Raw genomic sequence first — 139,080 nt, 5'->3', positions numbered from 1 at the left:
TCTTTCCTCGTCTCACACGTGGTCTTTCCTCGTCTCACGCGGTGGTCTTTCCTCGTCTCACACGTGGTCTTTCCTCGTCTCACGCGGTGGTCTTTCCTCGTCTCACGCGGTGGTCTTTCCTCGTCTCACGCGTGGTCTTTCCTCGTCTCAAGCGGTGGTCTTTCCTCGTCTCACGCGGTGGTCTTTCCTGTTCTCACAAGTGATCTTTCCTCGTCTCACACGTGGTGTTTCCTCGTCTCACGCGGTGGTCTTTCCTCGTCTCACGCGGTGGTCTTTTCTCCTCTCACACGTGGTCTTTCCTCGTCTCACGCGGTGGTCTTTCCTCGTCTCACGCGGTCTTTCCTCGTCTCACACGTGGTCTTTCCTCTTCTCACGCGGTGGTCTTTCCTCGTCTCACGCGGTCTTTCCTCGTCTCACACGTGGTCTTTCCTCGTCTCACGCGGTGGTCTTTCCTCGTCTCACACGTGGTCTTTCCTCGTCTCACACGTGGTCTTTTCTCGTCTCACACGTTGGTCTGTCATCGTCTCACGCGGTGGTCTTTCCTCCTCTCACACGTGGTCTTTCCTCGTCTCACATGTGGTCTTTCCTCGTCTCACACGTGGTCTTTCCTCGTCTCACGCGGTGGTCTTTCCTCGTCTCACGCGGTGGTCTTTCCTCGTCTCACACGTGGTCTTTCTTCGTCTCACGCGGTGGCCTTTCCTCATCTCACGCGGTGGTCTTTCCTCGTCTCACACGTGGTCTTTCCTCGTCTCACACGTGGTCTTTCCTCGTCTCACACGTGGTCTTTCTTCGTCTCACACGTTGTCTTTCCTCGTCTCACACGTGGTCTTTCCTCGTCTCACACGTGGTCTTTCCTCGTCTCACACGTGGTCTTTCCTCGGCTCACACGTGGTCATTCCTCGTCTCACACGTGGTCTTTCCTCGTCTCACACGTGGTCTTTCCTCGTCTCACGCGGTGGTCTTTCCTCGTCTCACACGTGGTCTTTCCTCGTCTCACGCGGTGGTCTTTCCTCGTCTCACGCGGTGGTCTTTCCTCGTCTCACGCGGCGGTCTTTCCTCGTCTCACACGTGGTCTTTCCTCGTCTCACGCGGTGGTCTTTCCTCGTCTCACACGTGGTCTTTCCTCGTCTCACACGTGTTCTTTCCTCGTCTCACGTGGTGGTCTTTCCTCGTCTCACACGTGGTCTTTCCTTGTCTCACGTGGTGGTCTTTCCTCGTCTCAAACGTGGTCTTTCCTCGTCTCACACGTGGTCTTTTCTCGTCTCACACGTGGTCTTTCCTCGTCTCACACGTGGTCTTTCCTCGTCTCACGCGGTGGTCTTTCCTCGTCTCACACGTGGTCTTTCCTCGTCTCACGCGGTGGTCTTTCCTCGTCTCACGCGGTGGTCTTTCCTCGTCTCACGCGGCGGTCTTTCCTCGTCTCACACGTGGTCTTTCCTCGTCTCACGCGGTGGTCTTTCCTCGTCTCACACGTGGTCTTTCCTCGTCTCACACGTGGTCTTTCCTCATCTCACGTGGTGGTCTTTCCTCGTCTCACACGTGGTCTTTCCTCTTCTCACGCCGTGGTCTTTCCTCGTCTCACGCGGTCTTTCCTCGTCTCACACGTGGTCTTTCCTCGTCTCACTCGGTGGTCTTTCCTCGTCTCACACGTGGTCTTTCCTCGTCTCACACGTGGTCTTTTCTCGTCTCACACGTTGGTCTGTCATCGTCTCACGCGGTGGTCTTTCCTCGTCTCACACGTGGTCTTTCCTCGTCTCACATGTGGTCTTTCCTCGTCTCACACGTGGTCTTTCCTCGTCTCACGCGGTGGTCTTTCCTCATCTCACGCGGTGGTCTTTCCTCGTCTCACACGTGGTCTTTCCTCGTCTCACACGTGGTCTTTCCTCGTCTCACACGTTGTCTTTCCTCGTCTCACACGTGGTCTTTCCTCGTCTCACACGTGGTCTTTCCTCGTCTCACACGTGGTCTTTCCTCGGCTCACACGTGGTCATTCCTCGTCTCACACGTGGTCTTTCCTCGTCTCACACGTGGTCTTTCCTCGTCTCACGCGGTGGTCTTTCCTCGTCTCACACGTGGTCTTTCCTCGTCTCACGCGGTGGTCTTTCCTCGTCTCACGCGGTGGTCTTTCCTCGTCTCACGCGGCGGTCTTTCCTCGTCTCACACGTGGTCTTTCCTCGTCTCACGCGGTGGTCTTTCCTCGTCTCACACGTGGTCTTTCCTCGTCTCACACGTGTTCTTTCCTCGTCTCACACGTGTTCTTTCCTCGTCTCACGTGGTGGTCTTTCCTCGTCTCACACGTGGTCTTTCCTTGTCTCACGTGGTGGTCTTTCCTCGTCTCACACGTGGTCTTTCCTCGTCTCACACGTGGTCTTTTCTCGTCTCACACGTGGTCTTTCCTCGTCTCACACGTGGTCTTTCCTCGTCTCACGCGGTGGTCTTTCCTCGTCTCACACGTGGTCTTTCCTCGTCTCACGCGGTGGTCTTTCCTCGTCTCACGCGGTGGTCTTTCCTCGTCTCACGCGGCGGTCTTTCCTCGTCTCACACGTGGTCTTTCCTCGTCTCACGCGGTGGTCTTTCCTCGTCTCACACGTGGTCTTTCCTCGTCTCACACGTGTTCTTTCCTCATCTCACGTGGTGGTCTTTCCTCGTCTCACACGTGGTCTTTCCTTGTCTCACACGTGGTCTTTCCTCGTCTCACGCGGTGGTCTTTCCTCGTCTCACGCGGTGGTCTTTCCTCGTCTCACACGTGGTCTTTCCTCGTCTCACGCGGTGGTCTTTCCTCGTCTCACGCGGTCTTTCCTCGTCTCACACGTGGTCTTTCCTCGTCTCACGCGGTGGTCTGTCATCGTCTCACGCGGTGGTCTTTCCTCGTCTCACGCGGTGGTCTTTCCTCGTCTCACGCGGTGGTCTTTCCTCGTCTCACGCGGTGGTCTTTCCTCGTCTCACGCGTGGTCTTTCCTCGTCTCACACGTGGTCTTTTCTCGTCTCACACGTGGTCTTTCCTCGTCTCACACGTGGTCTTTCCTCGTCTCACGCGGTGGTCTTTCCTCGTCTCACGCGGCGGTCTTTCCTCGTCTCACACGTGGTCTTTCCTCGTCTCACGCGGTGGTCTTTCCTCGTCTCACACGTGGTCTTTCCTCGTCTCACATGTGGTCTTTCCTCGTCTCACACGTTGTCTTTCCTCGTCTCACGCGGTGGTCTTTCCTCGTCTCACGCGGTGGTCTTTCCTCGTCTCACGCGGCGGTCTTTCCTCGTCTCACACGTGGTCTTTCCTCGTCTCACGCGGTGGTCTTTCCTCATCTCACACGTGGTCTTTCCTCGTCTCACACGTGTTCTTTCCTCGTCTCACGTGGTGGTCTTTCCTCGTCTCACACGTGGTCTTTCCTCGTCTCACGTGGTGGTCTTTCCTCGTCTCACACGTGGTCTTTCCTCGTCTCACACGTGGTCTTTTCTCGTCTCACACGTGGTCTTTCCTCGTCTCACACGTGGTCTTTCCTCGTCTCACGCGGTGGTCTTTCCTCGTCTCACACGTGGTCTTTCCTCGTCTCACGCGGTGGTCTTTCCTCGTCTCACGCGGCGGTCTTTCCTCGTCTCACACGTGGTCTTTCCTCGTCTCACGCGGTGGTCTTTCCTCGTCTCACACGTGGTCTTTCCTCGTCTCACACGTGGTCTTTCCTCGTCTCACGTGGTGGTCTTTCCTCGTCTCACACGTGGTCTTTCCTCGTCTCACGTGGTGGTCTTTCCTCGTCTCACACGTGGTCTTTCCTCGTCTCACACGTGGTCTTTTCTCGTCTCATGCGGTGGTCTTTCCTCGTCTCACGCGGTGGTCTTTCCTCGTCTCACACGTGGTCTTTCCTCGTCTCACGCGGTGGTCTTTCCTCGTCTCACACGTGGTCTTTCCTCGTCTCACGCGGTGGTCTTTCCTCGTCTCACGCGGCGGTCTTTCCTCGTCTCACACGTGGTCTTTCCTCGTCTCACGCGGTGGTCTTTCCTCGTCTCACACGTGGTCTTTCCTCGTCTCACACGTGGTCTTTCCTCGTCTCACGTGGTGGTCTTTCCTCGTCTCACACGTGGTCTTTCCTCGTCTCACGTGGTGGTCTTTCCTCGTCTCACACGTGGTCTTTTCTCGTCTCACGCGGTGGTCTTTCCTCGTCTCACGCGGTGGTCTTTCCTCGTCTCACACGTGGTCTTTCCTCGTCTCACGCGGTGGTCTTTCCTCGTCTCACGCGGTCTTTCCTCGTCTCACACGTGGTCTTTCCTCGTCTCACGCGGTGGTCTGTCATCGTCTCACGCGGTGGTCTTTCCTCGTCTCACGCGGTGGTCTTTCCTCGTCTCACGCGGTGGTCTTTCCTCGTCTCACGCGGTGGTCTTTCCTCGTCTCACACGTGGTCTTTCCTCGTCTCACACGTGGTCTTTTTTCGTCTCACACGTGGTCTTTCCTCGTCTCACACGTGGTCTTTCCTCGTCTCACGCGGTGGTCTGTCATCGTCTCACGCGGTGGTCTTTCCTCGTCTCACGCGGTGGTCTTTCCTCGTCTCACGCGGTGGTCTTTCCTCGTCTCCCGCGGTGGTCTTTCCTCGTCTCACACGTGGTCTTTCCTCGTCTCACACGTGGTCTTTTCTCGTCTCACACGTGGTCTTTCCTCGTCTCACACGTGGTCTTTCCTCGTCTCACGTGGTGGTCTTTCCTCGTCTCACACGTGGTCTTTCCTCGTCTCACGTGGTGGTCTTTCCTCGTCTCACACGTGGTCTTTCCTCGTCTCACACGTGGTCTTTTCTCGTCTCACGCGGTGGTCTTTCCTCGTCTCACGCGGTGGTCTTTCCTCGTCTCACACGTGGTCTTTCCTCGTCTCACGCGGTGGTCTTTCCTCGTCTCACGCGGTCTTTCCTCGTCTCACACGTGGTCTTTCCTCGTCTCACGTGGTGGTCTTTCCTCGTCTCACACGTGGTCTTTCCTCGTCTCACGTGGTGGTCTTTCCTCGTCTCACACGTGGTCTTTCCTCGTCTCACACGTGGTCTTTCCTCGTCTCACACGTGGTCTTTTCTCGTCTCACACGTGGTCTTTCCTCGTCTCACACGTGGTCTTTTCTCGTCTCACGCGGTGGTCTTTCCTCGTCTCACGCGGTGGTCTTTCCTCGTCTCACACGTGGTCTTTCCTCGTCTCACGCGGTGGTCTTTCCTCGTCTCACGCGGTCTTTCCTCGTCTCACACGTGGTCTTTCCTCGTCTCACGCGGTGGTCTGTCATCGTCTCACGCGGTGGTCTTTCCTCGTCTCACGCGGTGGTCTTTCCTCGTCTCACGCGGTGGTCTTTCCTCGTCTCCCGCGGTGGTCTTTCCTCGTCTCACACGTGGTCTTTCCTCGTCTCACACGTGGTCTTTTCTCGTCTCACACGTGGTCTTTCCTCGTCTCACACGTGGTCTTTACTCGTCTCACATGTGGTCTTTCCTCATCTCACACGTGGTCTTTCCTCGTCTCACGCTGTGGTCTTTCCTCGTCTCACACGTGGTCTTTCCTCGTCTCACGTGGTGGTCTTTCCTCGTCTCACACGTGGTCTTTCCTCGTCTCACGTGGTGGTCTTTCCTCGTCTCACACGTGGTCTTTCCTCGTCTCACGCGTGGTCTTTTCTCGTCTCACGCGGTGGTCTTTCCTCGTCTCACGCGGTGGTCTTTCCTCGTCTCACACGTGGTCTTTCCTCGTCTCACGCGGTGGTCTTTCCTCGTCTCACGCGGTCTTTCCTCGTCTCACACGTGGTCTTTCCTCGTCTCACGCGGTGGTCTGTCATCGTCTCACGCGGTGGTCTTTCCTCGTCTCACGCGGTGGTCTTTCCTCGTCTCACACGTAGTCTTTCCTCGTCTCACACGTGGTCTTTCCTCGTCTCACACGTTGTCTTTCCTCGTCTCACGCGGTGGTCTTTCCTCGTCTCACACGTGGTCTTTCCTCGTCTCACGCGGTGGTCTTTCCTAGTCTCACGCGGTGGTCTTTCCTCGTCTCACGCGGTGGTCTTTCCTCCTCTCACGCGGTGGTCTTTTCTCGTCTCAAACGTGGTCTTTCCTCGTCTCACGCGGTGGTCTTTTCTCGTCTCACACGTGGTCTTTCCTCGTCTCACGCGGTGGTCTTTCCTCGTCTCACGCGGTGGTCTTTCCTCATCTCACATGTGTTCTTTCCTCGTCTTACACGTGGTCTTTCCTCGTCTCACAAGTGGTCTTTCGTTGTCTCACACGTGGTCTTTCCTCGTCTCACGCGGTGGTCTTTCCTCGTCTCACACGTGGTCTTTCCTCGTCTCACGCGGTGGTCTTTCCTCGTCTCACGCGGTGGTCTTTCCTCGTCTCACGCGGTGGTCTTTCCTCGTCTCACGCGATGGTCTTTCCTCGTCTCACACGTGGTCTTTCCTCGTCTCACGTGTTGATCTTTCCTCGTCTCACACGTGGTCTTTCCTCGTCTCACATGTGGTCTTTCCTCGTCTCACGCGGTGGTCTTTCCTCGTCTCACACGTTGTCTTTCCTCGTCTCACACGTGGTCTTTCCTCGTCTCACACGTGGTCTTTCCTCGTCTAACGCGGTGGTCTTTCCTCGTCTCACACGTGGTCTTTCCTCGTCTAACGCGGTGGTCTTTCCTCGTCTCACACGTGGTCTTTCCTCCTCTCACGTGGTGGTCTTTCCTCGTCTCACACGTGGTCTTTCTTCGTCTCACACGTGGTCTTTCCTCGTCTCACACGTGGTCTTTCCTCGTCTCACGCGGTGGTCTTTCCTTTTCTCACGCGGTGGTCTGTCCTTGTCTCACGCGGTGGTCTTTCCTCGTCTCACACGTGGTCTTTTCTCGTCTCACACGTGGTCTTTCCTCGTCTCACGCGGTGGTCTTTCCTCGTCTCACGCGGTGGTCTTTCCTCGTCTCACGCGTGGTCTTTCCTCGTCTCAAGCGGTGGTCTTTCCTCGTCTCACGCGGTGGTCTTTCCTGTTCTCACAAGTGATCTTTCCTCGTCTCACACGTGGTGTTTCCTCGTCTCACGCGGTGGTCTTTCCTCGTCTCACGCGGTGGTCTTTTCTCCTCTCACACGTGGTCTTTCCTCGTCTCACGCGGTGGTCTTTCCTCGTCTCACGCGGTCTTTCCTCGTCTCACACGTGGTCTTTCCTCTTCTCACGCGGTGGTCTTTCCTCGTCTCACGCGGTCTTTCCTCGTCTCACACGTGGTCTTTCCTCGTCTCAAGCGGTGGTCTTTCCTCGTCTCACACGTGGTCTTTCCTCGTCTCACACGTGGTCTTTTCTCGTCTCACACGTTGGTCTGTCATCGTCTCACGCGGTGGTCTTTCCTCGTCTCACACGTGGTCTTTCCTCGTCTCACATGTGGTCTTTCCTCGTCTCACACGTGGTCTTTCCTCGTCTCACGCGGTGGTCTTTCCTCGTCTCACGCGGTGGTCTTTCCTCGTCTCACACGTGGTCTTTCCTCGTCTCACGCGGTGGTCTTTTCTCCTCTCACACGTGGTCTTTCCTCGTCTCACGCGGTGGTCTTTCCTCGTCTCACGCGGTCTTTCCTCGTCTCACACGTGGTCTTTCCTCTTCTCACGCGGTGGTCTTTCCTCGTCTCACGCGGTCTTTCCTCGTCTCACACGTGGTCTTTCCTCGTCTCAAGCGGTGGTCTTTCCTCGTCTCACACGTGGTCTTTCCTCGTCTCACACGTGGTCTTTTCTCGTCTCACACGTTGGTCTGTCATCGTCTCACGCGGTGGTCTTTCCTCGTCTCACACGTGGTCTTTCCTCGTCTCACATGTGGTCTTTCCTCGTCTCACACGTGGTCTTTCCTCGTCTCACGCGGTGGTCTTTCCTCGTCTCACGCGGTGGTCTTTCCTCGTCTCACACGTGGTCTTTCTTCGTCTCACGCGGTGGTCTTTCCTCATCTCACGCGGTGGTCTTTCCTCGTCTCACACGTGGTCTTTCCTCGTCTCACACGTGGTCTTTCCTCGTCTCACACGTGGTCTTTCCTCGTCTCACACGTTGTCTTTCCTCGTCTCACACGTGGTCTTTCCTCGTCTCACACGTGGTCTTTCCTCGTCTCACACGTGGTCTTTCCTCGGCTCACACGTGGTCTTTCCTCGTCTCACACGTGGTCTTTCCTCGTCTCACACGTGGTCTTTCCTCGTCTCACGCGGTGGTCTTTCCTCGTCTCACACGTGGTCTTTCCTCGTCTCACGCGGTGGTCTTTCCTCGTCTCACGCGGTGGTCTTTCCTCGTCTCACGCGGCGGTCTTTCCTCGTCTCACACGTGGTCTTTCCTCGTCTCACACGTGGTCTTTCCTCGTCTCACGCGGTGGTCTTTCTTCGTCTCACGCGGTGGTCTTTCACGCGGTGGTCTTTCCTCGTCTCACACGTGGTCTTTCCTCGTCTCACGCGGTGGTCTTTCTTCGTCTCACGCGGTGGTCTTTCCTCGTCCCACGCGGTGGTCTTTCCTCGTCTCACACGTGGTCTTTCCTCGTCTCACACGTGGTCTTTACTCGTCTCACACGTGGTCTTTCCTCGTCTCACGCGGTGGTCTTTCCTCGTCTCACGCGGTGGTCTTTCCTGGTCTCACGCGGTGGTCTTTCCTCGTCTCACGCGGTGGTCTTTCCTCGTCTCACGCGGTGGTCTTTCCTCGTCTCACGCGGTGGTCTTTCCTCGTCTCACGCGATGGTCTTTCCTCGTCTCACACGTGGTCTTTCCTCGTCTCACGTGTTGATCTTTCCTCGTCTCACACGTGGTCTTTCCTCGTCTCACATGTGGTCTTTCCTCGTCTCACGCGGTGGTCTTTCCTCGTCTCACACGTTGTCTTTCCTCGTCTCACACGTGGTCTTTCCTCGTCTCACACGTGGTCTTTCCTCGTCTAACGCGGTGGTCTTTCCTCGTCTCACACGTGGTCTTTCCTCGTCTAACGCGGTGGTCTTTCCTCGTCTCACACGTGGTCTTTCCTCCTCTCATGTGGTGGTCTTTCCTCGTCTCACGCGGTGGTCTTTTCTCCTCTCACACGTGGTCTTTCCTCGTCTCACGCGGTGGTCTTTCCTCGTCTCACGCGGTCTTTCCTCGTCTCACACGTGGTCTTTCCTCTTCTCACGCGGTGGTCTTTCCTCGTCTCACGCGGTCTTTCCTCGTCTCACACGTGGTCTTTCCTCGTCTCACGCGGTGGTCTTTCCTCGTCTCACACGTGGTCTTTCCTCGTCTCACACGTGGTCTTTTCTCGTCTCAAACGTTGGTCTGTCCTCGTCTCACACGTGGTCTTTCCTCGTCTCACACGTGGTCTTTCCTCGTCTCACGCGGTGGTCTTTCCTCGTCTCACACGTGGTCTTTCCTCGTCTCACGCGGTGGTCTTTCCTCGTCTCACGCGGTGGTCTTTCCTCGTCTCACGCGGCGGTCTTTCCTCGTCTCACACGTGGTCTTTCCTCGTCTCACACGTGGTCTTTCCTCGTCTCACGCGGTGGTCTTTCTTCGTCTCACGCGGTGGTCTTTCACGCGGTGGTCTTTCCTCGTCTCACACGTGGTCTTTCCTCGTCTCACGCGGTGGTCTTTCTTCGTCTCACGCGGTGGTCTTTCCTCGTCCCACGCGGTGGTCTTTCCTCGTCTCACACGTGGTCTTTCCTCGTCTCACACGTGGTCTTTACTCGTCTCACACGTGGTCTTTCCTCGTCTCACGCGGTGGTCTTTCCTCGTCTCACGCGGTGGTCTTTCCTGGTCTCACGCGGTGGTCTTTCCTCGTCTCACGCGGTGGTCTTTCCTCGTCTCACGCGGTGGTCTTTCCTCGTCTCACGCGGTGGTCTTTCCTCGTCTCACGCGATGGTCTTTCCTCGTCTCACACGTGGTCTTTCCTCGTCTCACGTGTTGATCTTTCCTCGTCTCACACGTGGTCTTTCCTCGTCTCACATGTGGTCTTTCCTCGTCTCACGCGGTGGTCTTTCCTCGTCTCACACGTTGTCTTTCCTCGTCTCACACGTGGTCTTTCCTCGTCTCACACGTGGTCTTTCCTCGTCTAACGCGGTGGTCTTTCCTCGTCTCACACGTGGTCTTTCCTCGTCTAACGCGGTGGTCTTTCCTCGTCTCACACGTGGTCTTTCCTCCTCTCATGTGGTGGTCTTTCCTCGTCTCACGCGGTGGTCTTTTCTCCTCTCACACGTGGTCTTTCCTCGTCTCACGCGGTGGTCTTTCCTCGTCTCACGCGGTCTTTCCTCGTCTCACACGTGGTCTTTCCTCTTCTCACGCGGTGGTCTTTCCTCGTCTCACGCGGTCTTTCCTCGTCTCACACGTGGTCTTTCCTCGTCTCACGCGGTGGTCTTTCCTCGTCTCACACGTGGTCTTTCCTCGTCTCACACGTGGTCTTTTCTCGTCTCAAACGTTGGTCTGTCATCGTCTCACGCGGTGGTCTTTCCTCGTCTCACACGTGGTCTTTCCTCGTCTCACATGTGGTCTTTCCTCGTCTCACACGTGGTCTTTCCTCGTCTCACGCGGTGGTCTTTCCTCGTCTCACGCGGTGGTCTTTCCTCGTCTCACACGTGGTCTTTCTTCGTCTCACGCGGTGGTCTTTCTTCGTCTCACGCGGTGGTCTTTCCTCATCTCACGCGGTGGTCTTTCCTCGTCTCACACGTGGTCTTTCCTAGTCTCACACGTGGTCTTTCCTCGTCTCACACGTGGTCTTTCCTCGTCTCACACGTTGTCTTTCCTCGTCTCACACGTGGTCTTTCCTCGTCTCACACTTGGTCTTTCCTCGTCTCACACGTGGTCTTTCCTCGTCTCACACGTGGTCTTTCCTCGGCTCACACGTGGTCATTCCTCGTCTCACACGTGGTCTTTCCTCGTCTCACACGTGGTCTTTCCTCGTCTCACGCGGTGGTCTTTCCTCGTCTCACACGTGGTCTTTCCTCGTCTCACGCGGTGGTCTTTCCTCGTCTCACGCGGTGGTCTTTCCTCGTCTCACGCGGCGGTCTTTCCTCGTCTCACACGTGGTCTTTCCTCGTCTCACGCGGTGGTCTTTCCTCGTCTCACGCGGTGGTCTTTCCTCCTCTCACGCGGTGGTCTTTTCTCGTCTCACACGTGGTCTTTCCTCGTCTCACGCGGTGGTCTTTTCTCGTCTCACACGTGGTCTTTCCTCGTCTCACGCGGTGGTCTTTCCTCGTCTCACGCGGTGGTCTTTCCTCGTCTCACACGTGGTCTTTCCTCGTCTCACGCGGTGGTCTTTCCTCGTCTCACGCGGCGGTCTTTCCTCGTCTCACACGTGGTCTTTCCTCGTCTCACGCGGTGGTCTTTCCTCGTCTCACACGTGGTCTTTCCTCGTCTCACACGTGGTCTTTCCTCGTCTCACGTGGTGGTCTTTCCTCGTCTCACACGTGGTCTTTCCTCGTCTCACGTGGTGGTCTTTCCTCGTCTCACACGTGGTCTTTCCTCGTCTCACACGTGGTCTTTTCTCGTCTCATGCGGTGGTCTTTCCTCGTCTCACGCGGTGGTCTTTCCTCGTCTCACACGTGGTCTTTCCTCGTCTCACGCGGTGGTCTTTCCTCGTCTCACACGTGGTCTTTCCTCGTCTCACGCGGTGGTCTTTCCTCGTCTCACGCGGCGGTCTTTCCTCGTCTCACACGTGGTCTTTCCTCGTCTCACGCGGTGGTCTTTCCTCGTCTCACACGTGGTCTTTCCTCGTCTCACACGTGGTCTTTCCTCGTCTCACGTGGTGGTCTTTCCTCGTCTCACACGTGGTCTTTCCTCGTCTCACGTGGTGGTCTTTCCTCGTCTCACACGTGGTCTTTTCTCGTCTCACGCGGTGGTCTTTCCTCGTCTCACGCGGTGGTCTTTCCTCGTCTCACACGTGGTCTTTCCTCGTCTCACGCGGTGGTCTTTCCTCGTCTCACGCGGTCTTTCCTCGTCTCACACGTGGTCTTTCCTCGTCTCACGCGGTGGTCTGTCATCGTCTCACGCGGTGGTCTTTCCTCGTCTCACGCGGTGGTCTTTCCTCGTCTCACGCGGTGGTCTTTCCTCGTCTCACGCGGTGGTCTTTCCTCGTCTCACACGTGGTCTTTCCTCGTCTCACACGTGGTCTTTTTTCGTCTCACACGTGGTCTTTCCTCGTCTCACACGTGGTCTTTCCTCGTCTCACGCGGTGGTCTGTCATCGTCTCACGCGGTGGTCTTTCCTCGTCTCACGCGGTGGTCTTTCCTCGTCTCACGCGGTGGTCTTTCCTCGTCTCCCGCGGTGGTCTTTCCTCGTCTCACACGTGGTCTTTCCTCGTCTCACACGTGGTCTTTTCTCGTCTCACACGTGGTCTTTCCTCGTCTCACACGTGGTCTTTCCTCGTCTCACGTGGTGGTCTTTCCTCGTCTCACACGTGGTCTTTCCTCGTCTCACGTGGTGGTCTTTCCTCGTCTCACACGTGGTCTTTCCTCGTCTCACACGTGGTCTTTTCTCGTCTCACGCGGTGGTCTTTCCTCGTCTCACGCGGTGGTCTTTCCTCGTCTCACACGTGGTCTTTCCTCGTCTCACGCGGTGGTCTTTCCTCGTCTCACGCGGTCTTTCCTCGTCTCACACGTGGTCTTTCCTCGTCTCACGTGGTGGTCTTTCCTCGTCTCACACGTGGTCTTTCCTCGTCTCACGTGGTGGTCTTTCCTCGTCTCACACGTGGTCTTTCCTCGTCTCACACGTGGTCTTTCCTCGTCTCACACGTGGTCTTTTCTCGTCTCACACGTGGTCTTTCCTCGTCTCACACGTGGTCTTTTCTCGTCTCACGCGGTGGTCTTTCCTCGTCTCACGCGGTGGTCTTTCCTCGTCTCACACGTGGTCTTTCCTCGTCTCACGCGGTGGTCTTTCCTCGTCTCACGCGGTCTTTCCTCGTCTCACACGTGGTCTTTCCTCGTCTCACGCGGTGGTCTGTCATCGTCTCACGCGGTGGTCTTTCCTCGTCTCACGCGGTGGTCTTTCCTCGTCTCACGCGGTGGTCTTTCCTCGTCTCCCGCGGTGGTCTTTCCTCGTCTCACACGTGGTCTTTCCTCGTCTCACACGTGGTCTTTTCTCGTCTCACACGTGGTCTTTCCTCGTCTCACACGTGGTCTTTACTCGTCTCACATGTGGTCTTTCCTCATCTCACACGTGGTCTTTCCTCGTCTCACGCTGTGGTCTTTCCTCGTCTCACACGTGGTCTTTCCTCGTCTCACGTGGTGGTCTTTCCTCGTCTCACACGTGGTCTTTCCTCGTCTCACGTGGTGGTCTTTCCTCGTCTCACACGTGGTCTTTCCTCGTCTCACGCGTGGTCTTTTCTCGTCTCACGCGGTGGTCTTTCCTCGTCTCACGCGGTGGTCTTTCCTCGTCTCACACGTGGTCTTTCCTCGTCTCACGCGGTGGTCTTTCCTCGTCTCACGCGGTCTTTCCTCGTCTCACACGTGGTCTTTCCTCGTCTCACGCGGTGGTCTGTCATCGTCTCACGCGGTGGTCTTTCCTCGTCTCACGCGGTGGTCTTTCCTCGTCTCACACGTAGTCTTTCCTCGTCTCACACGTGGTCTTTCCTCGTCTCACACGTTGTCTTTCCTCGTCTCACGCGGTGGTCTTTCCTCGTCTCACACGTGGTCTTTCCTCGTCTCACGCGGTGGTCTTTCCTAGTCTCACGCGGTGGTCTTTCCTCGTCTCACGCGGTGGTCTTTCCTCCTCTCACGCGGTGGTCTTTTCTCGTCTCAAACGTGGTCTTTCCTCGTCTCACGCGGTGGTCTTTTCTCGTCTCACACGTGGTCTTTCCTCGTCTCACGCGGTGGTCTTTCCTCGTCTCACGCGGTGGTCTTTCCTCATCTCACATGTGGTCTTTCCTCGTCTTACACGTGGTCTTTCCTCGTCTCACACGTGGTCTTTCCTTGTCTCACACGTGGTCTTTCCTCGTCTCACGCGGTGGTCTTTCCTCGTCTCACACGTGGTCTTTCCTCGTCTCACGCGGTGGTCTTTCCTCGTCTCACGCGGTGGTCTTTCCTCGTCTCACGCGGTGGTCTTTCCTCGTCTCACGCGATGGTCTTTCCTCGTCTCACACGTGGTCTTTCCTCGTCTCACGTGTTGATCTTTCCTCGTCTCACACGTGGTCTTTCCTCGTCTCACATGTGGTCTTTCCTCGTCTCACGCGGTGGTCTTTCCTCGTCTCACACGTTGTCTTTCCTCGTCTCACACGTGGTCTTTCCTCGTCTCACACGTGGTCTTTCCTCGTCTAACGCGGTGGTCTTTCCTCGTCTCACACGTGGTCTTTCCTCGTCTAACGCGGTGGTCTTTCCTCGTCTCACACGTGGTCTTTCCTCCTCTCACGTGGTGGTCTTTCCTCGTCTCACACGTGGTCTTTCTTCGTCTCACACGTGGTCTTTCCTCGTCTCACACGTGGTCTTTCCTCGTCTCACGCGGTGGTCTTTCCTTTTCTCACGCGGTGGTCTGTCCTTGTCTCACGCGGTGGTCTTTCCTCGTCTCACACGTGGTCTTTTCTCGTCTCACACGTGGTCTTTCCTCGTCTCACGCGGTGGTCTTTCCTCGTCTCACGCGGTGGTCTTTCCTCGTCTCACGCGTGGTCTTTCCTCGTCTCAAGCGGTGGTCTTTCCTCGTCTCACGCGGTGGTCTTTCCTGTTCTCACAAGTGATCTTTCCTCGTCTCACACGTGGTGTTTCCTCGTCTCACGCGGTGGTCTTTCCTCGTCTCACGCGGTGGTCTTTTCTCCTCTCACACGTGGTCTTTCCTCGTCTCACGCGGTGGTCTTTCCTCGTCTCACGCGGTCTTTCCTCGTCTCACACGTGGTCTTTCCTCTTCTCACGCGGTGGTCTTTCCTCGTCTCACGCGGTCTTTCCTCGTCTCACACGTGGTCTTTCCTCGTCTCAAGCGGTGGTCTTTCCTCGTCTCACACGTGGTCTTTCCTCGTCTCACACGTGGTCTTTTCTCGTCTCACACGTTGGTCTGTCATCGTCTCACGCGGTGGTCTTTCCTCGTCTCACACGTGGTCTTTCCTCGTCTCACATGTGGTCTTTCCTCGTCTCACACGTGGTCTTTCCTCGTCTCACGCGGTGGTCTTTCCTCGTCTCACGCGGTGGTCTTTCCTCGTCTCACACGTGGTCTTTCTTCGTCTCACGCGGTGGTCTTTCCTCATCTCACGCGGTGGTCTTTCCTCGTCTCACACGTGGTCTTTCCTCGTCTCACACGTGGTCTTTCCTCGTCTCACACGTGGTCTTTCCTCGTCTCACACGTTGTCTTTCCTCGTCTCACACGCGGTCTTTCCTCGTCTCACACGTGGTCTTTCCTCTTCTCACGCGGTGGTCTTTCCTCGTCTCACGCGGTCTTTCCTCGTCTCACACGTGGTCTTTCCTCGTCTCACGCGGTGGTCTTTCCTCGTCTCACACGTGGTCTTTCCTCGTCTCACACGTGGTCTTTTCTCGTCTCAAACGTTGGTCTGTCATCGTCTCACGCGGTGGTCTTTCCTCGTCTCACACGTGGTCTTTCCTCGTCTCACATGTGGTCTTTCCTCGTCTCACACGTGGTCTTTCCTCGTCTCACGCGGTGGTCTTTCCTCGTCTCACGCGGTGGTCTTTCCTCGTCTCACACGTGGTCTTTCTTCGTCTCACGCGGTGGTCTTTCTTCGTCTCACGCGGTGGTCTTTCCTCATCTCACGCGGTGGTCTTTCCTCGTCTCACACGTGGTCTTTCCTAGTCCCACACGTGGTCTTTCCTCGTCTCACACGTGGTCTTTCCTCGTCTCACACGTTGTCTTTCCTCGTCTCACACGTGGTCTTTCCTCGTCTCACACTTGGTCTTTCCTCGTCTCACACGTGGTCTTTCCTCGTCTCACACGTGGTCTTTCCTCGGCTCACACGTGGTCATTCCTCGTCTCACACGTGGTCTTTCCTCGTCTCACACGTGGTCTTTCCTCGTCTCACGCGGTGGTCTTTCCTCGTCTCACACGTGGTCTTTCCTCGTCTCACGCGGTGGTCTTTCCTCGTCTCACGCGGTGGTCTTTCCTCGTCTCACGCGGCGGTCTTTCCTCGTCTCACACGTGGTCTTTCCTCGTCTCACGCGGTGGTCTTTCCTCGTCTCACGCGGTGGTCTTTCCTCCTCTCACGCGGTGGTCTTTTCTCGTCTCACACGTGGTCTTTCCTCGTCTCACGCGGTGGTCTTTTCTCGTCTCACACGTGGTCTTTCCTCGTCTCACGCGGTGGTCTTTCCTCGTCTCACGCGGTGGTCTTTCCTCATCTCACATGTGGTCTTTCCTCGTCTTACACGTGGTCTTTCCTCGTCTCACATGTGGTCTTTCCTTGTCTCACACGTGGTCTTTCCTCGTCTCACGCGGTGGTCTTTCCTCGTCTCACACGTGGTCTTTCCTCGTCTCACGCGGTGGTCTTTCCTCGTCTCACGCGGTGGTCTTTCCTCGTCTCACGCGGTGGTCTTTCCTCGTCTCACGCGGTGGTCTTTCCTCGTCTCACGCGGTGGTCTTTCCTCGTCTCACGCGATGGTCTTTCCTCGTCTCACACGTGGTCTTTCCTCGTCTCACGTGTTGATCTTTCCTCGTCTCACACGTGGTCTTTCCTCGTCTCACATGTGGTCTTTCCTCGTCTCACGCGGTGGTCTTTCCTCGTCTCACACGTTGTCTTTCCTCGTCTCAAACGTGGTCTTTCCTCGTCTCACACGTGGTCTTTCCTCGTCTAACGCGGTGGTCTTTCCTCGTCTCACACGTGGTCTTTCCTCTTCTCACGCGGTGGTCTTTCCTCGTCTCACGCGGTCTTTCCTCGTCTCACACGTGGTCTTTCCTCGTCTCACGCGGTGGTCTTTCCTCGTCTCACACGTGGTCTTTCCTCCTCTCACGTGGTGGTCTTTCCTCGTCTCACACGTGGTCTTTCTTCGTCTCACACGTGGTCTTTCCTCGTCTCACACGTGGTCTTTCCTCGTCTCACGCGGTGGTCTTTCCTTTTCTCACGCGGTGGTCTTTCCTTGTCTCACGCGGTGGTCTTTCCTCGTCTCACACGTGGTCTTTTTTCGTCTCACACGTGGTCTTTCCTCGTCTCACGCGGTGGTCTTTCCTCGTCTCACGCGGTGGTCTTTCCTCGTCTCACGCGTGGTCTTTCCTCGTCTCAAGCGGTGGTCTTTCCTCGTCTCACGCGGTGGTCTTTCCTGTTCTCACAAGTGATCTTTCCTCGTCTCACACGTGGTGTTTCCTCGTCTCACGCGGTGGTCTTTCCTCGTCTCACGCGGTGGTCTTTTCTCCTCTCACACGTGGTCTTTCCTCGTCTCACGCGGTGGTCTTTCCTCGTCTCACGCGGTCTTTCCTCGTCTCACACGTGGTCTTTCCTCGTCTCACGCGGTGGTCTTTCCTCGTCTCACACGTGGTCTTTCCTCGTCTCACACGTGGTCTTTTCTCGTCTCACACGTTGGTCTGTCATCGTCTCACGCGGTGGTCTTTCCTCGTCTCACACGTGGTCTTTCCTCGTCTCACATGTGGTCTTTCCTCGTCTCACACGTGGTCTTTCCTCGTCTCACGCGGTGGTCTTTCCTCGTCTCACGCGGTGGTCTTTCCTCGTCTCACACGTGGTCTTTCTTCGTCTCACGCGGTGGTCTTTCCTCATCTCACGCGGTGGTCTTTCCTCGTCTCACACGTGGTCTTTCCTCGTCTCACACGTGGTCTTTCCTCGTCTCACACGTGGTCTTTCCTCGTCTCACACGTTGTCTTTCCTCGTCTCACACGTGGTCTTTCCTCGTCTCACACTTGGTCTTTCCTCGTCTCACACGTGGTCTTTCCTCGTCTCACACGTGGTCTTTCCTCGGCTCACACGTGGTCATTCCTCGTCTCACACGTGGTCTTTCCTCGTCTCACACGTGGTCTTTCCTCGTCTCACGCGGTGGTCTTTCCTCGTCTCACACGTGGTCTTTCCTCGTCTCACGCGGTGGTCTTTCCTCGTCTCACGCGGTGGTCTTTCCTCGTCTCACGCGGCGGTCTTTCCTCGTCTCACACGTGGTCTTTCCTCGTCTCACGCGGTGGTCTTTCCTCGTCTCACGCGGTGGTCTTTCCTCCTCTCACGCGGTGGTCTTTTCTCGTCTCACACGTGGTCTTTCCTCGTCTCACGCGGTGGTCTTTTCTCGTCTCACACGTGGTCTTTCCTCGTCTCACGCGGTGGTCTTTCCTCGTCTCACGCGGTGGTCTTTCCTCGTCTCACGCGGTGGTCTTTCCTCGTCTCACGCGATGGTCTTTCCTTGTCTCACACGTGGTCTTTCCTCGTCTCACGCGGTGGTCTTTCCTCGTCTCACACGTGGTCTTTCCTCGTCTCACGCGGTGGTCTTTCCTCGTCTCACGCGGTGGTCTTTCCTCGTCTCACGCGGTGGTCTTTCCTCGTCTCACGCGATGGTCTTTCCTCGTCTCACACGTGGTCTTTCCTCGTCTCACGTGTTGATCTTTCCTCGTCTCACACGTGGTCTTTCCTTGTCTCACATGTTGTCTTTCCTCGTCTCACGCGGTGGTCTTTCCTCGTCTCACACGTTGTCTTTCCTCGTCTCACACGTGGTCTTTCCTCGTCTCACACGTGGTCTTTCCTCGTCTAACGCGGTGGTCTTTCCTCGTCTCACACGTGGTCTTTCCTCGTCTAACGCGGTGGTCTTTCCTCGTCTCACACGTGGTCTTTCCTCCTCTCACGTGGTGGTCTTTCCTCGTCTCACACGTGGTCTTTCTTCGTCTCACACGTGGTCTTTCCTCGTCTCACACGTGGTCTTTCCTCGTCTCACGCGGTGGTCTTTCCTTTTCTCACGCGGTGGTCTTTCCTTGTCTCACGCGGTGGTCTTTCCTCGTCTCACACGTGGTCTTTTCTCGTCTCACACGTGGTCTTTCCTCGTCTCACGCGGTGGTCTTTCCTCGTCTCACGCGGTGGTCTTTCCTCGTCTCACGCGTAATCTTTCCTCGTCTCAAGCGGTGGTCTTTCCTCGTCTCACGCGGTGGTCTTTCCTGTTCTCACAAGTGATCTTTCCTCGTCTCACACGTGGTGTTTCCTCGTCTCACGCGGTGGTCTTTCCTCGTCTCACGCGGTGGTCTTTTCTCCTCTCACACGTGGTCTTTCCTCGTCTCACGCGGTGGTCTTTCCTCGTCTCACGCGGTCTTTCCTCGTCTCACACGTGGTCTTTCCTCTTCTCACGCGGTGGTCTTTCCTCGTCTCACGCGGTCTTTCCTCGTCTCACACGTGGTCTTTCCTCGTCTCAAGCGGTGGTCTTTCCTCGTCTCACACGTGGTCTTTCCTCGTCTCACACGTGGTCTTTTCTCGTCTCACACGTTGGTCTGTCATCGTCTCACGCGGTGGTCTTTCCTCGTCTAGCACGTGGTCTTTCCTCGTCTCACATGTGGTCTTTCCTCGTCTCACACGTGGTCTTTCCTCGTCTCACGCGGTGGTCTTTCCTCGTCTCACGCGGTGGTCTTTCCTCGTCTCACACGTGGTCTTTCTTCGTCTCACGCGGTGGTCTTTCCTCATCTCACGCGGTGGTCTTTCCTCGTCTCACACGTGGTCTTTCCTCGTCTCACACGTGGTCTTTCCTCGTCTCACACGTGGTCTTTCCTCGTCTCACACGTTGTCTTTCCTCGTCTCACACGTGGTCTTTCCTCGTCTCACACGTGGTCTTTCCTCGTCTCACACGTGGTCTTTCCTCGTCTCACACGTGGTCTTTCCTCGGCTCACACGTGGTCTTTCCTCGTCTCACACGTGGTCTTTCCTCGTCTCACACGTGGTCTTTCCTCGTCTCACGCGGTGGTCTTTCCTCGTCTCACACGTGGTCTTTCCTCGTCTCACGCGGTGGTCTTTCCTCGTCTCACGCGGTGGTCTTTCCTCGTCTCACGCGGCGGTCTTTCCTCGTCTCACACGTGGTCTTTCCTCGTCTCACACGTGGTCTTTCCTCGTCTCACGCGGTGGTCTTTCTTCGTCTCACGCGGTGGTCTTTCACGCGGTGGTCTTTCCTCGTCTCACACGTGGTCTTTCCTCGTCTCACGCGGTGGTCTTTCTTCGTCTCACGCGGTGGTCTTTCCTCGTCTCACGCGGTGGTCTTTCCTCGTCTCACACGTGGTCTTTCCTCGTCTCACACGTGGTCTTTCCTCGTCTCACACGTGGTCTTTCCTCGTCTCACGCGGTGGTCTTTCCTTTTCTCACGCGGTGGTCTTTCCTTGTCTCACGCGGTGGTCTTTCCTCGTCTCACACGTGGTCTTTTTTCGTCTCACACGTGGTCTTTCCTCGTCTCACGCGGTGGTCTTTCCTCGTCTCACGCGGTGGTCTTTCCTCGTCTCACGCGTGGTCTTTCCTCGTCTCAAGCGGTGGTCTTTCCTCGTCTCACGCGGTGGTCTTTCCTGTTCTCACAAGTGATCTTTCCTCGTCTCACACGTGGTGTTTCCTCGTCTCACGCGGTGGTCTTTCCTCGTCTCACGCGGTGGTCTTTTCTCCTCTCACACGTGGTCTTTCCTCGTCTCACGCGGTGGTCTTTCCTCGTCTCACGCGGTCTTTCCTCGTCTCACACGTGGTCTTTCCTCGTCTCACGCGGTGGTCTTTCCTCGTCTCACACGTGGTCTTTCCTCGTCTCACACGTGGTCTTTTCTCGTCCCACACGTTGGTCTGTCATCGTCTCACGCGGTGGTCTTTCCTCGTCTCACACGTGGTCTTTCCTCGTCTCACATGTGGTCTTTCCTCGTCTCACACGTGGTCTTTCCTCGTCTCACGCGGTGGTCTTTCCTCGTCTCACGCGGTGGTCTTTCCTCGTCTCACACGTGGTCTTTCTTCGTCTCACGCGGTGGTCTTTCCTCATCTCACGCGGTGGTCTGTCCTCGTCTCACACGTGGTCTTTCCTCGTCTCACACGTGGTCTTTCCTCGTCTCACACGTGGTCTTTCCTCGTCTCACACGTTGTCTTTCCTCGTCTCACACGTGGTCTTTCCTCGTCTCACACTTGGTCTTTCCTCGTCTCACACGTGGTCTTTCCTCGTCTCACACGTGGTCTTTCCTCGGCTCACACGTGGTCATTCCTCGTCTCACACGTGGTCTTTCCTCGTCTCACACGTGGTCTTTCCTCGTCTCACGCGGTGGTCTTTCCTCGTCTCACACGTGGTCTTTCCTCGTCTCACGCGGTGGTCTTTCCTCGTCTCACGCGGTGGTCTTTCCTCGTCTCACGCGGCGGTCTTTCCTCGTCTCACACGTGGTCTTTCCTCGTCTCACGCGGTGGTCTTTCCTCGTCTCACGCGGTGGTCTTTCCTCCTCTCACGCGGTGGTCTTTTCTCGTCTCACACGTGGTCTTTCCTCGTCTCACGCGGTGGTCTTTTCTCGTCTCACACGTGGTCTTTCCTCGTCTCACGCGGTGGTCTTTCCTCGTCTCACGCGGTGGTCTTTCCTCGTCTCACGCGGTGGTCTTTCCTCGTCTCACGCGATGGTCTTTCCTTGTCTCACACGTGGTCTTTCCTCATCTCACGCGGTGGTCTTTCCTCGTCTCACACGTGGTCTTTCCTCGTCTCACGCGGTGGTCTTTCCTCGTCTCACGCGGTGGTCTTTCCTCGTCTCACGCGGTGGTCTTTCCTCGTCTCACGCGATGGTCTTTCCTCGTCTCACACGTGGTCTTTCCTCGTCTCACGTGTTGATCTTTCCTCGTCTCACACGTGGTCTTTCCTTGTCTCACATGTGGTCTTTCCTCGTCTCACGCGGTGGTCTTTCCTCGTCTCACACGTTGTCTTTCCTCGTCTCACACGTGGTCTTTCCTCGTCTCACACGTGGTCTTTCCTCGTCTAACGCGGTGGTCTTTCCTCGTCTCACACGTGGTCTTTCCTCGTCTAACGCGGTGGTCTTTCCTCGTCTCACACGTGGTCTTTCCTCCTCTCACGTGGTGGTCTTTCCTCGTCTCACACGTGGTCTTTCTTCGTCTCACACGTGGTTTTTCCTCGTCTCACACGTGGTCTTTCCTCGTCTCACGCGGTGGTCTTTCCTTTTCTCACGCGGTGGTCTTTCCTTGTCTCACGCGGTGGTCTTTCCTCGTCTCACACGTGGTCTTTTCTCGTCTCACACGTGGTCTTTCCTCGTCTCACGCGGTGGTCTTTCCTCGTCTCACGCGGTGGTCTTTCCTCGTCTCACGCGTGGTCTTTCCTCGTCTCAAGCGGTGGTCTTTCCTCGTCTCACGCGGTGGTCTTTCCTGTTCTCACAAGTGATCTTTCCTCGTCTCACACGTGGTGTTTCCTCGTCTCACGCGGTGGTCTTTCCTCGTCTCACGCGGTGGTCTTTTCTCCTCTCACACGTGGTCTTTCCTCGTCTCACGCGGTGGTCTTTCCTCGTCTCACGCGGTCTTTCCTCGTCTCACACGTGGTCTTTCCTCTTCTCACGCGGTGGTCTTTCCTCGTCTCACGCGGTCTTTCCTCGTCTCACACGTGGTCTTTCCTCGTCTCAAGCGGTGGTCTTTCCTCGTCTCACACGTGGTCTTTCCTCGTCTCACACGTGGTCTTTTCTCGTCTCACACGTTGGTCTGTCATCGTCTCACGCGGTGGTCTTTCCTCGTCTAGCACGTGGTCTTTCCTCGTCTCACATGTGGTCTTTCCTCGTCTCACACGTGGTCTTTCCTCGTCTCACGCGGTGGTCTTTCCTCGTCTCACGCGGTGGTCTTTCCTCGTCTCACACGTGGTCTTTCTTCGTCTCACGCGGTGGTCTTTCCTCATCTCACGCGGTGGTCTTTCCTCGTCTCACACGTGGTCTTTCCTCGTCTCACACGTGGTCTTTCCTCGTCTCACACGTTGTCTTTCCTCGTCTCACACGTGGTCTTTCCTCGTCTCACACGTGGTCTTTCCTCGTCTCACACGTGGTCTTTCCTCGTCTCACACGTGGTCTTTCCTCGGCTCACACGTGGTCTTTCCTCGTCTCACACGTGGTCTTTCCTCGTCTCACACTTGGTCTTTCCTCGTCTCACGCGGTGGTCTTTCCTCGTCTCACACGTGGTCTTTCCTCGTCTCACGCGGTGGTCTTTCCTCGTCTCACGCGGTGGTCTTTCCTCGTCTCACGCGGCGGTCTTTCCTCGTCTCACACGTGGTCTTTCCTCGTCTCACACGTGGTCTTTCCTCGTCTCACGCGGTGGTCTTTCTTCGTCTCACGCGGTGGTCTTTCACGCGGTGGTCTTTCCTCGTCTCACACGTGGTCTTTCCTCGTCTCACGCGGTGGTCTTTCTTCGTCTCACGCGGTGGTCTTTCCTCGTCTCACGCGGTGGTCTTTCCTCGTCTCACACGTGGTCTTTCCTCGTCTCACACGTGGTCTTTCCTCGTCTCACGCGTGGTCTTTCCTCGTCTCACGCGGTGGTCTTTCCTCGTCTCACGCGGTGGTCTTTCCTGGTCTCACGCGGTGGTCTTTCCTCTTCTCACGCGGTGGTCTTTCCTCGTCTCACACATGGTCTTTCCTCGTCTCACGCGGTGGTCTTTCCTCGTCTCACGCGGTGGTCTTTCCTCGTCTCACGCGAATGTCTTTCCTCCTCTCACGCGGTGGTCTTTCCTCGTCTCACACGTGGTCTTTCCTCGTCTCACACGTGGTCTTTCCTCGTCTCACACGTGGTCTTTCCTCGTCTCACACGTGGTCTTTCCTCGTCTCACACGGTGGTCTTTCCTCGTCTCACACGTGGTCTTTCCTCGTCTCACGCGGTGGTCTTTCCTCGTCTCACGCGGTGGTCTTTCCTCGTCTCACGCGGTGGTCTTTCCTCCTCTCACATGTGGTCTTTCCTCGTCTCACACGTGGTCTTTCCTCGTCTCACGCGGTGGTCTTTTCTCGTCTCACACGTGGTCTTTCCTCGTCTCACGCGGTGGTCTTTCCTCGTCTCACGCGGTGGTCTTTCCTCATCTCACATGTGGTCTTTCCTCGTCTTACACGTGGTCTTTCCTCGTCTCACACGTGGTCTTTCCTTGTCTCACACGTGGTCTTTCCTCGTCTCACGCGGTGGTCTTTCCTCGTCTCACACGTGGTCTTTCCTCGTCTCACGCGGTGGTCTTTCCTCGTCTCACGCGGTGGTCTTTCCTCGTCTCACGCGGTGGTCTTTCCTCGTCTCACGCGATGGTCTTTCCTCGTCTCACACGTGGTCTTTCCTCGTCTCACGTGTTGATCTTTCCTCGTCTCACACGTGGTCTTTCCTCGTCTCACATGTGGTCTTTCCTCGTCTCACGCGGTGGTCTTTCCTCGTCTCACACGTTGTCTTTCCTCGTCTCACACGTGGTCTTTCCTCGTCTCACACGTGGTCTTTCCTCGTCTAACGCGGTGGTCTTTCCTCGTCTCACACGTGGTCTTTCCTCGTCTAACGCGGTGGTCTTTCCTCGTCTCACACGTGGTCTTTCCTCCTCTCACGTGGTGGTCTTTCCTCGTCTCACACGTGGTCTTTCTTCGTCTCACACGTGGTCTTTCCTCGTCTCACACGTGGTCTTTCCTCGTCTCACGCGGTGGTCTTTCCTTTTCTCACGCGGTGGTCTTTCCTTGTCTCACGCGGTGGTCTTTCCTGGTCTCACGCGGTGGTCTTTCCTCTTCTCACGCGGTGGTCTTTCCTCGTCTCACACATGGTCTTTCCTCGTCTCACGCGGTGGTCTTTCCTCGTCTCACGCGGTGGTCTTTCCTCGTCTCACGCGGATGTCTTTCCTCCTCTCACGCGGTGGTCTTTCCTCGTCTCACGCGTGGTCTTTCCTCGTCTCACACGTGGTCTTTCCTCGTCTCACACGTGGTCTTTCCTCGTCTCACACGTGGTCTTTCCTCGTCTCACACGGTGGTCTTTCCTCGTCTCACACGTGGTCTTTCCTCGTCTCACGCGGTGGTCTTTCCTCGTCTCACGCGGTGGTCTTTCCTCGTCTCACGCGGTGGTCTTTCCTCCTCTCACATGTGGTCTTTCCTCGTCTCACACGTGGTCTTTCCTCGTCTCACGCGGTGGTCTTTTCTCGTCTCACACGTGGTCTTTCCTCGTCTCACGCGGTGGTCTTTCCTTGTCTCACGCGGTGGTCTTTCCTCATCTCACATGTGGTCTTTCCTCGTCTTACACGTGGTCTTTCCTCGTCTCACGCGGTGGTCTTTCCTTTTCTCACGCGGTGGTCTTTCCTCGTCTCACACGTGGTCTTTCCTCGTCTCACGCGGTGGTCTTTTCTCGTCTCACACGTGGTCTTTCCTCGTCTCACGCGGTGGTCTTTCCTTGTCTCACGCGGTGGTCTTTCCTCATCTCACATGTGGTCTTTCCTCGTCTTACACGTGGTCTTTCCTCGTCTCACGCGGTGGTCTTTCCTTTTCTCACGCGGTGGTCTTTCCTTGTCTCACGCGGTGGTCTTTCCTGGTCTCACGCGGTGGTCTTTCCTCTTCTCACGCGGTGGTCTTTCCTCGTCTCACACATGGTCTTTCCTCGTCTCACACGTGGTCTTTCCTCGTCTCACACGTGGTCTTTCCTCGTCTCACACGTGGTCTTTCCTCGTCTCACGCGGTGGTCTTTCCTCGTCTCACGCGGTGGTCTTTCCTCGTCTCACGCGGTGGTCTTTCCTCCTCTCACATGTGGTCTTTCCTCGTCTCACACGTGGTCTTTCCTCGTCTCACGCGGTGGTCTTTTCTCGTCTCACACGTGGTCTTTCCTCGTCTCACGCGGTGGTCTTTCCTCGTCTCACGCGGTGGTCTTTCCTCATCTCACATGTGGTCTTTCCTCGTCTTACACGTGGTCTTTCCTCGTCTCACACGTGGTCTTTCCTTGTCTCACACGTGGTCTTTCCTCGTCTCACGCGGTGGTCTTTCCTCGTCTCACACGTGGTCTTTCCTCGTCTCACGCGGTGGTCTTTCCTCGTCTCACGCGGTGGTCTTTCCTCGTCTCACGCGGTGGTCTTTCCTCGTCTCACGCGATGGTCTTTCCTCGTCTCACACGTGGTCTTTCCTCGTCTCACGTGTTGATCTTTCCTCGTCTCACACGTGGTCTTTCCTCGTCTCACATGTGGTCTTTCCTCGTCTCACGCGGTGGTCTTTCCTCGTCTCACACGTTGTCTTTCCTCGTCTCACACGTGGTCTTTCCTCGTCTCACACGTGGTCTTTCCTCGTCTAACGCGGTGGTCTTTCCTCGTCTCACACGTGGTCTTTCCTCGTCTAACGCGGTGGTCTTTCCTCATCTCACACGTGGTCTTTCCTCCTCTCACGTGGTGGTCTTTCCTCGTCTCACACGTGGTCTTTCTTCGTCTCACACGTGGTCTTTCCTCGTCTCACACGTGGTCTTTCCTCGTCTCACGCGGTGGTCTTTCCTTTTCTCACGCGGTGGTCTTTCCTTGTCTCACGCGGTGGTCTTTCCTCGTCTCACACGTGGTCTTTTCTCGTCTCACACGTGGTCTTTCCTCGTCTCACGCGGTGGTCTTTCCTCGTCTCACGCGGTGGTCTTTCCTCGTCTCACGCGTGGTCTTTCCTCGTCTCAAGCGGTGGTCTTTCCTCGTCTCACGCGGTGGTCTTTCCTGTTCTCACAAGTGATCTTTCCTCGTCTCACACGTGGTGTTTCCTCGTCTCACGCGGTGGTCTTTCCTCGTCTCACGCGGTGGTCTTTTCTCCTCTCACACGTGGTCTTTCCTCGTCTCACGCGGTGGTCTTTCCTCGTCTCACGCGGTCTTTCCTCGTCTCACACGTGGTCTTTCCTCTTCTCACGCGGTGGTCTTTCCTCGTCTCACGCGGTCTTTCCTCGTCTCACACGTGGTCTTTCCTCGTCTCACGCGGTGGTCTTTCCTCGTCTCACACGTGGTCTTTCCTCGTCTCACACGTGGTCTTTTCTCGTCTCACACGTTGGTCTGTCATCGTCTCACGCGGTGGTCTTTCCTCGTCTCACACGTGGTCTTTCCTCGTCTCACATGTGGTCTTTCCTCGTCTCACACGTGGTCTTTCCTCGTCTCACGCGGTGGTCTTTCCTCGTCTCACGCGGTGGTCTTTCCTCGTCTCACACGTGGTCTTTCTTCGTCTCACGCGGTGGTCTTTCCTCATCTCACGCGGTGGTCTTTCCTCGTCTCACACGTGGTCTTTCCTCGTCTCACACGTGGTCTTTCCTCGTCTCACACGTGGTCTTTCCTCGTCCCACACGTTGTCTTTCCTCGTCTCACACGTGGTCTTTCCTCGTCTCACACGTGGTCTTTCCTCGTCTCACACGTGGTCTTTCCTCGTCTCACACGTGGTCTTTCCTCGGCTCACACGTGGTCATTCCTCGTCTCACACGTGGTCTTTCCTCGTCTCACACGTGGTCTTTCCTCGTCTCACGCGGTGGTCTTTCCTCGTCTCACACGTGGTCTTTCCTCGTCTCACGCGGTGGTCTTTCCTCGTCTCACGCGGTGGTCTTTCCTCGTCTCACGCGGCGGTCTTTCCTCGTCTCACACGTGGTCTTTCCTCGTCTCACACGTGGTCTTTCCTCGTCTAACGCGGTGGTCTTTCCTCGTCTCACACGTGGTCTTTCCTCGTCTAACGCGGTGGTCTTTCCTCGTCTCACACGTGGTCTTTCCTCCTCTCACGTGGTGGTCTTTCCTCGTCTCACACGTGGTCTTTCTTCGTCTCACACGTGGTCTTTCCTCGTCTCACACGTGGTCTTTCCTCGTCTCACGCGGTGGTCTTTCCTTTTCTCACGCGGTGGTCTTTCCTTGTCTCACGCGGTGGTCTTTCCTGGTCTCACGCGGTGGTCTTTCCTCTTCTCACGCGGTGGTCTTTCCTCGTCTCACACATGGTCTTTCCTCGTCTCACGCGGTGGTCTTTCCTCGTCTCACGCGGTGGTCTTTCCTCGTCTCACGCGGATGTCTTTCCTCCTCTCACGCGGTGGTCTTTCCTCGTCTCACGCGTGGTCTTTCCTCGTCTCACACGTGGTCTTTCCTCGTCTCACACGTGGTCTTTCCTCGTCTCACACGTGGTCTTTCCTCGTCTCACACGGTGGTCTTTCCTCGTCTCACACGTGGTCTTTCCTCGTCTCACGCGGTGGTCTTTCCTCGTCTCACGCGGTGGTCTTTCCTCGTCTCACGCGGTGGTCTTTCCTCCTCTCACATGTGGTCTTTCCTCGTCTCACAAGTGGTCTTTCCTCGTCTCACGCGGTGGTCTTTTCTCGTCTCACACGTGGTCTTTCCTCGTCTCACGCGGTGGTCTTTCCTTGTCTCACGCGGTGGTCTTTCCTCATCTCACATGTGGTCTTTCCTCGTCTTACACGTGGTCTTTCCTCGTCTCACGCGGTGGTCTTTCCTTTTCTCACGCGGTGGTCTTTCCTTGTCTCACGCGGTGGTCTTTCCTGGTCTCACGCGGTGGTCTTTCCTCTTCTCACGCGGTGGTCTTTCCTCGTCTCACACATGGTCTTTCCTCGTCTCACGCGGTGGTCTTTCCTCGTCTCACGCGGTGGTCTTTCCTCGTCTCACGCGGATGTCTTTCCTCCTCTCACGCGGTGGTCTTTCCTCGTCTCACGCGTGGTCTTTCCTCGTCTCACACGTGGTCTTTCCTCGTCTCACACGTGGTCTTTCCTCGTCTCACACGTGGTCTTTCCTCGTCTCACACGGTGGTCTTTCCTCGTCTCACACGTGGTCTTTCCTCGTCTCACGCGGTGGTCTTTCCTCGTCTCACGCGGTGGTCTTTCCTCGTCTCACGCGGTGGTCTTTCCTCCTCTCACATGTGGTCTTTCCTCGTCTCACACGTGGTCTTTCCTCGTCTCACGCGGTGGTCTTTTCTCGTCTCACACGTGGTCTTTCCTCGTCTCACGCGGTGGTCTTTCCTCGTCAAACGCGGTGGTCTTTCCTCATCTCACATGTGGTCTTTCCTCGTCTTACACGTGGTCTTTCCTCGTCTCACACGTGGTCTTTCCTTGTCTCACACGTGGTCTTTCCTCGTCTCACGCGGTGGTCTTTCCTCGTCTCACACGTGGTCTTTCCTCGTCTCACGCGGTGGTCTTTCCTCGTCTCACGCGGTGGTCTTTCCTCGTCTCACGCGGTGGTCTTTCCTCGTCTCACGCGATGGTCTTTCCTCGTCTCACACGTGGTCTTTCCTCGTCTCACGTGTTGATCTTTCCTCGTCTCACACGTGGTCTTTCCTCGTCTCACATGTGGTCTTTCCTCGTCTCACGCGGTGGTCTTTCCTCGTCTCACACGTTGTCTTTCCTCGTCTCACACGTGGTCTTTCCTCGTCTCACACGTGGTCTTTCCTCGTCTAACGCGGTGGTCTTTCCTCGTCTCACACGTGGTCTTTCCTCGTCTAACGCGGTGGTCTTTCCTCGTCTCACACGTGGTCTTTCCTCCTCTCACGTGGTGGTCTTTCCTCGTCTCACACGTGGTCTTTCTTCGTCTCACACGTGGTCTTTCCTCGTCTCACACGTGGTCTTTCCTCGTCTCACGCGGTGGTCTTTCCTTTTCTCACGCGGTGGTCTTTCCTTGTCTCACGCGGTGGTCTTTCCTCGTCTCACACGTGGTCTTTTCTCGTCTCACACGTGGTCTTTCCTCGTCTCACGCGGTGGTCTTTCCTCGTCTCACACGTGGTCTTTCCTCGTCTCACGCGGTGGTCTTTCCTTGTCTCACGCGGTGGTCTTTCCTCATCTCACATGTGGTCTTTCCTCGTCTTACACGTGGTCTTTCCTCGTCTCACGCGGTGGTCTTTCCTTTTCTCACGCGGTGGTCTTTCCTTGTCTCACGCGGTGGTCTTTCCTGGTCTCACGCGGTGGTCTTTCCTCTTCTCACGCGGTGGTCTTTCCTCGTCTCACACATGGTCTTTCCTCGTCTCACGCGGTGGTCTTTCCTCGTCTCACGCGGTGGTCTTTCCTCGTCTCACGCGGATGTCTTTCCTCCTCTCACGCGGTGGTCTTTCCTCGTCTCACGCGTGGTCTTTCCTCGTCTCACACGTGGTCTTTCCTCGTCTCACACGTGGTCTTTCCTCGTCTCACACGTGGTCTTTCCTCGTCTCACACGGTGGTCTTTCCTCGTCTCACACGTGGTCTTTCCTCGTCTCACGCGGTGGTCTTTCCTCGTCTCACGCGGTGGTCTTTCCTCGTCTCACGCGGTGGTCTTTCCTCCTCTCACATGTGGTCTTTCCTCGTCTCACACGTGGTCTTTCCTCGTCTCACGCGGTGGTCTTTTCTCGTCTCACACGTGGTCTTTCCTCGTCTCACGCGGTGGTCTTTCCTCGTCTCACGCGGTGGTCTTTCCTCGTCTCACGCGGTGGTCTTTCCTCGTCTCACGCGGTGGTCTTTCCTCGTCTCACGCGATGGTCTTTCCTCGTCTCACACGTGGTCTTTCCTCGTCTCACGTGTTGATCTTTCCTCGTCTCACACGTGGTCTTTCCTCGTCTCACATGTGGTCTTTCCTCGTCTCACGCGGTGGTCTTTCCTCGTCTCACACGTTGTCTTTCCTCGTCTCACACGTGGTCTTTCCTCGTCTCACACGTGGTCTTTCCTCGTCTAACGCGGTGGTCTTTCCTCGTCTCACACGTGGTCTTTCCTCGTCTAACGCGGTGGTCTTTCCTCGTCTCACACGTGGTCTTTCCTCCTCTCACGTGGTGGTCTTTCCTCGTCTCACACGTGGTCTTTCTTCGTCTCACACGTGGTCTTTCCTCGTCTCACACGTGGTCTTTCCTCGTCTCACGCGGTGGTCTTTCCTTTTCTCACGCGGTGGTCTTTCCTTGTCTCACGCGGTGGTCTTTCCTCGTCTCACACGTGGTCTTTTCTCGTCTCACACGTGGTCTTTCCTCGTCTCACGCGGTGGTCTTTCCTCGTCTCACACGTGGTCTTTCCTCGTCTCACGCGGTGGTCTTTCCTTGTCTCACGCGGTGGTCTTTCCTCATCTCACATGTGGTCTTTCCTCGTCTTACACGTGGTCTTTCCTCGTCTCACGCGGTGGTCTTTCCTTTTCTCACGCGGTGGTCTTTCCTTGTCTCACGCGGTGGTCTTTCCTGGTCTCACGCGGTGGTCTTTCCTCTTCTCACGCGGTGGTCTTTCCTCGTCTCACACATGGTCTTTCCTCGTCTCACGCGGTGGTCTTTCCTCGTCTCACGCGGTGGTCTTTCCTCGTCTCACGCGGATGTCTTTCCTCCTCTCACGCGGTGGTCTTTCCTCGTCTCACGCGTGGTCTTTCCTCGTCTCACACGTGGTCTTTCCTCGTCTCACACGTGGTCTTTCCTCGTCTCACACGTGGTCTTTCCTCGTCTCACACGGTGGTCTTTCCTCGTCTCACACGTGGTCTTTCCTCGTCTCACGCGGTGGTCTTTCCTCGTCTCACGCGGTGGTCTTTCCTCGTCTCACGCGGTGGTCTTTCCTCCTCTCACATGTGGTCTTTCCTCGTCTCACACGTGGTCTTTCCTCGTCTCACGCGGTGGTCTTTTCTCGTCTCACACGTGGTCTTTCCTCGTCTCACGCGGTGGTCTTTCCTCGTCTCACGCGGTGGTCTTTCCTCATCTCACATGTGGTCTTTCCTCGTCTTACACGTGGTCTTTCCTCGTCTCACACGTGGTCTTTCCTTGTCTCACACGTGGTCTTTCCTCGTCTCACGCGGTGGTCTTTCCTCGTCTCACACGTGGTCTTTCCTCGTCTCACGCGGTGGTCTTTCCTCGTCTCACGCGGTGGTCTTTCCTCGTCTCACGCGGTGGTCTTTCCTCGTCTCACGCGATGGTCTTTCCTCGTCTCACACGTGGTCTTTCCTCGTCTCACGTGTTGATCTTTCCTCGTCTCACACGTGGTCTTTCCTCGTCTCACGTGGTGGTCTTTCCTCGTCTCACGCGGTGGTCTTTCCTCGTCTCACACGTTGTCTTTCCTCGTCTCACACGTGGTCTTTCCTCGTCTCACACGTGGTCTTTCCTCGTCTAACGCGGTGGTCTTTCCTCGTCTCACACGTGGTCTTTCCTCGTCTAACGCGGTGGTCTTTCCTCGTCTCACACGTGGTCTTTCCTCCTCTCACGTGGTGGTCTTTCCTCGTCTCACACGTGGTCTTTCTTCGTCTCACACGTGGTCTTTCCTCGTCTCACACGTGGTCTTTCCTCGTCTCACGCGGTGGTCTTTCCTTTTCTCACGCGGTGGTCTTTCCTTGTCTCACGCGGTGGTCTTTCCTCGTCTCACACGTGGTCTTTTCTCGTCTCACACGTGGTCTTTCCTCGTCTCACGCGGTGGTCTTTCCTCGTCTCACGCGGTGGTCTTTCCTCGTCTCACGCTTGGTCTTTCCTCGTCTCAAGCGGTGGTCTTTCCTCGTCTCACGCGGTGGTCTTTCCTGTTCTCACAAGTGATCTTTCCTCGTCTCACACGTGGTGTTTCCTCGTCTCACGCGGTGGTCTTTCCTCGTCTCACGCGGTGGTCTTTTCTCCTCTCACACGTGGTCTTTCCTCGTCTCACGCGGTGGTCTTTCCTCGTCTCACGCGGTCTTTCCTCGTCTCACACGTGGTCTTTCCTCTTCTCACGCGGTGGTCTTTCCTCGTCTCACGCGGTCTTTCCTCGTCTCACACGTGGTCTTTCCTCGTCTCACGCGGTGGTCTTTCCTCGTCTCACACGTGGTCTTTCCTCGTCTCACACGTGGTCTTTTCTCGTCTCACACGTTGGTCTGTCATCGTCTCACGCGGTGGTCTTTCCTCGTCTCACACGTGGTCTTTCCTCGTCTCACATGTGGTCTTTCCTCGTCTCACACGTGGTCTTTCCTCGTCTCACGCGGTGGTCTTTCCTCGTCTCACGCGGTGGTCTTTCCTCGTCTCACACGTGGTCTTTCTTCGTCTCACGCGGTGGTCTTTCCTCATCTCACGCGGTGGTCTTTCCTCGTCTCACACGTGGTCTTTCCTCGTCTCACACGTGGTCTTTCCTCGTCTCACACGTGGTCTTTCCTCGTCCCACACGTTGTCTTTCCTCGTCTCACACGTGGTCTTTCCTCGTCTCACACGTGGTCTTTCCTCGTCTCACACGTGGTCTTTCCTCGTCTCACACGTGGTCTTTCCTCGGCTCACACGTGGTCATTCCTCGTCTCACACGTGGTCTTTCCTCGTCTCACACGTGGTCTTTCCTCGTCTCACGCGGTGGTCTTTCCTCGTCTCACACGTGGTCTTTCCTCGTCTCACGCGGTGGTCTTTCCTCGTCTCACGCGGTGGTCTTTCCTCGTCTCACGCGGCGGTCTTTCCTCGTCTCACACGTGGTCTTTCCTCGTCTCACGCGGTGGTCTTTCCTCGTCTCACACGTGGTCTTTCCTCGTCTCACACGTGTTCTTTCCTCGTCTCACGTGGTGGTCTTTCCTCGTCTCACACGTGGTCTTTCCTTGTCTCACGTGGTGGTCTTTCCTCGTCTCACACGTGGTCTTTCCTCGTCTCACACGTGGTCTTTTCTCGTCTCACACGTGGTCTTTCCTCGTCTCACACGTGGTCTTTCCTCGTCTCACGCGGTGGTCTTTCCTCGTCTCACACGTGGTCTTTCCTCGTCTCACGCGGTGGTCTTTCCTCGTCTCACGCGGTGGTCTTTCCTCGTCTCACGCGGCGGTCTTTCCTCGTCTCACACGTGGTCTTTCCTCGTCTCACGCGGTGGTCTTTCCTCGTCTCACACGTGGTCTTTCCTCGTCTCACACGTGGTCTTTCCTCATCTCACGTGGTGGTCTTTCCTCGTCTCACACGTGGTCTTTCCTCGTCTCATACGTGGTCTTTTCTCGTCTCACGCGGTGGTCTTTCCTCGTCTCACACGTGGTCTTTCCTCGTCTCACACGTGGTCTTTCCTCGTCTCACGCGGTGGTCTGTCATCGTCTCATGCGGTGGTCTTTCCTCGTCTCACGCGGTGGTCTTTCCTCGTCTCACGCGGTGGTCTTTCCTCGTCTCACGCGGTGGTCTTTCCTCGTCTCACACGTGGTCTTTCCTCGTCTCACACGTGGTCTTTTCTCGTCCCACACGTGGTCTTTCCTCGTCTCACACGTGGTCTTTCCTCGTCTCACGCGGTGGTCTTTCCTCGTCTCACGCGGCGGTCTTTCCTCGTCTCACACGTGGTCTTTCCTCGTCTCACGCGGTGGTCTTTCCTCGTCTCACACGTGGTCTTTCCTCGTCTCACATGTGGTCTTTCCTCGTCTCACACGTGGTCTTTCCTCGTCTCACGCGGTGGTCTTTCCTCGTCTCACGCGGTGGTCTTTCCTCGTCTCACGCGGCGGTCTTTCCTCGTCTCACACGTGGTCTTTCCTCGTCTCACGCGGTGGTCTTTCCTCATCTCACACGTGGTCTTTCCTCGTCTCACACGTGTTCTTTCCTCGTCTCACGTGGTGGTCTTTCCTCGTCTCACACGTGGTCTTTCCTCGTCTCACGTGGTGGTCTTTCCTCGTCTCACACGTGGTCTTTCCTCGTCTCACACGTGGTCTTTTCTCGTCTCACACGTGGTCTTTCCTCGTCTCACACGTGGTCTTTCCTCGTCTCACGCGGTGGTCTTTCCTCGTCTCACACGTGGTCTTTCCTCGTCTCACGCGGTGGTCTTTCCTCGTCTCACGCGGTGGTCTTTCCTCGTCTCACGCGGCGGTCTTTCCTCGTCTCACACGTGGTCTTTCCTCGTCTCACGCGGTGGTCTTTCCTCGTCTCACACGTGGTCTTTCCTCGTCTCACACGTGGTCTTTCCTCGTCTCACGTGGTGGTCTTTCCTCGTCTCACACGTGGTCTTTCCTCGTCTCACGTGGTGGTCTTTCCTCGTCTCACACGTGGTCTTTCCTCGTCTCACACGTGGTCTTTTCTCGTCTCACGCGGTGGTCTTTCCTCGTCTCACGCGGTGGTCTTTCCTCGTCTCACACGTGGTCTTTCCTCGTCTCACGCGGTGGTCTTTCCTCGTCTCACGCGGTCTTTCCTCGTCTCACACGTGGTCTTTCCTCGTCTCACGCGGTGGTCTGTCATCGTCTCACGCGGTGGTCTTTCCTCGTCTCACGCGGTGGTCTTTCCTCGTCTCACGCGGTGGTCTTTCCTCGTCTCACGCGGTGGTCATTCCTCGTCTCACACGTGGTCTTTCCTCGTCTCACACGTGGTCTTTTTTCGTCTCACACGTGGTCTTTCCTCGTCTCACACGTGGTCTTTCCTCGTCTCACGCGGTGGTCTTTCCTCGTCTCACGCGGCGGTCTTTCCTCGTCTCACACGTGGTCTTTCCTCGTCTCACGCGGTGGTCTTTCCTCGTCTCACACGTGGTCTTTTCTCGTCTCACATGTGGTCTTTCCTCGTCTCACGCGTGGTCTTTCCTCGTCTCACGCGGTGGTCTTTCCTCGTCTCACGCGGTTGTCTTTCCTCGTCTCACGCGGCGGTCTTTCCTCGTCTCACACGTGGTCTTTCCTCGTCTCACGCGGTGGTCTTTCCTCGTCTCACACGTGGTCTTTCCTCGTCTCACACGTGTTCTTTCCTCGTCTCACGTGGTGGTCTTTCCTCGTCTCACACGTGGTCTTTCCTCGTCTCACGTGGTGGTCTTTCCTCGTCTCACACGTGTTCTTTCCTCGTCTCACACGTGGTCTTTTCTCGTCTCACACGTGGTCTTTCCTCGTCTCACACGTGGTCTTTCCTCGTCTCACGCGGTGGTCTTTCCTCGTCTCACGCGGTGGTCTTTCCTCGTCTCACGCGGCGGTCTTTCCTCGTCTCACAAGTGGTCTTTCCTCGTCTCACGCGGTGGTCTTTCCTCGTCTCACACGTGGTCTTTCCTCGTCTCACACGTGGTCTTTCCTCGTCTCACGTGGTGGTCTTTCCTCGTCTCACACGTGGTCTTTCCTCGTCTCACGTGGTGGTCTTTCCTCGTCTCACACGTGGTCTTTCCTCGTCTCACACGTGTTCTTTCCTCGTCTCACACGTGGTCTTTTCTCGTCTCACACGTGGTCTTTCCTCGTCTCACACGTGGTCTTTCCTCGTCTCACGTGGTGGTCTTTCCTCGTCTCACACGTGGTCTTTCCTCGTCTCACGTGGTGGTCTTTCCTCGTCTCACACGTGGTCTTTCCTCGTCTCACACGTGGTCTTTTCTCCACTCACGCGGTGGTCTTTCCTCGTCTCACGCGGTGGTCTTTCCTCGTCTCACACGTGGTCTTTCCTCGTCTCACGCGGTCTTTCCTCGTCTCACACGTGGTCTTTCCTCGTCTCACGCGGTGGTCTGTCATCGTCTCACGCGGTGGTCTTTCCTCGTCTCACGCGGTGGTCTTTCCTCGTCTCACACGTGGTCTTTCCTCGTCTCACGCGGTGGTCTTTCCTCGTCTCACACGTGGTCTTTCCTCCTCTCACGTGGTGGTCTTTCCTCGTCTCACACGTGGTCTTTCCTCGTCTCACACGTGGTCTTTCCTCGTCTCACACGGTGGTCTTTCCTTTTCTCACGCGGTGGTCTTTCCTTGTCTCACGCGGTGGTCTTTCCTCGTCTCACACGTGGTCTTTTCTCGTCTCACACGTGGTCTTTCCTCGTCTCACGCGGTGGTCTTTCCTCGTCTCACGCGGTGGTCTTTCCTCGTCTCACGCGTGGTCTTTCCTCGTCTCAAGCGGTGGTCTTTCCTCGTCTCACGCGGTGGTCTTTCCTGTTCTCACAAGTGATCTTTCCTCGTCTCACACGTGGTGTTTCCTCGTCTCACGCGGTGGTCTTTCCTCGTCTCACGCGGTGGTCTTTTCTCCTCTCACACGTGGTCTTTCCTCGTCTCACGCGGTGGTCTTTCCTCGTCTCACGCGGTCTTTCCTCGTCTCACACGTGGTCTTTCCTCTTCTCACGCGGTGGTCTTTCCTCGTCTCACGCGGTCTTTCCTCGTCTCACACGTGGTCTTTCCTCGTCTCACGCGGTGGTCTTTCCTCGTCTCACACGTGGTCTTTCCTCGTCTCACACGTGGTCTTTTCTCGTCTCACACGTTGGTCTGTCATCGTCTCACGCGGTGGTCTTTCCTCGTCTCACACGTGGTCTTTCCTCGTCTCACATGTGGTCTTTCCTCGTCTCACACGTGGTCTTTCCTCGTCTCACGCGGTGGTCTTTCCTCGTCTCACGCGGTGGTCTTTCCTCGTCTCACACGTGGTCTTTCTTCGTCTCACGCGGTGGTCTTTCCTCATCTCACGCGGTGGTCTTTCCTCGTCTCACACGTGGTCTTTCCTCGTCTCACACGTGGTCTTTCCTCGTCTCACACGTGGTCTTTCCTCGTCTCACACGTTGTCTTTCCTCGTCTCACACGTGGTCTTTCCTCGTCTCACACTTGGTCTTTCCTCGTCTCACACGTGGTCTTTCCTCGTCTCACACGTGGTCTTTCCTCGGCTCACACGTGGTCATTCCTCGTCTCACACGTGGTCTTTCCTCGTCTCACACGTGGTCTTTCCTCGTCTCACGCGGTGGTCTTTCCTCGTCTCACACGTGGTCTTTCCTCGTCTCACGCGGTGGTCTTTCCTCGTCTCACGCGGTGGTCTTTCCTCGTCTCACGCGGCGGTCTTTCCTCGTCTCACACGTGGTCTTTCCTCGTCTCACGCGGTGGTCTTTCCTCGTCTCACGCGGTGGTCTTTCCTCCTCTCACGCGGTGGTCTTTTCTCGTCTCACACGTGGTGTTTCCTCGTCTCACGCGGTGGTCTTTCCTCGTCTCACGCGGTGGTCTTTTCTCCTCTCACACGTGGTCTTTCCTCGTCTCACGCGGTGGTCTTTCCTCGTCTCACGCGGTCTTTCCTCGTCTCACACGTGGTCTTTCCTCTTCTCACGCGGTGGTCTTTCCTCGTCTCACGCGGTCTTTCCTCGTCTCACACGTGGTCTTTCCTCGTCTCAAGCGGTGGTCTTTCCTCGTCTCACACGTGGTCTTTCCTCGTCTCACACGTGGTCTTTTCTCGTCTCACACGTTGGTCTGTCATCGTCTCACGCGGTGGTCTTTCCTCGTCTCACACGTGGTCTTTCCTCGTCTCACAAGTGGTCTTTCCTCGTCTCACACGTGGTCTTTCCTCGTCTCACGCGGTGGTCTTTCCTCGTCTCACGCGGTGGTCTTTCCTCGTCTCACACGTGGTCTTTCTTCGTCTCACGTGGTGGTCTTTCCTCATCTCACGCGGTGGTCTTTCCTCGTCTCACACGTTGTCTTTCCTCGTCTCACACGTGGTCTTTCCTCGTCTCACACGTGGTCTTTCCTCGTCTCACACGTGGTCTTTCCTCGTCTCACACGTGGTCTTTCCTCGGCTCACACGTGGTCTTTCCTCGTCTCACACGTGGTCTTTCCTCGTCTCACACGTGGTCTTTCCTCGTCTCACGCGGTGGTCTTTCCTCGTCTCACACGTGGTCTTTCCTCGTCTCACGCGGTGGTCTTTCCTCGTCTCACGCGGTGGTCTTTCCTCGTCTCACGCGGCGGTCTTTCCTCGTCTCACACGTGGTCTTTCCTCGTCTCACACGTGGTCTTTCCTCGTCTCACGCGGTGGTCTTTCTTCGTCTCACGCGGTGGTCTTTCACGCGGTGGTCTTTCCTCGTCTCACACGTGGTCTTTCCTCGTCTCACGCGGTGGTCTTTCTTCGTCTCACGCGGTGGTCTTTCCTCGTCTCACGCGGTGGTCTTTCCTCGTCTCACACGTGGTCTTTCCTCGTCTCACACGTGGTCTTTCCTCGTCTCACACGTGGTCTTTCCTCGTCTCACGCGGTGGTCTTTCCTCGTCTCACGCGGTGGTCTTTCCTGGTCTCACGCGGTGGTCTTTCCTCTTCTCACGCGGTGGTCTTTCCTCGTCTCACACATGGTCTTTCCTCGTCTCACGCGGTGGTCTTTCCTCGTCTCACGCGGTGGTCTTTCCTCGTCTCACGCGGATGTCTTTCCTCCTCTCACGCGGTGGTCTTTCCTCGTCTCACACGTGGTCTTTCCTCGTCTCACACGTGGTCTTTCCTCGTCTCACACGTGGTCTTTCCTCGTCTCACACGTGGTCTTTCCTCGTCTCACACGGTGGTCTTTCCTCGTCTCACACGTGGTCTTTCCTCGTCTCACGCGGTGGTCTTTCCTCGTCTCACGCGGTGGTCTTTCCTCCTCTCACATGTGGTCTTTCCTCGTCTCACACGTGGTCTTTCCTCGTCTCACGCGGTGGTCTTTTCTCGTCTCACACGTGGTCTTTCCTCGTCTCACCCGGTGGTCTTTCCTCGTCTCACGCGGTGGTCTTTCCTCATCTCACATGTGGTCTTTCCTCGTCTTACACGTGGTCTTTCCTCGTCTCACACGTGGTCTTTCCTTGTCTCACACGTGGTCTTTCCTCGTCTCACGCGGTGGTCTTTCCTCGTCTCACACGTGGTCTTTCCTCGTCTCACGCGGTGGTCTTTCCTCGTCTCACGCGGTGGTCTTTCCTCGTCTCACGCGGTGGTCTTTCCTCGTCTCACGCGATGGTCTTTCCTCGTCTCACACGTGGTCTTTCCTCGTCTCACGTGTTGATCTTTCCTCGTCTCACACGTGGTCTTTCCTCGTCTCACATGTGGTCTTTCCTCGTCTCACGCGGTGGTCTTTCCTCGTCTCACACGTTGTCTTTCCTCGTCTCACACGTGGTCTTTCCTCGTCTCACACGTGGTCTTTCCTCGTCTAACGCGGTGGTCTTTCCTCGTCTCACACGTGGTCTTTCCTCGTCTAACGCGGTGGTCTTTCCTCGTCTCACACGTGGTCTTTCCTCCTCTCACGTGGTGGTCTTTCCTCGTCTCACACGTGGTCTTTCTTCGTCTCACACGTGGTCTTTCCTCGTCTCACACGTGGTCTTTCCTCGTCTCACGCGGTGGTCTTTCCTTTTCTCACGCGGTGGTCTTTCCTTGTCTCACGCGGTGGTCTTTCCTCGTCTCACACGTGGTCTTTTCTCGTCTCACACGTGGTCTTTCCTCGTCTCACGCGGTGGTCTTTCCTCGTCTCACGCGGTGGTCTTTCCTCGTCTCACGCGTGGTCTTTCCTCGTCTCAAGCGGTGGTCTTTCCTCGTCTCACGCGGTGGTCTTTCCTGTTCTCACAAGTGATCTTTCCTCGTCTCACACGTGGTGTTTCCTTGTCTCACGCGGTGGTCTTTCCTCGTCTCACGCGGTGGTCTTTTCTCCTCTCACACGTGGTCTTTCCTCGTCTCACGCGGTGGTCTTTCCTCGTCTCACGCGGTCTTTCCTCGTCTCACACGTGGTCTTTCCTCTTCTCACGCGGTGGTCTTTCCTCGTCTCACGCGGTCTTTCCTCGTCTCACACGTGGTCTTTCCTCGTCTCACGCGGTGGTCTTTCCTCGTCTCACACGTGGTCTTTCCTCGTCTCACACGTGGTCTTTTCTCGTCTCACACGTTGGTCTGTCATCGTCTCACGCGGTGGTCTTTCCTCGTCTCACACGTGGTCTTTCCTCGTCTCACATGTGGTCTTTCCTCGTCTCACACGTGGTCTTTCCTCGTCTCACGCGGTGGTCTTTCCTCGTCTCACGCGGTGGTCTTTCCTCGTCTCACACGTGGTCTTTCTTCGTCTCACGCGGTGGTCTTTCCTCGTCTCACACGTGGTCTTTCCTCGTCTCACACGTGGTCTTTCCTCGTCTCACACGTGGTCTTTCCTCGTCCCACACGTTGTCTTTCCTCGTCTCACACGTGGTCTTTCCTCGTCTCACACGTGGTCTTTCCTCGTCTCACACGTGGTCTTTCCTCGTCTCACACGTGGTCTTTCCTCGGCTCACACGTGGTCATTCCTCGTCTCACACGTGGTCTTTCCTCGTCTCACACGTGGTCTTTCCTCGTCTCACGCGGTGGTCTTTCCTCGTCTCACACGTGGTCTTTCCTCGTCTCACGCGGTGGTCTTTCCTCGTCTCACGCGGTGGTCTTTCCTCGTCTCACGCGGCGGTCTTTCCTCGTCTCACACGTGGTCTTTCCTCGTCTCACGCGGTGGTCTTTCCTCGTCTCACACGTGGTCTTTCCTCGTCTCACACGTGTTCTTTCCTCGTCTCACGTGGTGGTCTTTCCTCGTCTCACACGTGGTCTTTCCTTGTCTCACGTGGTGGTCTTTCCTCGTCTCACACGTGGTCTTTCCTCGTCTCACACGTGGTCTTTTCTCGTCTCACACGTGGTCTTTCCTCGTCTCACACGTGGTCTTTCCTCGTCTCACGCGGTGGTCTTTCCTCATCTCACACGTGGTCTTTCCTCGTCTCACGCGGTGGTCTTTCCTCGTCTCACGCGGTGGTCTTTCCTCGTCTCACGCGGCGGTCTTTCCTCGTCTCACACGTGGTCTTTCCTCGTCTCACGCGGTGGTCTTTCCTCGTCTCACACGTGGTCTTTCCTCGTCTCACACGTGGTCTTTCCTCATCTCACGTGGTGGTCTTTCCTCGTCTCACACGTGGTCTTTCCTCGTCTCATACGTGGTCTTTTCTCGTCTCACGCGGTGGTCTTTCCTCGTCTCACACGTGGTCTTTCCTCGTCTCACACGTGGTCTTTCCTCGTCTCACGCGGTGGTCTGTCATCGTCTCATGCGGTGGTCTTTCCTCGTCTCACGCGGTGGTCTTTCCTCGTCTCACGCGGTGGTCTTTCCTCGTCTCACGCGGTGGTCTTTCCTCATCTCACATGTGGTCTTTCCTCGTCTTACACGTGGTCTTTCCTCGTCTCACACGTGGTCTTTCCTTGTCTCACACGTGGTCTTTCCTCGTCTCACGCGGTGGTCTTTCCTCGTCTCACACGTGGTCTTTCCTCGTCTCACGCGGTGGTCTTTCCTCGTCTCACGCGGTGGTCTTTCCTCGTCTCACGCGGTGGTCTTTCCTCGTCTCACGCGATGGTCTTTCCTCGTCTCACACGTGGTCTTTCCTCGTCTCACGTGTTGATCTTTCCTCGTCTCACACGTGGTCTTTCCTCGTCTCACATGTGGTCTTTCCTCGTCTCACGCGGTGGTCTTTCCTCGTCTCACACGTTGTCTTTCCTCGTCTCACACGTGGTCTTTCCTCGTCTCACACGTGGTCTTTCCTCGTCTAACGCGGTGGTCTTTCCTCGTCTCACACGTGGTCTTTCCTCGTCTAACGCGGTGGTCTTTCCTCGTCTCACACGTGGTCTTTCCTCCTCTCACGTGGTGGTCTTTCCTCGTCTCACACGTGGTCTTTCTTCGTCTCACACGTGGTCTTTCCTCGTCTCACACGTGGTCTTTCCTCGTCTCACGCGGTGGTCTTTCCTTTTCTCACGCGGTGGTCTTTCCTTGTCTCACGCGGTGGTCTTTCCTCGTCTCACACGTGGTCTTTTCTCGTCTCACACGTGGTCTTTCCTCGTCTCACGCGGTGGTCTTTCCTCGTCTCACGCGGTGGTCTTTCCTCGTCTCACGCGTGGTCTTTCCTCGTCTCAAGCGGTGGTCTTTCCTCGTCTCACGCGGTGGTCTTTCCTGTTCTCACAAGTGATCTTTCCTCGTCTCACACGTGGTGTTTCCTCGTCTCACGCGGTGGTCTTTCCTCGTCTCACGCGGTGGTCTTTTCTCCTCTCACACGTGGTCTTTCCTCGTCTCACGCGGTGGTCTTTCCTCGTCTCACGCGGTCTTTCCTCGTCTCACACGTGGTCTTTCCTCTTCTCACGCGGTGGTCTTTCCTCGTCTCACGCGGTCTTTCCTCGTCTCACACGTGGTCTTTCCTCGTCTCACGCGGTGGTCTTTCCTCGTCTCACACGTGGTCTTTCCTCGTCTCACACGTGGTCTTTTCTCGTCTCACGCGTTGGTCTGTCATCGTCTCACGCGGTGGTCTTTCCTCGTCTCACACGTGGTCTTTCCTCGTCTCACATGTGGTCTTTCCTCGTCTCACACGTGGTCTTTCCTCGTCTCACGCGGTGGTCTTTCCTCGTCTCACGCGGTGGTCTTTCCTCGTCTCACACGTGGTCTTTCTTCGTCTCACGCGGTGGTCTTTCCTCATCTCACGCGGTGGTCTTTCCTCGTCTCACACGTGGTCTTTCCTCGTCTCACACGTGGTCTTTCCTCGTCTCACACGTGGTCTTTCCTCGTCTCACACGTTGTCTTTCCTCGTCTCACACGTGGTCTTTCCTCGTCTCACACTTGGTCTTTCCTCGTCTCACACGTGGTCTTTCCTCGTCTCACACGTGGTCTTTCCTCGGCTCACACGTGGTCATACCTCGTCTCACACGTGGTCTTTCCTCGTCTCACACGTGGTCTTTCCTCGTCTCACGCGGTGGTCTTTCCTCGTCTCACACGTGGTCTTTCCTCGTCTCACGCGGTGGTCTTTCCTCGTCTCACGCGGTGGTCTTTCCTCGTCTCACGCGGCGGTCTTTCCTCGTCTCACACGTGGTCTTTCCTCGTCTCACGCGGTGGTCTTTCCTCGTCTCACGCGGTGGTCTTTCCTCCTCTCACGCGGTGGTCTTTTCTCGTCTCACACGTGGTCTTTCCTCGTCTCACGCGGTGGTCTTTTCTCGTCTCACACGTGGTCTTTCCTCGTCTCACGCGGTGGTCTTTCCTCGTCTCACGCGGTGGTCTTTCCTCATCTCACATGTGGTCTTTCCTCGTCTTACACGTGGTCTTTCCTCGTCTCACACGTGGTCTTTCCTTGTCTCACACGTGGTCTTTCCTCGTCTCACGCGGTGGTCTTTCCTCGTCTCACACGTGGTCTTTCCTCGTCTCACGCGGTGGTCTTTCCTCGTCTCACGCGGTGGTCTTTCCTCGTCTCACGCGGTGGTCTTTCCTCGTCTCACGCGATTATCTTTCCTCGTCTCACACGTGGTCTTTCCTCGTCTCACGTGTTGATCTTTCCTCGTCTCACACGTGGTCTTTCCTCGTCTCACATGTGGTCTTTCCTCGTCTCACGCGGTGGTCTTTCCTCGTCTCACACGTTGTCTTTCCTCGTCTCACACGTGGTCTTTCCTCGTCTCACACGTGGTCTTTCCTCGTCTAACGCGGTGGTCTTTCCTCGTCTCACACGTGGTCTTTCCTCGTCTAACGCGGTGGTCTTTCCTCGTCTCACACGTGGTCTTTCCTCCTCTCACGTGGTGGTCTTTCCTCGTCTCACACGTGGTCTTTCTTCGTCTCACACGTGGTCTTTCCTCGTCTCACGCGGTGGTCTTTCCTTTTCTCACGCGGTGGTCTTTCCTTGTCTCACGCGGTGGTCTTTCCTCGTCTCACACGTGGTCTTTCCTCGTCTCACACGTGGTCTTTTCTCGTCTCACACGTGGTCTTTCCTCGTCTCACGCGGTGGTCTTTCCTCGTCTCACGCGGTGGTCTTTCCTCGTCTCACGCGGTGGTCTTTCCTGTTCTCACAAGTGATCTTTCCTCGTCTCACACGTGGCGTTTCCTCGTCTCACGCGGTGGTCTTTCCTCGTCTCACGCGGTGGTCTTTTCTCCTCTCACACGTGGTCTTTCCTCGTCTCACGCGGTGGTCTTTCCTCGTCTCACGCGGTCGTTCCTCGTCTCACACGTGGTCTTTCCTCTTCTCACGCGGTGGTCTTTCCTCGTCTCACGCGGTCTTTCCTCGTCTCACACGTGGTCTTTCCTCGTCTCAAGCGGTGGTCTTTCCTCGTCTCACACGTGGTCTTTCCTCGTCTCACACGTGGTCTTTTCTCGTCTCACACGTTGGTCTGTCATCGTCTCACGCGGTGGTCTTTCCTCGTCTCACACGTGGTCTTTCCTCGTCTCACATGTGGTCTTTCCTCGTCTCACACGTGGTCTTTCCTCGTCTCACGCGGTGGTCTTTCCTCGTCTCACGCGGTGGTCTTTCCTCGTCTCACACGTGGTCTTTCTTCGTCTCACGCGGTGGTCTTTCCTCGTCTCACGCGGTGGTCTTTCCTCGTCTCACACGTGGTCTTTCCTCATCTCACGCGGTGGTCTTTCCTCGTCTCACACGTGGTCTTTCCTCGTCTCACACGTGGTCTTTCCTCGTCTCACACGTGGTCTTTCCTCGTCTCACACGTTGTCTTTCCTCGTCTCACACGTGGTCTTTCCTCGTCTCACACGTGGTCTTTCCTCGTCTCACACGTGGTCTTTCCTCGTCTCACACGTGGTCTTTCCTCGGCTCACACGTGGTCTTTCCTCGTCTCACACGTGGTCTTTCCTCGTCTCACACGTGGTCTTTCTTCGTCTCACACGTGGTCTTTCCTCGTCTCACACGTGGTCTTTCCTCGTCTCACGCGGTGGTCTTTCCTTTTCTCACGCGGTGGTCTTTCCTTGTCTCACGCGGTGGTCTTTCCTCGTCTCACACGTGGTCTTTTCTCGTCTCACACGTGGTCTTTCCTCGTCTCACGCGGTGGTCTTTCCTCGTCTCACGCGGTGGTCTTTCCTCGTCTCACGCGTGGTCTTTCCTCGTCTCAAGCGGTGGTCTTTCCTCGTCTCACGCGGTGGTCTTTCCTGTTCTCACAAGTGATCTTTCCTCGTCTCACACGTGGCGTTTCCTCGTCTCACGCGGTGGTCTTTCCTCGTCTCACGCGGTGGTCTTTTCTCCTCTCACACGTGGTCTTTCCTCGTCTCACGCGGTGGTCTTTCCTCGTCTCACGCGGTCGTTCCTCGTCTCACACGTGGTCTTTCCTCTTCTCACGCGGTGGTCTTTCCTCGTCTCACGCGGTCTTTCCTCGTCTCACACGTGGTCTTTCCTCGTCTCAAGCGGTGGTCTTTCCTCGTCTCACACGTGGTCTTTCCTCGTCTCACACGTGGTCTTTTCTCGTCTCACACGTTGGTCTGTCATCGTCTCACGCGGTGGTCTTTCCTCGTCTCACACGTGGTCTTTCCTCGTCTCACATGTGGTCTTTCCTCGTCTCACACGTGGTCTTTCCTCGTCTCACGCGGTGGTCTTTCCTCGTCTCACGCGGTGGTCTTTCCTCGTCTCACACGTGGTCTTTCTTCGTCTCACGCGGTGGTCTTTCCTCGTCTCACGCGGTGGTCTTTCCTCGTCTCACACGTGGTCTTTCCTCATCTCACGCGGTGGTCTTTCCTCGTCTCACACGTGGTCTTTCCTCGTCTCACACGTGGTCTTTCCTCGTCTCACACGTGGTCTTTCCTCGTCTCACACGTTGTCTTTCCTCGTCTCACACGTGGTCTTTCCTCGTCTCACACGTGGTCTTTCCTCGTCTCACACGTGGTCTTTCCTCGTCTCACACGTGGTCTTTCCTCGGCTCACACGTGGTCTTTCCTCGTCTCACACGTGGTCTTTCCTCGTCTCACATGTGGTCTTTCCTCGTCTCACGCGGTGGTCTTTCCTCGTCTCACACGTTGTCTTTCCTCGTCTCACACGTGGTCTTTCCTCGTCTCACACGTGGTCTTTCCTCGTCTAACGCGGTGGTCTTTCCTCGTCTCACACGTTGTCTTTCCTCGTCTAACGCGGTGGTCTTTCCTCGTCTCACACGTGGTCTTTCCTCCTCTCAAGTGGTGGTCTTTCCTCGTCTCACACGTGGTCTTTCTTCGTCTCACACGTGGTCTTTCCTCGTCTCACACGTGGTCTTTCCTCGTCTCACGCGGTGGTCTTTCCTTTTCTCACGCGGTGGTCTTTCCTTGTCTCACGCGGTGGTCTTTCCTCGTCTCACACGTGGTCTTTTCTCGTCTCACACGTGGTCTTTCCTCGTCTCACGCGGTGGTCTTTCCTCGTCTCACGCGGTGGTCTTTCCTCGTCTCACGCGTGGTCTTTCCTCGTCTCAAGCGGTGGTCTTTCCTCGTCTCACGCGGTGGTCTTTCCTGTTCTCACAAGTGATCTTTCCTCGTCTCACACGTGGTGTTTCCTCGTCTCACGCGGTGGTCTTTCCTCGTCTCACGCGGTGGTCTTTTCTCCTCTCACACGTGGTCTTTCCTCGTCTCACGCGGTGGTCTTTCCTCGTCTCACGCGGTCTTTCCTCGTCTCACACGTGGTCTTTCCTCTTCTCACGCGGTGGTCTTTCCTAGTCTCACGCGGTCTTTCCTCGTCTCACACGTGGTCTTTCCTCGTCTCACGCGGTGGTCTTTCCTCGTCTCACACGTGGTCTTTCCTCGTCTCACACGTGGTCTTTTCTCGTCTCACGCGTTGGTCTGTCATCGTCTCACGCGGTGGTCTTTCCTCGTCTCACACGTGGTCTTTCCTCGTCTCACATGTGGTCTTTCCTCGTCTCACACGTGGTCTTTCCTCGTCTCACGCGGTGGTCTTTCCTCGTCTCACGCGGTGGTCTTTCCTCGTCTCACACGTGGTCTTTCTTCGTCTCACGCGGTGGTCTTTCCTCATCTCACGCGGTGGTCTTTCCTCGTCTCACACGTGGTCTTTCCTCGTCTCACACGTGGTCTTTCCTCGTCTCACACGTGGTCTTTCCTCGTCTCACACGTTGTCTTTCCTCGTCTCACACGTGGTCTTTCCTCGTCTCACACTTGGTCTTTCCTCGTCTCACACGTGGTCTTTCCTCGGCTCACACGTGGTCATTCCTCGTCTCACACGTGGTCTTTCCTCGTCTCACACGTGGTCTTTCCTCGTCTCACGCGGTGGTCTTTCCTCGTCTCACACGTGGTCTTTCCTCGTCTCACGCGGTGGTCTTTCCTCGTCTCACGCGGTGGTCTTTCCTCGTTTCACGCGGCGGTCTTTCCTCGTCTCACACGTGGTCTTTCCTCGTCTCACGCGGTGGTCTTTCCTCGTCTCACGCGGTGGTCTTTCCTCCTCTCACGCGGTGGTCTTTTCTCGTCTCACACGTGGTCTTTCCTCGTCTCACGCGGTGGTCTTTTCTCGTCTCACACGTGGTCTTTCCTCGTCTCACGCGGTGGTCTTTCCTCGTCTCACGCGTTGGTCTTTCCTCATCTCACATGTGGTCTTTCCTCGTCTTACACGTGGTCTTTCCTCGTCTCACACGTGGTCTTTCCTTGTCTCACACGTGGTCTTTCCTCGTCTCACACGTGGTCTTTCTTCGTCTCACGCGGTGGTCTTTCCTCATCTCACGCGGTGGTCTTTCCTCGTCTCACACGTGGTCTTTCCTCGTCTCACACGTGGTCTTTCCTCGTCTCACACGTGGTCTTTCCTCGTCTCACACGTTGTCTTTCCTCGTCTCACACGTGGTCTTTCCTCGTCTCACACTTGGTCTTTCCTCGTCTCACACGTGGTCTTTCCTCGTCTCACACGTGGTCTTTCCTCGTCTCACACGTGGTCTTTCCTCGTCTCACGCGGTGGTCTTTCCTCGTCTCACACGTGGTCTTTCCTCGTCTCACGCGGTGGTCTTTCCTCGTCTCACGCGGTGGTCTTTCCTCGTCTCACGCGGCGGTCTTTCCTCGTCTCACACGTGGTCTTTCCTCGTCTCACGCGGTGGTCTTTCCTCGTCTCACGCGGTGGTCTTTCCTCCTCTCACGCGGTGGTCTTTTCTCGTCTCACACGTGGTCTTTCCTCGTCTCACGCGGTGGTCTTTTCTCGTCTCACACGTGGTCTTTCCTCGTCTCACGCGGTGGTCTTTCCTCGTCTCACGCGTTGGTCTTTCCTCATCTCACATGTGGTCTTTCCTCGTCTTACACGTGGTCTTTCCTCGTCTCACACGTGGTCTTTCCTTGTCTCACACGTGGTCTTTCCTCGTCTCACGCGGTGGTCTTTCCTCGTCTCACACGTGGTCTTTCCTCGTCTCACGCGGTGGTCTTTCCTCGTCTCACGCGGTGGTCTTTCCTCGTCTCACGCGGTGGTCTTTCCTCGTCTCACGCGATGGTCTTTCCTCGTCTCACACGTGGTCTTTCCTCGTCTCACGTGTTGATCTTTCCTCGTCTCACACGTGGTCTTTCCTCGTCTCACATGTGGTCTTTCCTCGTCTCACGCGGTGGTCTTTCCTCGTCTCACACGTTGTCTTTCCTCGTCTCACACGTGGTCTTTCCTCGTCTCACACGTGGTCTTTCCTCGTCTAACGCGGTGGTCTTTCCTCGTCTCACACGTGGTCTTTCCTCGTCTAACGCGGTGGTCTTTCCTCGTCTCACACGTGGTCTTTCCTCCTCTCACGTGGTGGTCTTTCCTCGTCTCACACGTGGTCTTTCTTCGTCTCACACGTGGTCTTTCCTCGTCTCACACGTGGTCTTTCCTCATCTCACGCGGTGGTCTTTCCTTTTCTCACGCGGTGGTCTTTCCTGGTCTCACGCGGTGGTCTTTCCTCGTCTCACACGTGGTCTTTTCTCGTCTCACACGTGGTCTTTCCTCGTCTCACGCGGTGGTCTTTCCTCGTCTCACGCGGTGGTCTTTCCTCGTCTCACGCGTGGTCTTTCCTCGTCTCAAGCGGTGGTCTTTCCTCGTCTCACGCGGTGGTCTTTCCTGTTCTCACAAGTGATCTTTCCTCGTCTCACACGTGGTGTTTCCTCGTCTCACGCGGTGGTCTTTCCTCGTCTCACGCGGTGGGCTTTTCTCCTCTCACACGTGGTCTTTCCTCGTCTCACGCGGTGGTCTTTCCTCGTCTCACGCGGTCTTTCCTCGTCTCACACGTGGTCTTTCCTCTTCTCACGCGGTGGTCTTTCCTCGTCTCACGCGGTCTTTCCTCGTCTCACACGTGGTCTTTCCTCGTCTCAAGCGGTGGTCTTTCCTCGTCTCACACGTGGTCTTTCCTCGTCTCACACGTGGTCTTTCCTCGTCTCACACGTGGTCTTTCCTCGTCTCACACGTGGTCTTTCCTCGTCTCACGCGGTGGTCTGTCATCGTCTCATGCGGTGGTCTTTCCTCGTCTCACGCGGTGGTCTTTCCTCGTCTCACGCGGTGGTCTTTCCTCGTCTCACGCGGTGGTCTTTCCTCATCTCACATGTGGTCTTTCCTCGTCTTACACGTGGTCTTTCCTCGTCTCACACGTGGTCTTTCCTTGTCTCACACGTGGTCTTTCCTCGTCTCACGCGGTGGTCTTTCCTCGTCTCACACGTGGTCTTTCCTCGTCTCACGCGGTGGTCTTTCCTCGTCTCACGCGGTGGTCTTTCCTCGTCTCACGCGGTGGTCTTTCCTCGTCTCACGCGATGGTCTTTCCTCGTCTCACCCGTGGTCTTTCCTCGTCTCACGTGTTGATCTTTCCTCGTCTCACACGTGGTCTTTCCTCGTCTCACATGTGGTCTTTCCTCGTCTCACGCGGTGGTCTTTCCTCGTCTCACACGTTGTCTTTCCTCGTCTCACACGTGGTCTTTCCTCGTCTCACACGTGGTCTTTCCTCGTCTAACGCGGTGGTCTTTCCTCGTCTCACACGTGGTCTTTCCTCGTCTAACGCGGTGGTCTTTCCTCGTCTCACACGTGGTCTTTCCTCCTCTCACGTGGTGGTCTTTCCTCGTCTCACACGTGGTCTTTCTTCGTCTCACACGTGGTCTTTCCTCGTCTCACACGTGGTCTTTCCTCGTCTCACGCGGTGGTCTTTCCTTTTCTCACGCGGTGGTCTTTCCTTGTCTCACGCGGTGGTCTTTCCTCGTCTCACACGTGGTCTTTTCTCGTCTCACACGTGGTCTTTCCTCGTCTCACGCGGTGGTCTTTCCTCGTCTCACGCGGTGGTCTTTCCTCGTCTCACGCGTGGTCTTTCCTCGTCTCAAGCGGTGGTCTTTCCTCGTCTCACGCGGTGGTCTTTCCTGTTCTCACAAGTGATCTTTCCTCGTCTCACACGAGGTGTTTCCTCGTCTCACGCGGTGGTCTTTCCTCGTCTCACGCGGTGGTCTTTTCTCCTCTCACACGTGGTCTTTCCTCGTCTCACGCGGTGGTCTTTCCTCGTCTCACGCGGTCTTTCCTCGTCTCACACGTGGTCTTTCCTCTTCTCACGCGGTGGTCTTTCCTCGTCTCACGCGGTCTTTCCTCGTCTCACACGTGGTCTTTCCTCGTCTCACGCGGTGGTCTTTCCTCGTCTCACACGTGGTCTTTCCTCGTCTCACACGTGGTCTTTTCTCGTCTCACGCGTTGGTCTGTCATCGTCTCACGCGGTGGTCTTTCCTCGTCTCACACGTGGTCTTTCCTCGTCTCACATGTGGTCTTTCCTCGTCTCACACGTGGTCTTTCCTCGTCTCACGCGGTGGTCTTTCCTCGTCTCACGCGGTGGTCTTTCCTCGTCTCACACGTGGTCTTTCTTCGTCTCACGCGGTGGTCTTTCCTCATCTCACGCGGTGGTCTTTCCTCGTCTCACACGTGGTCTTTCCTCGTCTCACACGTGGTCTTTCCTCGTCTCACACGTGGTCTTTCCTCGTCTCACACGTTGTCTTTCCTCGTCTCACACGTGGTCTTTCCTCGTCTCACACTTGGTCTTTCCTCGTCTCACACGTGGTCTTTCCTCGTCTCACACCTGGTCTTTCCTCGGCTCACACGTGGTCATTCCTCGTCTCACACGTGGTCTTTCCTCGTCTCACACGTGGTCTTTCCTCGTCTCACGCGGTGGTCTTTCCTCGTCTCACACGTGGTCTTTCCTCGTCTCACGCGGTGGTCTTTCCTCGTCTCACGCGGTGGTCTTTCCTCGTCTCACGCGGCGGTCTTTCCTCGTCTCACACGTGGTCTTTCCTCGTCTCACGCGGTGGTCTTTCCTCGTCTCACGCGGTGGTCTTTCCTCATCTCACATGTGGTCTTTCCTCGTCTTACACGTGGTCTTTCCTCGTCTCACACGTGGTCTTTCCTTGTCTCACACGTGGTCTTTCCTCGTCTCACGCGGTGGTCTTTCCTCGTCTCACACGTGGTCTTTCCTCGTCTCACGCGGTGGTCTTTCCTCGTCTCACGCGGTGGTCTTTCCTCGTCTCACGCGGTGGTCTTTCCTCGTCTCACGCGATGGTCTTTCCTCGTCTCACACGTGGTCTTTCCTCGTCTCACGTGTTGATCTTTCCTCGTCTCACACGTGGTCTTTCCTCGTCTCACATGTGGTCTTTCCTCGTCTCACGCGGTGGTCTTTCCTCGTCTCACACGTTGTCTTTCCTCGTCTCACACGTTGTCTTTCCTCGTCTCACACGTGGTCTTTCCTCGTCTAACGCGGTGGTCTTTCCTCGTCTCACACGTGGTCTTTCCTCGTCTAACGCGGTGGTCTTTCCTCGTCTCACACGTGGTCTTTCCTCCTCTCACGTGGTGGTCTTTCCTCGTCTCACACGTGGTCTTTCTTCGTCTCACACGTGGTCTTTCCTCGTCTCACACGTGGTCTTTCCTCGTCTCACGCGGTGGTCTTTCCTTTTCTCACGCGGTGGTCTTTCCTTGTCTCACGCGGTGGTCTTTCCTCGTCTCACACGTGGTCTTTTCTCGTCTCACACGTGGTCTTTCCTCGTCTCACGCGGTGGTCTTTCCTCGTCTCACGCGGCGGTCTTTCCTCGTCTCACGCGTGGTCTTTCCTCGTCTCAAGCGGTGGTCTTTCCTCGTCTCACGCGGTGGTCTTTCCTGTTCTCACAAGTGATCTTTCCTCGTCTCACACGTGGTGTTTCCTCGTCTCACGCGGTGGTCTTTCCTCGTCTCACGCGGTGGTCTTTTCTCCTCTCACACGTGGTCTTTCCTCGTCTCACGCGGTGGTCTTTCCTCGTCTCACGCGGTCTTTCCTCGTCTCACACGTGGTCTTTCCTCTTCTCACGCGGTGGTCTTTCCTCGTCTCACGCGGTCTTTCCTCGTCTCACACGTGGTCTTTCCTCGTCTCAAGCGGTGGTCTTTCCTCGTCTCACACGTGGTCTTTCCTCGTCTCACACGTGGTCTTTTCTCGTCTCACACGTTGGTCTGTCATCGTCTCACGCGGTGGTCTTTCCTCGTCTCACACGTGGTCTTTCCTCGTCTCACATGTGGTCTTTCCTCGTCTCACACGTGGTCTTTCCTCGTCTCACGCGGTGGTCTTTCCTCGTCTCACGCGGTGGTCTTTCCTCGTCTCACACGTGGTCTTTCTTCGTCTCACGCGGTGGTCTTTCCTCGTCTCACGCGGTGGTCTTTCCTCGTCTCACACGTGGTCTTTCCTCATCTCACGCGGTGGTCTTTCCTCGTCTCACACGTGGTCTTTCCTCGTCTCACACGTGGTCTTTCCTCGTCTCACACGTGGTCTTTCCTCGTCTCACACGTTGTCTTTCCTCGTCTCACACGTGGTCTTTCCTCGTCTCACACGTGGTCTTTTCTCGTCTCACACGTGGTCTTTCCTCGTCTCACACGTGGTCTTTCCTCGGCTCACACGTGGTCTTTCCTCGTCTCACACGTGGTCTTTCCTCGTCTCACATGTGGTCTTTCCTCGTCTCACGCGGTGGTCTTTCCTCGTCTCACACGTTGTCTTTCCTCGTCTCACACGTGGTCTTTCCTCGTCTCACACGTGGTCTTTCCTCGTCTAACGCGGTGGTCTTTCCTCGTCTCACACGTTGTCTTTCCTCGTCTAACGCGGTGGTCTTTCCTCGTCTCACACGTGGTCTTTCCTCCTCTCACGTGGTGGTCTTTCCTCGTCTCACACGTGGTCTTTCTTCGTCTCACACGTGGTCTTTCCTCGTCTCACACGTGGTCTTTCCTCGTCTCACGCGGTGGTCTTTCCTTTTCTCACGCGGTGGTCTTTCCTTGTCTCACGCGGTGGTCTTTCCTCGTCTCACACGTGGTCTTTTCTCGTCTCACACGTGGTCTTTCCTCGTCTCACGCGGTGGTCTTTCCTCGTCTCACGCGGTGGTCTTTCCTCGTCTCACGCGTGGTCTTTCCTCGTCTCAAGCGGTGGTCTTTCCTCGTCTCACGCGGTGGTCTTTCCTGTTCTCACAAGTGATCTTTCCTCGTCTCACACGTGGTGTTTCCTCGTCTCACGCGGTGGTCTTTCCTCGTCTCACGCGGTGGTCTTTTCTCCTCTCACACGTGGTCTTTCCTCGTCTCACGCGGTGGTCTTTCCTCGTCTCACGCGGTCTTTCCTCGTCTCACACGTGGTCTTTCCTCTTCTCACGCGGTGGTCTTTCCTAGTCTCACGCGGTCTTTCCTCGTCTCACACGTGGTCTTTCCTCGTCTCACGCGGTGGTCTTTCCTCGTCTCACACGTGGTCTTTCCTCGTCTCACACGTGGTCTTTTCTCGTCTCACGCGTTGGTCTGTCATCGTCTCACGCGGTGGTCTTTCCTCGTCTCACACGTGGTCTTTCCTCGTCTCACATGTGGTCTTTCCTCGTCTCACACGTGGTCTTTCCTCGTCTCACGCGGTGGTCTTTCCTCGTCTCACGCGGTGGTCTTTCCTCGTCTCACACGTGGTCTTTCTTCGTCTCACGCGGTGGTCTTTCCTCATCTCACGCGGTGGTCTTTCCTCGTCTCACACGTGGTCTTTCCTCGTCTCACACGTGGTCTTTCCTCGTCTCACACGTGGTCTTTCCTCGTCTCACACGTTGTCTTTCCTCGTCTCACACGTGGTCTTTCCTCGTCTCACACTTGGTCTTTCCTCGTCTCACACGTGGTCTTTCCTCGGCTCACACGTGGTCATTCCTCGTCTCACACGTGGTCTTTCCTCGTCTCACACGTGGTCTTTCCTCGTCTCACGCGGTGGTCTTTCCTCGTCTCACACGTGGTCTTTCCTCGTCTCACGCGGTGGTCTTTCCTCGTCTCACGCGGTGGTCTTTCCTCGTCTCACGCGGCGGTCTTTCCTCGTCTCACACGTGGTCTTTCCTCGTCTCACGCGGTGGTCTTTCCTCGTCTCACGCGGTGGTCTTTCCTCCTCTCACGCGGTGGTCTTTTCTCGTCTCACACGTGGTCTTTCCTCGTCTCACGCGGTGGTCTTTTCTCGTCTCACACGTGGTCTTTCCTCGTCTCACGCGGTGGTCTTTCCTCGTCTCACGCGTTGGTCTTTCCTCATCTCACATGTGGTCTTTCCTCGTCTTACACGTGGTCTTTCCTCGTCTCACACGTGGTCTTTCCTTGTCTCACACGTGGTCTTTCCTCGTCTCACGCGGTGGTCTTTCCTCGTCTCACACGTGGTCTTTCCTCGTCTCACGCGGTGGTCTTTCCTCGTCTCACGCGGTGGTCTTTCCTCGTCTCACGCGGTGGTCTTTCCTCGTCTCACGCGATGGTCTTTCCTCGTCTCACACGTGGTCTTTCCTCGTCTCACGTGTTGATCTTTCCTCGTCTCACACGTGGTCTTTCCTCGTCTCACATGTGGTCTTTCCTCGTCTCACGCGGTGGTCTTTCCTCGTCTCACACGTTGTCTTTCCTCGTCTCACACGTGGTCTTTCCTCGTCTCACACGTGGTCTTTCCTCGTCTAACGCGGTGGTCTTTCCTCGTCTCACACGTGGTCTTTCCTCGTCTAACGCGGTGGTCTTTCCTCGTCTCACACGTGGTCTTTCCTCCTCTCACGTGGTGGTCTTTCCTCGTCTCACACGTGGTCTTTCTTCGTCTCACACGTGGTCTTTCCTCGTCTCACACGTGGTCTTTCCTCATCTCACGCGGTGGTCTTTCCTTTTCTCACGCGGTGGTCTTTCCTGGTCTCACGCGGTGGTCTTTCCTCGTCTCACACGTGGTCTTTTCTCGTCTCACACGTGGTCTTTCCTCGTCTCACGCGGTGGTCTTTCCTCGTCTCACGCGGTGGTCTTTCCTCGTCTCACGCGTGGTCTTTCCTCGTCTCAAGCGGTGGTCTTTCCTCGTCTCACGCGGTGGTCTTTCCTGTTCTCACAAGTGATCTTTCCTCGTCTCACACGTGGTGTTTCCTCGTCTCACGCGGTGGTCTTTCCTCGTCTCACGCGGTGGGCTTTTCTCCTCTCACACGTGGTCTTTCCTCGTCTCACGCGGTGGTCTTTCCTCGTCTCACGCGGTCTTTCCTCGTCTCACACGTGGTCTTTCCTCTTCTCACGCGGTGGTTTTTCCTCGTCTCACGCGGTCTTTCCTCGTCTCACACGTGGTCTTTCCTCGTCTCAAGCGGTGGTCTTTCCTCGTCTCACACGTGGTCTTTCCTCGTCTCACACGTGGTCTTTTCTCGTCTCACACGTTGGTCTGTCATCGTCTCACGCGGTGGTCTTTCCTCGTCTCACACGTGGTCTTTCCTCGTCTCACATGTGGTCTTTCCTCGTCTCACACGTGGTCTTTCCTCGTCTCACGCGGTGGTCTTTCCTCGTCTCACGCGGTGGTCTTTCCTCGTCTCACATGTGGTCTTTCCTAGTCTCACGCGGTCTTTCCTCGTCTCACACGTGGTCTTTCCTCGTCTCACGCGGTGGTCTTTCCTCGTCTCACACGTGGTCTTTCCTCGTCTCACACGTGGTCTTTTCTCGTCTCACGCGTTGGTCTGTCATCGTCTCACGCGGTGGTCTTTCCTCGTCTCACACGTGGTCTTTCCTCGTCTCACATGTGGTCTTTCCTCGTCTCACACGTGGTCTTTCCTCGTCTCACGCGGTGGTCTTTCCTCGTCTCACGCGGTGGTCTTTCCTCGTCTCACACGTGGTCTTTCTTCGTCTCACGCGGTGGTCTTTCCTCATCTCACGCGGTGGTCTTTCCTCGTCTCACACGTGGTCTTTCCTCGTCTCACACGTGGTCTTTCCTCGTCTCACACGTGGTCTTTCCTCGTCTCACACGTTGTCTTTCCTCGTCTCACACGTGGTCTTTCCTCGTCTCACACTTGGTCTTTCCTCGTCTCACACGTGGTCTTTCCTCGGCTCACACGTGGTCATTCCTCGTCTCACACGTGGTCTTTCCTCGTCTCACACGTGGTCTTTCCTCGTCTCACGCGGTGGTCTTTCCTCGTCTCACACGTGGTCTTTCCTCGTCTCACGCGGTGGTCTTTCCTCGTCTCACGCGGTGGTCTTTCCTCGTTTCACGCGGCGGTCTTTCCTCGTCTCACACGTGGTCTTTCCTCGTCTCACGCGGTGGTCTTTCCTCGTCTCACGCGGTGGTCTTTCCTCCTCTCACGCGGTGGTCTTTTCTCGTCTCACACGTGGTCTTTCCTCGTCTCACGCGGTGGTCTTTTCTCGTCTCACACGTGGTCTTTCCTCGTCTCACGCGGTGGTCTTTCCTCGTCTCACGCTTTGGTCTTTCCTCATCTCACATGTGGTCTTTCCTCGTCTTACACGTGGTCTTTCCTCGTCTCACACGTGGTCTTTCCTTGTCTCACACGTGGTCTTTCCTCGTCTCACACGTGGTCTTTCTTCGTCTCACGCGGTGGTCTTTCCTCATCTCACGCGGTGGTCTTTCCTCGTCTCACACGTGGTCTTTCCTCGTCTCACACGTGGTCTTTCCTCGTCTCACACGTGGTCTTTCCTCGTCTCACACGTTGTCTTTCCTCGTCTCACACGTGGTCTTTCCTCGTCTCACACTTGGTCTTTCCTCGTCTCACACGTGGTCTTTCCTCGTCTCACACGTGGTCTTTCCTCGTCTCACACGTGGTCTTTCCTCGTCTCACGCGGTGGTCTTTCCTCGTCTCACACGTGGTCTTTCCTCGTCTCACGCGGTGGTCTTTCCTCGTCTCACGCGGTGGTCTTTCCTCGTCTCACGCGGCGGTCTTTCCTCGTCTCACACGTGGTCTTTCCTCGTCTCACGCGGTGGTCTTTCCTCGTCTCACGCGGTGGTCTTTCCTCCTCTCACGCGGTGGTCTTTTCTCGTCTCACACGTGGTCTTTCCTCGTCTCACGCGGTGGTCTTTTCTCGTCTCACACGTGGTCTTTCCTCGTCTCACGCAGTGGTCTTTCCTCGTCTCACGCGTTGGTCTTTCCTCATCTCACATGTGGTCTTTCCTCGTCTTACACGTGGTCTTTCCTCGTCTCACACGTGGTCTTTCCTTGTCTCACACGTGGTCTTTCCTCGTCTCACGCGGTGGTCTTTCCTCGTCTCACACGTGGTCTTTCCTCGTCTCACGCGGTGGTCTTTCCTCGTCTCACGCGGTGGTCTTTCCTCGTCTCACGCGGTGGTCTTTCCTCGTCTCACGCGATGGTCTTTCCTCGTCTCACACGTGGTCTTTCCTCGTCTCACGTGTTGATCTTTCCTCGTCTCACACGTGGTCTTTCCTCGTCTCACATGTGGTCTTTCCTCGTCTCACGCGGTGGTCTTTCCTCGTCTCACACGTTGTCTTTCCTCGTCTCACACGTGGTCTTTCCTCGTCTCACACGTGGTCTTTCCTCGTCTAACGCGGTGGTCTTTCCTCGTCTCACACGTGGTCTTTCCTCGTCTAACGCGGTGGTCTTTCCTCGTCTCACACGTGGTCTTTCCTCCTCTCACGTGGTGGTCTTTCCTCGTCTCACACGTGGTCTTTCTTCGTCTCACACGTGGTCTTTCCTCGTCTCACACGTGGTCTTTCCTCATCTCACGCGGTGGTCTTTCCTTTTCTCACGCGGTGGTCTTTCCTGGTCTCACGCGGTGGTCTTTCCTCGTCTCACACGTGGTCTTTTCTCGTCTCACACGTGGTCTTTCCTCGTCTCACGCGGTGGTCTTTCCTCGTCTCACGCGGTGGTCTTTCCTCGTCTCACGCGTGGTCTTTCCTCGTCTCAAGCGGTGGTCTTTCCTCGTCTCACGCGGTGGTCTTTCCTGTTCTCACAAGTGATCTTTCCTCGTCTCACACGTGGTGTTTCCTCGTCTCACGCGGTGGTCTTTCCTCGTCTCACGCGGTGGGCTTTTCTCCTCTCACACGTGGTCTTTCCTCGTCTCACGCGGTGGTCTTTCCTCGTCTCACGCGGTCTTTCCTCGTCTCACACGTGGTCTTTCCTCTTCTCACGCGGTGGTCTTTCCTCGTCTCACGCGGTCTTTCCTCGTCTCACACGTGGTCTTTCCTCGTCTCAAGCGGTGGTCTTTCCTCGTCTCACACGTGGTCTTTCCTCGTCTCACACGTGGTCTTTCCTCGTCTCACACGTGGTCTTTCCTCGTCTCACACGTGGTCTTTCCTCGTCTCACGCGGTGGTCTGTCATCGTCTCATGCGGTGGTCTTTCCTCGTCTCACGCGGTGGTCTTTCCTCGTCTCACGCGGTGGTCTTTCCTCGTCTCACGCGGTGGTCTTTCCTCATCTCACATGTGGTCTTTCCTCGTCTTACACGTGGTCTTTCCTCGTCTCACACGTGGTCTTTCCTTGTCTCACACGTGGTCTTTCCTCGTCTCACGCGGTGGTCTTTCCTCGTCTCACACGTGGTCTTTCCTCGTCTCACGCGGTGGTCTTTCCTCGTCTCACGCGGTGGTCTTTCCTCGTCTCACGCGGTGGTCTTTCCTCGTCTCACGCGATGGTCTTTCCTCGTCTCACCCGTGGTCTTTCCTCGTCTCACGTGTTGATCTTTCCTCGTCTCACACGTGGTCTTTCCTCGTCTCACATGTGGTCTTTCCTCGTCTCACGCGGTGGTCTTTCCTCGTCTCACACGTTGTCTTTCCTCGTCTCACACGTGGTCTTTCCTCGTCTCACACGTGGTCTTTCCTCGTCTAACGCGGTGGTCTTTCCTCGTCTCACACGTGGTCTTTCCTCGTCTAACGCGGTGGTCTTTCCTCGTCTCACACGTGGTCTTTCCTCCTCTCACGTGGTGGTCTTTCCTCGTCTCACACGTGGTCTTTCTTCGTCTCACACGTGGTCTTTCCTCGTCTCACGCGGTGGTCTTTCCTTTTCTCACGCGGTGGTCTTTCCTTGTCTCACGCGGTGGTCTTTCCTCGTCTCACACGTGGTCTTTTCTCGTCTCACACGTGGTCTTTCCTCGTCTCACGCGGTGGTCTTTCCTCGTCTCACGCGGTGGTCTTTCCTCGTCTCACGCGTGGTCTTTCCTCGTCTCAAGCGGTGGTCTTTCCTCGTCTCACGCGGTGGTCTTTCCTGTTCTCACAAGTGATCTTTCCTCGTCTCACACGAGGTGTTTCCTCGTCTCACGCGGTGGTCTTTCCTCGTCTCACGCGGTGGTCTTTTCTCCTCTCACACGTGGTCTTTCCTCGTCTCACGCGGTGGTCTTTCCTCGTCTCACGCGGTCTTTCCTCGTCTCACACGTGGTCTTTCCTCTTCTCACGCGGTGGTCTTTCCTCGTCTCACGCGGTCTTTCCTCGTCTCACACGTGGTCTTTCCTCGTCTCACGCGGTGGTCTTTCCTCGTCTCACACGTGGTCTTTCCTCGTCTCACACGTGGTCTTTTCTCGTCTCACGCGTTGGTCTGTCATCGTCTCACGCGGTGGTCTTTCCTCGTCTCACACGTGGTCTTTCCTCGTCTCACATGTGGTCTTTCCTCGTCTCACACGTGGTCTTTCCTCGTCTCACGCGGTGGTCTTTCCTCGTCTCACGCGGTGGTCTTTCCTCGTCTCACACGTGGTCTTTCTTCGTCTCACGCGGTGGTCTTTCCTCATCTCACGCGGTGGTCTTTCCTCGTCTCACACGTGGTCTTTCCTCGTCTCACACGTGGTCTTTCCTCGTCTCACACGTGGTCTTTCCTCGTCTCACACGTTGTCTTTCCTCGTCTCACACGTGGTCTTTCCTCGTCTCACACTTGGTCTTTCCTCGTCTCACACGTGGTCTTTCCTCGTCTCACACCTGGTCTTTCCTCGGCTCACACGTGGTCATTCCTCGTCTCACACGTGGTCTTTCCTCGTCTCACACGTGGTCTTTCCTCGTCTCACGCGGTGGTCTTTCCTCGTCTCACACGTGGTCTTTCCTCGTCTCACGCGGTGGTCTTTCCTCGTCTCACGCGGTGGTCTTTCCTCGTCTCACGCGGCGGTCTTTCCTCGTCTCACACGTGGTCTTTCCTCGTCTCACGCGGTGGTCTTTCCTCGTCTCACGCGGTGGTCTTTCCTCATCTCACATGTGGTCTTTCCTCGTCTTACACGTGGTCTTTCCTCGTCTCACACGTGGTCTTTCCTTGTCTCACACGTGGTCTTTCCTCGTCTCACGCGGTGGTCTTTCCTCGTCTCACACGTGGTCTTTCCTCGTCTCACGCGGTGGTCTTTCCTCGTCTCACGCGGTGGTCTTTCCTCGTCTCACGCGGTGGTCTTTCCTCGTCTCACGCGATGGTCTTTCCTCGTCTCACACGTGGTCTTTCCTCGTCTCACGTGTTGATCTTTCCTCGTCTCACACGTGGTCTTTCCTCGTCTCACATGTGGTCTTTCCTCGTCTCACGCGGTGGTCTTTCCTCGTCTCACACGTTGTCTTTCCTCGTCTCACACGTTGTCTTTCCTCGTCTCACACGTGGTCTTTCCTCGTCTAACGCGGTGGTCTTTCCTCGTCTCACACGTGGTCTTTCCTCGTCTAACGCGGTGGTCTTTCCTCGTCTCACACGTGGTCTTTCCTCCTCTCACGTGGTGGTCTTTCCTCGTCTCACACGTGGTCTTTCTTCGTCTCACACGTGGTCTTTCCTCGTCTCACACGTGGTCTTTCCTCGTCTCACGCGGTGGTCTTTCCTTTTCTCACGCGGTGGTCTTTCCTTGTCTCACGCGGTGGTCTTTCCTCGTCTCACACGTGGTCTTTTCTCGTCTCACACGTGGTCTTTCCTCGTCTCACGCGGTGGTCTTTCCTCGTCTCACGCGGCGGTCTTTCCTCGTCTCACGCGTGGTCTTTCCTCGTCTCAAGCGGTGGTCTTTCCTCGTCTCACGCGGTGGTCTTTCCTGTTCTCACAAGTGATCTTTCCTCGTCTCACACGTGGTGTTTCCTCGTCTCACGCGGTGGTCTTTCCTCGTCTCACGCGGTGGTCTTTTCTCCTCTCACACGTGGTCTTTCCTCGTCTCACGCGGTGGTCTTTCCTCGTCTCACGCGGTCTTTCCTCGTCTCACACGTGGTCTTTCCTCTTCTCACGCGGTGGTCTTTCCTCGTCTCACGCGGTCTTTCCTCGTCTCACACGTGGTCTTTCCTCGTCTCAAGCGGTGGTCTTTCCTCGTCTCACACGTGGTCTTTCCTCGTCTCACACGTGGTCTTTTCTCGTCTCACACGTTGGTCTGTCATCGTCTCACGCGGTGGTCTTTCCTCGTCTCACACGTGGTCTTTCCTCGTCTCACATGTGGTCTTTCCTCGTCTCACACGTGGTCTTTCCTCGTCTCACGCGGTGGTCTTTCCTCGTCTCACGCGGTGGTCTTTCCTCGTCTCACACGTGGTCTTTCTTCGTCTCACGCGGTGGTCTTTCCTCGTCTCACGCGGTGGTCTTTCCTCGTCTCACACGTGGTCTTTCCTCATCTCACGCGGTGGTCTTTCCTCGTCTCACACGTGGTCTTTCCTCGTCTCACACGTGGTCTTTCCTCGTCTCACACGTGGTCTTTCCTCGTCTCACACGTTGTCTTTCCTCGTCTCACACGTGGTCTTTCCTCGTCTCACACGTGGTCTTTTCTCGTCTCACACGTGGTCTTTCCTCGTCTCACACGTGGTCTTTCCTCGGCTCACACGTGGTCTTTCCTCGTCTCACACGTGGTCTTTCCTCGTCTCACATGTGGTCTTTCCTCGTCTCACGCGGTGGTCTTTCCTCGTCTCACACGTTGTCTTTCCTCGTCTCACACGTGGTCTTTCCTCGTCTCACACGTGGTCTTTCCTCGTCTAACGCGGTGGTCTTTCCTCGTCTCACACGTTGTCTTTCCTCGTCTAACGCGGTGGTCTTTCCTCGTCTCACACGTGGTCTTTCCTCCTCTCACGTGGTGGTCTTTCCTCGTCTCACACGTGGTCTTTCTTCGTCTCACACGTGGTCTTTCCTCGTCTCACACGTGGTCTTTCCTCGTCTCACGCGGTGGTCTTTCCTTTTCTCACGCGGTGGTCTTTCCTTGTCTCACGCGGTGGTCTTTCCTCGTCTCAAACGTGGTCTTTTCTCGTCTCACACGTGGTCTTTCCTCGTCTCACGCGGTGGTCTTTCCTCGTCTCACGCGGTGGTCTTTCCTCGTCTCACGCGGTGGTCTTTCCTCGTCTCACGCGATGGTCTTTCCTCGTCTCACACGTGGTCTTTCCTCGTCTCACGTGTTGATCTTTCCTCGTCTCACACGTGGTCTTTCCTCGTCTCACATGTGGTCTTTCCTCGTCTCACGCGGTGGTCTTTCCTCGTCTCACACGTTGTCTTTCCTCGTCTCACACGTGGTCTTTCCTCGTCTCACACGTGGTCTTTCCTCGTCTAACGCGGTGGTCTTTCCTCGTCTCACACGTGGTCTTTCCTCGTCTAACGCGGTGGTCTTTCCTCGTCTCACACGTGGTCTTTCCTCCTCTCACGTGGTGGTCTTTCCTCGTCTCACACGTGGTCTTTCTTCGTCTCACACGTGGTCTTTCCTCGTCTCACACGTGGTCTTTCCTCATCTCACGCGGTGGTCTTTCCTTTTCTCACGCGGTGGTCTTTCCTGGTCTCACGCGGTGGTCTTTCCTCGTCTCACACGTGGTCTTTTCTCGTCTCACACGTGGTCTTTCCTCGTCTCACGCGGTGGTCTTTCCTCGTCTCACGCGGTGGTCTTTCCTCGTCTCACGCGTGGTCTTTCCTCGTCTCAAGCGGTGGTCTTTCCTCGTCTCACGCGGTGGTCTTTCCTGTTCTCACAAGTGATCTTTCCTCGTCTCACACGTGGTGTTTCCTCGTCTCACGCGGTGGTCTTTCCTCGTCTCACGCGGTGGGCTTTTCTCCTCTCACACGTGGTCTTTCCTCGTCTCACGCGGTGGTCTTTCCTCGTCTCACGCGGTCTTTCCTCGTCTCACACGTGGTCTTTCCTCTTCTCACGCGGTGGTCTTTCCTCGTCTCACGCGGTCTTTCCTCGTCTCACACGTGGTCTTTCCTCGTCTCAAGCGGTGGTCTTTCCTCGTCTCACACGTGGTCTTTCCTCGTCTCACACGTGGTCTTTCCTCGTCTCACACGTGGTCTTTCCTTGTCTCACACGTGGTCTTTCCTCGTCTCACGCGGTGGTCTGTCATCGTCTCATGCGGTGGTCTTTCCTCGTCTCACGCGGTGGTCTTTCCTCGTCTCACGCGGTGGTCTTTCCTCGTCTCACGCGGTGGTCTTTCCTCATCTCACATGTGGTCTTTCCTCGTCTTACACGTGGTCTTTCCTCGTCTCACACGTGGTCTTTCCTTGTCTCACACGTGGTCTTTCCTCGTCTCACGCGGTGGTCTTTCCTCGTCTCACACGTGGTCTTTCCTCGTCTCACGCGGTGGTCTTTCCTCGTCTCACGCGGTGGTCTTTCCTCGTCTCACGCGGTGGTCTTTCCTCGTCTCACGCGATGGTCTTTCCTCGTCTCACCCGTGGTCTTTCCTCGTCTCACGTGTTGATCTTTCCTCGTCTCACACGTGGTCTTTCCTCGTCTCACATGTGGTCTTTCCTCGTCTCACGCGGTGGTCTTTCCTCGTCTCACACGTTGTCTTTCCTCGTCTCACACGTGGTCTTTCCTCGTCTCACACGTGGTCTTTCCTCGTCTAACGCGGTGGTCTTTCCTCGTCTCACACGTGGTCTTTCCTCGTCTAACGCGGTGGTCTTTCCTCGTCTCACACGTGGTCTTTCCTCCTCTCACGTGGTGGTCTTTCCTCGTCTCACACGTGGTCTTTCTTCGTCTCACACGTGGTCTTTCCTCGTCTCACGCGGTGGTCTTTCCTTTTCTCACGCGGTGGTCTTTCCTTGTCTCACGCGGTGGTCTTTCCTCGTCTCACACGTGGTCTTTTCTCGTCTCACACGTGGTCTTTCCTCGTCTCACGCGGTGGTCTTTCCTCGTCTCACGCGGTGGTCTTTCCTCGTCTCACGCGTGGTCTTTCCTCGTCTCAAGCGGTGGTCTTTCCTCGTCTCACGCGGTGGTCTTTCCTGTTCTCACAAGTGATCTTTCCTCGTCTCACACGAGGTGTTTCCTCGTCTCACGCGGTGGTCTTTCCTCGTCTCACGCGGTGGTCTTTTCTCCTCTCACACGTGGTCTTTCCTCGTCTCACGCGGTGGTCTTTCCTCGTCTCACGCGGTCTTTCCTCGTCTCACACGTGGTCTTTCCTCTTCTCACGCGGTGGTCTTTCCTCGTCTCACGCGGTCTTTCCTCGTCTCACACGTGGTCTTTCCTCGTCTCACGCGGTGGTCTTTCCTCGTCTCACACGTGGTCTTTCCTCGTCTCACACGTGGTCTTTTCTCGTCTCACGCGTTGGTCTGTCATCGTCTCACGCGGTGGTCTTTCCTCGTCTCACACGTGGTCTTTCCTCGTCTCACATGTGGTCTTTCCTCGTCTCACACGTGGTCTTTCCTCGTCTCACGCGGTGGTCTTTCCTCGTCTCACGCGGTGGTCTTTCCTCGTCTCACACGTGGTCTTTCTTCGTCTCACGCGGTGGTCTTTCCTCATCTCACGCGGTGGTCTTTCCTCGTCTCACACGTGGTCTTTCCTCGTCTCACACGTGGTCTTTCCTCGTCTCACACGTGGTCTTTCCTCGTCTCACACGTTGTCTTTCCTCGTCTCACACGTGGTCTTTCCTCGTCTCACACTTGGTCTTTCCTCGTCTCACACGTGGTCTTTCCTCGTCTCACACCTGGTCTTTCCTCGGCTCACACGTGGTCATTCCTCGTCTCACACGTGGTCTTTCCTCGTCTCACACGTGGTCTTTCCTCGTCTCACGCGGTGGTCTTTCCTCGTCTCACACGTGGTCTTTCCTCGTCTCACGCGGTGGTCTTTCCTCGTCTCACGCGGTGGTCTTTCCTCGTCTCACGCGGCGGTCTTTCCTCGTCTCACACGTGGTCTTTCCTCGTCTCACGCGGTGGTCTTTCCTCGTCTCACGCGGTGGTCTTTCCTCATCTCACATGTGGTCTTTCCTCGTCTTACACGTGGTCTTTCCTCGTCTCACACGTGGTCTTTCCTTGTCTCACACGTGGTCTTTCCTCGTCTCACGCGGTGGTCTTTCCTCGTCTCACACGTGGTCTTTCCTCGTCTCACACGTTGTCTTTCCTCGTCTCACGCGGTGGTCTTTCCTCGTCTCACACGTTGTCTTTCCTCGTCTCACACGTGGTCTTTCCTCGTCTCACACGTGGTCTTTCCTCGTCTAACGCGGTGGTCTTTCCTCGTCTCACACGTGGTCTTTCCTCGTCTAACGCGGTGGTCTTTCCTCGTCTCACACGTGGTCTTTCCTCCTCTCACGTGGTGGTCTTTCCTCGTCTCACACGTGGTCTTTCTTCGTCTCACACGTGGTCTTTCCTCGTCTCACACGTGGTCTTTCCTCATCTCACGCGGTGGTCTTTCCTTTTCTCACGCGGTGGTCTTTCCTGGTCTCACGCGGTGGTCTTTCCTCGTCTCACACGTGGTCTTTTCTCGTCTCACACGTGGTCTTTCCTCGTCTCACGCGGTGGTCTTTCCTCGTCTCACGCGGTGGTCTTTCCTCGTCTCACGCGTGGTCTTTCCTCGTCTCAAGCGGTGGTCTTTCCTCGTCTCACGCGGTGGTCTTTCCTGTTCTCACAAGTGATCTTTCCTCGTCTCACACGTGGTGTTTCCTCGTCTCACGCGGTGGTCTTTCCTCGTCTCACGCGGTGGGCTTTTCTCCTCTCACACGTGGTCTTTCCTCGTCTCACGCGGTGGTCTTTCCTCGTCTCACGCGGTCTTTCCTCGTCTCACACGTGGTCTTTCCTCTTCTCACGCGGTGGTCTTTCCTCGTCTCACGCGGTCTTTCCTCGTCTCACACGTGGTCTTTCCTCGTCTCAAGCGGTGGTCTTTCCTCGTCTCACACGTGGTCTTTCCTCGTCTCACACGTGGTCTTTCCTCGTCTCACGCGGTGGTCTTTCCTCGTCTCACACGTGGTCTTTCCTCGTCTCACGCGGTGGTCTTTCCTCGTCTCACGCGGTGGTCTTTCCTCGTCTCACGCGGCGGTCTTTCCTCGTCTCACACGTGGTCTTTCCTCGTCTCACGCGGTGGTCTTTCCTCGTCTCACGCGGTGGTCTTTCCTCCTCTCACGCGGTGGTCTTTTCTCGTCTCACACGTGGTCTTTCCTCGTCTCACGCGGTGGTCTTTTCTCGTCTCACACGTGGTCTTTCCTCGTCTCACGCGGTGGTCTTTCCTCGTCTCACGCGTTGGTCTTTCCTCATCTCACATGTGGTCTTTCCTCGTCTTACACGTGGTCTTTCCTCGTCTCACACGTGGTCTTTCCTTGTCTCACACGTGGTCTTTCCTCGTCTCACGCGGTGGTCTTTCCTCGTCTCACACGTGGTCTTTCCTCGTCTCACGCGGTGGTCTTTCCTCGTCTCACGCGGTGGTCTTTCCTCGTCTCACGCGGTGGTCTTTCCTCGTCTCACGCGATGGTCTTTCCTCGTCTCACACGTGGTCTTTCCTCGTCTCACGTGTTGATCTTTCCTCGTCTCACACGTGGTCTTTCCTCGTCTCACATGTGGTCTTTCCTCGTCTCACGCGGTGGTCTTTCCTCGTCTCACACGTTGTCTTTCCTCGTCTCACACGTGGTCTTTCCTCGTCTCACACGTGGTCTTTCCTCGTCTAACGCGGTGGTCTTTCCTCGTCTCACACGTGGTCTTTCCTCGTCTAACGCGGTGGTCTTTCCTCGTCTCACACGTGGTCTTTCCTCCTCTCACGTGGTGGTCTTTCCTCGTCTCACACGTGGTCTTTCTTCGTCTCACACGTGGTCTTTCCTCGTCTCACACGTGGTCTTTCCTCATCTCACGCGGTGGTCTTTCCTTTTCTCACGCGGTGGTCTTTCCTGGTCTCACGCGGTGGTCTTTCCTCGTCTCACACGTGGTCTTTTCTCGTCTCACACGTGGTCTTTCCTCGTCTCACGCGGTGGTCTTTCCTCGTCTCACGCGGTGGTCTTTCCTCGTCTCACGCGTGGTCTTTCCTCGTCTCAAGCGGTGGTCTTTCCTCGTCTCACGCGGTGGTCTTTCCTGTTCTCACAAGTGATCTTTCCTCGTCTCACACGTGGTGTTTCCTCGTCTCACGCGGTGGTCTTTCCTCGTCTCACGCGGTGGGCTTTTCTCCTCTCACACGTGGTCTTTCCTCGTCTCACGCGGTGGTCTTTCCTCGTCTCACGCGGTCTTTCCTCGTCTCACACGTGGTCTTTCCTCTTCTCACGCGGTGGTCTTTCCTCGTCTCACGCGGTCTTTCCTCGTCTCACACGTGGTCTTTCCTCGTCTCAAGCGGTGGTCTTTCCTCGTCTCACACGTGGTCTTTCCTCGTCTCACACGTGGTCTTTCCTCGTCTCACACGTGGTCTTTCCTCGTCTCACACGTGGTCTTTCCTCGTCTCACGCGGTGGTCTGTCATCGTCTCATGCGGTGGTCTTTCCTCGTCTCACGCGGTGGTCTTTCCTCGTCTCACGCGGTGGTCTTTCCTCGTCTCACGCGGTGGTCTTTCCTCATCTCACATGTGGTCTTTCCTCGTCTTACACGTGGTCTTTCCTCGTCTCACACGTGGTCTTTCCTTGTCTCACACGTGGTCTTTCCTCGTCTCACGCGGTGGTCTTTCCTCGTCTCACACGTGGTCTTTCCTCGTCTCACGCGGTGGTCTTTCCTCGTCTCACGCGGTGGTCTTTCCTCGTCTCACGCGGTGGTCTTTCCTCGTCTCACGCGATGGTCTTTCCTCGTCTCACCCGTGGTCTTTCCTCGTCTCACGTGTTGATCTTTCCTCGTCTCACACGTGGTCTTTCCTCGTCTCACATGTGGTCTTTCCTCGTCTCACGCGGTGGTCTTTCCTCGTCTCACACGTTGTCTTTCCTCGTCTCACACGTGGTCTTTCCTCGTCTCACACGTGGTCTTTCCTCGTCTAACGCGGTGGTCTTTCCTCGTCTCACACGTGGTCTTTCCTCGTCTAACGCGGTGGTCTTTCCTCGTCTCACACGTGGTCTTTCCTCCTCTCACGTGGTGGTCTTTCCTCGTCTCACACGTGGTCTTTCTTCGTCTCACACGTGGTCTTTCCTCGTCTCACGCGGTGGTCTTTCCTTTTCTCACGCGGTGGTCTTTCCTTGTCTCACGCGGTGGTCTTTCCTCGTCTCACACGTGGTCTTTTCTCGTCTCACACGTGGTCTTTCCTCGTCTCACGCGGTGGTCTTTCCTCGTCTCACGCGGTGGTCTTTCCTCGTCTCACGCGTGGTCTTTCCTCGTCTCAAGCGGTGGTCTTTCCTCGTCTCACGCGGTGGTCTTTCCTGTTCTCACAAGTGATCTTTCCTCGTCTCACACGAGGTGTTTCCTCGTCTCACGCGGTGGTCTTTCCTCGTCTCACGCGGTGGTCTTTTCTCCTCTCACACGTGGTCTTTCCTCGTCTCACGCGGTGGTCTTTCCTCGTCTCACGCGGTCTTTCCTCGTCTCACACGTGGTCTTTCCTCTTCTCACGCGGTGGTCTTTCCTCGTCTCACGCGGTCTTTCCTCGTCTCACACGTGGTCTTTCCTCGTCTCACGCGGTGGTCTTTCCTCGTCTCACACGTGGTCTTTCCTCGTCTCACACGTGGTCTTTTCTCGTCTCACGCGTTGGTCTGTCATCGTCTCACGCGGTGGTCTTTCCTCGTCTCACACGTGGTCTTTCCTCGTCTCACATGTGGTCTTTCCTCGTCTCACACGTGGTCTTTCCTCGTCTCACGCGGTGGTCTTTCCTCGTCTCACGCGGTGGTCTTTCCTCGTCTCACACGTGGTCTTTCTTCGTCTCACGCGGTGGTCTTTCCTCATCTCACGCGGTGGTCTTTCCTCGTCTCACACGTGGTCTTTCCTCGTCTCACACGTGGTCTTTCCTCGTCTCACACGTGGTCTTTCCTCGTCTCACACGTTGTCTTTCCTCGTCTCACACGTGGTCTTTCCTCGTCTCACACTTGGTCTTTCCTCGTCTCACACGTGGTCTTTCCTCGTCTCACACCTGGTCTTTCCTCGGCTCACACGTGGTCATTCCTCGTCTCACACGTGGTCTTTCCTCGTCTCACACGTGGTCTTTCCTCGTCTCACGCGGTGGTCTTTCCTCGTCTCACACGTGGTCTTTCCTCGTCTCACGCGGTGGTCTTTCCTCGTCTCACGCGGTGGTCTTTCCTCGTCTCACGCGGCGGTCTTTCCTCGTCTCACACGTGGTCTTTCCTCGTCTCACGCGGTGGTCTTTCCTCGTCTCACGCGGTGGTCTTTCCTCATCTCACATGTGGTCTTTCCTCGTCTTACACGTGGTCTTTCCTCGTCTCACACGTGGTCTTTCCTTGTCTCACACGTGGTCTTTCCTCGTCTCACGCGGTGGTCTTTCCTCGTCTCACACGTGGTCTTTCCTCGTCTCACGCGGTGGTCTTTCCTCGTCTCACGCGGTGGTCTTTCCTCGTCTCACGCGGTGGTCTTTCCTCGTCTCACGCGATGGTCTTTCCTCGTCTCACACGTGGTCTTTCCTCGTCTCACGTGTTGATCTTTCCTCGTCTCACACGTGGTCTTTCCTCGTCTCACATGTGGTCTTTCCTCGTCTCACGCGGTGGTCTTTCCTCGTCTCACACGTTGTCTTTCCTCGTCTCACACGTTGTCTTTCCTCGTCTCACACGTGGTCTTTCCTCGTCTAACGCGGTGGTCTTTCCTCGTCTCACACGTGGTCTTTCCTCGTCTAACGCGGTGGTCTTTCCTCGTCTCACACGTGGTCTTTCCTCCTCTCACGTGGTGGTCTTTCCTCGTCTCACACGTGGTCTTTCTTCGTCTCACACGTGGTCTTTCCTCGTCTCACACGTGGTCTTTCCTCGTCTCACGCGGTGGTCTTTCCTTTTCTCACGCGGTGGTCTTTCCTTGTCTCACGCGGTGGTCTTTCCTCGTCTCACACGTGGTCTTTTCTCGTCTCACACGTGGTCTTTCCTCGTCTCACGCGGTGGTCTTTCCTCGTCTCACGCGGCGGTCTTTCCTCGTCTCACGCGTGGTCTTTCCTCGTCTCAAGCGGTGGTCTTTCCTCGTCTCACGCGGTGGTCTTTCCTGTTCTCACAAGTGATCTTTCCTCGTCTCACACGTGGTGTTTCCTCGTCTCACGCGGTGGTCTTTCCTCGTCTCACGCGGTGGTCTTTTCTCCTCTCACACGTGGTCTTTCCTCGTCTCACGCGGTGGTCTTTCCTCGTCTCACGCGGTCTTTCCTCGTCTCACACGTGGTCTTTCCTCTTCTCACGCGGTGGTCTTTCCTCGTCTCACGCGGTCTTTCCTCGTCTCACACGTGGTCTTTCCTCGTCTCAAGCGGTGGTCTTTCCTCGTCTCACACGTGGTCTTTCCTCGTCTCACACGTGGTCTTTTCTCGTCTCACACGTTGGTCTGTCATCGTCTCACGCGGTGGTCTTTCCTCGTCTCACACGTGGTCTTTCCTCGTCTCACATGTGGTCTTTCCTCGTCTCACACGTGGTCTTTCCTCGTCTCACGCGGTGGTCTTTCCTCGTCTCACGCGGTGGTCTTTCCTCGTCTCACACGTGGTCTTTCTTCGTCTCACGCGGTGGTCTTTCCTCGTCTCACGCGGTGGTCTTTCCTCGTCTCACACGTGGTCTTTCCTCATCTCACGCGGTGGTCTTTCCTCGTCTCACACGTGGTCTTTCCTCGTCTCACACGTGGTCTTTCCTCGTCTCACACGTGGTCTTTCCTCGTCTCACACGTTGTCTTTCCTCGTCTCACACGTGGTCTTTCCTCGTCTCACACGTGGTCTTTTCTCGTCTCACACGTGGTCTTTCCTCGTCTCACACGTGGTCTTTCCTCGGCTCACACGTGGTCTTTCCTCGTCTCACACGTGGTCTTTCCTCGTCTCACATGTGGTCTTTCCTCGTCTCACGCGGTGGTCTTTCCTCGTCTCACACGTTGTCTTTCCTCGTCTCACACGTGGTCTTTCCTCGTCTCACACGTGGTCTTTCCTCGTCTAACGCGGTGGTCTTTCCTCGTCTCACACGTTGTCTTTCCTCGTCTAACGCGGTGGTCTTTCCTCGTCTCACACGTGGTCTTTCCTCCTCTCACGTGGTGGTCTTTCCTCGTCTCACACGTGGTCTTTCTTCGTCTCACACGTGGTCTTTCCTCGTCTCACACGTGGTCTTTCCTCGTCTCACGCGGTGGTCTTTCCTTTTCTCACGCGGTGGTCTTTCCTTGTCTCACGCGGTGGTCTTTCCTCGTCTCAAACGTGGTCTTTTCTCGTCTCACACGTGGTCTTTCCTCGTCTCACGCGGTGGTCTTTCCTCGTCTCACGCGGTGGTCTTTCCTCGTCTCACGCGGTGGTCTTTCCTCGTCTCACGCGATGGTCTTTCCTCGTCTCACACGTGGTCTTTCCTCGTCTCACGTGTTGATCTTTCCTCGTCTCACACGTGGTCTTTCCTCGTCTCACATGTGGTCTTTCCTCGTCTCACGCGGTGGTCTTTCCTCGTCTCACACGTTGTCTTTCCTCGTCTCACACGTGGTCTTTCCTCGTCTCACACGTGGTCTTTCCTCGTCTAACGCGGTGGTCTTTCCTCGTCTCACACGTGGTCTTTCCTCGTCTAACGCGGTGGTCTTTCCTCGTCTCACACGTGGTCTTTCCTCCTCTCACGTGGTGGTCTTTCCTCGTCTCACACGTGGTCTTTCTTCGTCTCACACGTGGTCTTTCCTCGTCTCACACGTGGTCTTTCCTCATCTCACGCGGTGGTCTTTCCTTTTCTCACGCGGTGGTCTTTCCTGGTCTCACGCGGTGGTCTTTCCTCGTCTCACACGTGGTCTTTTCTCGTCTCACACGTGGTCTTTCCTCGTCTCACGCGGTGGTCTTTCCTCGTCTCACGCGGTGGTCTTTCCTCGTCTCACGCGTGGTCTTTCCTCGTCTCAAGCGGTGGTCTTTCCTCGTCTCACGCGGTGGTCTTTCCTGTTCTCACAAGTGATCTTTCCTCGTCTCACACGTGGTGTTTCCTCGTCTCACGCGGTGGTCTTTCCTCGTCTCACGCGGTGGGCTTTTCTCCTCTCACACGTGGTCTTTCCTCGTCTCACGCGGTGGTCTTTCCTCGTCTCACGCGGTCTTTCCTCGTCTCACACGTGGTCTTTCCTCTTCTCACGCGGTGGTCTTTCCTCGTCTCACGCGGTCTTTCCTCGTCTCACACGTGGTCTTTCCTCGTCTCAAGCGGTGGTCTTTCCTCGTCTCACACGTGGTCTTTCCTCGTCTCACACGTGGTCTTTCCTCGTCTCACACGTGGTCTTTCCTCGTCTCACACGTGGTCTTTCCTCGTCTCACGCGGTGGTCTGTCATCGTCTCATGCGGTGGTCTTTCCTCGTCTCACGCGGTGGTCTTTCCTCGTCTCACGCGGTGGTCTTTCCTCGTCTCACGCGGTGGTCTTTCCTCATCTCACATGTGGTCTTTCCTCGTCTTACACGTGGTCTTTCCTCGTCTCACACGTGGTCTTTCCTTGTCTCACACGTGGTCTTTCCTCGTCTCACGCGGTGGTCTTTCCTCGTCTCACACGTGGTCTTTCCTCGTCTCACGCGGTGGTCTTTCCTCGTCTCACGCGGTGGTCTTTCCTCGTCTCACGCGGTGGTCTTTCCTCGTCTCACGCGATGGTCTTTCCTCGTCTCACCCGTGGTCTTTCCTCGTCTCACGTGTTGATCTTTCCTCGTCTCACACGTGGTCTTTCCTCGTCTCACATGTGGTCTTTCCTCGTCTCACGCGGTGGTCTTTCCTCGTCTCACACGTTGTCTTTCCTCGTCTCACACGTGGTCTTTCCTCGTCTCACACGTGGTCTTTCCTCGTCTAACGCGGTGGTCTTTCCTCGTCTCACACGTGGTCTTTCCTCGTCTAACGCGGTGGTCTTTCCTCGTCTCACACGTGGTCTTTCCTCCTCTCACGTGGTGGTCTTTCCTCGTCTCACACGTGGTCTTTCTTCGTCTCACACGTGGTCTTTCCTCGTCTCACGCGGTGGTCTTTCCTTTTCTCACGCGGTGGTCTTTCCTTGTCTCACGCGGTGGTCTTTCCTCGTCTCACACGTGGTCTTTTCTCGTCTCACACGTGGTCTTTCCTCGTCTCACGCGGTGGTCTTTCCTCGTCTCACGCGGTGGTCTTTCCTCGTCTCACGCGTGGTCTTTCCTCGTCTCAAGCGGTGGTCTTTCCTCGTCTCACGCGGTGGTCTTTCCTGTTCTCACAAGTGATCTTTCCTCGTCTCACACGAGGTGTTTCCTCGTCTCACGCGGTGGTCTTTCCTCGTCTCACGCGGTGGTCTTTTCTCCTCTCACACGTGGTCTTTCCTCGTCTCACGCGGTGGTCTTTCCTCGTCTCACGCGGTCTTTCCTCGTCTCACACGTGGTCTTTCCTCTTCTCACGCGGTGGTCTTTCCTCGTCTCACGCGGTCTTTCCTCGTCTCACACGTGGTCTTTCCTCGTCTCACGCGGTGGTCTTTCCTCGTCTCACACGTGGTCTTTCCTCGTCTCACACGTGGTCTTTTCTCGTCTCACGCGTTGGTCTGTCATCGTCTCACGCGGTGGTCTTTCCTCGTCTCACACGTGGTCTTTCCTCGTCTCACATGTGGTCTTTCCTCGTCTCACACGTGGTCTTTCCTCGTCTCACGCGGTGGTCTTTCCTCGTCTCACGCGGTGGTCTTTCCTCGTCTCACACGTGGTCTTTCTTCGTCTCACGCGGTGGTCTTTCCTCATCTCACGCGGTGGTCTTTCCTCGTCTCACACGTGGTCTTTCCTCGTCTCACACGTGGTCTTTCCTCGTCTCACACGTGGTCTTTCCTCGTCTCACACGTTGTCTTTCCTCGTCTCACACGTGGTCTTTCCTCGTCTCACACTTGGTCTTTCCTCGTCTCACACGTGGTCTTTCCTCGTCTCACACCTGGTCTTTCCTCGGCTCACACGTGGTCATTCCTCGTCTCACACGTGGTCTTTCCTCGTCTCACACGTGGTCTTTCCTCGTCTCACGCGGTGGTCTTTCCTCGTCTCACACGTGGTCTTTCCTCGTCTCACGCGGTGGTCTTTCCTCGTCTCACGCGGTGGTCTTTCCTCGTCTCACGCGGCGGTCTTTCCTCGTCTCACACGTGGTCTTTCCTCGTCTCACGCGGTGGTCTTTCCTCGTCTCACGCGGTGGTCTTTCCTCATCTCACATGTGGTCTTTCCTCGTCTTACACGTGGTCTTTCCTCGTCTCACACGTGGTCTTTCCTTGTCTCACACGTGGTCTTTCCTCGTCTCACGCGGTGGTCTTTCCTCGTCTCACACGTGGTCTTTCCTCGTCTCACACGTTGTCTTTCCTCGTCTCACGCGGTGGTCTTTCCTCGTCTCACACGTTGTCTTTCCTCGTCTCACACGTGGTCTTTCCTCGTCTCACACGTGGTCTTTCCTCGTCTAACGCGGTGGTCTTTCCTCGTCTCACACGTGGTCTTTCCTCGTCTAACGCGGTGGTCTTTCCTCGTCTCACACGTGGTCTTTCCTCCTCTCACGTGGTGGTCTTTCCTCGTCTCACACGTGGTCTTTCTTCGTCTCACACGTGGTCTTTCCTCGTCTCACACGTGGTCTTTCCTCATCTCACGCGGTGGTCTTTCCTTTTCTCACGCGGTGGTCTTTCCTGGTCTCACGCGGTGGTCTTTCCTCGTCTCACACGTGGTCTTTTCTCGTCTCACACGTGGTCTTTCCTCGTCTCACGCGGTGGTCTTTCCTCGTCTCACGCGGTGGTCTTTCCTCGTCTCACGCGTGGTCTTTCCTCGTCTCAAGCGGTGGTCTTTCCTCGTCTCACGCGGTGGTCTTTCCTGTTCTCACAAGTGATCTTTCCTCGTCTCACACGTGGTGTTTCCTCGTCTCACGCGGTGGTCTTTCCTCGTCTCACGCGGTGGGCTTTTCTCCTCTCACACGTGGTCTTTCCTCGTCTCACGCGGTGGTCTTTCCTCGTCTCACGCGGTCTTTCCTCGTCTCACACGTGGTCTTTCCTCTTCTCACGCGGTGGTCTTTCCTCGTCTCACGCGGTCTTTCCTCGTCTCACACGTGGTCTTTCCTCGTCTCAAGCGGTGGTCTTTCCTCGTCTCACACGTGGTCTTTCCTCGTCTCACACGTGGTCTTTCCTCGTCTCACACGTGGTCTTTCCTCGTCTCACACGTGGTCTTTCCTCGTCTCACGCGGTGGTCTGTCATCGTCTCATGCGGTGGTCTTTCCTCGTCTCACGCGGTGGTCTTTCCTCGTCTCACGCGGTGGTCTTTCCTCGTCTCACGCGGTGGTCTTTCCTCATCTCACATGTGGTCTTTCCTCGTCTTACACGTGGTCTTTCCTCGTCTCACACGTGGTCTTTCCTTGTCTCACACGTGGTCTTTCCTCGTCTCACGCGGTGGTCTTTCCTCGTCTCACACGTGGTCTTTCCTCGTCTCACGCGGTGGTCTTTCCTCGTCTCACGCGGTGGTCTTTCCTCGTCTCACGCGGTGGTCTTTCCTCGTCTCACGCGATGGTCTTTCCTCGTCTCACCCGTGGTCTTTCCTCGTCTCACGTGTTGATCTTTCCTCGTCTCACACGTGGTCTTTCCTCGTCTCACATGTGGTCTTTCCTCGTCTCACGCGGTGGTCTTTCCTCGTCTCACACGTTGTCTTTCCTCGTCTCACACGTGGTCTTTCCTCGTCTCACACGTGGTCTTTCCTCGTCTAACGCGGTGGTCTTTCCTCGTCTCACACGTGGTCTTTCCTCGTCTAACGCGGTGGTCTTTCCTCGTCTCACACGTGGTCTTTCCTCCTCTCACGTGGTGGTCTTTCCTCGTCTCACACGTGGTCTTTCTTCGTCTCACACGTGGTCTTTCCTCGTCTCACGCGGTGGTCTTTCCTTTTCTCACGCGGTGGTCTTTCCTTGTCTCACGCGGTGGTCTTTCCTCGTCTCACACGTGGTCTTTTCTCGTCTCACACGTGGTCTTTCCTCGTCTCACGCGGTGGTCTTTCCTCGTCTCACGCGGTGGTCTTTCCTCGTCTCACGCGTGGTCTTTCCTCGTCTCAAGCGGTGGTCTTTCCTCGTCTCACGCGGTGGTCTTTCCTGTTCTCACAAGTGATCTTTCCTCGTCTCACACGAGGTGTTTCCTCGTCTCACGCGGTGGTCTTTCCTCGTCTCACGCGGTGGTCTTTTCTCCTCTCACACGTGGTCTTTCCTCGTCTCACGCGGTGGTCTTTCCTCGTCTCACGCGGTCTTTCCTCGTCTCACACGTGGTCTTTCCTCTTCTCACGCGGTGGTCTTTCCTCGTCTCACGCGGTCTTTCCTCGTCTCACACGTGGTCTTTCCTCGTCTCACGCGGTGGTCTTTCCTCGTCTCACACGTGGTCTTTCCTCGTCTCACACGTGGTCTTTTCTCGTCTCACGCGTTGGTCTGTCATCGTCTCACGCGGTGGTCTTTCCTCGTCTCACACGTGGTCTTTCCTCGTCTCACATGTGGTCTTTCCTCGTCTCACACGTGGTCTTTCCTCGTCTCACGCGGTGGTCTTTCCTCGTCTCACGCGGTGGTCTTTCCTCGTCTCACACGTGGTCTTTCTTCGTCTCACGCGGTGGTCTTTCCTCATCTCACGCGGTGGTCTTTCCTCGTCTCACACGTGGTCTTTCCTCGTCTCACACGTGGTCTTTCCTCGTCTCACACGTGGTCTTTCCTCGTCTCACACGTTGTCTTTCCTCGTCTCACACGTGGTCTTTCCTCGTCTCACACTTGGTCTTTCCTCGTCTCACACGTGGTCTTTCCTCGTCTCACACCTGGTCTTTCCTCGGCTCACACGTGGTCATTCCTCGTCTCACACGTGGTCTTTCCTCGTCTCACACGTGGTCTTTCCTCGTCTCACGCGGTGGTCTTTCCTCGTCTCACACGTGGTCTTTCCTCGTCTCACGCGGTGGTCTTTCCTCGTCTCACGCGGTGGTCTTTCCTCGTCTCACGCGGCGGTCTTTCCTCGTCTCACACGTGGTCTTTCCTCGTCTCACGCGGTGGTCTTTCCTCGTCTCACGCGGTGGTCTTTCCTCATCTCACATGTGGTCTTTCCTCGTCTTACACGTGGTCTTTCCTCGTCTCACACGTGGTCTTTCCTTGTCTCACACGTGGTCTTTCCTCGTCTCACGCGGTGGTCTTTCCTCGTCTCACACGTGGTCTTTCCTCGTCTCACGCGGTGGTCTTTCCTCGTCTCACGCGGTGGTCTTTCCTCGTCTCACGCGGTGGTCTTTCCTCGTCTCACGCGATGGTCTTTCCTCGTCTCACACGTGGTCTTTCCTCGTCTCACGTGTTGATCTTTCCTCGTCTCACACGTGGTCTTTCCTCGTCTCACATGTGGTCTTTCCTCGTCTCACGCGGTGGTCTTTCCTCGTCTCACACGTTGTCTTTCCTCGTCTCACACGTTGTCTTTCCTCGTCTCACACGTGGTCTTTCCTCGTCTAACGCGGTGGTCTTTCCTCGTCTCACACGTGGTCTTTCCTCGTCTAACGCGGTGGTCTTTCCTCGTCTCACACGTGGTCTTTCCTCCTCTCACGTGGTGGTCTTTCCTCGTCTCACACGTGGTCTTTCTTCGTCTCACACGTGGTCTTTCCTCGTCTCACACGTGGTCTTTCCTCGTCTCACGCGGTGGTCTTTCCTTTTCTCACGCGGTGGTCTTTCCTTGTCTCACGCGGTGGTCTTTCCTCGTCTCACACGTGGTCTTTTCTCGTCTCACACGTGGTCTTTCCTCGTCTCACGCGGTGGTCTTTCCTCGTCTCACGCGGCGGTCTTTCCTCGTCTCACGCGTGGTCTTTCCTCGTCTCAAGCGGTGGTCTTTCCTCGTCTCACGCGGTGGTCTTTCCTGTTCTCACAAGTGATCTTTCCTCGTCTCACACGTGGTGTTTCCTCGTCTCACGCGGTGGTCTTTCCTCGTCTCACGCGGTGGTCTTTTCTCCTCTCACACGTGGTCTTTCCTCGTCTCACGCGGTGGTCTTTCCTCGTCTCACGCGGTCTTTCCTCGTCTCACACGTGGTCTTTCCTCTTCTCACGCGGTGGTCTTTCCTCGTCTCACGCGGTCTTTCCTCGTCTCACACGTGGTCTTTCCTCGTCTCAAGCGGTGGTCTTTCCTCGTCTCACACGTGGTCTTTCCTCGTCTCACACGTGGTCTTTTCTCGTCTCACACGTTGGTCTGTCATCGTCTCACGCGGTGGTCTTTCCTCGTCTCACACGTGGTCTTTCCTCGTCTCACATGTGGTCTTTCCTCGTCTCACACGTGGTCTTTCCTCGTCTCACGCGGTGGTCTTTCCTCGTCTCACGCGGTGGTCTTTCCTCGTCTCACACGTGGTCTTTCTTCGTCTCACGCGGTGGTCTTTCCTCGTCTCACGCGGTGGTCTTTCCTCGTCTCACACGTGGTCTTTCCTCATCTCACGCGGTGGTCTTTCCTCGTCTCACACGTGGTCTTTCCTCGTCTCACACGTGGTCTTTCCTCGTCTCACACGTGGTCTTTCCTCGTCTCACACGTTGTCTTTCCTCGTCTCACACGTGGTCTTTCCTCGTCTCACACGTGGTCTTTTCTCGTCTCACACGTGGTCTTTCCTCGTCTCACACGTGGTCTTTCCTCGGCTCACACGTGGTCTTTCCTCGTCTCACACGTGGTCTTTCCTCGTCTCACATGTGGTCTTTCCTCGTCTCACGCGGTGGTCTTTCCTCGTCTCACACGTTGTCTTTCCTCGTCTCACACGTGGTCTTTCCTCGTCTCACACGTGGTCTTTCCTCGTCTAACGCGGTGGTCTTTCCTCGTCTCACACGTTGTCTTTCCTCGTCTAACGCGGTGGTCTTTCCTCGTCTCACACGTGGTCTTTCCTCCTCTCACGTGGTGGTCTTTCCTCGTCTCACACGTGGTCTTTCTTCGTCTCACACGTGGTCTTTCCTCGTCTCACACGTGGTCTTTCCTCGTCTCACGCGGTGGTCTTTCCTTTTCTCACGCGGTGGTCTTTCCTTGTCTCACGCGGTGGTCTTTCCTCGTCTCACACGTGGTCTTTTCTCGTCTCACACGTGGTCTTTCCTCGTCTCACGCGGTGGTCTTTCCTCGTCTCACGCGGTGGTCTTTCCTCGTCTCACGCGTGGTCTTTCCTCGTCTCAAGCGGTGGTCTTTCCTCGTCTCACGCGGTGGTCTTTCCTGTTCTCACAAGTGATCTTTCCTCGTCTCACACGTGGTGTTTCCTCGTCTCACGCGGTGGTCTTTCCTCGTCTCACGCGGTGGTCTTTTCTCCTCTCACACGTGGTCTTTCCTCGTCTCACGCGGTGGTCTTTCCTCGTCTCACGCGGTCTTTCCTCGTCTCACACGTGGTCTTTCCTCTTCTCACGCGGTGGTCTTTCCTAGTCTCACGCGGTCTTTCCTCGTCTCACACGTGGTCTTTCCTCGTCTCACGCGGTGGTCTTTCCTCGTCTCACACGTGGTCTTTCCTCGTCTCACACGTGGTCTTTTCTCGTCTCACGCGTTGGTCTGTCATCGTCTCACGCGGTGGTCTTTCCTCGTCTCACACGTGGTCTTTCCTCGTCTCACATGTGGTCTTTCCTCGTCTCACACGTGGTCTTTCCTCGTCTCACGCGGTGGTCTTTCCTCGTCTCACGCGGTGGTCTTTCCTCGTCTCACACGTGGTCTTTCTTCGTCTCACGCGGTGGTCTTTCCTCATCTCACGCGGTGGTCTTTCCTCGTCTCACACGTGGTCTTTCCTCGTCTCACACGTGGTCTTTCCTCGTCTCACACGTGGTCTTTCCTCGTCTCACACGTTGTCTTTCCTCGTCTCACACGTGGTCTTTCCTCGTCTCACACTTGGTCTTTCCTCGTCTCACACGTGGTCTTTCCTCGGCTCACACGTGGTCATTCCTCGTCTCACACGTGGTCTTTCCTCGTCTCACACGTGGTCTTTCCTCGTCTCACGCGGTGGTCTTTCCTCGTCTCACACGTGGTCTTTCCTCGTCTCACGCGGTGGTCTTTCCTCGTCTCACGCGGTGGTCTTTCCTCGTCTCACGCGGCGGTCTTTCCTCGTCTCACACGTGGTCTTTCCTCGTCTCACGCGGTGGTCTTTCCTCGTCTCACGCGGTGGTCTTTCCTCCTCTCACGCGGTGGTCTTTTCTCGTCTCACACGTGGTCTTTCCTCGTCTCACGCGGTGGTCTTTTCTCGTCTCACACGTGGTCTTTCCTCGTCTCACGCGGTGGTCTTTCCTCGTCTCACGCGTTGGTCTTTCCTCATCTCACATGTGGTCTTTCCTCGTCTTACACGTGGTCTTTCCTCGTCTCACACGTGGTCTTTCCTTGTCTCACACGTGGTCTTTCCTCGTCTCACGCGGTGGTCTTTCCTCGTCTCACACGTGGTCTTTCCTCGTCTCACGCGGTGGTCTTTCCTCGTCTCACGCGGTGGTCTTTCCTCGTCTCACGCGGTGGTCTTTCCTCGTCTCACGCGATGGTCTTTCCTCGTCTCACACGTGGTCTTTCCTCGTCTCACGTGTTGATCTTTCCTCGTCTCACACGTGGTCTTTCCTCGTCTCACATGTGGTCTTTCCTCGTCTCACGCGGTGGTCTTTCCTCGTCTCACACGTTGTCTTTCCTCGTCTCACACGTGGTCTTTCCTCGTCTCACACGTGGTCTTTCCTCGTCTAACGCGGTGGTCTTTCCTCGTCTCACACGTGGTCTTTCCTCGTCTAACGCGGTGGTCTTTCCTCGTCTCACACGTGGTCTTTCCTCCTCTCACGTGGTGGTCTTTCCTCGTCTCACACGTGGTCTTTCTTCGTCTCACACGTGGTCTTTCCTCGTCTCACACGTGGTCTTTCCTCATCTCACGCGGTGGTCTTTCCTTTTCTCACGCGGTGGTCTTTCCTGGTCTCACGCGGTGGTCTTTCCTCGTCTCACACGTGGTCTTTTCTCGTCTCACACGTGGTCTTTCCTCGTCTCACGCGGTGGTCTTTCCTCGTCTCACGCGGTGGTCTTTCCTCGTCTCACGCGTGGTCTTTCCTCGTCTCAAGCGGTGGTCTTTCCTCGTCTCACGCGGTGGTCTTTCCTGTTCTCACAAGTGATCTTTCCTCGTCTCACACGTGGTGTTTCCTCGTCTCACGCGGTGGTCTTTCCTCGTCTCACGCGGTGGGCTTTTCTCCTCTCACACGTGGTCTTTCCTCGTCTCACGCGGTGGTCTTTCCTCGTCTCACGCGGTCTTTCCTCGTCTCACACGTGGTCTTTCCTCTTCTCACGCGGTGGTCTTTCCTCGTCTCACGCGGTCTTTCCTCGTCTCACACGTGGTCTTTCCTCGTCTCAAGCGGTGGTCTTTCCTCGTCTCACACGTGGTCTTTCCTCGTCTCACACGTGGTCTTTTCTCGTCTCACACGTTGGTCTGTCATCGTCTCACGCGGTGGTCTTTCCTCGTCTCACACGTGGTCTTTCCTCGTCTCACATGTGGTCTTTCCTCGTCTCACACGTGGTCTTTCCTCGTCTCACGCGGTGGTCTTTCCTCGTCTCACGCGGTGGTCTTTCCTCGTCTCACACGTGGTCTTTCTTCGTCTCACGCGGTGGTCTTTCCTCGTCTCACGCGGTGGTCTTTCCTCGTCTCACACGTGGTCTTTCCTCATCTCACGCGGTGGTCTTTCCTCGTCTCACACGTGGTCTTTCCTCGTCTCACACGTGGTCTTTCCTCGTCTCACACGTGGTCTTTCCTCGTCTCACACGTTGTCTTTCCTCGTCTCACACGTGGTCTTTCCTCGTCTCACACGTGGTCTTTCCTCGTCTCACACGTGGTCTTTCCTCGTCTCACACGTGGTCTTTCCTCGGCTCACACGTGGTCTTTCCTCGTCTCACACGTGGTCTTTCCTCGTCTCACACGTGGTCTTTCCTCGTCTCACGCGGTGGTCTTTCCTCGTCTCACACGTGGTCTTTCCTCGTCTCACGCGGTGGTCTTTCCTCGTCTCACGCGGTGGTCTTTCCTCGTCTCACGCGGCGGTCTTTCCTCGTCTCACACGTGGTCTTTCCTCGTCTCACACGTGGTCTTTCCTCGTCTCACGCGGTGGTCTTTCTTCGTCTCACGCGGTGGTCTTTCACGCGTTGGTCTTTCCTCGTCTCACACGTGGTCTTTCCTCGTCTCACGCGGTGGTCTTTCTTCGTCTCACGCGGTGGTCTTTCCTCGTCTCACGTGGTGGTCTTTCCTCGTCTCACACTTGGTCTTTTCTCGTCTCACACGTGGTCTTTCCTCGTCTCACACGCGGTCTTTCCTCGTCTCACATGTGGTCTTTCCTCGTCTCACACGTGGTCTTTCCTCGTCTCACACGTGGTCTTTTCTCGTCTCACGCGGTGGTCTTTCCTCGTCTCACGCGGTGGTCTTTCCTCGTCTCACACGTGGTCTTTCCTCGTCTCACGCGGTGGTCTTTCCTCGTCTCACGCGGTCTTTCCTCGTCTCACACGTTGTCTTTCCTCGTCTCACGCGGTGGTCTGTCATCGTCTCACGCGGTGGTCTTTCCTCGTCTCACGCGGTGGTCTTTCCTCGTCTCACGCGGTGGTCTTTCCTCGTCTCCCGCGGTGGTCTTTCCTCGTCTCACACGTGGTCTTTCCTCGTCTCACACGTGGTCTTTCCTCGTCTCACATGTGGTCTTTCCTCGTCTCACACGTGGTCTTTCCTCGTCTCACACGTGGTCTTTCCTCATCTCACGTGGTGGTCTTTCCTCGTCTCACACGTGGTCTTTCCTCGTCTCATACGTGGTCTTTTCTCGTCTCACGCGGTGGTCTTTCCTCGTCTCACACGTGGTCTTTCCTCGTCTCACACGTGGTCTTTCCTCGTCTCACGCGGTGGTCTGTCATCGTCTCATGCGGTGGTCTTTCCTCGTCTCACACGTGGTCTTTCCTCGTCTCACGCGGTGGTCTTTCCTCGTCTCACGCGGTGGTCTTTCCTCGTCTCACGCGGCGGTCTTTCCTCGTCTCACACGTGGTCTTTCCTCGTCTCACGCGGTGGTCTTTCCTCATCTCACACGTGGTCTTTCCTCGTCTCACACGTGGTCTTTTCTCGTCTCACACGTGGTCTTTCCTCGTCTCACACGTGGTCTTTCCTCGTCTCACGCGGTGGTCTTTCCTCGTCTCACACGTGGTCTTTCCTCGTCTCACGCGGTGGTCTTTCCTCGTCTCACGCGGTGGTCTTTCCTCGTCTCACGCGGCGGTCTTTCCTCGTCTCACACGTGGTCTTTCCTCGTCTCACGCGGTGGTCTTTCCTCGTCTCACACGTGGTCTTTCCTCGTCTCACACGTGGTCTTTCCTCGTCTCACGTGGTGGTCTTTCCTCGTCTCACACGTGGTCTTTCCTCGTCTCACGTGGTGGTCTTTCCTCGTCTCACACGTGGTCTTTCCTCGTCTCACACGTGGTCTTTTCTCGTCTCACGCGGTGGTCTTTCCTCGTCTCACGCGGTGGTCTTTCCTCGTCTCACACGTGGTCTTTCCTCGTCTCACGCGGTGGTCTTTCCTCGTCTCACGCGGTCTTTCCTCGTCTCACACGTGGTCTTTCCTCGTCTCACGCGGTGGTCTGTCATCGTCTCACGCGGTGGTCTTTCCTCGTCTCACGCGGTGGTCTTTCCTCGTCTCACGCGGTGGTCTTTCCTCGTCTCACGCGGTGGTCATTCCTCCTCTCACACGTGGTCTTTCCTCGTCTCACACGTGGTCTTTTTTCGTCTCACACGTGGTCTTTCCTCGTCTCACACGTGGTCTTTCCTCGTCTCACGCGGTGGTCTTTCCTCGTCTCACGCGGCGGTCTTTCCTCGTCTCACACGTGGTCTTTCCTCGTCTCACGCGGTGGTCTTTCCTCGTCTCACACGTGGTCTTTCCTCGTCTCACATGTGGTCTTTCCTCGTCTCACGCGTGGTCTTTCCTCGTCTCACGCGGTGGTCTTTCCTCGTCTCACGCGGTTGTCTTTCCTCGTCTCACGCGGCGGTCTTTCCTCGTCTCACACGTGGTCTTTCCTCGTCTCACGCGGTGGTCTTTCCTCGTCTCACACGTGGTCTTTCCTCGTCTCACACGTGTTCTTTCCTCGTCTCACGTGGTGGTCTTTCCTCGTCTCACACGTGGTCTTTCCTCGTCTCACGTGGTGGTCTTTCCTCGTCTCACACGTGTTCTTTCCTCGTCTCACACGTGGTCTTTTCTCGTCTCACACGTGGTCTTTCCTCGTCTCACACGTGGTCTTTCCTCGTCTCACGCGGTGGTCTTTCCTCGTCTCACGCGGTGGTCTTTCCTCGTCTCACGCGGCGGTCTTTCCTCGTCTCACAAGTGGTCTTTCCTCGTCTCACGCGGTGGTCTTTCCTCGTCTCACACGTGGTCTTTCCTCGTCTCACACGTGGTCTTTCCTCGTCTCACGTGGTGGTCTTTCCTCGTCTCACACGTGGTCTTTCCTCGTCTCACGTGGTGGTCTTTCCTCGTCTCACACGTGGTCTTTCCTCGTCTCACACGTGGTCTTTCCTCGTCTCACACGTGGTCTTTCCTCGTCTCACGTGGTGGTCTTTCCTCGTCTCACACGTGGTCTTTCCTCGTCTCACACGTGGTCTTTTCTCCACTCACGCGGTGGTCTTTCCTCGTCTCACGCGGTGGTCTTTCCTCGTCTCACACGTGGTCTTTCCTCGTCTCACGCGGTCTTTCCTCGTCTCACACGTGGTCTTTCCTCGTCTCACGCGGTGGTCTGTCATCGTCTCACGCGGTGGTCTTTCCTCGTCTCACGCGGTGGTCTTTCCTCGTCTCACACGTGGTCTTTCCTCGTCTCACGCGGTGGTCTTTCCTCGTCTCACACGTGGTCTTTCCTCCTCTCACGTGGTGGTCTTTCCTCGTCTCACACGTGGTCTTTCTTCGTCTCACACGTGGTCTTTCCTCGTCTCACACGTGGTCTTTCCTCGTCTCACGCGGTGGTCTTTCCTTTTCTCACGCGGTGGTCTTTCCTTGTCTCACGCGGTGGTCTTTCCTCGTCTCACACGTGGTCTTTTCTCGTCTCACACGTGGTCTTTCCTCGTCTCACGCGGTGGTCTTTCCTCGTCTCACGCGGTGGTCTTTCCTCGTCTCACGCGTGGTCTTTCCTCGTCTCAAGCGGTGGTCTTTCCTCGTCTCACGCGGTGGTCTTTCCTGTTCTCACAAGTGATCTTTCCTCGTCTCACACGTGGTGTTTCCTCGTCTCACGCGGTGGTCTTTCCTCGTCTCACGCGGTGGTCTTTTCTCCTCTCACACGTGGTCTTTCCTCGTCTCACGCGGTGGTCTTTCCTCGTCTCACGCGGTCTTTCCTCGTCTCACACGTGGTCTTTCCTCTTCTCACGCGGTGGTCTTTCCTCGTCTCACGCGGTCTTTCCTCGTCTCACACGTGGTCTTTCCTCGTCTCACGCGGTGGTCTTTCCTCGTCTCACACGTGGTCTTTCCTCGTCTCACACGTGGTCTTTTCTCGTCTCACACGTTGGTCTGTCATCGTCTCACGCGGTGGTCTTTCCTCGTCTCACACGTGGTCTTTCCTCGTCTCACATGTGGTCTTTCCTCGTCTCACACGTGGTCTTTCCTCGTCTCACGCGGTGGTCTTTCCTCGTCTCACGCGGTGGTCTTTCCTCGTCTCACACGTGGTCTTTCTTCGTCTCACGCGGTGGTCTTTCCTCATCTCACGCGGTGGTCTTTCCTCGTCTCACACGTGGTCTTTCCTCGTCTCACACGTGGTCTTTCCTCGTCTCACACGTGGTCTTTCCTCGTCTCACACGTTGTCTTTCCTCGTCTCACACGTGGTCTTTCCTCGTCTCACACTTGGTCTTTCCTCGTCTCACACGTGGTCTTTCCTCGTCTCACACGTGGTCTTTCCTCGGCTCACACGTGGTCATTCCTCGTCTCACACGTGGTCTTTCCTCGTCTCACACGTGGTCTTTCCTCGTCTCACGCGGTGGTCTTTCCTCGTCTCACACGTGGTCTTTCCTCGTCTCACGCGGTGGTCTTTCCTCGTCTCACGCGGTGGTCTTTCCTCGTCTCACGCGGTGGTCTTTCCTCGTCTCCCGCGGTGGTCTTTCCTCGTCTCACACGTGGTCTTTCCTCGTCTCACACGTGGTCTTTCCTCGTCTCACATGTGGTCTTTCCTCGTCTCACACGTGGTCTTTCCTCGTCTCACACGTGGTCTTTCCTCATCTCACGTGGTGGTCTTTCCTCGTCTCACACGTGGTCTTTCCTCGTCTCATACGTGGTCTTTTCTCGTCTCACGCGGTGGTCTTTCCTCGTCTCACACGTGGTCTTTCCTCGTCTCACACGTGGTCTTTCCTCGTCTCACGCGGTGGTCTGTCATCGTCTCATGCGGTGGTCTTTCCTCGTCTCACACGTGGTCTTTCCTCGTCTCACGCGGTGGTCTTTCCTCGTCTCACGCGGTGGTCTTTCCTCGTCTCACGCGGCGGTCTTTCCTCGTCTCACACGTGGTCTTTCCTCGTCTCACGCGGTGGTCTTTCCTCATCTCACACGTGGTCTTTCCTCGTCTCACACGTGGTCTTTTCTCGTCTCACACGTGGTCTTTCCTCGTCTCACACGTGGTCTTTCCTCGTCTCACGCGGTGGTCTTTCCTCGTCTCACACGTGGTCTTTCCTCGTCTCACGCGGTGGTCTTTCCTCGTCTCACGCGGTGGTCTTTCCTCGTCTCACGCGGCGGTCTTTCCTCGTCTCACACGTGGTCTTTCCTCGTCTCACGCGGTGGTCTTTCCTCGTCTCACACGTGGTCTTTCCTCGTCTCACACGTGGTCTTTCCTCGTCTCACGTGGTGGTCTTTCCTCGTCTCACACGTGGTCTTTCCCCGTCTCACGTGGTGGTCTTTCCTCGTCTCACACGTGGTCTTTCCTCGTCTCACACGTGGTCTTTTCTCGTCTCACGCGGTGGTCTTTCCTCGTCTCACGCGGTGGTCTTTCCTCGTCTCACACGTGGTCTTTCCTCGTCTCACGCGGTGGTCTTTCCTCGTCTCACGCGGTCTTTCCTCGTCTCACACGTGGTCTTTCCTCGTCTCACGCGGTGGTCTGTCATCGTCTCACGCGGTGGTCTTTCCTCGTCTCACGCGGTGGTCTTTCCTCGTCTCACGCGGTGGTCTTTCCTCGTCTCACGCGGTGGTCATTCCTCCTCTCACACGTGGTCTTTCCTCGTCTCACACGTGGTCTTTTTTCGTCTCACACGTGGTCTTTCCTCGTCTCACACGTGGTCTTTCCTCGTCTCACGCGGTGGTCTTTCCTCGTCTCACGCGGCGGTCTTTCCTCGTCTCACACGTGGTCTTTCCTCGTCTCACGCGGTGGTCTTTCCTCGTCTCACACGTGGTCTTTCCTCGTCTCACATGTGGTCTTTCCTCGTCTCACGCGTGGTCTTTCCTCGTCTCACGCGGTGGTCTTTCCTCGTCTCACGCGGTTGTCTTTCCTCGTCTCACGCGGCGGTCTTTCCTCGTCTCACACGTGGTCTTTCCTCGTCTCACGCGGTGGTCTTTCCTCGTCTCACACGTGGTCTTTCCTCGTCTCACACGTGTTCTTTCCTCGTCTCACGTGGTGGTCTTTCCTCGTCTCACACGTGGTCTTTCCTCGTCTCACGTGGTGGTCTTTCCTCGTCTCACACGTGTTCTTTCCTCGTCTCACACGTGGTCTTTTCTCGTCTCACACGTGGTCTTTCCTCGTCTCACACGTGGTCTTTCCTCGTCTCACGCGGTGGTCTTTCCTCGTCTCACGCGGTGGTCTTTCCTCGTCTCACGCGGCGGTCTTTCCTCGTCTCACAAGTGGTCTTTCCTCGTCTCACGCGGTGGTCTTTCCTCGTCTCACACGTGGTCTTTCCTCGTCTCACACGTGGTCTTTCCTCGTCTCACGTGGTGGTCTTTCCTCGTCTCACACGTGGTCTTTCCTCGTCTCACGTGGTGGTCTTTCCTCGTCTCACACGTGGTCTTTCCTCGTCTCACACGTGGTCTTTCCTCGTCTCACACGTGGTCTTTCCTCGTCTCACGTGGTGGTCTTTCCTCGTCTCACACGTGGTCTTTCCTCGTCTCACACGTGGTCTTTTCTCCACTCACGCGGTGGTCTTTCCTCGTCTCACGCGGTGGTCTTTCCTCGTCTCACACGTGGTCTTTCCTCGTCTCACGCGGTCTTTCCTCGTCTCACACGTGGTCTTTCCTCGTCTCACGCGGTGGTCTGTCATCGTCTCACGCGGTGGTCTTTCCTCGTCTCACGCGGTGGTCTTTCCTCGTCTCACACGTGGTCTTTCCTCGTCTCACGCGGTGGTCTTTCCTCGTCTCACACGTGGTCTTTCCTCCTCTCACGTGGTGGTCTTTCCTCGTCTCACACGTGGTCTTTCTTCGTCTCACACGTGGTCTTTCCTCGTCTCACACGTGGTCTTTCCTCGTCTCACGCGGTGGTCTTTCCTTTTCTCACGCGGTGGTCTTTCCTTGTCTCACGCGGTGGTCTTTCCTCGTCTCACACGTGGTCTTTTCTCGTCTCACACGTGGTCTTTCCTCGTCTCACGCGGTGGTCTTTCCTCGTCTCACGCGGTGGTCTTTCCTCGTCTCACGCGTGGTCTTTCCTCGTCTCAAGCGGTGGTCTTTCCTCGTCTCACGCGGTGGTCTTTCCTGTTCTCACAAGTGATCTTTCCTCGTCTCACACGTGGTGTTTCCTCGTCTCACGCGGTGGTCTTTCCTCGTCTCACGCGGTGGTCTTTTCTCCTCTCACACGTGGTCTTTCCTCGTCTCACGCGGTGGTCTTTCCTCGTCTCACGCGGTCTTTCCTCGTCTCACACGTGGTCTTTCCTCTTCTCACGCGGTGGTCTTTCCTCGTCTCACGCGGTCTTTCCTCGTCTCACACGTGGTCTTTCCTCGTCTCACGCGGTGGTCTTTCCTCGTCTCACACGTGGTCTTTCCTCGTCTCACACGTGGTCTTTTCTCGTCTCACACGTTGGTCTGTCATCGTCTCACGCGGTGGTCTTTCCTCGTCTCACACGTGGTCTTTCCTCGTCTCACATGTGGTCTTTCCTCGTCTCACACGTGGTCTTTCCTCGTCTCACGCGGTGGTCTTTCCTCGTCTCACGCGGTGGTCTTTCCTCGTCTCACACGTGGTCTTTCTTCGTCTCACGCGGTGGTCTTTCCTCATCTCACGCGGTGGTCTTTCCTCGTCTCACACGTGGTCTTTCCTCGTCTCACACGTGGTCTTTCCTCGTCTCACACGTGGTCTTTCCTCGTCTCACACGTTGTCTTTCCTCGTCTCACACGTGGTCTTTCCTCGTCTCACACTTGGTCTTTCCTCGTCTCACACGTGGTCTTTCCTCGTCTCACACGTGGTCTTTCCTCGGCTCACACGTGGTCATTCCTCGTCTCACACGTGGTCTTTCCTCGTCTCACACGTGGTCTTTCCTCGTCTCACGCGGTGGTCTTTCCTCGTCTCACACGTGGTCTTTCCTCGTCTCACGCGGTGGTCTTTCCTCGTCTCACGCGGTGGTCTTTCCTCGTCTCACGCGGCGGTCTTTCCTCGTCTCACACGTGGTCTTTCCTCGTCTCACGCGCTGGTCTTTCCTCGTCTCACGCGGTGGTCTTTCCTCCTCTCACGCGGTGGTCTTTTCTCGTCTCACACGTGGTCTTTCCTCGTCTCACGCGGTGGTCTTTTCTCGTCTCACACGTGGTCTTTCCTCGTCTCACGCGGTGGTCTTTCCTCGTCTCACGCGGTGGTCTTTCCTCATCTCACATGTGGTCTTTCCTCGTCTTACACGTGGTCTTTCCTCGTCTCACACGTGGTCTTTCCTTGTCTCACACGTGGTCTTTCCTCGTCTCACGCGGTGGTCTTTCCTCGTCTCACACGTGGTCTTTCCTCGTCTCACGCGGTGGTCTTTCCTCGTCTCACGCGGTGGTCTTTCCTCGTCTCACGCGGTGGTCTTTCCTCGTCTCACGCGATGGTCTTTCCTCGTCTCACACGTGGTCTTTCCTCGTCTCACATGTGGTTTTTCCTCGTCTCACGCGGTGGTCTTTCCTCGTCTCACACGTTGTCTTTCCTCGGCTCACACGTGGTCTTTCCTCGTCTCACACGTGGTCTTTCCTCGTCTAACGCGGTGGTCTTTCCTCGTCTCACACGTGGTCTTTCCTCGTCTAACGCGGTGGTCTTTCCTCGTCTCACACGTGGTCTTTCCTCCTCTCACGTGGTGGTCTTTCCTCGTCTCACACGTGGTCTTTCTTCGTCTCACACGTGGTCTTTCCTCGTCTCACACGTGGTCTTTCCTCGTCTCACGCGGTGGTCTTTCCTTTTCTCACGCGGTGGTCTTTCCTTGTCTCACGCGGTGGTCTTTCCTCGTCTCACACGTGGTCTTTTCTCGTCTCACACGTGGTCTTTCCTCGTCTCACGCGGTGGTCTTTCCTCGTCTCACGCGGTGGTCTTTCCTCGTCTCACGCGTGGTCTTTCCTCGTCTCAAGCGGTGGTCTTTCCTCGTCTCACGCGGTGGTCTTTCCTGTTCTCACAAGTGATCTTTCCTCGTCTCACACGTGGTGTTTCCTCGTCTCACGCGGTGGTCTTTCCTCGTCTCACGCGGTGGTCTTTTCTCCTCTCACACGTGGTCTTTCCTCGTCTCACGCGGTGGTCTTTCCTCGTCTCACGCGGTCTTTCCTCGTCTCACACGTGGTCTTTCCTCTTCTCACGCGGTGGTCTTTCCTCGTCTCACGCGGTCTTTCCTCGTCTCACACGTGGTCTTTCCTCGTCTCAAGCGGTGGTCTTTCCTCGTCTCACACGTGGTCTTTCCTCGTCTCACACGTGGTCTTTTCTCGTCTCACACGTTGGTCTGTCATCGTCTCACGCGGTGGTCTTTCCTCGTCTCACACGTGGTCTTTCCTCGTCTCACATGTGGTCTTTCCTCGTCTCACACGTGGTCTTTCCTCGTCTCACGCGGTGGTCTTTCCTCGTCTCACGCGGTGGTCTTTCCTCGTCTCACACGTGGTCTTTCTTCGTCTCACGCGGTGGTCTTTCCTCATCTCACGCGGTGGTCTTTCCTCGTCTCACACGTTGTCTTTCCTCGTCTCACACGTGGTCTTTCCTCGTCTCACACGTGGTCTTTCCTCGTCTCACACGTGGTCTTTCCTCGTCTCACACGTGGTCTTTCCTCGGCTCACACGTGGTCTTTCCTCGTCTCACACGTGGTCTTTCCTCGTCTCACACGTGGTCTTTCCTCGTCTCACGCGGTGGTCTTTCCTCGTCTCACACGTGGTCTTTCCTCGTCTCACGCGGTGGTCTTTCCTCGTCTCACGCGGTGGTCTTTCCTCGTCTCACGCGGCGGTCTTTCCTCGTCTCACACGTGGTCTTTCCTCGTCTCACACGTGGTCTTTCCTCGTCTCACGCGGTGGTCTTTCTTCGTCTCACGCGGTGGTCTTTCACGCGGTGGTCTTTCCTCGTCTCACACGTGGTCTTTCCTCGTCTCACGCGGTGGTCTTTCTTCGTCTCACGCGGTGGTCTTTCCTCGTCTCACGCGGTGGTCTTTCCTCGTCTCACACGTGGTCTTTCCTCGTCTCACACGTGGTCTTTCCTCGTCTCACACGTGGTCTTTCCTCGTCTCACGCGGTGGTCTTTCCTCGTCTCACGCGGTGGTCTTTCCTGGTCTCACGCGGTGGTCTTTCCTCTTCTCACGCGGTGGTCTTTCCTCGTCTCACACATGGTCTTTCCTCGTCTCACGCGGTGGTCTTTCCTCGTCTCACGCGGTGGTCTTTCCTCGTCTCACGCGGATGTCTTTCCTCCTCTCACGCGGTGGTCTTTCCTCGTCTCACACGTGGTCTTTCCTCGTCTCACACGTGGTCTTTCCTCGTCTCACACGTGGTCTTTCCTCGTCTCACACGGTGGTCTTTCCTCGTCTCACACGTGGTCTTTCCTCGTCTCACGCGGTGGTCTTTCCTCGTCTCACGCGGTGGTCTTTCCTCGTCTCACGCGGTGGTCTTTCCTCCTCTCACATGTGGTCTTTCCTCGTCTCACACGTGGTCTTTCCTCGTCTCACGCGGTGGTCTTTTCTCGTCTCACACGTGGTCTTTCCTCGTCTCACCCGGTGGTCTTTCCTCGTCTCACGCGGTGGTCTTTCCTCATCTCACATGTGGTCTTTCCTCGTCTTACACGTGGTCTTTCCTCGTCTCACACGTGGTCTTTCCTTGTCTCACACGTGGTCTTTCCTCGTCTCACGCGGTGGTCTTTCCTCGTCTCACACGTGGTCTTTCCTCGTCTCACGCGGTGGTCTTTCCTCGTCTCACGCGGTGGTCTTTCCTCGTCTCACGCGGTGGTCTTTCCTCGTCTCACGCGATGGTCTTTCCTCGTCTCACACGTGGTCTTTCCTCGTCTCACGTGTTGATCTTTCCTCGTCTCACACGTGGTCTTTCCTCGTCTCACATGTGGTCTTTCCTCGTCTCACGCGGTGGTCTTTCCTCGTCTCACACGTTGTCTTTCCTCGTCTCACACGTGGTCTTTCCTCGTCTCACACGTGGTCTTTCCTCGTCTAACGCGGTGGTCTTTCCTCGTCTCACACGTGGTCTTTCCTCGTCTAACGCGGTGGTCTTTCCTCGTCTCACACGTGGTCTTTCCTCCTCTCACGTGGTGGTCTTTCCTCGTCTCACACGTGGTCTTTCTTCGTCTCACACGTGGTCTTTCCTCGTCTCACACGTGGTCTTTCCTCGTCTCACGCGGTGGTCTTTCCTTTTCTCACGCGGTGGTCTTTCCTTGTCTCACGCGGTGGTCTTTCCTCGTCTCACACGTGGTCTTTTCTCGTCTCACACGTGGTCTTTCCTCGTCTCACGCGGTGGTCTTTCCTCGTCTCACGCGGTGGTCTTTCCTCGTCTCACGCGTGGTCTTTCCTCGTCTCAAGCGGTGGTCTTTCCTCGTCTCACGCGGTGGTCTTTCCTGTTCTCACAAGTGATCTTTCCTCGTCTCACACGTGGTGTTTCCTCGTCTCACGCGGTGGTCTTTCCTCGTCTCACGCGGTGGTCTTTTCTCCTCTCACACGTGGTCTTTCCTCGTCTCACGCGGTGGTCTTTCCTCGTCTCACGCGGTCTTTCCTCGTCTCACACGTGGTCTTTCCTCTTCTCACGCGGTGGTCTTTCCTCGTCTCACGCGGTCTTTCCTCGTCTCACACGTGGTCTTTCCTCGTCTCACGCGGTGGTCTTTCCTCGTCTCACACGTGGTCTTTCCTCGTCTCACACGTGGTCTTTTCTCGTCTCACACGTTGGTCTGTCATCGTCTCACGCGGTGGTCTTTCCTCGTCTCACACGTGGTCTTTCCTCGTCTCACATGTGGTCTTTCCTCGTCTCACACGTGGTCTTTCCTCGTCTCACGCGGTGGTCTTTCCTCGTCTCACGCGGTGGTCTTTCCTCGTCTCACACGTGGTCTTTCTTCGTCTCACGCGGTGGTCTTTCCTCATCTCACGCGGTGGTCTTTCCTCGTCTCACACGTGGTCTTTCCTCGTCTCACACGTGGTCTTTCCTCGTCTCACACGTGGTCTTTCCTCGTCCCACACGTTGTCTTTCCTCGTCTCACACGTGGTCTTTCCTCGTCTCACACGTGGTCTTTCCTCGTCTCACACGTGGTCTTTCCTCGTCTCACACGTGGTCTTTCCTCGGCTCACACGTGGTCATTCCTCGTCTCACACGTGGTCTTTCCTCGTCTCACACGTGGTCTTTCCTCGTCTCACGCGGTGGACTTTCCTCGTCTCACACGTGGTCTTTCCTCGTCTCACGCGGTGGTCTTTCCTCGTCTCATGCGGTGGTCTTTCCTCGTCTCACGCGGCGGTCTTTCCTCGTCTCACACGTGGTCTTTCCTCGTCTCACGCGGTGGTCTTTCCTCGTCTCACACGTGGTCTTTCCTCGTCTCACACGTGTTCTTTCCTCGTCTCACGTGGTGGTCTTTCCTCGTCTCACACGTGGTCTTTCCTTGTCTCACGTGGTGGTCTTTCCTCGTCTCACACGTGGTCTTTCCTCGTCTCACACGTGGTCTTTTCTCGTCTCACACGTGGTCTTTCCTCGTCTCACACGTGGTCTTTCCTCGTCTCACGCGGTGGTCTTTCCTCGTCTCACACGTGGTCTTTCCTCGTCTCACGCGGTGGTCTTTCCTCGTCTCACGCGGTGGTCTTTCCTCGTCTCACGCGGCGGTCTTTCCTCGTCTCACACGTGGTCTTTCCTCGTCTCACGCGGTGGTCTTTCCTCGTCTCACACGTGGTCTTTCCTCGTCTCACACGTGGTCTTTCCTCATCTCACGTGGTGGTCTTTCCTCGTCTCACACGTGGTCTTTCCTCGTCTCATACGTGGTCTTTTCTCGTCTCACGCGGTGGTCTTTCCTCGTCTCACACGTGGTCTTTCCTCGTCTCACACGTGGTCTTTCCTCGTCTCACGCGGTGGTCTGTCATCGTCTCATGCGGTGGTCTTTCCTCGTCTCACGCGGTGGTCTTTCCTCGTCTCACGCGGTGGTCTTTCCTCGTCTCACGCGGTGGTCTTTCCTCATCTCACATGTGGTCTTTCCTCGTCTTACACGTGGTCTTTCCTCGTCTCACACGTGGTCTTTCCTTGTCTCACACGTGGTCTTTCCTCGTCTCACGCGGTGGTCTTTCCTCGTCTCACACGTGGTCTTTCCTCGTCTCACGCGGTGGTCTTTCCTCGTCTCACGCGGTGGTCTTTCCTCGTCTCACGCGGTGGTCTTTCCTCGTCTCACGCGATGGTCTTTCCTCGTCTCACACGTGGTCTTTCCTCGTCTCACGTGTTGATCTTTCCTCGTCTCACACGTGGTCTTTCCTCGTCTCACATGTGGTCTTTCCTCGTCTCACGCGGTGGTCTTTCCTCGTCTCACACGTTGTCTTTCCTCGTCTCACACGTGGTCTTTCCTCGTCTCACACGTGGTCTTTCCTCGTCTAACGCGGTGGTCTTTCCTCGTCTCACACGTGGTCTTTCCTCGTCTAACGCGGTGGTCTTTCCTCGTCTCACACGTGGTCTTTCCTCCTCTCACGTGGTGGTCTTTCCTCGTCTCACACGTGGTCTTTCTTCGTCTCACACGTGGTCTTTCCTCGTCTCACACGTGGTCTTTTCTCGTCTCACGCGGTGGTCTTTCCTTTTCTCACGCGGTGGTCTTTCCTTGTCTCACGCGGTGGTCTTTCCTCGTCTCACACGTGGTCTTTTCTCGTCTCACACGTGGTCTTTCCTCGTCTCACGCGGTGGTCTTTCCTCGTCTCACGCGGTGGTCTTTCCTCGTCTCACGCGTGGTCTTTCCTCGTCTCAAGCGGTGGTCTTTCCTCGTCTCACGCGGTGGTCTTTCCTGTTCTCACAAGTGATCTTTCCTCGTCTCACACGTGGTGTTTCCTCGTCTCACGCGGTGGTCTTTCCTCGTCTCACGCGGTGGTCTTTTCTCCTCTCACACGTGGTCTTTCCTCGTCTCACGCGGTGGTCTTTCCTCGTCTCACGCGGTCTTTCCTCGTCTCACACGTGGTCTTTCCTCTTCTCACGCGGTGGTCTTTCCTCGTCTCACGCGGTCTTTCCTCGTCTCACACGTGGTCTTTCCTCGTCTCACGCGGTGGTCTTTCCTCGTCTCACACGTGGTCTTTCCTCGTCTCACACGTGGTCTTTTCTCGTCTCACGCGTTGGTCTGTCATCGTCTCACGCGGTGGTCTTTCCTCGTCTCACACGTGGTCTTTCCTCGTCTCACATGTGGTCTTTCCTCGTCTCACACGTGGTCTTTCCTCGTCTCACACGTGGTCTTTCCTCGTCTCACACGTGGTCTTTCCTCGTCTCACACGTGGTCTTTCCTCGTCTCACACGTTGTCTTTCCTCGTCTCACACGTGGTCTTTCCTCGTCTCACACTTGGTCTTTCCTCGTCTCACACGTGGTCTTTCCTCGTCTCACACGTGGTCTTTCCTCGGCTCACACGTGGTCATTCCTCGTCTCACACGTGGTCTTTCCTCGTCTCACACGTGGTCTTTCCTCGTCTCACGCGGTGGTCTTTCCTCGTCTCACACGTGGTCTTTCCTCGTCTCACGCGGTGGTCTTTCCTCGTCTCACGCGGTGGTCTTTCCTCGTCTCACGCGGCGGTCTTTCCTCGTCTCACACGTGGTCTTTCCTCGTCTCACGCGGTGGTCTTTCCTCGTCTCACGCGGTGGTCTTTCCTCCTCTCACGCGGTGGTCTTTTCTCGTCTCACACGTGGTCTTTCCTCGTCTCACGCGGTGGTCTTTTCTCGTCTCACACGTGGTCTTTCCTCGTCTCACGCGGTGGTCTTTCCTCGTCTCACGCGGTGGTCTTTCCTCATCTCACATGTGGTCTTTCCTCGTCTTACACGTGGTCTTTCCTCGTCTCACACGTGGTCTTTCCTTGTCTCACACGTGGTCTTTCCTCGTCTCACGCGGTGGTCTTTCCTCGTCTCACACGTGGTCTTTCCTCGTCTCACGCGGTGGTCTTTCCTCGTCTCACGCGGTGGTCTTTCCTCGTCTCACGCGGTGGTCTTTCCTCGTCTCACGCGATGGTCTTTCCTCGTCTCACACGTGGTCTTTCCTCGTCTCACGTGTTGATCTTTCCTCGTCTCACACGTGGTCTTTCCTCGTCTCACATGTGGTCTTTCCTCGTCTCACGCGGTGGTCTTTCCTCGTCTCACACGTTGTCTTTCCTCGTCTCACACGTGGTCTTTCCTCGTCTCACACGTGGTCTTTCCTCGTCTAATGCGGTGGTCTTTCCTCGTCTCACACGTGGTCTTTCCTCGTCTAACGCGGTGGTCTTTCCTCGTCTCACACGTGGTCTTTCCTCCTCTCACGTGGTGGTCTTTCCTCGTCTCACACGTGGTCTTTCTTCGTCTCACACGTGGTCTTTCCTCGTCTCACACGTGGTCTTTCCTCGTCTCACGCGGTGGTCTTTCCTTTTCTCACGCGGTGGTCTTTCCTTGTCTCACGCGGTGGTCTTTCCTCGTCTCACACGTGGTCTTTTCTCGTCTCACACGTGGTCTTTCCTCGTCTCACGCGGTGGTCTTTCCTCGTCTCACGCGGTGGTCTTTCCTCGTCTCACGCGTGGTCTTTCCTCGTCTCAAGCGGTGGTCTTTCCTCGTCTCACGCGGTGGTCTTTCCTGTTCTCACAAGTGATCTTTCCTCGTCTCACACGTGGTGTTTCCTCGTCTCACGCGGTGGTCTTTCCTCGTCTCACGCGGTGGTCTTTTCTCCTCTCACACGTGGTCTTTCCTCGTCTCACGCGGTGGTCTTTCCTCGTCTCACGCGGTCTTTCCTCGTCTCACACGTGGTCTTTCCTCTTCTCACGCGGTGGTCTTTCCTCGTCTCACGCGGTCTTTCCTCGTCTCACACGTGGTCTTTCCTCGTCTCAAGCGGTGGTCTTTCCTCGTCTCACACGTGGTCTTTCCTCGTCTCACACGTGGTCTTTTCTCGTCTCACACGTTGGTCTGTCATCGTCTCACGCGGTGGTCTTTCCTCGTCTCACACGTGGTCTTTCCTCGTCTCACATGTGGTCTTTCCTCGTCTCACACGTGGTCTTTCCTCGTCTCACGCGGTGGTCTTTCCTCGTCTCACGCGGTGGTCTTTCCTCGTCTCACACGTGGTCTTTCTTCGTCTCACGCGGTGGTCTTTCCTCGTCTCACGCGGTGGTCTTTCCTCGTCTCACACGTGGTCTTTCCTCATCTCACGCGGTGGTCTTTCCTCGTCTCACACGTGGTCTTTCCTCGTCTCACACGTGGTCTTTCCTCGTCTCACACGTGGTCTTTCCTCGTCTCACACGTTGTCTTTCCTCGTCTCACACGTGGTCTTTCCTCGTCTCACACGTGGTCTTTCCTCGTCTCACACGTGGTCTTTCCTCGTCTCACACGTGGTCTTTCCTCGGCTCACACGTGGTCTTTCCTCGTCTCACACGTGGTCTTTCCTCGTCTCACATGTGGTCTTTCCTCGTCTCACGCGGTGGTCTTTCCTCGTCTCACACGTTGTCTTTCCTCGTCTCACACGTGGTCTTTCCTCGTCTCACACGTGGTCTTTCCTCGTCTAACGCGGTGGTCTTTCCTCGTCTCACACGTTGTCTTTCCTCGTCTAACGCGGTGGTCTTTCCTCGTCTCACACGTGGTCTTTCCTCCTCTCACGTGGTGGTCTTTCCTCGTCTCACACGTGGTCTTTCTTCGTCTCACACGTGGTCTTTCCTCGTCTCACACGTGGTCTTTCCTCGTCTCACGCGGTGGTCTTTCCTTTTCTCACGCGGTGGTCTTTCCTTGTCTCACGCGGTGGTCTTTCCTCGTCTCACACGTGGTCTTTTCTCGTCTCACACGTGGTCTTTCCTCGTCTCACGCGGTGGTCTTTCCTCGTCTCACGCGGTGGTCTTTCCTCGTCTCACGCGTGGTCTTTCCTCGTCTCAAGCGGTGGTCTTTCCTCGTCTCACGCGGTGGTCTTTCCTGTTCTCACAAGTGATCTTTCCTCGTCTCACACGTGGTGTTTCCTCGTCTCACGCGGTGGTCTTTCCTCGTCTCACGCGGTGGTCTTTTCTCCTCTCACACGTGGTCTTTCCTCGTCTCACGCGGTGGTCTTTCCTCGTCTCACGCGGTCTTTCCTCGTCTCACACGTGGTCTTTCCTCTTCTCACGCGGTGGTCTTTCCTAGTCTCACGCGGTCTTTCCTCGTCTCACACGTGGTCTTTCCTCGTCTCACGCGGTGGTCTTTCCTCGTCTCACACGTGGTCTTTCCTCGTCTCACACGTGGTCTTTTCTCGTCTCACGCGTTGGTCTGTCATCGTCTCACGCGGTGGTCTTTCCTCGTCTCACACGTGGTCTTTCCTCGTCTCACATGTGGTCTTTCCTCGTCTCACACGTGGTCTTTCCTCGTCTCACGCGGTGGTCTTTCCTCGTCTCACGCGGTGGTCTTTCCTCGTCTCACACGTGGTCTTTCTTCGTCTCACGCGGTGGTCTTTCCTCATCTCACGCGGTGGTCTTTCCTCGTCTCACACGTGGTCTTTCCTCGTCTAACACGTGGTCTTTCCTCGTCTCACACGTGGTCTTTCCTCGTCTCACACGTTGTCTTTCCTCGTCTCACACGTGGTCTTTCCTCGTCTCACACTTGGTCTTTCCTCGTCTCACACGTGGTCTTTCCTCGTCTCACACGTGGTCTTTCCTCGGCTCACACGTGGTCATTCCTCGTCTCACACGTGGTCTTTCCTCGTCTCACACGTGGTCTTTCCTCGTCTCACGCGGTGGTCTTTCCTCGTCTCACACGTGGTCTTTCCTCGTCTCACGCGGTGGTCTTTCCTCGTCTCACGCGGTGGTCTTTCCTCGTCTCACGCGGCGGTCTTTCCTCGTCTCACACGTGGTCTTTCCTCGTCTCACGCGGTGGTCTTTCCTCGTCTCACGCGGTGGTCTTTCCTCCTCTCACGCGGTGGTCTTTTCTCGTCTCACACGTGGTCTTTCCTCGTCTCACGCGGTGGTCTTTTCTCGTCTCACACGTGGTCTTTCCTCGTCTCACGCGGTGGTCTTTCCTCGTCTCACGCGGTGGTCTTTCCTCATCTCACATGTGGTCTTTCCTCGTCTTACACGTGGTCTTTCCTCGTCTCACACGTGGTCTTTCCTTGTCTCACACGTGGTCTTTCCTCGTCTCACGCGGTGGTCTTTCCTCGTCTCACACGTGGTCTTTCCTCGTCTCACGCGGTGGTCTTTCCTCGTCTCACGCGGTGGTCTTTCCTCGTCTCACGCGGTGGTCTTTCCTCGTCTCACGCGATGGTCTTTCCTCGTCTCACACGTGGTCTTTCCTCGTCTCACGTGTTGATCTTTCCTCGTCTCACACGTGGTCTTTCCTCGTCTCACATGTGGTCTTTCCTCGTCTCACGCGGTGGTCTTTCCTCGTCTCACACGTTGTCTTTCCTCGTCTCACACGTGGTCTTTCCTCGTCTCACACGTGGTCTTTCCTCGTCTAACGCGGTGGTCTTTCCTCGTCTCACACGTGGTCTTTCCTCGTCTAACGCGGTGGTCTTTCCTCGTCTCACACGTGGTCTTTCCTCCTCTCACGTGGTGGTCTTTCCTCGTCTCACACGTGGTCTTTCTTCGTCTCACACGTGGTCTTTCCTCGTCTCACACGTGGTCTTTCCTCATCTCACGCGGTGGTCTTTCCTCGTCTCACACGTGGTCTTTCCTCCTCTCACGTGGTGGTCTTTCCTCGTCTCACACGTGGTCTTTCTTCGTCTCACACGTGGTCTTTCCTCGTCTCACACGTGGTCTTTCCTCGTCTCACGCGGTGGTCTTTCCTTTTCTCACGCGGTGGTCTTTCCTTGTCTCACGCGGTGGTCTTTCCTCGTCTCACACGTGGTCTTTTCTCGTCTCACACGTGGTCTTTCCTCGTCTCACGCGGTGGTCTTTCCTCGTCTCACGGGGTGGTCTTTCCTCGTCTCACGCGTGGTCTTTCCTCGTCTCAAGCGGTGGTCTTTCCTCGTCTCACGCGGTGGTCTTTCCTGTTCTCACAAGTGATCTTTCCTCGTCTCACACGTGGTGTTTCCTCGTCTCACGCGGTGGTCTTTCCTCGTCTCACGCGGTGGTCTTTTCTCCTCTCACACGTGTTCTTTCCTCGTCTCACGCGGTGGTCTTTCCTCGTCTCACGCGGTCTTTCCTCGTCTCACACGTGGTCTTTCCTCTTCTCACGCGGTGGTCTTTCCTAGTCTCACGCGGTCTTTCCTCGTCTCACACGTGGTCTTTCCTCGTCTCACGCGGTGGTCTTTCCTCGTCTCACACGTGGTCTTTCCTCGTCTCACACGTGGTCTTTTCTCGTCTCACGCGTTGGTCTGTCATCGTCTCACGCGGTGGTCTTTCCTCGTCTCACACGTGGTCTTTCCTCGTCTCACATGTGGTCTTTCCTCGTCTCACACGTGGTCTTTCCTCGTCTCACGCGGTGGTTTTTCCTCGTCTCACGCGGTGGTCTTTCCTCGTCTCACACGTGGTCTTTCTTCGTCTCACGCGGTGGTCTTTCCTCATCTCACGCGGTGGTCTTTCCTCGTCTCACACGTGGTCTTTCCTCGTCTCACACGTGGTCTTTCCTCGTCTCACACGTGGTCTTTCCTCGTCTCACACGTTGTCTTTCCTCGTCTCACACGTGGTCTTTCCTCGTCTCACACTTGGTCTTTCCTCGTCTCACACGTGGTCTTTCCTCGTCTCACACGTGGTCTTTCCTCGGCTCACACGTGGTCATTCCTCGTCTCACACGTGGTCTTTCCTCGTCTCACACGTGGTCTTTCCTCGTCTCACGCGGTGGTCTTTCCTCGTCTCACACGTGGTCTTTCCTCGTCTCACGCGGTGGTCTTTCCTCGTCTCACGCGGTGGTCTTTCCTCGTCTCACGCGGCGGTCTTTCCTCGTCTCACACGTGGTCTTTCCTCGTCTCACGCGGTGGTCTTTCCTCGTCTCACGCGGCGGTCTTTCCTCGTCTCACACGTGGTCTTTCCTCGTCTCACGCGGTGGTCTTTTCTCGTCTCACACGTGGTCTTTCCTCGTCTCACGCGGTGGTCTTTTCTCGTCTCACACGTGGTCTTTCCTCGTCTCACGCGGTGGTCTTTCCTCGTCTCACGCGGTGGTCTTTCCTCATCTCACATGTGGTCTTTCCTCGTCTTACACGTGGTCTTTCCTCGTCTCACACGTGGTCTTTCCTTGTCTCACACGTGGTCTTTCCTCGTCTCACGCGGTGGTCTTTCCTCGTCTCACACGTGGTCTTTCCTCGTCTCACGCGGTGGTCTTTCCTCGTCTCACGCGGTGGTCTTTCCTCGTCTCACGCGATGGTCTTTCCTCGTCTCACACGTGGTCTTTCCTCGTCTCACGTGTTGATCTTTCCTCGTCTCACACGTGGTCTTTCCTCGTCTCACATGTGGTCTTTCCTCGTCTCACGCGGTGGTCTTTCCTCGTCTCACACGTTGTCTTTCCTCGTCTCACACGTGGTCTTTCCTCGTCTCACACGTGGTCTTTCCTCGTCTAACGCGGTGGTCTTTCCTCGTCTCACACGTGGTCTTTCCTCGTCTAACGCGGTGGTCTTTCCTCGTCTCACACGTGGTCTTTCCTCCTCTCACGTGGTGGTCTTTCCTCGTCTCACACGTGGTCTTTCTTCGTCTCACACGTGGTCTTTCCTCGTCTCACACGTGGTCTTTCCTCATCTCACGCGGTGGTCTTTCCTTTTCTCACGCGGTGGTCTTTCCTTGTCTCACGCGGTGGTCTTTCCTCGTCTCACACGTGGTCTTTTCTCGTCTCACACGTGGTCTTTCCTCGTCTCACGCGGTGGTCTTTCCTCGTCTCACGCGGTGGTCTTTCCTCGTCTCACGCGTGGTCTTTCCTCGTCTCAAGCGGTGGTCTTTCCTCGTCTCACGCGGTGGTCTTTCCTGTTCTCACAAGTGATCTTTCCTCGTCTCACACGTGGTGTTTCCTCGTCTCACGCGGTGGTCTTTCCTCGTCTCACGCGGTGGGCTTTTCTCCTCTCACACGTGGTCTTTCCTCGTCTCACGCGGTGGTCTTTCCTCGTCTCACGCGGTCTTTCCTCGTCTCACACGTGGTCTTTCCTCTTCTCACGCGGTGGTCTTTCCTCGTCTCACGCGGTCTTTCCTCGTCTCACACGTGGTCTTTCCTCGTCTCAAGCGGTGGTCTTTCCTCGTCTCACACGTGGTCTTTCCTCGTCTCACACGTGGTCTTTTCTCGTCTCACACGTTGGTCTGTCATCGTCTCACGCGGTGGTCTTTCCTCGTCTCACACGTGGTCTTTCCTCGTCTCACATGTGGTCTTTCCTCGTCTCACACGTGGTCTTTCCTCGTCTCACGCGGTGGTCTTTCCTCGTCTCACGCGGTGGTCTTTCCTCGTCTAACACGTTGTCTTTCTTCGTCTCACGCGGTGGTCTTTCCTCGTCTCACGCGGTGGTCTTTCCTCGTCTCACACGTGGTCTTTCCTCATCTCACGCGGTGGTCTTTCCTCGTCTCACACGTGGTCTTTCCTCGTCTCACACGTGGTCTTTCCTCGTCTCACACGTGGTCTTTCCTCGTCTCACACGTTGTCTTTCCTCGTCTCACACGTGGTCTTTCCTCGTCTCACACGTGGTCTTTCCTCGTCTCACACGTGGTCTTTCCTCGTCTCACACGTGGTCTTTCCTCGGCTCACACGTGGTCTTTCCTCGTCTCACACGTGGTCTTTCCTCGTCTCACACGTGGTCTTTCCTCGTCTCACGCGGTGGTCTTTCCTCGTCTCACACGTGGTCTTTCCTCGTCTCACGCGGTGGTCTTTCCTCGTCTCACGCGGTGGTCTTTCCTCGTCTCACGCGGCGGTCTTTCCTCGTCTCACACGTGGTCTTTCCTCGTCTCACACGTGGTCTTTCCTCGTCTCACGCGGTGGTCTTTCTTCGTCTCACGCGGTGGTCTTTCACGCGTTGGTCTTTCCTCGTCTCACACGTGGTCTTTCCTCGTCTCACGCGGTGGTCTTTCTTCGTCTCACGCGGTGGTCTTTCCTCGTCTCACGCGGTGGTCTTTCCTCGTCTCACACTTGGTCTTTTCTCGTCTCACACGTGGTCTTTCCTCGTCTCACACGCGGTCTTTCCTCGTCTCACATGTGGTCTTTCCTCGTCTCACACGTGGTCTTTCCTCGTCTCACACGTGGTCTTTTCTCGTCTCACGCGGTGGTCTTTCCTCGTCTCACGCGGTGGTCTTTCCTCGTCTCACACGTGGTCTTTCCTCGTCTCACGCGGTGGTCTTTCCTCGTCTCACGCGGTATTTCCTCGTCTCACACGTTGTCTTTCCTCGTCTCACGCGGTGGTCTGTCATCGTCTCACGCGGTGGTCTTTCCTCGTCTCACGCGGTGGTCTTTCCTCGTCTCACGCGGTGGTCTTTCCTCGTCTCCCGCGGTGGTCTTTCCTCGTCTCACACGTGGTCTTTCCTCGTCTCACACGTGGTCTTTCCTCGTCTCACATGTGGTCTTTCCTCGTCTCACACGTGGTCTTTCCTCGTCTCACACGTGGTCTTTCCTCATCTCACGTGGTGGTCTTTCCTCGTCTCACACGTGGTCTTTCCTCGTCTCATACGTGGTCTTTTCTCGTCTCACGCGGTGGTCTTTCCTCGTCTCACACGTGGTCTTTCCTCGTCTCACACGTGGTCTTTCCTCGTCTCACGCGGTGGTCTGTCATCGTCTCATGCGGTGGTCTTTCCTCGTCTCACACGTGGTCTTTCCTCGTCTCACGCGGTGGTCTTTCCTCGTCTCACGCGGTGGTCTTTCCTCGTCTCACGCGGTGGTCTTTCCTCCTCTCACATGTGGTCTTTCCTCGTCTCACACGTGGTCTTTCCTCGTCTCACGCGGTGGTCTTTTCTCGTCTCACACGTGGTCTTTCCTCGTCTCACGCGGTGGTCTTTCCTCGTCTCACGCGGTGGTCTTTCCTCATCTCACATGTGGTCTTTCCTCGTCTTACACGTGGTCTTTCCTCGTCTCACACGTGGTCTTTCCTTGTCTCACACGTGGTCTTTCCTCGTCTCACGCGGTGGTCTTTCCTCGTCTCACACGTGGTCTTTCCTCGTCTCACGCGGTGGTCTTTCCTCGTCTCACGCGGTGGTCTTTCCTCATCTCACATGTGGTCTTTCCTCGTCTTACACGTGGTCTTTCCTCGTCTCACGTGGTGGTCTTTCCTCGTCTCACACTTGGTCTTTCCTCGTCTCACACGTGGTCTTTTCTCGTCTCACGCGGTGGTCTTTCCTCGTCTCACGCGGTGGTCTTTCCTCGTCTCACACGTGGTCTTTCTTCGTCTCACGCGGTGGTCTTTCCTCGTCTCACGCGGTCTTTCCTCATCTCACACGTGGTCTTTCCTCGTCTCACGTCGTGGTCTTTCCTCGTCTCACACGTGGTCTTTCCTCGTCTCACGTGGTGGTCTTTCCTCGTCTCACACGTGGTCTTTCCTCGTCTCACACGTGGTCTTTCCTCGTCTCACACGTGGTCTTTTCTCGTCTCACACGTGGTCTTTCCTCGTCTCACACGTGGTCTTTCCTCGTCTCACATGGTGGTCTTTCCTCGTCTCACACGTGGTCTTTCCTCGTCTCACACGTGGTCTTTTCTCGTCTCACGCGGTGGTCTTTCCTCGTCTCACGCGGTGGTCTTTCCTCGTCTCACACGTGGTCTTTCCTCGTCTCACGCGGTGGTCTTTCCTCGTCTCACGCGGTCTTTCCTCGTCTCACACGTGGTCTTTCCTCGTCTCACGCGGTGGTCTGTCATCGTCTCACGCGGTGGTCTTTCCTCGTCTCACGCGGTGGTCTTTCCTCGTCTCACGCGGTGGTCTTTCCTCGTCTCACGCGGTGGTCTTTCCTCGTCTCACACGTGGTCTTTCCTCGTCTCACACGTGGTCTTTTCTCGTCTCACACGTGGTCTTTCCTCGTCTCACACGCGGTCTTTCCTCGTCTCACATGTGGTCTTTCCTCGTCTCACACGTGGTCTTTCCTCGTCTCACACGTGGTCTTTCCTCGTCTCACACGTGGTCTTTCCTCGTCTCACGCGGTGGTCTTTCCTCGTCTCACGCGGTGGTCTTTCCTGGTCTCACGCGGTGGTCTTTCCTCGTCTCACACGTGGTCTTTCCTCGTCTCACACGCGGTCTTTCCTCGTCTCACATGTGGTCTTTCCTCGTCTCACACGTGGTCTTTCCTCGTCTCACACGTGGTCTTTCCTCGTCTCACACGTGGTCTTTCCTCGTCTCACGCGGTGGTCTTTCCTCGTCTCACGCGGTGGTCTTTCCTGGTCTCACGCGGTGGTCTTTCCTCGTCTCACACGTGGTCTTTCCTCGTCTCACGCGGTGGTCTTTCCTCGTCTCACGCGGTCTTTCCTCGTCTCACACGTTGTCTTTCCTCGTCTCACGCGGTGGTCTGTCATCGTCTCACGCGGTGGTCTTTCCTCGTCTCACGCGGTGGTCTTTCCTCGTCTCACGCGGTGGTCTTTCCTCGTCTCCCGCGGTGGTCTTTCCTCGTCTCACACGTGGTCTTTCCTCGTCTCACACGTGGTCTTTCCTCGTCTCACATGTGGTCTTTCCTCGTCTCACACGTGGTCTTTCCTCGTCTCACGCGGTGGTCTTTCCTCGTCTCACGCGGTGGTCTTTCCTCGTCTCACGCGGTGGTCTTTCCTCGTCTCACACGTGGTCTTTCCTCGTCTCACACGTGGTCTTTCCTCGTCTCACACGTGGTCTTTCCTCGTCCCACACGTTGTCTTTCCTCGTCTCACACGTGGTCTTTCCTCGTCTCACACGTGGTCTTTCCTCGTCTCACACGTGGTCTTTCCTCGTCTCACACGTGGTCTTTCCTCGGCTCACACGTGGTCATTCCTCGTCTCACACGTGGTCTTTCCTCGTCTCACACGTGGTCTTTCCTCGTCTCACGCGGTGGTCTTTCCTCGTCTCACACGTGGTCTTTCCTCGTCTCACGCGGTGGTCTTTCCTCGTCTCACGCGGTGGTCTTTCCTCGTCTCACGCGCCGGTCTTTCCTCGTCTCACACGTGGTCTTTCCTCGTCTCACGCGGTGGTCTTTCCTCGTCTCACACGTGGTCTTTCCTCGTCTCACACGTGTTCTTTCCTCGTCTCACGTGGTGGTCTTTCCTCGTCTCACACGTGGTCTTTCCTTGTCTCACGTGGTGGTCTTTCCTCGTCTCACACGTGGTCATTCCTCGTCTCACACGTGGTCTTTTCTCGTCTCACACGTGGTCTTTCCTCGTCTCACACGTGGTCTTTCCTCGTCTCACGCGGTGGTCTTTCCTCGTCTCACACGTGGTCTTTCCTCGTCTCACGCGGTGGTCTTTCCTCGTCTCACGCGGTTGTCTTTCCTCGTCTCACGCGGCGGTCTTTCCTCGTCTCACACGTGGTCTTTCCTCGTCTCACGCGGTGGTCTTTCCTCGTCTCACACGTGGTCTTTCCTCGTCTCACACGTGGTCTTTCCTCATCTCACGTGGTGGTCTTTCCTCGTCTCACACGTGGTCTTTCCTCGTCTCATACGTGGTCTTTTCTCGTCTCACGCGGTGGTCTTTCCTCGTCTCACACGTGGTCTTTCCTCGTCTCACACGTGTTCTTTCCTCGTCTCACGTGGTGGTCTTTCCTCGTCTCACACGTGGTCTTTCCTTGTCTCACGTGGTGGTCTTTCCTCGTCTCACACGTGGTCTTTCCTCGTCTCACACGTGGTCTTTTCTCGTCTCACACGTGGTCTTTCCTCGTCTCACGCGTGGTCTTTCCTCGTCTCACGCGGTGGTCTTTCCTCGTCTCACACGTGGTCTTTCCTCGTCTCACGCGGTGGTCTTTCCTCGTCTCACGCGGTGGTCTTTCCTCGTCTCACGCGGCGGTCTTTCCTCGTCTCACACGTGGTCTTTCCTCGTCTCACGCGGTGGTCTTTCCTCGTCTCACACGTGGTCTTTCCTCGTCTCACACGTGGTCTTTCCTCATCTCACGTGGTGGTCTTTCCTCGTCTCACACGTGGTCTTTCCTCGTCTCATACGTGGTCTTTTCTCGTCTCACGCGGTGGTCTTTCCTCGTCTCACACGTGGTCTTTCCTCGTCTCACACGTGGTCTTTCCTCGTCTCACGCGGTGGTCTGTCATCGTCTCATGCGGTGGTCTTTCCTCGTCTCACGCGGTGGTCTTTCCTCGTCTCACGCGGTGGTCTTTCCTCGTCTCACGCGGTGGTCTTTCCTCGTCTCACACGTGGTCTTTCCTCGTCTCACACGTGGTCTTTTCTCGTCTCACACGTGGTCTTTCCTCGTCTCACACGTGGTCTTTCCTCGTCTCACGCGGTGGTCTTTCCTCGTCTCACGCGGCGGTCTTTCCTCGTCTCACACGTGGTCTTTCCTCGTCTCACGCGGTGGTCTTTCCTCGTCTCACACGTGGTCTTTCCTCGTCTCACATGTGGTCTTTCCTCGTCTCACACGTGGTCTTTCCTCGTCTCACGCGGTGGTCTTTCCTCGTCTCACGCGGTGGTCTTTCCTCGTCTCACGCGGCGGTCTTTCCTCGTCTCACACGTGGTCTTTCCTCGTCTCACGCGGTGGTCTTTCCTCATCTCACACGTGGTCTTTCCTCGTCTCACACGTGTTCTTTCCTCGTCTCACGTGGTGGTCTTTCCTCGTCTCACACGTGGTCTTTCCTCGTCTCACGTGGTGGTCTTTCCTCGTCTCACACGTGGTCTTTCCTCGTCTCACACGTGGTCTTTTCTCGTCTCACACGTGGTCTTTCCTCGTCTCACACGTGGTCTTTCCTCGTCTCACGCGGTGGTCTTTCCTCCTCTCACACGTGGTCTTTCCTCGTCTCACGCGGTGGTCTTTCCTCGTCTCACGCGGTGGTCTTTCCTCGTCTCACGCGGCGGTCTTTCCTCGTCTCACACGTGGTCTTTCCTCGTCTCACGCGGTGGTCTTTCCTCGTCTCACACGTGGTCTTTCCTCGTCTCACACGTGGTCTTTCCTCGTCTCACGTGGTGGTCTTTCCTCGTCTCACACGTGGTCTTTCCTCGTCTCACGTGGTGGTCTTTCCTCGTCTCACACGTGGTCTTTCCTCGTCTCACACGTGGTCTTTTCTCGTCTCACGCGGTGGTCTTTCCTCGTCTCACGCGGTGGTCTTTCCTCGTCTCACACGTGGTCTTTCCTCGTCTCACGCGGTGGTCTTTCCTCGTCTCACACGTGGTCTTTCCTCGTCTCACGCGGTGGTCTGTCATCGTCTCACGCGGTGGTCTTTCCTCGTCTCACGCGGTGGTCTTTCCTCGTCTCACGCGGTGGTCTTTCCTCGTCTCACGCGGTGGTCATTCCTCGTCTCACACGTGGTCTTTCCTCGTCTCACACGTGGTCTTTTTTCGTCTCACACGTGGTCTTTCCTCGTCTCACACGTGGTCTTTCCTCGTCTCACGCGGTGGTCTTTCCTCGTCTCACGCGGCGGTCTTTCCTCGTCTCACACGTGGTCTTTCCTCGTCTCACGCGGTGGTCTTTCCTCGTCTCACACGTGGTCTTTCCTCGTCTCACATGTGGTCTTTCCTCGTCTCACGCGTGGTCTTTCCTCGTCTCACGCGGTGGTCTTTCCTCGTCTCACGCGGTGGTCTTTCCTCGTCTCACGCGGCGGTCTTTCCTCGTCTCACACGTGGTCTTTCCTCGTCTCACGCGGTGGTCTTTCCTCGTCTCACACTTGGTCTTTCCTCGTCTCACACGTGTTCTTTCCTCGTCTCACGTGGTGGTCTTTCCTCGTCTCACACGTGGTCTTTCCTCGTCTCACGTGGTGGTCTTTCCTCGTCTCACACGTGGTCTTTCCTCGTCTCACACGTGGTCTTTTCTCGTCTCACACGTGGTCTTTCCTCGTCTCACACGTGGTCTTTCCTCGTCTCACGCGGTGGTCTTTCCTCGTCTCACGCGGTGGTCTTTCCTCGTCTCACGCGGCGGTCTTTCCTCGTCTCACAAGTGGTCTTTCCTCGTCTCACGCGGTGGTCTTTCCTCGTCTCACACGTGGTCTTTCCTCGTCTCACACGTGGTCTTTCCTCGTCTCACGTGGTGGTCTTTCCTCGTCTCACACGTGGTCTTTCCTCGTCTCACGTGGTGGTCTTTCCTCGTCTCACACGTGGTCTTTCCTCGTCTCACACGTGGTCTTTCCTCGTCTCACACGTGGTCTTTTCTCGTCTCACACGTGGTCTTTCCTCGTCTCACACGTGGTCTTTCTTCGTCTCACGTGGTGGTCTTTCCTCGTCTCACACGTGGTCTTTCCTCGTCTCACGTGGTGGTCTTTCCTCGTCTCACACGTGGTCTTTCCTCGTCTCACACGTGGTCTTTTCTCCACTCACGCGGTGGTCTTTCCTCGTCTCACGCGGTGGTCTTTCCTCGTCTCACACGTGGTCTTTCCTCGTCTCACGCGGTCTTTCCTCGTCTCACACGTGGTCTTTCCTCGTCTCACGCGGTGGTCTGTCATCGTCTCACGCGGTGGTCTTTCCTCGTCTCACGCGGTGGTCTTTCCTCGTCTCACGCGGTGGTCTTTCCTCGTCTCACGCGGTGGTCTTTCCTCGTCTCACACGTGGTCTTTCCTCGTCTCACACGTGGTCTTTTCTCGTCTCACACGTGGTCTTTCCTCGTCTCACACGTGGTCTTTCCTCGTCTCACATGTGGTCTTTCCTCGTCTCACACGTGGTCTTTCCTCGTCTCACACGTGGTCTTTTCTCGTGTCACGCGGTGGTCTTTCCTCGTCTCACGCGGTGGTCTTTCCTCGTCTCACACGTGGTCTTTCCTCGTCTCACGCGGTGGTCTTTCCTCGTCTCACGCGGTCTTTCCTCGTCTCACACGTGGTCTTTCCTCGTCTCACGCGGTGGTCTGTCATCGTCTCACGCGGTGGTCTTTCCTCGTCTCACGCGGTGGTCTTTCCTCGTCTCACGCGGTGGTCTTTCCTCGTCTCCCGCGGTGGTCTTTCCTCGTCTCACACGTGGTCTTTCCTCGTCTCACACGTGGTCTTTTCTCGTCTCACACGTGGTCTTTCCTCGTCTCACACGTGGTCTTTCCTCGTCTCACGTGGTGGTCTTTCCTCGTCTCACACGTGGTCTTTCCTCGTCTCACACGTGGTCTTTTCTCGTCTCACGCGGTGGTCTTTCCTCGTCTCACGCGGTGGTCTTTCCTCGTCTCACACGTGGTCTTTCCTCGTCTCACGCGGTGGTCTTTCCTCGTCTCACGCGGTCTTTCCTCGTCTCACACGTGGTCTTTCCTCGTCTCACGCGGTGGTCTGTCATCGTCTCACGCGGTGGTCTTTCCTCGTCTCACGCGGTGGTCTTTCCTCGTCTCACGCGGTGGTCTTTCCTCGTCTCCCGCGGTGGTCTTTCCTCGTCTCACACGTGGTCTTTCCTCGTCTCACACGTGGTCTTTTCTCGTCTCACACTTGGTCTTTCCTCGTCTCACACGTGGTCTTTCCTCGTCTCACGTGGTGGTCTTTCCTCGTCTCACACGTGGTCTTTCCTCGTCTCACACGTGGTCTTTCCTCGTCTCACACGTGGTCTTTCCTCGTCTCACACGTTGTCTTTCCTCGTCTCACACGTGGTCTTTCCTCGTCTCACACGTGGTCTTTCCTCGTCTCACAAGTGGTCTTTCCTCGGCTCACACGTGGTCTTTCCTCGTCTCACACGTGGTCTTTCCTCGTCTCACACGTGGTCTTTCCTCGTCTCACGCGGTGGTCTTTCCTCGTCTCACACGTGGTCTTTCCTCGTCTCACGCGGTGGTCTTTCCTCGTCTCACGCGGTGGTCTTTCCTCGTCTCACGCGGCGGTCTTTCCTCGTCTCACACGTGGTCTTTCCTCGTCTCACACGTGGTCTTTCCTCGTCTCACGCGGTGGTCTTTCTTCGTCTCACGCGGTGGTCTTTCACGCGTTGGTCTTTCCTCGTCTCACACGTGGTCTTTCCTCGTCTCACGCGGTGGTCTTTCTTCGTCTCACGCGGTGGTCTTTCCTCGTCTCACGCGGTGGTCTTTCCTCGTCTCACACTTGGTCTTTTCTCGTCTCACACGTGGTCTTTCCTCGTCTCACACGCGGTCTTTCCTCGTCTCACATGTGGTCTTTCCTCGTCTCACACGTGGTCTTTCCTCGTCTCACACGTGGTCTTTTCTCGTCTCACGCGGTGGTCTTTCCTCGTCTCACGCGGTGGTCTTTCCTCGTCTCACACGTGGTCTTTCCTCGTCTCACGCGGTGGTCTTTCCTCGTCTCACGCGGTCTTTCCTCGTCTCACACGTTGTCTTTCCTCGTCTCACGCGGTGGTCTGTCATCGTCTCACGCGGTGGTCTTTCCTCGTCTCACGCGGTGGTCTTTCCTCGTCTCACGCGGTGGTCTTTCCTCGTCTCCCGCGGTGGTCTTTCCTCGTCTCACACGTGGTCTTTCCTCGTCTCACACGTGGTCTTTCCTCGTCTCACATGTGGTCTTTCCTCGTCTCACACGTGGTCTTTCCTCGTCTCACACGTGGTCTTTCCTCATCTCACGTGGTGGTCTTTCCTCGTCTCACACGTGGTCTTTCCTCGTCTCATACGTGGTCTTTTCTCGTCTCACGCGGTGGTCTTTCCTCGTCTCACACGTGGTCTTTCCTCGTCTCACACGTGGTCTTTCCTCGTCTCACGCGGTTGTCTGTCATCGTCTCATGCGGTGGTCTTTCCTCGTCTCACACGTGGTCTTTCCTCGTCTCACGCGGTGGTCTTTCCTCGTCTCACGCGGTGGTCTTTCCTCGTCTCACGCGGTGGTCTTTCCTCCTCTCACATGTGGTCTTTCCTCGTCTCACACGTGGTCTTTCCTCGTCTCACGCGGTGGTCTTTTCTCGTCTCACACGTGGTCTTTCCTCGTCTCACGCGGTGGTCTTTCCTCGTCTCACGCGGTGGTCTTTCCTCATCTCACATGTGGTCTTTCCTGGTCTTACACGTGGTCTTTCCTCGTCTCACACGTGGTCTTTCCTTGTCTCACACGTGGTCTTTCCTCGTCTCACGCGGTGGTCTTTCCTCGTCTCACACGTGGTCTTTCCTCGTCTCACGCGGTGGTCTTTCCTCGTCTCACGCGGTGGTCTTTCCTCATCTCACATGTGGTCTTTCCTCGTCTTACACGTGGTCTTTCCTCGTCTCACGTGGTGGTCTTTCCTCGTCTCACACTTGGTCTTTCCTCGTCTCACACGTGGTCTTTTCTCGTCTCACGCGGTGGTCTTTCCTCGTCTCACGCGGTGGTCTTTCCTCGTCTCACACGTGGTCTTTCCTCGTCTCACGCGGTGGTCTTTCCTCGTCTCACGCGGTCTTTCCTCATCTCACACGTGGTCTTTCCTCGTCTCACGTGGTGGTCTTTCCTCGTCTCACACGTGGTCTTTCCTCGTCTCACGTGGTGGTCTTTCCTCGTCTCACACGTGGTCTTTCCTCGTCTCACACGTGGTCTTTCCTCGTCTCACACGTGGTCTTTTCTCGTCTCACACGTGGTCTTTCCTCGTCTCACACGTGGTCTTTCCTCGTCTCACGTGGTGGTCTTTCCTCGTCTCACACGTGGTCTTTCCTCGTCTCACACGTGGTCTTTTCTCGTCTCACGCGGTGGTCTTTCCTCGTCTCACGCGGTGGTCTTTCCTCGTCTCACACGTGGTCTTTCCTCGTCTCACGCGGTGGTCTTTCCTCGTCTCACGCGGTCTTTCCTCGTCTCACACGTGGTCTTTCCTCGTCTCACGCGGTGGTCTGTCATCGTCTCACGCGGTGGTCTTTCCTCGTCTCACGCGGTGGTCTTTCCTCGTCTCACGCGGTGGTCTTTCCTCGTCTCACGCGGTGGTCTTTCCTCGTCTCACACGTGGTCTTTCCTCGTCTCACACGTGGTCTTTTCTCGTCTCACACGTGGTCTTTCCTCGTCTCACACGCGGTCTTTCCTCGTCTCACATGTGGTCTTTCCTCGTCTCACACGTGGTCTTTCCTCGTCTCACACGTTGTCTTTCCTCGTCTCACACGTGGTCTTTCCCCGTCTCACGCGGTGGTCTTTCCTCGTCTCACGCGGTGGTCTTTCCTGGTCTCACGCGGTGGTCTTTCCTCGTCTCACACGTGGTCTTTCCTCGTCTCACACGCGGTCTTTCCTCGTCTCACATGTGGTCTTTCCTCGTCTCACACGTGGTCTTTCCTCGTCTCACACGTGGTCTTTCCTCGTCTCACACGTGGTCTTTCCTCGTCTCACGCGGTGGTCTTTCCTCGTCTCACGCGGTGGTCTTTCCTGGTCTCACGCGGTGGTCTTTCCTCGTCTCACACGTGGTCTTTCCTCGTCTCACGCGGTGGTCTTTCCTCGTCTCACGCGGTCTTTCCTCGTCTCACACGTTGTCTTTCCTCGTCTCACGCGGTGGTCTGTCATCGTCTCACGCGGTGGTCTTTCCTCGTCTCACGCGGTGGTCTTTCCTCGTCTCACGCGGTGGTCTTTCCTCGTCTCCCGCGGTGGTCTTTCCTCGTCTCACACGTGGTCTTTCCTCGTCTCACACGTGGTCTTTCCTCGTCTCACATGTGGTCTTTCCTCGTCTCACACGTGGTCTTTCCTCGTCTCACGCGGTGGTCTTTCCTCGTCTCACGCGGTGGTCTTTCCTCGTCTCACACGTGGTCTTTCTTCGTCTCACGCGGTGGTCTTTCCTCATCTCACGCGGTGGTCTTTCCTCATCTCACGCGGTGGTCTTTCCTCGTCTCACACGTGGTCTTTCCTCGTCTCACACGTGGTCTTTCCTCGTCTCACACGTGGTCTTTCCTCGTCCCACACGTTGTCTTTCCTCGTCTCACACGTGGTCTTTCCTCGTCTCACACGTGGTCTTTCCTCGACTCACACGTGGTCTTTCCTCGTCTCACACGTGGTCTTTCCTCGTCTCACACGTGGTCTTTCCTCGTCTCACACGTGGTCTTTCCTCGTCTCACACGTGGTCTTTCCTCGGCTCACACGTGGTCATTCCTCGTCTCACACGTGGTCTTTCCTCGTCTCACACGTGGTCTTTCCTCGTCTCACGCGGTGGTCTTTCCTCGTCTCACACGTGGTCTTTCCTCGTCTCACGCGGTGGTCTTTCCTCGTCTCACGCGGTGGTCTTTCCTCGTCTCACGCGCCGGTCTTTCCTCGTCTCACACGTGGTCTTTCCTCGTCTCACGCGGTGGTCTTTCCTCGTCTCACACGTGGTCTTTCCTCGTCTCACACGTGTTCTTTCCTCGTCTCACGTGGTGGTCTTTCCTCGTCTCACACGTGGTCTTTCCTTGTCTCACGTGGTGGTCTTTCCTCGTCTCACACGTGGTCATTCCTCGTCTCACACGTGGTCTTTTCTCGTCTCACACGTGGTCTTTCCTCGTCTCACACGTGGTCTTTCCTCGTCTCACGCGGTGGTCTTTCCTCGTCTCACACGTGGTCTTTCCTCGTCTCACGCGGTGGTCTTTCCTCGTCTCACGCGGTGGTCTTTCCTCGTCTCACGCGGCGGTCTTTCCTCGTCTCACACGTGGTCTTTCCTCGTCTCACGCGGTGGTCTTTCCTCGTCTCACACGTGGTCTTTCCTCGTCTCACACGTGGTCTTTCCTCATCTCACGTGGTGGTCTTTCCTCGTCTCACACGTGGTCTTTCCTCGTCTCATACGTGGTCTTTTCTCGTCTCACGCGGTGGTCTTTCCTCGTCTCACACGTGGTCTTTCCTCGTCTCACACGTGTTCTTTCCTCGTCTCACGTGGTGGTCTTTCCTCGTCTCACACGTGGTCTTTCCTTGTCTCACGTGGTGGTCTTTCCTCGTCTCACACGTGGTCTTTCCTCGTCTCACACGTGGTCTTTTCTCGTCTCACACGTGGTCTTTCCTCGTCTCACACGTGGTCTTTCCTCGTCTCACGCGGTGGTCTTTCCTCGTCTCACACGTGGTCTTTCCTCGTCTCACGCGGTGGTCTTTCCTCGTCTCACGCGGTGGTCTTTCCTCGTCTCACGCGGCGGTCTTTCCTCGTCTCACACGTGGTCTTTCCTCGTCTCACGCGGTGGTCTTTCCTCGTCTCACACGTGGTCTTTCCTCGTCTCACACGTGGTCTTTCCTCATCTCACGTGGTGGTCTTTCCTCGTCTCACACGTGGTCTTTCCTCGTCTCATACGTGGTCTTTTCTCGTCTCACGCGGTGGTCTTTCCTCGTCTCACACGTGGTCTTTCCTCGTCTCACACGTGGTCTTTCCTCGTCTCACGCGGTGGTCTGTCATCGTCTCATGCGGTGGTCTTTCCTCGTCTCACGCGGTGGTCTTTCCTCGTCTCACGCGGTGGTCTTTCCTCGTCTCACGCGGTGGTCTTTCCTCGTCTCACACGTGGTCTTTCCTCGTCTCACACGTGGTCTTTTCTCGTCTCACACGTGGTCTTTCCTCGTCTCACACGTGGTCTTTCCTCGTCTCACGCGGTGGTCTTTCCTCGTCTCACGCGGCGGTCTTTCCTCGTCTCACACGTGGTCTTTCCTCGTCTCACGCGGTGGTCTTTCCTCGTCTCACACGTGGTCTTTCCTCGTCTCACATGTGGTCTTTCCTCGTCTCACACGTGGTCTTTCCTCGTCTCACGCGGTGGTCTTTCCTCGTCTCACGCGGTGGTCTTTCCTCGTCTCACGCGGCGGTCTTTCCTCGTCTCACACGTGGTCTTTCCTCGTCTCACGCGGTGGTCTTTCCTCATCTCACACGTGGTCTTTCCTCGTCTCACACGTGTTCTTTCCTCGTCTCACGTGGTGGTCTTTCCTCGTCTCACACGTGGTCTTTCCTCGTCTCACGTGGTGGTCTTTCCTCGTCTCACACGTGGTCTTTCCTCGTCTCACACGTGGTCTTTTCTCGTCTCACACGTGGTCTTTCCTCGTCTCACACGTGGTCTTTCCTCGTCTCACGCGGTGGTCTTTCCTCCTCTCACACGTGGTCTTTCCTCGTCTCACGCGGTGGTCTTTCCTCGTCTCACGCGGTGGTCTTTCCTCGTCTCACGCGGCGGTCTTTCCTCGTCTCACACGTGGTATTTCCTCGTCTCACGCGGTGGTCTTTCCTCGTCTCACACGTGGTCTTTCCTCGTCTCACACGTGGTCTTTCCTCGTCTCACGTGGTGGTCTTTCCTCGTCTCACACGTGGTCTTTCCTCGTCTCACGTGGTGGTCTTTCCTCGTCTCACACGTGGTCTTTCCTCGTCTCACACGTGGTCTTTTCTCGTCTCACGCGGTGGTCTTTCCTCGTCTCACGCGGTGGTCTTTCCTCGTCTCACACGTGGTCTTTCCTCGTCTCACGCGGTGGTCTTTCCTCGTCTCACGCGGTCTTTCCTCGTCTCACACGTGGTCTTTCCTCGTCTCACGCGGTGGTCTGTCATCGTCTCACGCGGTGGTCTTTCCTCGTCTCACGCGGTGGTCTTTCCTCGTCTCACGCGGTGGTCTTTCCTCGTCTCACGCGGTGGTCATTCCTCGTCTCACACGTGGTCTTTCCTCGTCTCACACGTGGTCTTTTTTCGTCTCACACGTGGTCTTTCCTCGTCTCACACGTGGTCTTTCCTCGTCTCACGCGGTGGTCTTTCCTCGTCTCACGCGGCGGTCTTTTCTCGTCTCACACGTGGTCTTTCCTCGTCTCACGCGGTGGTCTTTCCTCGTCTCACACGTGGTCTTTCCTCGTCTCACATGTGGTCTTTCCTCGTCTCACGCGTGGTCTTTCCTCGTCTCACGCGGTGGTCTTTCCTCGTCTCACGCGGTGGTCTTTCCTCGTCTCACGCGGCGGTCTTTCCTCGTCTCACACGTGGTCTTTCCTCGTCTCACGCGGTGGTCTTTCCTCGTCTCACACGTGGTCTTTCCTCGTCTCACACGTGTTCTTTCCTCGTCTCACGTGGTGGTCTTTCCTCGTCTCACACGTGGTCTTTCCTCGTCTCACGTGGTGGTCTTTCCTCGTCTCACACGTGGTCTTTCCTCGTCTCACACGTGGTCTTTTCTCGTCTCACACGTGGTCTTTCCTCGTCTCACACGTGGTCTTTCCTCGTCTCACGCGGTGGTCTTTCCTCGTCTCACGCGGTGGTCTTTCCTCGTCTCACGCGGCGGTCTTTCCTCGTCTCACAAGTGGTCTTTCCTCGTCTCACGCGGTGGTCTTTCCTCGTCTCACACGTGGTCTTTCCTCGTCTCACACGTGGTCTTTCCTCGTCTCACGTGGTGGTCTTTCCTCGTCTCACACGTGGTCTTTCCTCGTCTCACTTGGTGGTCTTTCCTCGTCTCACACGTGGTCTTTCCTCGTCTCACACGTGGTCTTTCCTCGTCTCACACGTGGTCTTTTCTCGTCTCACACGTGGTCTTTCCTCGTCTCACACGTGGTCTTTCCTCGTCTCACGTGGTGGTCTTTCCTCGTCTCACACGTGGTCTTTCCTCGTCTCACGTGGTGGTCTTTCCTCGTCTCACACGTGGTCTTTCCTCGTCTCACACGTGGTCTTTCCTCGTCTCACACGTGGTCTTTTCTCGTCTCACGCGGTGGTCTTTCCTCGTCTCACGCGGTGGTCTTTCCTCGTCTCACACGTGGTCTTTCCTCGTCTCACGCGGTGGTCTTTCCTCGTCTCACGCGGTCTTTCCTCGTCTCACACGTGGTCTTTCCTCGTCTCACGCGGTGGTCTGTCATCGTCTCACGCGGTGGTCTTTCCTCGTCTCACGCGGTGGTCTTTCCTCGTCTCACGCGGTGGTCTTTCCTCGTCTCACGCGGTGGTCTTTCCTCGTCTCACACGTGGTCTTTCCTCGTCTCACACGTGGTCTTTTCTCGTCTCACACGTGGTCTTTCCTCGTCTCACACGCGGTCTTTCCTCGTCTCACATGTGGTCTTTCCTCGTCTCACACGTGGTCTTTCCTCGTCTCACACGTTGTCTTTCCTCGTCTCACACGTGGTCTTTCCCCGTCTCACGCGGTGGTCTTTCCTCGTCTCACGCGGTGGTCTTTCCTGGTCTCACGCGGTGGTCTTTCCTCGTCTCACACGTGGTCTTTCCTCGTCTCACACGCGGTCTTTCCTCGTCTCACATGTGGTCTTTCCTCGTCTCACACGTGGTCTTTCCTCGTCTCACACGTGGTCTTTCCTCGTCTCACACGTGGTCTTTCCTCGTCTCACGCGGTGGTCTTTCCTCGTCTCACGCGGTGGTCTTTCCTGGTCTCACGCGGTGGTCTTTCCTCGTCTCACACGTGGTCTTTCCTCGTCTCACGCGGTGGTCTTTCCTCGTCTCACGCGGTCTTTCCTCGTCTCACACGTTGTCTTTCCTCGTCTCACGCGGTGGTCTGTCATCGTCTCACGCGGTGGTCTTTCCTCGTCTCACGCGGTGGTCTTTCCTCGTCTCACGCGGTGGTCTTTCCTCGTCTCCCGCGGTGGTCTTTCCTCGTCTCACACGTGGTCTTTCCTCGTCTCACACGTGGTCTTTCCTCGTCTCACATGTGGTCTTTCCTCGTCTCACACGTGGTCTTTCCTCGTCTCACGCGGTGGTCTTTCCTCGTCTCACGCGGTGGTCTTTCCTCGTCTCACACGTGGTCTTTCTTCGTCTCACGCGGTGGTCTTTCCTCATCTCACGCGGTGGTCTTTCCTCATCTCACGCGGTGGTCTTTCCTCGTCTCACACGTGGTCTTTCCTCGTCTCACACGTGGTCTTTCCTCGTCTCACACGTGGTCTTTCCTCGTCCCACACGTTGTCTTTCCTCGTCTCACACGTGGTCTTTCCTCGTCTCACACGTGGTCTTTCCTCGACTCACACGTGGTCTTTCCTCGTCTCACACGTGGTCTTTCCTCGTCTCACACGTGGTCTTTCCTCGTCTCACACGTGGTCTTTCCTCGTCTCACACGTGGTCTTTCCTCGGCTCACACGTGGTCATTCCTCGTCTCACACGTGGTCTTTCCTCGTCTCACACGTGGTCTTTCCTCGTCTCACGCGGTGGTCTTTCCTCGTCTCACACGTGGTCTTTCCTCGTCTCACGCGGTGGTCTTTCCTCGTCTCACGCGGTGGTCTTTCCTCGTCTCACGCGCCGGTCTTTCCTCGTCTCACACGTGGTCTTTCCTCGTCTCACGCGGTGGTCTTTCCTCGTCTCACACGTGGTCTTTCCTCGTCTCACACGTGTTCTTTCCTCGTCTCACGTGGTGGTCTTTCCTCGTCTCACACGTGGTCTTTCCTTGTCTCACGTGGTGGTCTTTCCTCGTCTCACACGTGGTCATTCCTCGTCTCACACGTGGTCTTTTCTCGTCTCACACGTGGTCTTTCCTCGTCTCACACGTGGTCTTTCCTCGTCTCACGCGGTGGTCTTTCCTCGTCTCACACGTGGTCTTTCCTCGTCTCACGCGGTGGTCTTTCCTCGTCTCACGCGGTTGTCTTTCCTCGTCTCACGCGGCGGTCTTTCCTCGTCTCACACGTGGTCTTTCCTCGTCTCACGCGGTGGTCTTTCCTCGTCTCACACGTGGTCTTTCCTCGTCTCACACGTGGTCTTTCCTCATCTCACGTGGTGGTCTTTCCTCGTCTCACACGTGGTCTTTCCTCGTCTCATACGTGGTCTTTTCTCGTCTCACGCGGTGGTCTTTCCTCGTCTCACACGTGGTCTTTCCTCGTCTCACACGTGTTCTTTCCTCGTCTCACGTGGTGGTCTTTCCTCGTCTCACACGTGGTCTTTCCTTGTCTCACGTGGTGGTCTTTCCTCGTCTCACACGTGGTCTTTCCTCGTCTCACACGTGGTCTTTTCTCGTCTCACACGTGGTCTTTCCTCGTCTCACGCGTGGTCTTTCCTCGTCTCACGCGGTGGTCTTTCCTCGTCTCACACGTGGTCTTTCCTCGTCTCACGCGGTGGTCTTTCCTCGTCTCACGCGGTGGTCTTTCCTCGTCTCACGCGGCGGTCTTTCCTCGTCTCACACGTGGTCTTTCCTCGTCTCACGCGGTGGTCTTTCCTCGTCTCACACGTGGTCTTTCCTCGTCTCACACGTGGTCTTTCCTCATCTCACGTGGTGGTCTTTCCTCGTCTCACACGTGGTCTTTCCTCGTCTCATACGTGGTCTTTTCTCGTCTCACGCGGTGGTCTTTCCTCGTCTCACACGTGGTCTTTCCTCGTCTCACACGTGGTCTTTCCTCGTCTCACGCGGTGGTCTGTCATCGTCTCATGCGGTGGTCTTTCCTCGTCTCACGCGGTGGTCTTTCCTCGTCTCACGCGGTGGTCTTTCCTCGTCTCACGCGGTGGTCTTTCCTCGTCTCACACGTGGTCTTTCCTCGTCTCACACGTGGTCTTTTCTCGTCTCACACGTGGTCTTTCCTCGTCTCACACGTGGTCTTTCCTCGTCTCACGCGGTGGTCTTTCCTCGTCTCACGCGGCGGTCTTTCCTCGTCTCACACGTGGTCTTTCCTCGTCTCACGCGGTGGTCTTTCCTCGTCTCACACGTGGTCTTTCCTCGTCTCACATGTGGTCTTTCCTCGTCTCACACGTGGTCTTTCCTCGTCTCACGCGGTGGTCTTTCCTCGTCTCACGCGGTGGTCTTTCCTCGTCTCACGCGGCGGTCTTTCCTCGTCTCACACGTGGTCTTTCCTCGTCTCACGCGGTGGTCTTTCCTCATCTCACACGTGGTCTTTCCTCGTCTCACACGTGTTCTTTCCTCGTCTCACGTGGTGGTCTTTCCTCGTCTCACACGTGGTCTTTCCTCGTCTCACGTGGTGGTCTTTCCTCGTCTCACACGTGGTCTTTCCTCGTCTCACACGTGGTCTTTTCTCGTCTCACACGTGGTCTTTCCTCGTCTCACACGTGGTCTTTCCTCGTCTCACGCGGTGGTCTTTCCTCCTCTCACACGTGGTCTTTCCTCGTCTCACGCGGTGGTCTTTCCTCGTCTCACGCGGTGGTCTTTCCTCGTCTCACGCGGCGGTCTTTCCTCGTCTCACACGTGGTATTTCCTCGTCTCACGCGGTGGTCTTTCCTCGTCTCACACGTGGTCTTTCCTCGTCTCACACGTGGTCTTTCCTCGTCTCACGTGGTGGTCTTTCCTCGTCTCACACGTGGTCTTTCCTCGTCTCACGTGGTGGTCTTTCCTCGTCTCACACGTGGTCTTTCCTCGTCTCACACGTGGTCTTTTCTCGTCTCACGCGGTGGTCTTTCCTCGTCTCACGCGGTGGTCTTTCCTCGTCTCACACGTGGTCTTTCCTCGTCTCACGCGGTGGTCTTTCCTCGTCTCACGCGGTCTTTCCTCGTCTCACACGTGGTCTTTCCTCGTCTCACGCGGTGGTCTGTCATCGTCTCACGCGGTGGTCTTTCCTCGTCTCACGCGGTGGTCTTTCCTCGTCTCACGCGGTGGTCTTTCCTCGTCTCACGCGGTGGTCATTCCTCGTCTCACACGTGGTCTTTCCTCGTCTCACACGTGGTCTTTTTTCGTCTCACACGTGGTCTTTCCTCGTCTCACACGTGGTCTTTCCTCGTCTCACGCGGTGGTCTTTCCTCGTCTCACGCGGCGGTCTTTTCTCGTCTCACACGTGGTCTTTCCTCGTCTCACGCGGTGGTCTTTCCTCGTCTCACACGTGGTCTTTCCTCGTCTCACATGTGGTCTTTCCTCGTCTCACGCGTGGTCTTTCCTCGTCTCACGCGGTGGTCTTTCCTCGTCTCACGCGGTGGTCTTTCCTCGTCTCACGCGGCGGTCTTTCCTCGTCTCACACGTGGTCTTTCCTCGTCTCACGCGGTGGTCTTTCCTCGTCTCACACGTGGTCTTTCCTCGTCTCACACGTGTTCTTTCCTCGTCTCACGTGGTGGTCTTTCCTCGTCTCACACGTGGTCTTTCCTCGTCTCACGTGGTGGTCTTTCCTCGTCTCACACGTGGTCTTTCCTCGTCTCACACGTGGTCTTTTCTCGTCTCACACGTGGTCTTTCCTCGTCTCACACGTGGTCTTTCCTCGTCTCACGCGGTGGTCTTTCCTCGTCTCACGCGGTGGTCTTTCCTCGTCTCACGCGGCGGTCTTTCCTCGTCTCACAAGTGGTCTTTCCTCGTCTCACGCGGTGGTCTTTCCTCGTCTCACACGTGGTCTTTCCTCGTCTCACACGTGGTCTTTCCTCGTCTCACGTGGTGGTCTTTCCTCGTCTCACACGTGGTCTTTCCTCGTCTCACGTGGTGGTCTTTCCTCGTCTCACACGTGGTCTTTCCTCGTCTCACACGTGGTCTTTCCTCGTCTCACACGTGGTCTTTTCTCGTCTCACACGTGGTCTTTCCTCGTCTCACACGTGGTCTTTCCTCGTCTCACGTGGTGGTCTTTCCTCGTCTCACACGTGGTCTTTCCTCGTCTCACGTGGTGGTCTTTCCTCGTCTCACACGTGGTCTTTCCTCGTCTCACACGTGGTCTTTTCTCCACTCACGCGGTGGTCTTTCCTCGTCTCACGCGGTGGTCTTTCCTCGTCTCACACGTGGTCTTTCCTCGTCTCACGCGGTCTTTCCTCGTCTCACACGTGGTCTTTCCTCGTCTCACGCGGTGGTCTGTCATCGTCTCACGCGGTGGTCTTTCCTCGTCTCACGCGGTGGTCTTTCCTCGTCTCACGCGGTGGTCTTTCCTCGTCTCACGCGGTGGTCTTTCCTCGTCTCACACGTGGTCTTTCCTCGTCTCACACGTGGTCTTTCCTCGTCTCACACGTGGTCTTTTCTCGTCTCACACGTGGTCTTTCCTCGTCTCACACGTGGTCTTTCCTCGTCTCACATGTGGTCTTTCCTCGTCTCACACGTGGTCTTTCCTCGTCTCACACGTGGTCTTTTCTCGTCTCACGCGGTGGTCTTTCCTCGTCTCACGCGGTGGTCTTTCCTCGTCTCACACGTGGTCTTTCCTCGTCTCACGCGGTGGTCTTTCCTCGTCTCACGCGGTCTTTCCTCGTCTCACACGTGGTCTTTCCTCGTCTCACGCGGTGGTCTGTCATCGTCTCACGCGGTGGTCTTTCCTCGTCTCACGCGGTGGTCTTTCCTCGTCTCACGCGGTGGTCTTTCCTCGTCTCCCGCGGTGGTCTTTCCTCGTCTCACACGTGGTCTTTCCTCGTCTCACACGTGGTCTTTTCTCGTCTCACACGTGGTCTTTCCTCGTCTCACACGTGGTCTTTCCTCGTCTCACGTGGTGGTCTTTCCTCGTCTCACACGTGGTCTTTCCTCGTCTCACGTGGTGGTCTTTCCTCGTCTCACACGTGGTCTTTCCTCGTCTCACACGTGGTCTTTTCTCGTCTCACGCGGTGGTCTTTCCTCGTCTCACGCGGTGGTCTTTCCTCGTCTCACACGTGGTCTTTCCTCGTCTCACGCGGTGGTCTTTCCTCGTCTCACGCGGTCTTTCCTCATCTCACACGTGGTCTTTCCTCGTCTCACGTGGTGGTCTTTCCTCGTCTCACACGTGGTCTTTCCTCGTCTCACGTGGTGGTCTTTCCTCGTCTCACACGTGGTCTTTCCTCGTCTCACACGTGGTCTTTCCTCGTCTCACACGTGGTCTTTTCTCGTCTCACACGTGGTCTTTCCTCGTCTCACACGTGGTCTTTCCTCGTCTCACGTGGTGGTCTTTCCTCGTCTCACACGTGGTCTTTCCTCGTCTCACACGTGGTCTTTTCTCGTCTCACGCGGTGGTCTTTCCTCGTCTCACGCGGTGGTCTTTCCTCGTCTCACACGTGGTCTTTCCTCGTCTCACGCGGTGGTCTTTCCTCGTCTCACGCGGTCTTTCCTCGTCTCACACGTGGTCTTTCCTCGTCTCACGCGGTGGTCTGTCATCGTCTCACGCGGTGGTCTTTCCTCGTCTCACGCGGTGGTCTTTCCTCGTCTCACGCGGTGGTCTTTCCTCGTCTCACGCGGTGGTCTTTCCTCGTCTCACACGTGGTCTTTCCTCGTCTCACACGTGGTCTTTTCTCGTCTCACACGTGGTCTTTCCTCGTCTCACACGTGGTCTTTCCTCGTCTCACATGTGGTCTTTCCTCGTCTCACACGTGGTCTTTCCTCGTCTCACACGTGGTCTTTTCTCGTCTCACGCGGTGGTCTTTCCTCGTCTCACGCGGTGGTCTTTCCTCGTCTCACACGTGGTCTTTCCTCGTCTCACGCGGTGGTCTTTCCTCGTCTCACGCGGTCTTTCCTCGTCTCACACGTTGTCTTTCCTCGTCTCACGCGGTGGTCTGTCATCGTCTCACGCGGTGGTCTTTCCTCGTCTCACGCGGTGGTCTTTCCTCGTCTCACGCGGTGGTCTTTCCTCGTCTCCCGCGGTGGTCTTTCCTCGTCTCACACGTGGTCTTTCCCCGTCTCACACGTGGTCTTTTCTCGTCTCACACGTGGTCTTTCCTCGTCTCACACGTGGTCTTTCCTCGTCTCACGTGGTGGTCTTTCCTCGTCTCACACGTGGTCTTTACTCGTCTCACGTGGTGGTCTTTCCTTGTCTCACACGTGGTCTTTCCTCGTCTCACACGTGGTCTTTTCTCGTCTCACGCGGTGGTCTTTCCTCGTCTCACGCGGTGGTCTTTCCTCGTCTCACACGTGGTCTTTCCTCGTCTCACGCGGTGGTCTTTCCTCGTCTCACGCGGTCTTTCTTCGTCTCACACGTGGTCTTTCCTCGTCTCACGCGGTGGTCTGTCATCGTCTCACGCGGTGGTCTTTCCTCGTCTCACGCGGTGGTCTTTCCTCGTCTCACGCGGTGGTCTTTCCTCGTCTCACACGTGGTCTTTCCTCGTCTCACACGTGGTCTTTTCTCGTCTCACACGTGGTCTTTCCTCGTCTCACACGTGGTCTTTCCTCGTCTCACATGTGGTCTTTCCTCGTCTCACACGTGGTCTTTCCTCGTCTCACGCGGTGGTCTTTCCTCGTCTCACACGTGGTCTTTCCTCGTCTCACGTGGTGGTCTTTCCTCGTCTCACACGTGGTCTTTCCTCGTCTCACGTGGTGGTCTTTCCTCGTCTCACGCGGTGGTCTTTCCTCGTCTCACACGTGGTCTTTCCTCGTCTCACGCGGTGGTCTTTCCTCGTCTCACGCGGTCTTTCCTCGTCTCACACGTGGTCTTTCCTCGTCTCACGCGGTGGTCTGTCATCGTCTCACGCGGTGGTCTTTCCTCGTCTCACGCGGTGGTCTTTCCTCGTCTCACGCGGTGGTCTTTCCTCGTCTCACACGTGGTCTTTCCTCGTCTCACACGTGGTCTTTTCTCGTCTCACACGTGGTCTTTCCTCGTCTCACGTGGTGGTCTTTCCTCGTCTCACACGTGGTCTTTCCTCGTCTCACACGTGGTCTTTTCTCGTCTCACGCGGTGGTCTTTCCTCGTCTCACGCGGTGGTCTTTCCTCGTCTCACACGTGGTCTTTCCTCGTCTCACGCGGTGGTCTTTCCTCGTCTCACGCGGTCTTTCCTCGTCTCACACGTGGTCTTTCCTCGTCTCACGCGGTGGTCTGTCATCGTCTCACGCGGTGGTCTTTCCTCGTCTCACGCGGTGGTCTTTCCTCGTCTCACGCGGTGGTCTTTCCTCGTCTCACGCGGTGGTCTTTCCTCGTCTCACACGTGGTCTTTCCTCGTCTCACACGTGGTCTTTTCTCGTCTCACACGTGGTCTTTCCTCGTCTCACGCGGTGGTCTTTCCTCGTCTCACACGTGGTCTTTCCTCGTCTCACGTGGTGGTCTTTCCTCGTCTCACACGTGGTCTTTCCTCGTCTCACGTGGTGGTCTTTCCTCGTCTCACACGTGGTCTTTCCTCGTCTCACACGTGGTCTTTTCTCGTCTCACGTGGTGGTCTTTCCTCGTCTCACGCGGTGGTCTTTCCTCGTCTCACACGTGGTCTTTCCTCGTCTCACGCGGTGGTCTTTCCTCGTCTCACGCGGTCTTTCCTCGTCTCACACGTGGTCTTTCCTCGTCTCACGCGGTGGTCTTTCCTCGTCTCACGCGGTGGTCTTTCCTCGTCTCACACGTGGTCTTTCCTCGTCTCACACGTGGTCTTTTCTCGTCTCACACGTGGTCTTTCCTCGTCTCACGCGGTGGTCTTTCCTCGTCTCACGCGGTGGTCTTTCCTCGTCTCCCGCGGTGGTCTTTCCTCGTCTCACACGTGGTCTTTCCCCGTCTCACACGTGGTCTTTTCTCGTCTCACACGTGGTCTTTCCTCGTCTCACACGTGGTCTTTCCTCGTCTCACGTGGTGGTCTTTCCTCGTCTCACACGTGGTCTTTCCTCGTCTCACGTGGTGGTCTTTCCTTGTCTCACACGTGGTCTTTCCTCGTCTCACACGTGGTCTTTTCTCGTCTCACGCGGTGGTCTTTCCTCGTCTCACGCGGTGGTCTTTCCTCGTCTCACACGTGGTCTTTCCTCGTCTCACGCGGTGGTCTTTCCTCGTCTCACGCGGTCTTTCTTCGTCTCACACGTGGTCTTTCCTCGTCTCACGCGGTGGTCTGTCATCGTCTCACGCGGTGGTCTTTCCTCGTCTCACGCGGTGGTCTTTCCTCGTCTCACGCGGTGGTCTTTCCTCGTCTCACACGTGGTCTTTCCTCGTCTCACACGTGGTCTTTTCTCGTCTCACACGTGGTCTTTCCTCGTCTCACACGTGGTCTTTCCTCGTCTCACATGTGGTCTTTCCTCGTCTCACACGTGGTCTTTCCTCGTCTCACGCGGTGGTCTTTCCTCGTCTCACACGTGGTCTTTCCTCGTCTCACGTGGTGGTCTTTCCTCGTCTCACACGTGGTCTTTCCTCGTCTCACGTGGTGGTCTTTCCTCGTCTCACGCGGTGGTCTTTCCTCGTCTCACACGTGGTCTTTCCTCGTCTCACGCGGTGGTCTTTCCTCGTCTCACGCGGTCTTTCCTCGTCTCACACGTGGTCTTTCCTCGTCTCACGCGGTGGTCTGTCATCGTCTCACGCGGTGGTCTTTCCTCGTCTCACGCGGTGGTCTTTCCTCGTCTCACGCGGTGGTCTTTCCTCGTCTCACACGTGGTCTTTCCTCGTCTCACACGTGGTCTTTTCTCGTCTCACACGTGGTCTTTCCTCGTCTCACGTGGTGGTCTTTCCTCGTCTCACACGTGGTCTTTCCTCGTCTCACACGTGGTCTTTTCTCGTCTCACGCGGTGGTCTTTCCTCGTCTCATGCGGTGGTCTTTCCTCGTCTCACACGTGGTCTTTCCTCGTCTCACGCGGTGGTCTTTCCTCGTCTCACGCGGTCTTTCCTCGTCTCACACGTGGTCTTTCCTCGTCTCACGCGGTGGTCTGTCATCGTCTCACGCGGTGGTCTTTCCTCGTCTCACGCGGTGGTCTTTCCTCGTCTCACGCGGTGGTCTTTCCTCGTCTCACGCGGTGGTCTTTCCTCGTCTCACACGTGGTCTTTCCTCGTCTCACACGTGGTCTTTTCTCGTCTCACACGTGGTCTTTCCTCGTCTCACGCGGTGGTCTTTCCTCGTCTCACACGTGGTCTTTCCTCGTCTCACGTGGTGGTCTTTCCTCGTCTCACACGTGGTCTTTCCTCGTCTCACGTGGTGGTCTTTCCTCGTCTCACACGTGGTCTTTCCTCGTCTCACACGTGGTCTTTTCTCGTCTCACGTGGTGGTCTTTCCTCGTCTCACGCGGTGGTCTTTCCTCGTCTCACACGTGGTCTTTCCTCGTCTCACGCGGTGGTCTTTCCTCGTCTCACTTGGTGGTCTTTCCTCGTCTCACACGTGGTCTTTCCTCGTCTCACGCGGTGGTCTTTCCTCGTCTCACGCGGTGGTCTTTCCTCGTCTCACACGTGGTCTTTCCTCGTCTCACACGTGGTCTTTTCTCGTCTCACACGTGGTCTTTCCTCGTCTCACGCGGTGGTCTTTCCTCGTCTCACACGTGGTCTTTCCTCGTCTCACTTGGTGGTCTTTCCTCGTCTCACACGTGGTCTTTCCTCGTCTCACGTGGTGGTCTTTCCTCGTCTCACACGTGGTCTTTCCTCGTCTCACACGTGGTCTTTTCTCGTCTCACGCGGTGGTCTTTCCTCGTCTCACGCGGTGGTCTTTCCTCGTCTCACACGTGGTCTTTCCTCGTCTCACGCGGTGGTCTTTCCTCGTCTCACGCGGTCTTTCCTCGTCTCACACGTGGTCTTTCCTCGTCTCACGCGGTGGTCTTTCCTCGTCTCACGCGGTGGTCTTTCCTCGTCTCACACGTGGTCTTTCCTCGTCTCACACGTGGTCTTTCCTCGTCTCACGCGGTGGTCTTTCCTCGTCTCACACGTGGTCTTTCCTCGTCTCACACGTGGTCTTTTCTCGTCTCACACGTGGTCTTTCCTCGTCTCACACGTGGTCTTTCCTCGTCTCACACGTGGTCTTTCCTCGTCTCACGCGGTGGTCTTTCCTCGTCTCACACGTGGTCTGTCTTTCTTTGGTTTTTTTACTTTAGAACATCCAAAAATAGAGGCGATGGCTTTGTCTGTCCAGATCCTTCAGAACTGAGCAGAGTTTAGTGAAGATCATCGTTTGCTCCAAGAAATGCGTCTTTTATCATTTTGGGGTTTGTTTCGGTTCTATTTGTGGACATTTGTGTAGCACGTCACTGGAGCGTCATCTCTGATTGGCTGCTGGGCCGCGTCGGCCGCAGAAAAGTTCAGCTTTGTCCAACTTTTCTGCATCGGACGTTCTGGACGCTCTGGTTCTGGACGCTCTGGTTCTGGACGCTCTGGTTCTGGACGCTCTGGTTCTGGACGCTCTGGTTCTGGACGCTCTGGACAACGCTCTGGACAACGCTCTGGACGTGCGGCCAGAAAGGTTCAATGCTCAAAATGCGGCGCAAAAACGCTGGACGCCCAGGACCCTTACTAATGTTTTAATGGGAAATACCGCTCCACATTGTCACAAAAAATAAGAAAATAGCTGGATTTTTCACATTTTATTCGTTTTAACTTTAACTGAAAAAGTTTGAAGATGATTCCACTCGTGTACGTGTGGATCCAGCATCGTGAACATGTCGTTATAACGGAAGTCAATGAGGTCTAAACAGTTTCTAACCATAAAAAGCGAATGACTGAATTTTGCCTTGGCCGGTGTAAATCTGAACTGTAGATGTCCAGATTCATGTGGAGCTGTGTCTGTGTCATGTTTGTGGATGCTTGTTTCCTGTCCTGCAGAGGAAGCGCCGAGCACGCGCTCGCTCCCAATGCAAAGTGTTCTGGAGCCATTGAAAGCAGCAGTATCTGAGGGGCATCTGGGGGCCCCGCACCACAGGGACGGCCCAAGCCTTCAGGGGGCCCTGAGCCACTGTTCACTCACTCAGTTTCATGTAAGAGGTTCTGGTCTGGTCGGGACGGGACGAGGCTTGGGTCCGGGGCCCCGGGGCGTAGGGGCCGCCTCGCTCCCTCACTTGCTGGTAATATTACCGGGTGTAAATGTTATGCTTAATATGCTTCATTCAAACGTGTGATGCGCGGTGCTCGCTAACACATGTGCGGGGCCCCCATGGCAGGGCCCCAGCTCTCGTCTCGCTGTCCTTTCATGTACTTTCATGTACTTTCATGTACTTTCAAACAGCAGCATTAACAGTAATACTTTGTAGAAATACACACCATGTGTTTTTTGACCAGGTGAATGTTTAAACCTTTTGTCTTTCACCTGTCAATCCGTACACTTTTCTCCCTGTCGGTGTGACAGGGGCCACACTTCTTCACACTCCTCGCTCCTGTCCACTTACGCTCCCATAGCTCCTGCTGATTTGCCAAACAGAGGCAAAGGTACGGGGCGGGGCCCCTTGATCATAAGTATTTATTTGTACCATTTTTGTTATTTACACTTCGAAACGGTTTTGTTTTGTTTTGAATAATCTGTGAAATATTGATTATGTTTCACTTTGAGGAACATTGTGTCGGGTTATGTAATGCCTGTGGGAGGGGCTTAAGGGTAACAGGCGGGGCCAGTTTAGCTGCGCGGCAGAGTGGGCAACACCAGGACCACAGAGAAAAATGGAAAGACTTGTTCTTAACGTAAATATGTTTCTTCCTTTTTCACAAATAACATGTTGTTGGGACGAAATAAAACCACAAAAACTGAATTTTTGACTTGGCTCTTGTGATTTTGTAACGAGCCCACAAAAGCGGCTTGCCAGTCGCCCCGTCGCCCTCTCCAGCCTTGTGGAGGTCACAGTTCAGTCTCGGGGTCTTCTGTGGCAGTGGGTGGAGTCTGTCTGATTGTGGGCGGGACAGGGCTCTTTATGCAGCTAACGAGCTCAAACCGGTGCTTCTAATGAGATGAGTAAGTGGAGCTTAAAGACTAACGGGTCTTTGAGAGACAGAATTCTTACTGATTGACAGATGTTCAAGTTCTTATTTACAGCAATAACATACAAATAAATGATTTAAAAATCAAACAATGTGATTTCTGTTTTTTTTCTTTTCCTACAATGAAAATTTCAGACCCTCAATCATTTGTAAGTGAGAGAACCACTGAGAGTGTCAAATACCTCTTCTCCTTCTCTCTGTTGTATCTTTAGTATCTTAGACCGAGTTAAAAAGGTCCAAAAGTAATATCTAAATGCAAAAAAAGGGGAAAAGACCCTTCCAAAAGGACGTTCCAGTGGCTATGACCTGCACAGCAGCAGCTCAGTGGTGAGCGCTAACATGCTTAGCAAAATAAAGTTAGCAAAGCATGTTAGCAACAGCTTTTTGTCAAGAGCCAAACTCTGATGTTTCAGCTCAGAAAGCCACGCCCCTCACACACACTAGCTTTAGCCACGCCCCTCACACACACTAGCTTTAGCCACGCCCCTCACACGCTCGCTTTAGCCACGCCCCTCACACACACTAGCTTTAGCCACGCCCCTCACACGCTCGCTTTAGCCACGCCCCTCACACACACTAGCTTTAGCCACGCCCCTCACACACACTAGCTTTAGCCACGCCCCTCACACACACTAGCTTTAGCCACGCCCCTCACACGCTCGCTTTAGCCACGCCCCTCACACACACTAGCTTTAGCCACGCCCCTCACACACACTAGCTTTAGCCACGCCCGTCACACACACTAGCTTTAGCCACGCCCCTCACACGCTCGCTTTAGCCACGCCCCTCACACACACTAGCTTTAGCCACGCCCCTCACACACACTAGCTTTAGCCACGCCCCTCACACGCTCGCTTTAGCCACGCCCCTCACACACACTAGCTTTAGCCACGCCCCTCACACGCTCGCTTTAGCCACGCCCCTCACACGCTCGCTTTAGCCACGCCCCTCACACACACTAGCTTTAGCCACGCCCCTCACACACACTAGCTTTAGCCACGCCCCTCACACACGCTCGCTTTAGCCACGCCCCTCACACACGCTCGCTTTAGCCACGCCCCTCACACACACTAGCTTTAGCCACGCCCCTCACACACAAGCTTTAGCCACGCCCCTCACACACAAGCTTTAGCCACGCCCCTCACACACACTAGCTTTAGCCACGCCCCTCACACACAAGCTTTAGCCACGCCCCTCACACACACTAGCTTTAGCCACGCCCCTCACACACAAGCTTTAGCCACGCCCCTCACACACAAGCTTTAGCCACGCCCCTCACACACACTAGCTTTAGCCACGCCCCTCACACACACTAGCTTTAGCCACGCCCCTCACACACGCTCGCTTTAGCCACGCCCCTCACACACGCTCGCTTCAGCCACGCCCCTCACACACACTAGCTTTAGCCACGCCCCTCACACACAAGCTTTAGCCACGCCCCTCACACACAAGCTTTAGCCACGCCCCTCACACACACTAGCTTTAGCCACGCCCCTCACACACAAGCTTTAGCCACGCCCCTCACACACACACACACTGGAATTACTAATCGTCTTTTTGTGTCATCTCAGGATCAAAACGTATAATTCAAGTTCAATTTGGTTTTAATGTATTATTAAGAAATGGGTTGTTATGTTTGGGTGACGTCAGTGGGGCCTTTTCACGAAACTGAGCGGCTGGTTCTGAGCGTCTGGTTCTCAGCGGCTGGTTCTGAGCGGCTCTGAGCGTCTGGTTCTGAGCGGCTGGTTCTAAGCGGCTCTGAGCGGCTGGTTCTGAACGACTGGTTCTGAGCGGCTCTGAGCGGCTGGTTCCGAGCGGCTGGTTCCGAGCGGCTGGTTCTAAGCGGCTCTGAGCGGCTGGTTCTGAGCGACTGGTTCTGAGCGGCTCTGAGCGGCTGGTTCTGAGCGGCTGGTTCCGAGCGGCTGGTTCTGAGCGGCTCTGAGCGGCTGGTTCTGAGCGGCTGGTTCCGAGCGGCTGGTTCCGAGCGGCTGGTTCCGAGCGGCTGGTTCTGAGCGACTCTGAGCGTCTGGTTCTGAGCGGCTGGTTCTGAGCGGCTCTGAGCGGCTGGTTCTGAACGACTGGTTCTAAGCGGCTCTGAGCGGCTGGTTCTGAGCGTCTGGTTCTCAGCGGCTGGTTCCGAGCGGCTGGTTCCGAGCGGCTGGTTCCGAGCGGCTGGTTCTAAGCGGCTGGTTCTGGTTCTTTCTTAAGAATGTGGCGCTCATGAAAGAGGCTGTTGGGCTGAGCTCCAATTTATGGATTTATCCCTCTTTATTCTGAGTTTACCAATGATTATTTATTGAATGTATAGTGCTGCCCGGTGGTGGAGTGGTTAAGACACAACACATATGCCAGTGTTGTGAGTTCGCTTCTCTCTCATCCCCATTTCACTCTGTACTTTCCTGTCAATAAAGCCTACGAGCAGAAAAAATAAAGTATTTACTGCCGACACGGTCCTGCCGAGCACACACGGTCCTGCCGAGCACACACGGTCCTGCCGAGCACACACGGTCCTGTCAGCGCCGTGTTCCCACCGTCTGTCGCTAGTGGCCCCGGGGACTTTGAGCAGTTCATTGGAAATTTCTAAGATTCCCACTTTACAAAAGAGCTGCAGCTCAAGTTTCAGCCAGAGGCCTTTTGGTTTCACTTTCACCTGCCCAAATGTGTACAGTACAATCTATTGGCCACTTGACACCTAAATAAAGAGACTAAGAACAGAACTGGCCCCGTACATCTGAACACAGACGTGCCCGGGTCCAGTCAACATCAATTCAATCACATTTTCTCTCTTTTCTGCACGATTTCCCGGGGACTTTTGGGAGGCGCGCCGGAGGCTTGAATTAGTCCTGTTTGGACGCCTCTTAAGTGATTGTAATGTAATCGTGTGTAAGTCATATCCAATGTTTCCTGGAGTATTACCTGGACAAAGAGGAGGCGCAGAGGCTCAGAGGAGGCGCAGAGGCTCAGAGGAGGCGCAGAGGCTCCGAGGAGGCGCAGAGGCGCAGAGGCTCAGAGGAGGCGCAGAGGAGGCTCAGAGGAGGCGCAGAGGCTCAGAGGAGGCGCAGAGGCTCAGAGGAGGCGCAGAGGAGGCTCAGAGGAGGCACAGAGGAGGCTCAGAGGAGGCGCAGAGGCTCAGAGGAGGCTCAGAGGAGGCGCAGAGGCTCAGAGGAGGCGCAGAGGCTCAGAGGAGACGCAGAGGCTCAGAGCTCGAGCCAAACGCGGCGGATGATCCTCCTCTGAGCAACACGAGCTCCTCACACAGTCAGAACAATGTCCACGGTGTCTCTGCTGCAGACGTGAGCTCAACACCATCTGCGCTGGTCACACTCGAGCACCATCAACGTTTTTACACAACAAGATGACTGGATGAGGGAGAATGCAGAATACTTTCTCAGGATTACTTCCAAACGCTGACTGAACACAGACCTATAATGTTGAGCACACATGTTGACCTGAAGGTTTTGCAGTGAAGTGAACTAAAATTATATGTATATATATATATATAATAATACCTTTTTATTTATATAGCGCTTTTCAGTGACCCAAAGACGCTGAACATAATAAAAAAAAGGGGGGGTATTTACAGACAGGGGGGGACAACACGTACAGAACACATTAATATACAGATAAAATGAACAAGACAGAAGAAGTAGAGAGAAAAAGATGGGGATGTAACAGGGGGTAGAAGAGTAGGCAATGGGGTAGAGGAGGCTAGGGGTAGGGGAGGTCATAGGCTTGGGTGAAGAGGTATGTTTTGAGGCGGGATTTGAATGTTGTGAGTGAGGGAGAGTGGCGGACAGGTTGGGGGAGGGAGTTCCAGAGTCGGGGTGCTGTTCGGGAGAATGCTCTGTCGCCAAAAGTTTTGAGTCGGGATGTTGGTGCAGTCAGGGTGAGAGAGGAGGAGGATCGGAGAGCTCGGGTGGGGCGGTGGGGGATGAGGAGGACAGACAGGTAGGGGGGGGCAAGGTGGTGAAGAGCTTTGAAGGTGAGGAGGAGTATTTTAAAGTTAATGCGCTGCTTGATGGGGAGCCAATGGAGAGAGCGGAGAACGGGAGTGATGTGATCACGGGACCGGGTGTGGGTGAGGAGGCGGGTGTGGGTGAGGAGGCGGGTGTGGGTGAGGAGGCGGGTGTGGGTGAGGAGGCGGGTGTGGGTGAGGAGGCTGGTGTGGGTGAGGAGGCGGGTGTGGGTGAGGAGGCGGGTGTGGGTGAGGAGGCGGGTGTGGGTGAGGAGGCGGGCAGCGGAGTTTTGGACCATTTGGAGTCTATGGAGGGAATGGGAGGAGATGAAGGCATGGATGAGGGATTCAGCAGCGGGGAGGGTGAGGCAGTGTCGGATTTTGGCGATGCGGCGGAGGTGGAAGTATGAGGTCTTGACGATGTGGCTGACATGGGGAGTGAAGGAGAGGGTGGGGTCCATGATGACACCGAGATTGCGTACCAGGGTAGAGGGGGTGATGGTCGAGGTGTCGATGCTGAGTGAAAAGGGACCAGTTTTATTGAGAGTGGATTTGGTGCCAATGAGGAGGAGCTCTGTTTTGTCACTGTTCAGTTTGAGGAAGTTGAGAGTGAGCCATGATTTTATTGTAGAGATGCAGGTTTGGATGTGGCTGAGGGGAGGGTTTTGGGTGGATTTGGTGGTGATGTATATCTGGGTGTCGTCAGCGTAGCAGTGAAAGTCCAGGTTGAGTTGGCGGAGGATGTGACCAAGGGGGAAGATGTAGCAGATGAAGAGGAGGGGGCCGAGGACTGAGCCCTGGGGGACCCCTGCGTTACTGGGGAGAGGGTGGATGAGTGACCGGAGAGGGAAATGAACTCTTGCCTGTTGGTGAGGTAGGATGTGAGCCAGTCAAGTGCAGAGCCCTCAACACCCAGTTGGCGCAGCCTTTGTAGGAGGATGGAATGGTTTATAGTGTCAAAGGCTGCGCTGAGGTCTAGTAGTAACAGGATGTTGAGGGCCCCGGAGTCTGCAGAGGTGAGGAGATCGTTGAGTACTTTGACCAGGGCTGTTTCAGTGCTGTGAAGTGGGCGGAAGCCAGATTGGAGGGGTTCATAGAGGTTGTTTGACTGGAGGTGGGTGTGGAGTTGGGCGGCGACGATGCGTTCCAGCGTTTTTGAGAGGAACGGCAGGTTGGAGATGGGGCGGTAGTTGGAGAGGTTGGCGGAGTCTAGGGTAGGTTTTTTGAGGATGGGGGTGATGGAGGCCAGTTTGTAGATGGAAGGAACATGGCCGAGGGATAAAGACTGGTTGAAGAGGGCGGTGAGATGGGGGATGAGAGCAGGGAGGCAAGCCTTTGGTTAGAGTCGTTGGGAGGGGGTCGAGAGAGCAGGTGGTGGTTTTGGAAGCGGTGATGATGTCTATGATATGAGAGGAGTTAACAGAGGAGAAGGTGGTGAGGGCAGGGAAGGGTGGGTGGTCAGGGAGAGGGGGGGCAGGGGTGGGGGTGGTGATGGAGTTAATGGAGACGGCAGTCATGGAGCTGTTGATTTTGGAAATTTTGTCATTGAAGGCAAGGAGGAAAGAGTTGCAGAGGTCAGGGGAGGAGGGTGGAGTGATGTCCGGTGGCTGGAGCAGCTTGTTGACGGTGGAGAACAGGGTGCGAGGGCTCCGGTAGGAGCTGTTGATGAGGGTGGAGAGGTGGGCAGATTTGGCGGCTTGGAGAGCGTCACGGTAGGAGGAGATGTGTAATTTGAAAGCTTCGGCGTGGACGGTGAGGCGGGTTCTTTTGAGGAGTCGTTCGAGTTGGCGGCCAGTCTGCTTCATGGTGCGGAGTTCAGGGGTGTACCAGGGGGCGGGGTTGATGTATGAGACGGAGGAGGTTTTCCAGGGGGCTAGGGAGTCAAGGGAGTCGGAGAGGGTGGTGTTGAGCATGACAGCATAGTCGTCGGGGGAAGAGGGGGGGAGTCAGGGGGGAAAGCAGAGGATATGAGCTGGGAGAGCGTGAGGGGGTTGACTGACTTGATATTGCGGTAGGTGATGGTGCGTTTTTTGGGGTTGTGGGGCGAGGGTAGGGGGGCGGAGAAAAGGATGCAGAGATGATCAGAGAGTGGGAAGGGGAGGGGGTGGGGCTTAGATATGGGTAGGAGAGAGGAACAGACTAAGTCCAGAGTGTGGCCTTTGGTATGGGTGGGGAAGTCAATGTGTTGGGTGAGATGGAAGCAGTCCAGGAGAGAGAGGAAGTGGGATGTCAGTGGGGCGTTGGGGCAGTCAATGTGGATGTTGAAGTCACCAGTGAGTAGGAGGCGGGCAGAGAGAGAGGATGCCATGGTGAGGAGTTCAGACAATTCAGTGAGGAAAGAGGGGTGGGGCTTTGGGGGACGATAGATCAGGATAGCGGTGATAGAGTTGGGGAGGGAGAAGGCGAGCTTGGGCTGCTTTTCTCCGGGTGGAGCCGGTGCCCCGCTCTCCGTAAAGATAAAGATTCTAAATCTGATAAAGATTCATATTTTGAACATTTTGAACGTTTTGGCTTGTCTATGTCTAAAATAAAGTGTGTATCTGGTATTGTTGCCTTCATCTACCAAGTTTTATTTCTCTGAAATATTTTTCATTTGTTTGGTTAGTGAGCGTCATGTCCCCGTGAGTCAGACAGAGGTATGGGCCCTGTCATAATGGGCCCTGTCATAATGGGCCCAGTCATAATGGGCCCCTGAGCGCAGGGCTCTGGGTGGAACAGGAAACTAGGCCTGGATCCGGTTTAAAGGGAAATGCTTTTATCACCACGGGACACACGAGAACTCGACTTAAAACGCTGGGCACACAATATACAATATACAAGTCAAGTCATGGCAGGGTTCTCTAAACGTGCTCTAAACGTGCTCTAAACATGCTCTAAACATGCTCTAAACATGCTCTAAACGTGCTCTAAACGTGCTCTAAACGTGCTCTAAACGTGCTCTAAACATGCTCTAAACGTGCTCTAAACGTGCTCTAAACGTGCTCTAAACGTGCTCTAAACGTGCTATAAACGTGCTCTAAACGTGCTCTAAACGTGCTCTAAACGTGCTCTAAACATGCTCTAAACGTGCTCTAAACGTGCTCTAAACGTGCTCTAAACTTGCTCTAAACGTGCTCTAAACATGCTCTAAACGTGCTCTAAACGTGCTCTAAACGTGCTCTAAACGTGCTCTAAACGTGCTCTAAACATGCTCTAAACATGCTCTAAACATGCTCTAAACGTGCTCTAAACATGCTCTATACATGCTCTAAACGTGCTCTAAACATGCTCTAAACGTGCTCTAAACATGCTCTAAACATGCTCTAATCATGCTCTAAACATGCTCTAAACATGCTCTAAACGTGCTCTAAACATGCTCTAAACATGCTCTAAACGTGCTCTAAACATGCTCTAAACATGCTCTAATCATGCTCTAAACATGCTCTAAACATGCTCTAAACGTGCTCTAAACATGCTCCAATCATGCTCTAAACATGCTCTAAACATGCTCTAAACGTGCTCTAAACATGCTCTAAACGTGCTCTAAACGTGCTCTAAACATGCTCTAAACATGCTCTAAACATGCTCTAAACGAGGAGCTTCTTTCATCTTTACAAGGACTTGTAGACATATGTGAACAGCAGCAGTTCAAAGAAACCCACATTAGTAACAAGAGGAGCTGTGAAGTCTGAGGAGGTCACAGAAGTCTGAGGAGGTCACATAAGTGTCACAGAAGTCTGAGGAGGTCACAGAAGTCTGAGGAGGTCACAGAAGTCTGAGGAGGTCACAGAAGTGTCACAGAAGTCTGAGGGTGTCACAGAAGTCTGAGGAGGTCACAGAAGTCTGAGGAGGTCACAGAAGTCTGAGGGTGTCACAGAAGTCTGAGGAGGTCACAGAAGTCTGAGGAGGTCACAGAAGTCTGAGGAGGTCACAGAAGTCTGAGGAGGTCACAGAAGTCTGAGGGTGTCACAGAAGTCTGAGGAGGTCACAGAAGTCTGAGGAGGTCACAGAAGTCTGAGGAGGTCACAGAAGTCTGAGGAGGTCACAGAAGTTTGAGGGTGTCACAGAAGTCTGAGGGTGTCACAGAAGTCTGAGGAGGTCACAGAAGTCTGAGGAGGTCACAGAAGTCTGAGGAGGTCACAGAAGTCTGAGGGTGTCACAGAAGTCTGAGGGTGTCACAGAAGTCTGAGGAGGTCACAGAAGTCTGAGGAGGTCACAGAAGTCTGAGGAGGTCACAGAAGTCTGAGGAGGTCACAGAAGTCTGAGGAGGTCACAGAAGTCTGCTTTAGGAGACACTGCACTGACTCGTTGGCTTTGCTCACTAAAAGTGGTTCACTTAGAACGGTCCGAACGTGTCTCCACCGTCTTAAATGAATGGTATCAGTCCATTTGATGAGTCCAAAGCGGACC

This window comes from Eucyclogobius newberryi, unplaced genomic scaffold (assembly GCF_026437365.1).
Source record: "Eucyclogobius newberryi isolate DKJ021-1_F unplaced genomic scaffold, fEucNew1.0.hap1 SCAF_15, whole genome shotgun sequence".
Lineage (NCBI taxonomy): Eukaryota > Metazoa > Chordata > Actinopteri > Gobiiformes > Gobiidae > Eucyclogobius > Eucyclogobius newberryi.
The sequence above is the reverse complement of the archived record's forward strand: the minus strand, read 5'-3'. Positions refer to the sequence as shown.